The 125,474-nt window shown below is 35.1% G+C and overlaps 3 protein-coding genes across 5 annotated transcripts; 1 reads left to right on the forward strand and 2 right to left on the reverse strand.

Annotated features, from left to right (window-relative positions):
- Positions 1-15,630: 15,630 nt before the first annotated feature.
- Positions 15,631-18,376, reverse strand: LOC111511079 (uncharacterized). The gene is made up of 2 exons (XM_023167082.2): positions 18,215-18,376; positions 15,631-17,464 (listed from the first exon to the last, which is right to left on the reverse strand). The coding sequence occupies exon 2, from the start codon at positions 17,459-17,461 to the stop codon at positions 16,175-16,177; it is 1,287 nt and encodes a 428-aa protein (XP_023022850.2). The 5' UTR covers positions 17,462-17,464; positions 18,215-18,376; the 3' UTR covers positions 15,631-16,174.
- A 1,005-nt stretch (positions 18,377-19,381) lies between these two features.
- sud1 (Prolyl 3-hydroxylase sud1) lies at positions 19,382-31,262 on the forward strand. Its single transcript, XM_074173647.1, has 7 exons — positions 19,382-19,625; positions 19,679-19,849; positions 20,198-20,571; positions 20,621-20,902; positions 27,643-27,946; positions 30,095-30,306; positions 30,982-31,262. Exons 1-7 carry the CDS (start codon positions 19,583-19,585, stop codon positions 31,243-31,245), a joined length of 1,650 nt encoding a protein of 549 aa, XP_074029748.1. The 5' UTR covers positions 19,382-19,582; the 3' UTR covers positions 31,246-31,262.
- A 3,713-nt stretch (positions 31,263-34,975) lies between these two features.
- On the reverse strand, positions 34,976-102,965 carry cwo (transcription factor cwo). Of its 3 annotated transcripts, none has more exons than XM_074173649.1 (6): positions 102,491-102,965; positions 80,898-80,957; positions 71,769-71,847; positions 50,785-50,987; positions 46,236-46,721; positions 34,976-40,671 (listed from the first exon to the last, which is right to left on the reverse strand). In XM_074173649.1, the coding sequence occupies exons 1-6, from the start codon at positions 102,550-102,552 to the stop codon at positions 40,242-40,244; spliced, it is 1,320 nt and encodes a 439-aa protein (XP_074029750.1). In that variant the 5' UTR covers positions 102,553-102,965; the 3' UTR covers positions 34,976-40,241. The 3 variants fall into 3 exon arrangements, with proteins under 3 accessions (XP_074029750.1, XP_074029749.1, XP_074029751.1); XM_074173648.1 differs by having other exon boundaries at positions 80,898-80,963; positions 102,491-102,962; XM_074173650.1 differs by lacking the exons at positions 80,898-80,957; positions 102,491-102,965 and having other exon boundaries at positions 50,785-51,045.
- Positions 102,966-125,474: the final 22,509 nt, after the last annotated feature.

Raw genomic sequence — 125,474 nt, forward strand, 5'->3', positions numbered from 1 at the left:
CTAATTGAAATAAAAACAAATTCGAATAAAACGGAGATAAAATACGAAATTATCAATTGATCCAAACAAAATGCACAAATATAAGTATCTGGATTATCACTGCCAGAACACTCTTTATAGGCCCAGTTTCCACAACTTCTGCATCGGTACCACATCTCTCCACATTTTCCAGTATCTAAACAAATTGCACATAAATTGTCCTCTTCAGAATATTCTCATTCATCATCGCAAATAGTATTTTCGTCTACTTGATCAATAGATGAGTCTTCATCATCACTTTCAAACAAATATTTTGTTGCCTTTCTGATCCTTGTGTTTCTGGTTGTAGTCTTCTTACTTTTAATCTCTTTATCTTTGGTATGTTTATTTTTAATACATTTACCTTTGGTACATTTTCCCTTGACACAATTTTCTTTATCACAGTTTCCTTTATTTTTCTTAATTGTCTTTGTCTTATTCTCCTTTTCAGTTCTTTTCTTTTTTGTTTTTTAATACTGCTTTATTTGGAGTACTTGTTATTATTACAGAATGCTGTTTGGTCTTTGTTTTTGAAAGATGAGTTGTTGGGGCAGCAAAGTCAATATTGGACTGAGTTGCGATAGATCTGGCAGTGTTTTCAGAATAGCAGGCGGTTCCGGTGGTAAATATGATGTGGATAGAATTGGTGATGGAGTTACAGCAGCTTCAGTCTGAATAAATTCTGGTTCAATTTCCAGAGCACAAAAAATAGATGGACTTGATACAGGGCTAGCACAGGGTTGCTCAGCCTGATTTAACGTTGATGGAATAGAAGTGATATTCGTTGGCTGCTGTTGAGCGTCAGCCACCAGCACAGTTGATCTGGATTATCCAGCAATGTCGTATGGCGTAATTTTTGTCAAATTTCTAGATTTTATATACAAGTTGTACTCTTTGTTATAAGCTCTTTTGAGCGGGGAATAAAATGCAACGTCAAGGGGTTGTAGACGGTGGGATAAATGAGGAGAAATGGATAGAATTATGACATAGTTCTCTTTTGCCATTTCCCAAGCTTCGAGAATAACATGACTGTTATGATTATCCAATATTAGCAATACGGGTGTTTCAGCAGCAGGTTTGGTGTATTTAATAAAATGACGAAGCCATACAACAAATATCTGTTCGTTAGTCCAGCCATTATGTGAAAATGTGTAAACGGCTCCCACTGGTCCATCTTTTTCCAGCTGTGGTGAGTGAGTGATGGAAAAATATAAAAAGCGTAGGAACGAAAGATCCAGACGCACTCATAGCACATATTACTGTGACTGTCTTACCACTTTCCCATGATGTTACAGATCCGACGCATTTTTGTCCTTTGGGAGCTATAATTTTTTCAGTCTCCTGGACGGTCTTGTCTACATTGTAAATTATTTGAGGCTCCAAGTTATGTTGTTTCATCAATATCTCCAAATTATTGAAAAAATGCGTTATCTCAGTCTCGTTAAATCCGATGATTCAGTTGATACTGATGGTTTCAGGCTTTCTAATACCCAAATCTGGATGACGCTGCATAAATCCAGCCAGCCAATCTTTTCCTGCAGTTTGATTGACTTGGTTAAACCGTTCCTCAATACCTAGTTGTTCAGCTACACTGTAACATACTTTACGAAACTGTTTCTTGTCAAACCATAAAACGTATTTGGCATAGTCCGAAGATGGTTAGCTAGTATTTCTTCTTGGGCAACATTAAATACAGTACCTCTTCCCAGCTTAGGAGAATTTTTGTAGTTACTATCATCAGCTTTCGCTAAATCGTATATCTTCTTTAGAGTGCTGTAAGGAATGCCAGTCTGTTGAGATACTTTGTACACCGATATAACTCCTCTTTTGAGAACAGGTATCGCATTTTCTAATGAATCCACTGTCCAAGACGCTTTTGTGGTTGTCCGAGCTCTTTTACGTGGCATGTAAAACAAATAAAAACAAGGCATTGTTTCTTAAATGACTAAGTGGGGTAATGGGAGCTATGTCGATTTATGAGAGCCTAGCTAGGCTACCATTAGCCGCTGACCACCATTTTGAAAAGTAATAACATAAATATGTAATTATATTCTCAATCACAATTTAACTAATTGGACTTGTTAGTAAACGAATCTAGGGATATAAGAAGTATAAATACAATAAAATAAGAATATAATTTCATGCTTACCTTGATGCTGGCAATCGGCAATTTCTTGTAAGCGTGGAGCGAAAAACACACAAACGTTCCTAGTGACTAAACAAATGGTACCAACGGTTCGAGGGCGTCAGGCGAAGTTTGTAGATAGTTGACGGAAGCAGCCGAGTGCTTACGATCGCGCAAATGTGCCTGCATTCCGTTCAATCACCATAGCTCCCATTTTCCAACCGCTCTCATTACTCTGCGTTCCCCTACTTCTTATTGACCGTACGACCATGTTGCAAGAACTGGTGCACTACGCCACGGTAATCGAATTTGATCGAACTTGGCGTGTTTATTGTTCTGACTCGCCACTGTCAACATTTCAAAGGTTTTTGCGCACTTGATTAATTTTTTTCACAAAATTTGATGCAAATTCTTTCATCCTCTTCAAACTTGTATGCCTCTCACCAACAAACCAAACATGCTAAACAGCTGAAACTGTGAACATTTGTTCGAGACTAGTATACCAACGCTAATCGAATATACGTAGCCCTCTAAATTTGAATATTCACCTCATTTTTTGAACAGACCTCGTAGATAGGTTAATAGTGGAATTAGAAAAAAACCAAACATACCTTTGATTCTTATATCTTAATTTACAAATTCGAATTGTCTTTTCATCGATATTGAAATACACATTTTTCTTTAACTTCTATTGTTAGTTTCTTCATGATTTATTTTGTTGTGTAAATATTTTACAAATTGTCCTCACCTAAGGCATTTCTGTTGCGATATAATTCAATCAACAGGTTAATGACATCCCGCTCAGAGTTTGCGGGAAGCTCACTTTCCGTAGCGGACGTCATGGTTTCTACCTAGTGACTGACGCAATGCTTGACAAAAATTGCCCAAGACTAGGGGTCTCCAAATTTTGAAGCCTTCGGGCCATAATGATTTTTTCAGTTTGTTCCAAGGGCCAATTTCTGCCCTTAAGTGCGTGACCTAAGCAAATTTACGCTTTCTTTGCATTTCAATTATTATTGTGTATATTGTGTAGTAGCGACGCAACTGCGAGTTAGTCTGCGTAGGAAAGGCGAAGGAAGCGAGACTGTCTATTGTGAAATAAAGTAACACTCGTCAATAAAAGTATTTTGATTTGACTTATTGTTTTTATGTGTGATTTGTTAGTATGGAAAAGAAGCGAAAAATCGACAGTGAATGCAGAACGTTTCAAGAAAAATGGAACTTTCAGTATTTTGTGATTGAGTCCAGTAATAAGGCGCTATGTTTAATTTGTAATGAAACCATAGTTGTTCTCAAAGACTATAATAACATTAAACGACACTATAAATCGAAACATCTTCAAAGTTACTCCAAGTATACAGGAAGTTTGCGAAAGGAAAAATTTGAAGCTTTGAAACGCGGACTCAAATCGCAGCAATCTTTGTTTACCAAAGCGAATACTGAAGAAGAGTCGGCAACTCGCGCCAGTTTTCGTGTGGCTCTTGAAATCGGAAAACGTGGCAAACCATTCACCGATGGAGAAATGATAAAAGAATGCTTGATTGCAGTAGCCGAAGAAATATGCCCCGAAAAGGTAAATTTATTTAAAAGTGTCAGTTTGTCAGCAAACACCGTGGCTCGGAGGGTGCAAGACATCGCAGAAAATATATCATCTCAACTGTCTGACAAAAATGGACATCATGAGAGGTTTTCTCTAGCATTGGATGAGTCAACGGATGTGTCAGATACTGCTCAGGTTTTGATTTTCATTCGTGGAGTAGATAAAAGCTATGAAGTGTATGAAGAACTTCTTGATATTGATAGTATTCACGGCACGACAACTGGGGCAGATATTTTTAAGGGAGTTGAAAATGCCATTAATAAAAAGAACCTTCGATGGAGAAATTTGAAATCTATAACAACTGATGGAGGTAAAAATATGTATGATAAAAATAAAGGAGTGGTTGCACTTGTGTCGAAGGCTGTAGAAAATGATGGTGGTTCAAAACTATTAGTCTTACATTGTATCATTCATCAACAGTCCTTGTGCGGAAAATATTTGGATATGTCTGAAGTTCTAAAACCAGTCATATCAGTTGTTAACTTCATCAGATCCACTGAGCTGAATCACCGACAATTCCGCGAGTTCATTCAACAGATTGGAGAAAATGATTTACCGTATCATACTGCCGTACGCTGGCTTAGTTGCAGAAAAGTCCTTAAGCACATTTTTGAACTTCGAGCAGAGATCGAAACTTTGTTAAATGAGAAGCAGCGCCCTTTTGCCGATTCAGAAAATAGTGAATGGATGTGGAAGTTAGCCTTCTATGTCGATTTGACAAATCATATGAACGAACTGAATTTGAGATTGCAAGGAGAAAATCATCTTCTCCCTGATTTATACACCAATATCAAATCCTTCAGGCAGAAAATAATACTATTTCAATCGCAATTACGTAAAAATGTTTCACACATTTTGAAACATGTGAAATATTCAACCACACCACAGAGACTGAATTTCCCGTCAATTTTGCAATCGAAACTTTGAGTGCTTTGAAGATAAATTTTGATACTCGTTTTTCAGATTTTGATGTCATTGTGAATGAAATTAAGCTTTTTCAAAATCCTTTTGATTCTGACATTGAAACCCTGGCTCTGGAAGTCCAAATGGAAATTATTGATTTAGGGTGTAGTGATATGCTTAAGAACAGATATCAAAATTCATCTCTGTTGGAATTTTATAAGAGTCTTCCACTGGAACAATTTGATAATTTGCATAAATTTGCTCGTGGGTTGTTTTCTGTTTTTGGTACTACTTACTTGTGTGAGAAAACATTTTCCAAGATGAAGTACACAAAGAATGTTTACAGATCTCAATTAACCGATGAGCATCTCAAATCTCTTTTGATAATTGGTACAAGTAAAATTGATTCACAACTACAAAGTATTGTCGGTGGAAAATCACAATTACATAAATCTCATTAGTGTTTTTGTTTTACTGTGATTCATTTCAATTATTTGTTAGTTATTAATATGCTTAAACTTAGATACTTAAGTTAAGTTTTCTTTGTCATCATTTCTGTCATTAAGTTTTACCTTGCAAGTAAATAAAACCGAGTAATTATCATTCTGTGTTTTCTTCTTCAACTTATCACAGCAATAGTAACAACAATTAGGTAATCATTGGCTGTCGCGAGCCAGATTGATGACAGTAAATCATTGGCTATCGCGGGCTGGATTGGTGACACTGACGAGCCGGATTTGGCCCGCGGGCCGTAGTTTGGAGACCCCTGCCCTAGACGGTCAACTTCCCCCTTCAACCGCTTGAGTAATTTAAACTTTCTATCAATCACCATCAAGCCTCGCTTCAAGCGTCAAACAGGTTCCTACATGGTCAATCACACTTGAGTCAATCGATTGACTCAAGCTTTTGATTAAAATGATTGACCGTCTAGGGCCTCCTTTAGACGTGTCTGAGATTGTGTAATGAAATGGCTATTTTTCAAATTACGAGTTTAATATCGAAATGTTGACTCTTGTTGAAATTTTGTAAGAGACACGGAACAATAAATCTACATATCTTGTCTTCCGCCAACATGCTTATGCTCATCAACATTTAGATTGTGTATACGATATTATTTTTTCCGAAGGTGAAGCTGATCGGGCCTTGTCCCCAAAGCCCCGATAGATTCGAGAGGGCACTATATAGCACACTCTAGCATCAAGAATAACAGCTTTCTACATTTGTCCGAACAAAATAATTAATTATTATTGTTATTATCGACTGGTAAGCTGGTCGGGTACTGTCACCGAAGCCCCGATACATTCATTAAGGCACGCCATCATCATCAACTAATGATCACTCCTCACACCGTGAGGTAAGTGATCATTGGGTCCGAGAATAATGTGCTATGAGCAGACACAATGAGGAGATGATAGTTTTGTGAGTGTATGATGATGGAAAATTCATGGACCAAGCACACCCTATTTCGATTCGTTATAACATTCAAAACAACAAATTTCATAGGGTGAAGTGGGGTATGTGTGATAATGGGGCAATTGTGACAGTAGAATTTAAAATCGCTACTTAAATGAATATGCTTGTGCCACCTATTAGCTGTAGCCGGAAATATGCTAGTCTAACGGGCCACCACTAGAAGCTGTCGAAATCTGAACTTGAATTTCAATTGAGTACAGATAAGTGTCTGTTTCATTTTTCAAATATTTTGTTATACATTTACCCCGTTTGTGTAACGGACTTTTCATGATCTTTGTAGTTCATAGTAGTATGGGAAAATATATGGTACCTATAGGTTATACACAAATAAAAACTTAATAGTAACTTCAAGTTGGTAAAACACATTTGCCTCTTGAAATCTTGTTATTGGGGTAAATGTATTATTACAAGTTGGGTCAAATGTGTCATAGTATATACAGGGTGATTCAAGAGTACTTTGATAAACTTCATTTCCAAAGCATTCTTGTGAAAAAAGCAAAATATTCGTAATAACTTCAACATGCATCGATTATCAGATGATCGACTTGAAGTTTTCAAGTCCAAATATTTAGAAAACGGTTGCTTACAGCGACTAGTAACAAGGGTAGCTTATTCACGAAGATATGATAGAGGAATCGATTTTTTTGCTGAAAAATGTGCTAGAAGAATCTTTAAAAAAGAAAAAGACGTATAGGTGGCGCCCCCTACGAGTAAGAGCAATAAGAACATCAGGTTCGAATTCGACACCTCAAAAACCTCCTATTACCAAGTTTCATTTAAATAAGTTCAGTATTTCAGAAGTTATTTGAAAAAAACGAAAATAAAAATAAAACTTCAATATCCTGTATCTTGGAAACAAAGCATTTCCGGACATTTATTTATTTGGACAATTCACATTAGAATATTGTGAGTAATCACCTCCTGAAGTTTGTCAAAGTACTTTTGAATCACCCTGTATATATATAACGTGTGATTCCTACCACGGAAGTAAGACCTCGTTAATCCTTAGCTCGCACAAGTTTCGACTTCTGAGGGTTGTCGTTCGTAGGGGTGTGACAGCTGGTTAACGGAAAAACAGATTTTAAACAGATATCTCTCATTTACCCCGTTTGTATAACTTCCTGTAATAAGTATTTGAATTTACTCAAACAGTTAACTAAAATAGCTGTAGACCAAATTTTACAGGCTTTTTTGTTATAGATATAATGGTTCGATGCTACAAAAGAAAAACTTCAAATGGAGGAAAATATTCAGTAGCTGATCTTAATACTGCAATGTCAATGTCTGTTATAGCAGGCCGAACATCAATGTATAAGGCAGCAAAATCATTCAAAATACCATATGTGACCCTACATTCCCGTGTAAAAGGTAAACGGGGAGCAAAAAAGCAACTAAAGGCGACCTCAATTTCTCCTGCTGATGAAGTTAGATTAGCCAATGGTCTCAAAACGATGGAGAAGTGGGGGTACGGCTTATCATGAAAAGAAGTTTTAGAAATCGTGGAAAACTTTGTGAAGACCAATCATATTGAAACTAATTTCAGGCATGGACTTCCACGCGAAGATTGGTTTCTGGGGTTTAAACTGCGGCACAGATTAAGTATAAAAGTTCCACAAAACATCGAATATGCTCGCAAGAAAGCTCTTTAACCTTTCTTCATTTATCAATATTTTAATGTATTATAATGTATGTAATGTAATGTATAATGTATATTATAATGTATCCTATCGTTGATAGACGTGGAATGTATGAATTTCCAGTTTCCTTTGAAAATTTTAATATACAACATTAACTCCAAGGCGTCTGAGAATGTTTTGTGATCAATTGTATACGCTTTTTGTTTCCTTTGTTCTGACATTGTTTTCTGAAATTTTACATATTTTGTATAAACGTGTATAAAAGAGCTTATTTTTTATACAATCGCCCCAGACTAACTTTTCCAAGTCGAAAAAACAGCGAAAAGTTGGGAATTTTGTAAAACTGTCACTTCAAAATTTGTGTACTGTTCAGGACTGTTCTCTTACTTGGGAGAAATTAAACTTTTTTGAAGTTTTCAAACAACTCAGAATTTCAAAGTATGGGATCTCCAAGTTATGCATGTTGGGAAATCCCAAGCTTCTCCCGGTTCTTTCCCTTTTCTTATAACCTCTCCCATTCTTTTCATTTTAATTTTTTTAATTTTCATTCATTTTTTACTATTAGTTTTTTCTATCTTCACTGCCCAAAATTTCCCAACTTTTCCCAACTTTTTCCCAAGTCGAAAAAGCAGGGGGGGAGGTTCCCCCCATCCCCCCATGGCGACGGCCCTGACTATGTAACATTAACAACATTGAACATTATTTACCTTTCTCATATACAATGAATACAAAACCGTTCAAAAAGTATATGGTTTTTTCTTAAATTTTTCAAACTTCTTAGCTGAATGAATAATGAATGAAAGTTGAACTAATCAAAAAGTAGATCACATTTACCCCACTTCACCTCATCACCTTTCTTCCTAAAGTCGAAAAAGCAGGGGGGGAGGTTCCCCCCATCCCCCCATGGCGACGGCCCTGACTATGTAACATTAACAACATTGAACATTATTTACCTTTCTCATATACAATGAATACAAAACCGTTCAAAAAGTATATGGTTTTTTCTTAAATTTTTCAAACTTCTTAGCTGAATGAATAATGAATGAAAGTTGAACTAATCAAAAAGTAGATCACATTTACCCCACTTCACCTCATCACCTTTCTTCCTAAAGATGAAAATGAGTGACTTATGTGGAAATATTTATTTATTTCACTAGTACAAAAATTTCATTGATTTTGGCAAACAAAACCTCATGATTATCCAAACACCCAATTTTGGTACCTATACGAATGACAATATTTTGTTACTAACAGCAAAAATAACAAATTGCGCTGGGATTTGAACTCGAGAAACCCGTAGGTATACCACTCACTTGACACCACTGAGCTATTTGGTATTAATTTACAAAACGATAATTTCCATCTTAAAGCCATTCCACTAGCCATATTTATTTTATGAATCAAAATATGTCTGATTCAATGGTTACATTGAAATCGTTTTTGTGCAGTTTTGTACAGAAAATACTGGAGCGTCATATTATGCGGTTGGAAAAAAATGTGTTTGATTCGATAAAACAGAATGATTATGAGTAATCAAGTTGCATTGAAACTTTGTTGCAATACTATTTGTCAAATATTCTTGAGTATGTCATGAACAAGTATTGCAACTGTTCAATAACTGGTCGAATATTTTTCGAAATGCCGTTTTCCCATCAAGAAAAATGTGATATGTTAGAATCTACTTGGTTTACTAGAAAAATAGCATAAGAGCACTTCAACACCCATCAAGAAAAATGTGATATGTTAGAATCTACTTGGTTTACTACATAAGAGCACTTCAACACTACAGCAATTCGTTTCCCGATCATAAATTACATAATCGCTGTTTTTTTGATGTGCTTCATCGTCGATTCAGAAACAATGAAAAAACAGATGTATTGCTACAAATGGTCCTGTTAAGTGGCTTCCTCGTTCACCAGACACGATACCACTAGATTTTTATTTATACGTACAAGCAAGCCTGGCACAAGGCAAGCATATTTTAATAAGAAACTTGATGAAGCTACTCACAGCACAGCTGTGGTTTTGTGAGAATGCCTTGTCAACACTCAATCATCGACTAACTAGTATATCACACGTTCTTCATAGCATTTGGGCACCAAACATTAATTTAGCATGAATGTTGTATAGTAACTATATATAATATGAACGTAAATTCAGAATATGTAACATGAGTAAGTTAACTTGGAGAGATTATACTTCAATTTAATATTACTTCTGCCACCTATACTCAGAGTACGAAACTATTTTCCTTTTCAACGGAAAACTGTAATTAGTTAAAAGTATTGTCAGAATCTATCAAGTCTTAGAATAGGTGGTACCACTCAGTTGAATTATTCCGTTTATTAATATATTGTCGAACAATTGCGTAAAACACAGATAACAACAACTATGTTTAAATAAGTTTCTTGACAATTTCCTGCCTTATTGTTTACTTCCTTAGAGTACTGTAATTGTACTGTAATTAATTGTGCAATTGCTGAATAGATGGCAGTTGGCACAATCGAAACAATTTGTTTTGTTAATTGACATTAATTTATATTAGAATTCACGTATTGTGTCTCCGCGCCGGTGAAATGAATTTTTTTGTTGTGTGTTTTCTTGTTGTTTATTGACCTTTATTGTGTTATATCGCTATTTTTTTCAAGAGATACATTTCACGCCAGAGGTTCCAAATTTGACTTATCAAATCAGCCTTTGACTTTATTTCGCTGATATTTTCAACATCGAAACGTAGTGAATAACAACTTTTTTGTCACTTTTAAATGATCTTCGATATTCTAGTTATTATAAGTAATATTTTGTTTTTAATTTGATTCATGTCCAGCCCAGTTTAATTTTTTCTTTCGAGCATTAATCAAATCTCATTTCTGCTCGTAATATTTATTGTTCACTTACCAAATTAGCGTCTGAGTTTAATCTAGTAATTGTTAGTTCTTTAGAAGTTTCTCTTTTTTATATATAGGTACTTTATTCATTAAACATTGAATGAAAGTTCAAACCTCCCCCATTGAACGCGATCTGCTACCTAGCTCCCGCCCTCAGTATGCTAGTATTTATGAACGGGTACCTCAAGATTTTTCGATACGCCATTGACACAATAAAAATGAGGCAGCACACGACACTGATCTTTAGCGCCAACGCCGTCAATACACTTTTACTTTCCAGCGGAGGGGTTTTTGAAAACATAAACAATAATATAATCGCACAATATATGTAATGACACGCGGTAATTTGTCAACTGAAGCCAAAGTACTTGAATAAAAATGAAAATTTGACTTCTACGATAACTGTAATCTATTTTTTTAAATAGATAATTGATTTTACTCACCGACTCGTGCACTCACAACCCAGCCATTTTGACAGCAATTGCCACTTACTGCACATGCCTGATGTTCAAATTTTTTATTGTTCAAAAATATATGCTCCACAATATTATATTATAGGATATGATAGGAATATCTTCTTAGTACAATATTTTTCCATTCATCTCATGAAATTGAAAGCAATAGCCCAGACAATTATAATTACCTGCTAGATTGAATACGATACGATTTCTTTCTCCCTACTACCCTACTTTCTGAAATAAAAATCATGTTTTACCTAGAGCTGAGTTCACATCCATTATATCTCTCTTATTAACCAATGACTTAGCTAAGAAGGCATATCTTGCAAACTTTGATTCATATTAGAATAAACATACTACAAACACAGGAAGACTATTTAACTGTCTACAGCAGGGCCGTCTTTATTTATTTGATGTGGCGCGTGTCATACCGCTCAGTTAAAATATCTCTTGATAATACTTATCTTACAATTCATATTTATTCAACACGCACCCGGCTGAATCTCAAATTCAAAGAGTTTTTTTACATAACCGTAGCCGCCCCTACTTAAAGCGAAATGGCACCCAAATTACTACGGTTTTATGCGTGGATTCATTTGAATTTTCCATCGGGCGTGGTGCTTTTGTACCTAGTGTCAGTGTTCTAAGTCAGAAGTTTCACTTCTAGCTTTCACTTCATTAGTTCAAGGAAGTGATGATGTTCCTAGGAATTATTGCCCATGCGATCGGAAAACATAAATCGTCCACAGGGCCGGCCCTGCCATAGGGCGAACGGAGCGGCCGGTCCAAGTCCAAGGGGGCGCCTCAGTGATCAAGAGAATTTACACGCCATTAAATCCACTATTCCAATCATCATATATAATAGACTATTCAATTTGGACAACAAGGCTAAATCAGAAAGTTTGTCAACTGCATCCAAATATCAGAGATAATCAATCATTTTATAACTAGGAACATGTAGCCTAACTCTGAAGAGTTTGTTTTCAATAAGCACAGTTACAAGTTCCAAAGTTAATTTTACTTATTGATCTCACAATAGCAACTTTCACGTCTCCCTTATATACTGTAGAGTTTTTTTTCCATTTTCAGGTATCTACCTATTCATATTTTTTCACATTTTCATTACTCTGACCGGTTTCTACAATGAACTTCGAATAAGAAAACCTTTTATGATTATCTGAAACATATCTACAATAAATAGATTATATAGGTAATGGTAATGAAAATTGAAATGAGGTAATTTATATATAAAAAAAAATTAATGGCGCAATAAATGTTCGAATTGGAGTCCTTCCATTTCGAGACATTTTTGAACTCGCTTTTTCATATTATTTATTACCCTCAATACACTTCTTTGCTGCATTGTTGCGAAAGCATTCAAAATCCTGTTTCTTAAGTCTTCCATATTTCATAAATCTCTGCCAGCGTAAATCCTATTTTTCAATGTCACCCATAGAAAATAATCGAAAATATTAGGATCTGGTGATCTTGCAAATCATCTTATTGGTCCATTATTTGCTATGAGGACATTGAAAAATAGGATTTACGCTGGCATAGTGAGAAAATGTGGAAGACTTGAGATTGAGGATCATTCAAAATCCTCAAAATACAAATTGATATCCATTAAAAAACTTTGTATTTCATCTTTCCTCGAATTTTTATTCAGTACTTTGATGAGATGTCGCGAATGAGGAAGCGTTGTCAAGAACTATTACACTATATATTCGCATCTACATTTGGGATCAATGTGTTTTCAAACCATTCCTCGAAAATATTAGCTTCTATGTTCTTATGATAGTCAACATTGCAGTTCAAGTTTTTTTCCACATAATTTCGAAGAATTCGGAACCCATCCTTTATTTCCTCCGCAATGTACAATGATTAGTCGCGATCCTTTGTTTGCAGGCATGTTAGGCGTACACTATATCGTAAGTATCATATCAAGTTTCGTCCAAATAGAAAAATTGCCGTTGTTCTTGTCTATACATATTCAGTTATTTGTTCTAAGTATTTGTTACGCAATTCCACTATTCTTTTGCTTTCCATAACTGCTTGACGTTTGTTTATTATTTTAAATCTAAATTCTAGTTTATTTATCCAATTCTGAAGAGTTTTTCCACAGCAGCTCACGTTATGGCCGAAAGTATTCAATTTATTCCTTATGATTTCAGTTGTAGGAATCTCATTGCTTTTGTAATAGTCGTATATTGTTTTTTTCAATGATTTTATTAGATGAACATCTAAAGGTTTTGGTAATCCCGTATCAACAACGAATATATATTTCATTTCCTTAAAGGACAAATTTTTGAGGAAGTTGAACAATAATTAAAATTATGACGAGAGGCCTCAATACAGATCCTCGTGTAAAACCATTCTAAATAGGCACTAAATTACCTAGATGTTTTTTGTCACCTAAATCGACATATTGCTTCGATTATGTCAATAGTATGTGGAAAGTGGGATACATACATATCTAAACTCATTTTCATTTTATGAAGTATTAAATTACGGAAAAAACAATCGAGTACTTTACTCAAGTCATACAGCATTACAAGATCTGAAAATTTGATTTTGAAAACAAAACCATATTTATGTAAATAAAAAATAACTCGCTCGTTTCAAAATGATTGAGGGGCAAACTTTAAAGTACAGTCTCCTGCGATTTTCGAATTCATTAATATCTCAAACAAAACTTTCTACAATATCTTGTATTTTCTTTTCGAAAATACAAGATATTGAATTGAAATTATGTTGTTAAAAAAAATATGTTTAAAACATCTTTTATCCGTTAACCCAGCTATAGCACCCCTACGAACGACAATCCTCAGAAGGTTTAACGAGGTCTTACCTTTTAACGTGTGATTCCTAAATGATAATATAAATGTTGAATATTTTTTCATGAAATTCCAAATATTATCCAGTATATAATATAGTAGTAGTCCAGTATTATATATGTAAGAATAGTTTTATCCACAAGTCAATATCTTTGGAATACTCACAAACATAATGATATGGCAAAAGCCACTGAATGATTGTAAAATTCTTCCATTGAAAAAATGCCACTTTTTGTAGATGAAATACAGAGAAAAAAATAACCACATTTCAAGAAACTTCTGTAATGTCACATACTAACTGCGAATAGAAATTATGTAATAAAAATATGAAACAAGTATAATTTTTGAAATGAGTTTTATTTTAGAAATTTAGGCATTTGAACTATGCAACTTGATAGATGTTTTACAAAATAAAGACTTCTTTGAAAAGGATCAAAGTAATTCTGCTTGTTTCATGTTGTAGAGTAGAAGCTCCTTCCATTTTCTTTGTCTGAAATCGCTTTAATTTATCAATACTGCCGTTGAATCTGGTCATTATTACGCCTTGGTCAAAGACAAAACGGACTGGTTTAAGTTTGAAAGAAGTCGTGTCACTCTATAAGTGTTCTCTATTGAATTCATTGTAGCCTCTGGAGACCCCCTACATTTTGTTTTATGAGAGAGATGACATTGGCAGATCAAGATCTTCAGATGATGTGGGTCTACAGGTTTTTCTGGGTTTTCCTGCAGCTGAAAAAGCAAATGCGCCACTGGAATCAATGAAGTTGCCCCTGAACGGTAATTAATTTTTGTTGTTTTATAATTTCAAAACAAATAAACTTTCCTTTTTCATATTATACTTTTGAGTTGAGATAGATGAAACATTCATTCAATAAACTGACAACCTCAAAGGAAAAAATAGATGACTTCTGGTTAACGACTAGGATATTCCAATAAACTGTGACTTACATTCCAGCAATCAGGAGATCTGCTCCAACCAATATCTTACACAAGTAAAAAAAAAATATGATGCTCATCATCTTATTGAGAATCAACTGAAATTTTAAAATCAATTTTTCTCCTAAAGTTTTGCAAAAAAATTCCTCATATATTAGCGTATATCTTGTGACTTTTTCCATGCCTTCCCTAGGTCTACGGAAATAAAGATTTTTTGATTTTGAATGATTGGGAAATCCTTCATCAAAATTCATTCTATCATTTTTATGGCTAGGCTCTGGAAAAAAGTATTCCCCTGAAGATGCAATAATCCTTCTTAATCCAAAACAAGGAAACAATTTTCCCAATCACCAGAAATCCTTCTTGATATTAAATAATATGACTAGAAAAATTTTTCTGATAATGGGTTAGTCATAAAACAATTTCACCTGAACTATTATTGAAAAGTTCTTGAATTTGATATCAAATAAAAAACAAGCACATTTTAGTCAATATTTTTTATTTCATCTGTTAAAAATATATGTAAATATCTTTACTTTTATTCTCCTTAAAAACAGTACTACACATTTTTTCAATTAATGAATTTGAAAATCATTTCAAAAAACTAGTTCCGTTTTACCTGATCTCAGTATTTGTCCCTTTTAAAAGTTAACACTGAAAAACTATTTGTTTACAGGCACTTCAACAATACTTCGCAAAATTTATAAGTGAAAGTCAAGATCAAAAGATGAGAGGAATGAACTAATAATTCCCTGGAATACTTTGAAGTATTTAATATAAACTTCAACCTTCTCCAAAAAATATACCATAGATGTGTACCTTGTTACTAAAACCATATAATATTAAAAATGATGAATACAAAAATCATAGTCAGTAAATAAAAACAGAACAAATAAATCAATAAAAAATATTTCCAACCAACAATTAACTAAAAGTACAAAGGTACCAGCCTAACAAGTCGTTAGAGAGAAAACTTATTGATGTTTATTGAATAATTTCAGGATTTTTAATAATTTGAATTGCATTGATAACTTAGTTTTCATTACTTTTATGAAGTTTTCATTTTGATCTCATCATTCTAAATTAAGCGCTCCTTCCGACAAAAAATCTAAGTATACAAAAAATGTATTCATTTAAAAAAAATGAGCCAAAAATGATGATTCAGTATAAACGTTCATAAAAATTACTGCTTCATAATAATTTTGAGTCATATCTGTAAAATTACAACTATTATACATTTATATACAGATAACAATCAACAACTAAGGCATACTTTGAAGGTGTACTATACCCAAAATAATACTACCCTGTTAAATCTTTATACTTTTTCTTTTTCTTGATTTTTTTTGAAGGACTCACTTCATCAGTATTAAAACCATTCAGAATTATCTCGTTAGAGGTAGAGTTACGTTTAAATTTTTTAATTTTTTTTTCTTCATTTGTGGTTATTGCTGAAAACTCCTCAGTGATACCACCTTCTTCAGAATCAGAATTCCTGGCAAAGGAATTGCTCATCTTCCGTTTTTTAGTTGGACTTTTCGTGGAGCCTAACTCAAAATTCAAGCTGTTGTTCAAATACTCGTCTTTAATAAGTTCTGAGGCTGGTATACAATTCAATTCAGAAGCAGATTTTTTATTCTTTTTTTTCTTCGTAGGAGTTACACCGTTATCTGTTTCATATTCCGTAAATATCTCACTTTTATTATTGGACAAATATTTCCCTTCAATACTTTTCTTTGATTTTTTGCTCTTTTTAGCAGAACCCAACATATTTTCACCATCTGTTTCACCGTCTGGAAACAATTCATTTTTGATACTCCTTAAAGATTCTTCAATGAGACTTTTCTTAGTTTTTTTATTTTTTTTACTGGTACTAGAAACGATTCCACTATCAGTTTCGCATTCTGTGAATAATTCACTTTTAATATTGGCTTCTTCAATTAGGCTTTTTTTAGCTTTCTTGTTCTTTTTACTGGAGGAGCATATTGACCTATCGTCATTTACACCTTCAACAGATTGCTTTCTTTGGTTAGAAGAGCTTTCAGAATTCAACAAACTGAAAATGACTTCATCGCTGTGATCTTCATCATTCTTCTTCTTTTTCTTCTTCTTAATTGAATTCGCATCTCGTTTCATTAAGTTTTCTAATGCCTTATTCAGCTTTTCTTCTATGTCTTCACCAAGCTCTATTTTCTCTTCAAAAGTTGTTCCAAAGAGTGGATGACGGTTTCTACTATTTGGTAAAGACATTACTGGTTTTTCTGATTTGAAAACCACCGGATGCTTTTTTTTAATATATCTCTTCATTAAGATGTTACTCTTAAGGTCTACTATTTTGCCTTCACCAGAGACAACAAGGGTGGAGTTTGTTTCTCTTGGCGTAGGTTGAATGACATACTTTTCATCTCCTATTTTCAATTTATTTTTTTCATAAATATCGAAGTCAAATTTCAGCAATAGTTTGGGATCAACATTCCTAGGAATCCTGAGCAGATGTATTTCATTGTCATCTTGAAAATCTAGGTGGGTATCTATTTCTAGTCGTTTCAGACCTGGGTAAAGATCCTTCAGCTTTTCTTCAGGTCCCATTGTCTGAAAATGGTTTGAAAAATTATATTTACTCAAACACACATATAGTTATTGATCTATTTGCCAATCAATGGATAAATAAAAGTTTACTATCAAACATGATAGCTGAATTTTTAAGAATAACAACTCTTGTATTACATTTGGCACAGATCCAGGCATATTCCTAGATGGTAAGACTGAGAAAAAGGGCACGGCCACATATTACAAACTAATATAGAGTAAAAATAGGGGATATGGATAGAATTCAAAGTCAAAGTCATAATGAAAATTAGTATAAAGTTAGTTATCTCTGAAAGAAGACTGTACGCATAATTCGCCCCCTAAGAAGGCATGTTGGATACTTGCCTGACTACATTACTTAATGTAATACAATTTCATATGTTTAGGTGTGAAGAACAGAAATTGAGATCGATTATTTGTTCTTAAAATATTATTGTAAATAAATTAATATTAACTAGCCCTTCGATAACTAGGCATTCAACACTATTTTGAACCAGAATGGAGGTGCAATTATAATGTTTTTTTCGATTACCATAGATCACTAGACCGAATAAAAAAAAAAAATACATGTTAATTCTTCTAAATCTTCTATGAACCTCCATATTTCTATTACATTTTTGATAATAATCCTGATAAGAATGCAACAGCTACTTTTTCTCTACTTGCCAACTCCATTACGAAAAATTAACCATGAAGATATTACCAAAATCAATTTTTCATTCACACAATATCAATCAACAATATTTCACTCACCAATTCTGATATTTTCACTTCGTTTCCAAACAGTATTTTTCAATTTCAATGCGGTTGACTTCAGATTCCAACTGCTTCGACATTCCGTCATCTTCTGCGCTTTCTTTTAAAATGTATGCATTTATTAAACTAAAGAAGTTGAATGGCTTAATCACCTACTGCTAAGTAACCAGCAACCATATTTTGAAGAATTCCTATATGTCAGAGCAATAAAATATCACATATTTTGATGATTCATAAACTTTCTATGACACATTTATTAGTGACGGGATTATTCGAATTGAAAATAAGCGGCCATTCAAGATATCTCGAGAACTCTGAAAGGAATCATTCGAATGATACAAATTATTCAAATGCTATACAGAGTATTCGGAATCATGAAAATACGAGTGAAATAATTCCTAACATTAAGTCAAAGCTCGCACTGTCTCTAATCCAGTGCCGTCCGGCTTACATTTTGAATTTTCTAGAAATTTGTAAAGAACACGCTTGAGTTTGAAATATTCGAAATTTATTGTCAACGTTATTGAATGGTAGATGTTCAAACTTTGTTTAGTTCCTTTGCCGAAATCTAATAGAAGCAAACGGTACAAATAGAGAAGGTGAAGTATTAACCATACTAAAAACGAAATAATCAGTGGAAGTATAGAAAAAAATTGCCAAAAAAATTAGACAATGAATGATAATGAAATGTGAAACTATAAGAACAGTATTTTAAAAAAAAGTTGTTGTAGATGAAAATGAATTAATTTGCTTGAAAAATTTTAGGAAATGATGAGAAATAAAAAAAATTAAAAAAAAATTGCCAAATAGGCAGAAAAAACAGTAAAATGATATTTCAAACCAAGATGATTCTCGACGTTTGGTGTTATTCTTCTCTTCTTCTTCTTTGCTCGACATTATTATTTTCAATATTGTTTCTGTTTTCATGTTTTGCTATAAATGTGGCATTTTTTTATTGTTCTGGTATTTTCAATTGTCCATTCTTCTGTTTTTTCTTCTTATATATGCGAATGTTTCAAGAATATCAATGTCTCACGTCTCACCTATGCTCACATTGTAAACGACGAGTGAATTAAGGATATCCGCGAGAGTAAGTAGTTTGTGCACTGCTGTTAGTAACGTACAATCCAAGTATTAAAGTTGAAGCATATAAATATACATATGAAATAAATGTCAAGAAGAAGAGTTTGCTAGTATCAGAGAAAAGGACATAACCATAGAAATGAAATAAAAAAATATATAACCTACAATGCCGTGTCACAAAGTTTATGAATGCTTAAGCACAGATAGTTACTTATACTTTAAGAAGTATTTTGGGAGACATTTAATCTCTAATTTCGAATAGTATTTCAAACCTGAGTAACAATGAATTTCAAAGGAAAACGCGCTATGAATAAAAGCACCAATAGTACTTGAGAGAAGGTTCTGTGTGACAAAATGTATGTAATATTTAAATTCTAGGAATTCCCAGTGAAAGCGAAGATGAGTCTGATAATTCGGGAAGTGATTCGTCAAAGGAGGAAAAAATTAGTTATTATGAGGAGTCCTCAGCTAGTGAGCCAGAAATTGAATGTTGCAATTGGGATGATGACTGTAGAGTTGTTTCCACTCATGAGTCAGTCACAAGTGGATGTAAGAATTTTTTTCTTTTTAATTACCCGTTGATGTCAACTTAAGTGGATTGAAGCATTTTTTTTTCATTCAATGTGCATATTTGAAATTGTTAAATGGCTAAGTCATCGGTGAATCATTAAGATAAATAAACCTCTAAAGAAGCTAGTCACTAGTGCTGGCGGAACGTTAGGATGCAGTTCCAAACTACGATGCCCTTCAAACCCAAATGGAGATAGTAACACTGTAATGTAAACTGCTTGAACTGTTTTGGCTTACAAGCTTTCATGAAACATTTAATCAAGGCATAACAAAATTTACTTTATTTCTGCTGGTTTGTTTTTTAAAGTGATTATTATTTGGTTATAGATCATTTGATGCCAACATGTCATAGAGATCCAGATGGTCGACCTGTAAAAAAACAAAAAGTTACTCCAGAAATGAATAACTCTCTACTTACCAAAACATTATTGGATGAATTAAAAAAATGTTGGAGCTGTAACAAAAACCTACAGAATAACCATTTTGAATTAATAGTGGAACCTTTCAAAGTTTGTGTAATAAACAATTTGATTGAAAATAGTCATCTTTTAGATGACATTAGAAATGAATTTTATGAATTAGACTGGAACACCAGAAATATGGACTTGTATGAATTTTTTCAGTCAAAAGATCTAAAATACTTGACTTCAGAACATATCAGAAATATGTTCGATTTTTTAAAAGGAGACTTAATGCAGTGGGTATGTTGTTTTCATAAATTTAAATATTCTCTAGTAATGACAATTTCAGGTAATGAACATAACAGGATTGAATTTAACACATGTATCTGCTACTTGTAGTTTGTACAGTAACACTGATTACCTACTGGTTCATGATGATCAACGAGAAGACAGAATGGTTGCATTTATTTTGTACCTAACTGGCAAGGAAGGGTGGAACGAATCTAAAGGAGGATCACTTCAGCTATTAAACAAAGATGATAAAGGTCAACCACTGGATGTTGTTAGAAATATTATACCATCAAACAACCAACTGGTCATATTTCCTGTAACAAGCGATTCTTACCATCAAGTAAGATATTTAAAGTTTACTTTAATAACTGAACTTAATCATCTTGAAATAATTGAACAACCCTTAAGCAAATATTTTAAACTCATAAGTATTGAAATATTTTTTTTTAACCTTCGATAACTCATTAAGAGCTGGTTATTCTTTGGAGGATTAACTAATAGCTGAAATATTACTAGTGGAGGTTAGACAGTGATATTGTAATATAGATCTTCAAAAATAATCTTGAAAATGTATTTCACTCTAGTTTGGCCTTCAAGATGCATAGAAGAGAGTGAGAGTCACTGTAGCTGATACAGACAAACTGAACTTTTGACTCGTTCCAGAGACCAAACTAATGTTTGTCAGAATTCTAAGATTCAGTAAATATAATAGGATAGAAAATATTTGTTGGTTGTCAAAAAACATTGTTCAGTTTTTGTAATGGAAATCTTGGAAATCTGAGAATGGCCAGAAACATGAGTGCCTAAGTTTGGATGAGAAAAAAAATAACTTTTAGCTTACATAACGTAATGATGAGTAATATTCAGAGATGATAGCAATTTAGTTTTTCTTTGACCTTTTGGCTTATTCTTATACAGTGCGGCATAAATAGTCGCCTCCCTTTTAACTTTTGAATGGGACAAGATATCAAGGTCAGAAAAAATGTATGTGAAGGGGAATAATTTTTAGAACTTCTTGATGAGAAAGACAATAGTTATTGCATCACTCATCGTGGAGGGGGCGCTACCAATTTTTTTTCAAATGGAAATGGGGTTCTTGTAATAACTCATTCAATATGTATTCCAATTATCTATCCAACATAATTTTTTCCTGGAAATCGGATTTGCCGATTCTGAGTAGTAAGCAGTTTAATATTGGTTTTAAGGATCTGCAAACAAACGATAAATATCATTATCTCAAAACTGATTTGTTATTAGCACAGGTACTTTACTGCAAAATAGTGTGGTACTTCAGAATGTCGAATGAAGTAGCGTTGGGAGATTTACATGCATTACTCATTACTCTCAATTTGAAATCTGGCCAGACACGAAATGCGCTGTCCGAAATAAAAGCTGAACTAACAGCTGCAAATGATAAAATAGCATTATTAGAACAGGAAAACTCTGAACTTAAAAGAAAATTGTTTACTTGATTGCACATTCCGCAGAAATAATATTGTATTTGGATTGGAAGTTGTTGACAAGAACCCTGGCCTTACTTTCTTGGGCGAAAAAAATGGAACACATATTGCTGCAAGTGATTTAAATAACATCTTCTTTTTACAAGTAGAGGCGGCAAGAAACTATTGGAGATGTAAAAAATAGTGCAATATCGAGGAATGCTGTACAACTGATGACGTCCAAAGGTCAACAGATAATAATAAACTTTGGCTTCCAATTCTGCATGATTACTCAAAGGCGTTTGACCACATCAACCATGTACTTCTTATATCTCTTCTCAATTACCTTCGATTCGCACTGAGTGCAACTGAGTTGATTAAAAAGTACTTTCAGAACCCAATGTGTCACCTTCAAAAACTACTTTGAATCTCGTCAATATCTACAACAGTGTTCCTCAAGGGTCCATATGGGGCCCACTATTATTTGTATTATACAGGGTGTCCCTGGACTTCCTCTTTTCCTCTCGGGAATGTATAGATGGGGTCAAAATATCACCAGTACTTCATATAACTTTTTTTCCTAAAAGTCTTCGTAACCAAGTTACGGGCCCTCGAAGTTACAAAATGAAAAATGTTTTTCTTTGATAACTTTTCAAGTGAATATTCAAAATCATCCAAATTTTGGTAATTGACTAAACAAATGAATTCCGTCGATGAGCTTTCATGCAGGAGTCAGTTGTTTTGCTACAAAGTCAGGAACGGACTACCCCCGATGGTCCACACCCCAAAACTTTGAAATGACAGATATTTTTCAATATTTTTCAACAAAATAAGGTTACTTGGACAATTTTATGGATAAAAGTACTCGTGTGGAAAGTCGATCGGAGCAACGAGTCTTGATAAAAATGTAGTTCTACTCGATGACATCAAACCCGCTCGTCCACCATTATTTGAAATGAATAATTATCAAAGCAGAAATAATAATGATAACGTTAATTCAACAACATTTATCCTGAGATGTCTACCATTATTCGAAAATATTAGTTTTTAAGGAAAATGGAAATGATAGGTAAAATGTTCATAACGAATTTTTATAATGCAAACACGTTTAACTAACGAAACTCAGGAGCCTCAAGAGCAAACAGAAATGAAAAATCCGCTACAGAAACTGCTCGATATGACCACCTTCTCTCTCTATACATTTTCTTAGTCTGCGAAGACACCCTCTCTGAACTTGAAATAGCATTCCAGGGTCGTTTCGTATGGCTTCACAATGTAATGTTATTCTATTCAACAATGCATCTCTTGTGTGAATAGGTGTAGCGTAAACAAGGCTTTTTAGATGCCCCCACAGAAAGAAATCCAATGGATTTAAATCCGGAGACCGCGATGGCCATGAATATGGCCCACCTCTACCAATCCATCTATTGTGGAAAATATGGTTCAGATGGTCACGCACAATCAAACTAAAATGAGGAGGAGCGCCATCATGCATAAACCACATATCTCTTCGGGTTTGCAATGGAACATGTTCCAAAAGTCCATTCAAATCGTTCTGAATGAACTCCAAATAACGTTCTCCATTCAATCGGTCCTGTAGAACGAATGGTCCTATAAGATGGTTTCCTATGATACCAGCCCAAACATTCACGTTGAATTTCCGTTGGTGTTTGGTTTGCAATATCCCATGGGGATTTTCTTTGGCCCATATATGGAGATTATGAGAGTTGATAACTCCATCTCTACTGAAACCTGCTTCATCAGCGAATAAAACTCGATTAATAAAAGTCATATCCTCTCTTTGCCTATCCATGAACCAATTGGCATATTCCAGTCGTGCTGGAAAATCTTGAGGTGTCATGGCATGTACCTTCTGGATGTGAAATGGGTGGAGCAGTTGTTCCCTAATTATTCTATGAATAGTGGACTTGGATGTATGGATCTGTTCTGATAGATTTCTGATGCTCATTGAAAGATCATCAGCGACGGCTTCCAAAATATTTTCCCCCAATACAACGGTACTAGGAGCGCCCTCACCACCTCGTTTTGGCAAAACTGTACCTACAATAATATCGAAATAAAACAACGTGCTCAAATTAATTATCAATTATTACATACCTGTCTCCCTCAAGCTGCGATCGACACGCTCGAATGTTTCTCTTGACGGTACCGTTCGATTGGGAAAATGCTCGGAATACAGACGACGAGCTTCTGCAGCATTACAAAATGCTCGTCCATAAAATTCAAAATATCCTATAGAATATTGACAATACAATGATAGTCATATGACAACGCACCTCTCAACAAAACAAAATCGCATTCCAGTTTCTCATTTTTTATCAAAACTTTCTAAAAGGTTTTTTTGTCAACATCTGTGAAAGAAATATTATTCCCTGGATATTTTTCACCTGATCATGTGCAGCCGTTTTTGTAGTTCATTCGTTTGCTTTTTATTAGTATAGTAAATATTTTTTCCGATGTGCGTTTTTTCAGCTAAATTTAGATTCGTGTTAAAGAATTTCTCCCATAAAATTATAATTATCAGTGAAACTCCTCAACAGTTTAGCTGTGAAGAAGAATTTGAAACATTCGAATGTTGAGTTTCATGAGATTCAGATAACTGATCAACACGAAACGTGATTATTCCACACGTATTATGTACATACAAAATATGGAATGAATTCGATATTTCATAGTAGAGTAGCTTGTTAGTTTAAAAACACCACGAATCTACAGAACTTGATATTTCTTTTGAAAAAATATCTGCTATCACAATTGTGACTTAAACTTCCATATAGGTACTGTACTTTTTGTTTACGACTTTATTTTAGCATACTTTGTATTATTCCTGTTATAAATGTTGTTGAATTAACGTTATCATTATTATTTCTGCTTTGATAATTATTCATTTCAAATAATGGTGGACGAGCGGGTTTGATGTCGTCGAGTAGAACTACATTTTTATCAAGACTCGTTGCTCCGATCGACTTTCCACACGAGTACTTTTATTCATAAAATTGTCCAAGTAACCTTATTTTGTTGAAAAATATTGAAAAATATCTGTCATTTCAAAGTTTTGGGGTGTGGACCATCGGGGGTAGTCCGTTCCTGACTTTGTAGCAAAACAACTGACTCCTGCATGAAAGCTCATCGACGGAATTCATTTGTTTAGTCAATTACCAAAATTTGGATGATTTTGAATATTCACTTGAAAAGTTATCAAAGAAAAACATTTTTCATTTTGTAACTTCGAGGGCCCGTAACTTGGTTACGAAGACTTTTAGGAAAAAAAGTTATATGAAGTACTGGTGATATTTTGACCCCATCTATACATTCCCGAGAGGAAAAGAGGAAGTCTAGGGACACCCTGTATACATCACAATTTCCAGATTGTCTTCAATATTCTTCTGTCATCTGCTACGCCGATGATACTCAAATTTACATAGAATGCGATAAAGTTTCTTTTGACATAACACAGAAAAAACTAAATGATGACGTATGTTCTCTGATGAAATTATCAACCAAATATTGCTTAAATGTCAATCACTCTAAGTCAGTAGTTATGGAAGTAGTTTTGGAAGTACATTGTCATGTTAACGCAATCTGGGCAAGGTTTCTATAACTGCAAACAGAGTTGAGTTACGTCTTAAGGATATTTCTAAAAACTTAGGACCATACCTCGACAGCTTTTTAAGATTCACACGACACGTATCGCAAATTCTAAAACGAGGGTACAGCAGTCTCAAAATAATATATCCGAATAGAACACTATGACCTTGTGCCAATCTTTAGTGTTGTCACTAAAGAATAGATTACAAAAGCTACAGAAGTCATGTGTGAGGCTGATAACTGGAACAAAAAAACGCGACCATATATCACAACATTTGAAAGATACCGGATGCTAAATATAGAGTCGCAACGCATTCTACATCGGTAAATTTTCGTTATGTGGACACCCGGCGATTTTGAAAAAATTTTTGACTGTACTTACGTATTTTGATGCGTAGATTACGAATCCGAAAGAAAAAAGCGGCGCTCTCCCTTATTTAAAAAGTTACGGCCCTTCAAAGTTCAGAAAAGGGCAACTTTTCAGCCTTCTTTTTCACTAAATAAACTATTTAAAAACACAAGCATTTATTCACTAGGTCACCTTTATACCTTATTCCTCCTTCTTTAACACTTTTCACTTCAATAATCAACATTTTTCTTATAAAAAACTTAATTTAAAAACGAATGCTTCTCCTGGTGACATTATTCTATTTTTAGGTTAGTTACTAGTGACATTTCAGAAAAAAGCGGTTGGTATTTGCCGTCGCCTACTATTTCAAATTCGTAATACACCACCAAAAACCAATTTACGATCTAAAGAATGAAGGTAAAAAACATTTGAATTACTTCAGGAATATGGACTGCATCAGTCGTACCAACCATATCATTAACCTTAAAAACGTAAAATACAGTGATATGTAACCAAAAAGCAGCTCCGTACATTTTTTAACATTTTTATAAGAAAAATGTTGATTATTGAAGTGAAAAGTGTTAAAGAAGGAAGAATAAGGTGTAAAGATGACCTAGTGAATAGATGCTTGTGTTTTTAAATAGTTTATTTAGTGAAAAAGAAGGCTGAAAAGTTGCCCTTTTCTGAACTTTGAAGGGCCGTAACTTTTTAAATAAGGGAGAGCGCCGCTTTTTTCTTTCGGATTCGTAATCTACGCATCAAAATACGTAAGTACAGTCAAAAATTTTTTCAAAATCGCCGGGTGTCCACATAACGAAACTTTACCATATTGTCTATTCCGGGGGCTGTATTTTTTCCCTGACTGATGATGTTATAATATAAATCTTCATCTATTTCTTGATCATTTTGAATTGGGATGTTTTTTAAAAATTTTCTGTACCAATTTTTTACTGGGTAATTTCAATATATCTTGAGACCCATCAAGTAAGCATTTTAATATATCATATACCATGCAGTTATAAAGTGTTGTTATTTGTTTATTCTCACTCAATAATTATAATCTTCATTTGTATTTATGCATAATTATTATTTATAAAATTGTAAATAGGAATAAGGTTGGATGGAAGAGCAAGTTTTGGCCATGTTTTGAACATGGACGAAAAATGAATCCTGCCATTTGATAAGAGCTATGTATGTACTGGTTACCTATGTATTAACTTATCAATAAAACCAATTATTATTATTATTAATTATCCAAACCGGTAGACAAGAAGATGTGGCTTCTTAGAAGAGCCCACTAGATCACGTGGTATGACGCCACTAGATGTTTTTGAGGGGATACACAGCTACAGTTCATTTACAGAATTCGTGGGTGAAAAGAGAAATGCTTGCACTGAAATTACCCCAGGAACATATCGTAATGTAGGGCATAAATTTGTAAACATTCTTCATTATTGTCAGGTAGCGAATGTTAAACATGAATATTTCTTGGAATGAACTGGAGTGAGTTTTGAATTAATTTTTAATCCAGATGATGATGTTTATCGGTTCCTGATATGACTATAATAAAACTGCTAATCCCTCGGGATTTACAAAAATAAAAAAAGCTTGGATGGAGATTTGAAATACTTATCAAACGCACTGTATATGACTATGTTAAACCGTTTTTTTTAATGGTCACAGGTAGCAGAAGTTACATGTATGGATGACTGCAGGCTCAGCATTAATGGTTGGTTTCACACAAAGGTTTCACCAGTTTTCAATAGTCCATCCTACAACGTTCCAGAGAGTGGCCTTTATAGCAACGAAAGTATTAAAGCAAAGGAAGTAGATATAGACCTGGAGAGTTGGATCAATGAAGACTATTTGAATTTCAAGGCAATAAAATTGATACAGGAACACATAGAAGAGAACTCTGAGATATCGTTAAGAATGTTTTTCAAGAATGAATCTTTTAACGAAATTTTGCAGACATTACAAAGTGAAGGTAATGAACTATTTTTTTTGTTTCACGATTCATTTTGTATTTTACATGCATAAAAACAATCTTTCTTTTCAACCACAGTTTAAGATAATCGAAGTTATTCAACTAGCGTTTTAAAAATTTGCAATTAGATTTGTGATTCCAGAAATGTTTTGAAGGCGATACCAAAGTCGCTGTGCCGACAACCAGAAAAAAATTTTTTTGCCAGGTGCCTTCAGAAAGAGTTCTGGATTCATATTGGAGACCAGAAACTGATGAATTCACCTTTGCCCTGTGTTGCAAAAAAGTGAATCCAGATATACGGAAATTGGAAAAGCTACTGATAAAACGGGGTATCTCAGATATGAAAGCCCACTGAAATGGCAGCTAAATTGGCTCAGCTTGTGTAAGAATTCAAAGAAGCAAATATTTACTATTCAATCATGAAAATGGTGAATAAATATTCCAGGTAGCATTTGTTAGTGCAGATCACTGAATACCATAAAAATGATTTTAAAGTGACAAGTTTCGTATCTGTGGACTGGTTCTAGTATTATCTTGTATTGGCTAAGATCTATTTCTCATAGAGTTGGTGAAATTCTCGAATAGACACACACTTTAGATTTTAGATTCTTGCAGAAAAAAATTGCTGAAGAAAGCACATGGTACACTTCTGACAAGAATAAAAATTGGTTAAATATCCCAGCATTTTCAAAATTCACCGAAGACCATTGGCTGAAAAAAGTACAGAAAATAATAGATGGGAATGACTTGGAAATTAAACAAAAACATCATTTTGATAAAAGTTATTGACTATATTTTTCCTGACTTCAAAAAATTTTCAAATTATATAAAACTGTTTAAATTGAAAGGGGTATATTTTTAGAAGAGATTAAGGTTTTGGGTGTCTACTTGAAAGGAAAATTCCTGGAAGAAGTAGAATAAGTTGAAGTAGATAATATAGTAAATAAATGACCCCGAAAGTAAAACCTCTGAATGATTTCTTTCCAAGATTCTCGAGTGGGACCGCACCTTTACCTAGAAAGCTAAGAGATATTTTGTCCTGAAAAGGTAGTGTCGGATATGTTTTGGAGAAGATGAAAACATGAATAATTTAATAAGTAAAAATATATCGAAATCTGAAAATGTTAAAATCAACGATGTCGTTATCGTCATTGACCACGTGTAACCAAGTAACACATAGCCATTATTCAGAGAACTCTCTGGATGGTGGACCTTGAAATGAAAATAGGTATTTTTAGATTTCCAGTTGTCAAAATTTGGAAGATTACCTGAAGAAAAAACTAATGGCTGATTGACATGATTATTTTCAAGTATTGAGTGTTTTTGAACTTTGAAAATTCATATTCATGTTTGATTTATTAGATTTTTAAATTTAGGTAGGAGAAAAACAATAAATAAGAAGAATTAAAAATTGAATTGAAAGGGATATATTTCAAGGAGTGATCAATGTTTGGGAAAGTTTTTGGCTTTCTACAAACTGAGTAGAGAAAAGTATTTTTTGTATAATTCAGTTTTCAAATAAAAGTATTTGTTTCGAAAGAATTTTTCTTTCGTGTAATTCAATGTTTATATGAAAGTAGCTGTTTCAGGAGGGCTTTTTTTCCCGTTTGTGTCTGAAAGTTACTTCTTTGCATGATCTACACATCTATGTATAAAGTTACTTCTTTCAAATTGATTGCTTCCTTCCTTTCTCGGGAAGATGCCCACATGGAGTAGTAGAGATCCAAAAAACTTCATTTCCCAAAAATTAAAATTCAATTCTGACCGAATTCAAAGTATTTTTTCTCATTTACAACTGTTATCACCCGAAGACGATTGTGGATACTAAAAATCGAAACGTCGTGACGTGACTTGGTTTGGAGTCTTTTAATTTTAATTTTTCATTTTTGTTAATATTTTTTAATTTTCAGTTTTTATTAATATTTCAATTTTTATTTTTTTGGTTGTTGCTTGTATGTTATTTCTTTGTAATTTTAGTTTATTGTTTAATGAAATTTTTATTTTCGGTTCATCTTTTTAATTTTTTTCAGAGATTTCAAATCAATTTATATTATATTAGACAATGGAAGTCAGAACTGATGAAATACACCACGAAACATTGTCAACCACCTTCAAACAAAAGGTATTGACTCATACACATTTTTTCAGATATCCATTGGATGAAAGTCGGTCCTCCAAATAGATATAAGTATGAGAAAATAGATTTAATCAAACTACCACACAGTCTTGAAAGATTTTTGAGCCTTTTCCAATCCACTGCGATGTTTGGTCTTCTTCAGCAATATACCGATTTAGAACTACTGAATAGTAATGCCTCTATGAAATTTGAGCTACAAAGATGGGATCCTGGAAGTTACTCGGTGAGTTAAAACAATTAAAATTTGTATAAATACATATTGATTACTGTTTAATAAAGTTATTTATCAGTAATATACAATTTTAATGAAGTTTTCCAAAAAAATTTTCCAATTTTTTGTTTTATGAAAGAGAGGACATTGGCAGATCAAGATCTTCAGATGATGTGGTACTGCGGCTTTTCCTGCAGCTAAAAAAGCAAATGCGCCACTGAAATCAGTCAAGTCGCCTCAGAGCGCCAATTAATTTTTGTTGTTTTATAATTTCATGATTTGTGTTTTGGAGTTGAGATTATATTTGTATATAGATATTTCAGCAAGGGTATTTCTTACTCTTTTCTTCATATTGCAGATGATAAAACAACTCTTATCTGTTTTTAGCATAATTTTTTGTATGTTTTGAGTAACTTGTTCGCTTAGTGATCCATTTATTTTGTAGAAACTCATATTGAATATAGAAAATAATTTCTACTAAGTTTGTTATTTGTTACGACCGGTTTCGGTTTATTAGACCATTAGTTAGTTACTTGACAATGGTCTAACAAACCGAAACTGGTAACAATATAACCCTTTCAATTTAAATAATAAACTTAGTAGAAATTGGACAAAAGGTATTTTCTTCTGTCTATATGTTTTGAACAAAAAGTGTGATTGTTTGAAATAATGTTTAATTATTTTCAGCTGCTTTCAGATTATAATTGGCAACAGAAAAATGAACTTGACCTCATAATGTATTTCGGTTGCACGAAGAGTTCAGACGTCATTGGAGCAAGAACACAATATGTTACAGTTGAGGATGAAATACAAAACGCTCTTATTACGTTAGAACCGGAGCAAAATAATTTGAATATTGTATATAGGGATTCAGCTAGATTCACAAAATATTTTAGTAAGAGGAGTAAGTGTCAAAGATTTTATACTTTAATTTGTTCATATTCTGAATAAAATTTAGTATAAATGAAGTGTATTTTACTTACCTGTTCCAAATTCCAACTTTCAGGAAATAACTTTGCAAGAGAACAAACCACAATGCAGTCACCAAAATATTAATTTAAATTGTGTATCAGAAATGACAGATAATTGAATAAATTTCTGTGGGTTTAACTTGAACATTGTAATAAGCTCTGTTACTTAGGAGTGAGATGTCAGTTTTCATGTCAAACAAATTTACATGTATTCAAAATACTACAGAGTATTGTGACGCCCAAACACGTGTCGCGGTTTTGTAAACTGTCAAGTGGAAATCTCACATTGAAGTATTTTTTGAATACATTATAATGGATTGTCATTAAGTATCGGTCAGTTCTGTCATATTTTAGAAAACATCATTTTAAAACCCACATTAAACATTGTGACCAATTGGGTGGAATTCTGGTAGGTGAGGTGGACAAAAGAAAAAATACAGATTAACAATTATTGAGAAAACTTGCACAACCATACTTTTATAGCTGAGTTTTAAGATATTTATACATGTGAAATTTTTTTTTACAATATTTTCCCGGATATAAAGGCATGATACCATAATATACAGGGTGTTATAAGTGTTCCTTATTTGCTATGTGCTATACATTTAATCAACTGTGTCAGAAAGTAGACATTTATTTAACACTATTGAATATATTCAAAGAAGAAATAAAAACCATTCTGTTTGCTAAACAATGAATATTCATTTAAAATTTGTTTTGTTCAATGAAGGTATTACTGAAAGGGTATTCTTTAATGTCCCCCCCCATTGATTTATTGAACAGGTCAACTCAAAAAATTGAGATTTGGGATAATGAATTAATGCATGAATACTTTATTTTGAAGTGAAATTGACAGATTAAACTTTCAAGATGGCGACTGCGCGCCATCTGGGAAAAAAATTTAAAGGAAAGGAGGGTCTTGTGACACATCATTTTGAAACTTCTGACGAATACCTCATAACCCTAGAATATGAAGTCAATAACTTCACCTACTACAAAATGACGGAACATTCAATAATTTCCTGAAGACAAACACATTAATATCGATATTTCTAGAAATATTCCTTTTTACGTTCCATATAGCAATTCCAACAACCCTACAAGGTTTGTTAAGTCATTTTTTGTTTATATAAATGTCAAAAAATGTCAGTACGACAATGAACATCATTGTTCAGTTAGAATATTCTCATTTAGTTTACAGTTTTACTAGTAGAAAGGTACCACGTCAACAATCTCAAATGGTCAATTCTTGTCCATTGGACATTGGACGCGTAACTTTCACGAGACCGAAAGGATTTTCAATGGAGCACCACCACATTACTCCAGACAAGTAAGAAACTATTTGGATACTACTTTTCCCAGTCGTTGGATTGGCTGTCGAGGTCCTACAGAATAGCCAGCCCGCTCGCCAGATTTGATATCTTTGGACTTTTTTATGGGGCTATTTGAAGCAAAAGGTGTACGAAACTGAACCTGCTTCAATATTGGATATACGGCAGAGAATAACAAATATTTGTAGAGATATTGACGTTACTGTGTTCGAAAATGTTCGGCGTGAAATATAGGATAAGCTCTTCATATGTCAAGAAGTTCAAGGCAACCATTTCGAGCATCTTCTAAACTGACCTCAAGCTTATTACCTCATATGTCAATGTATTCAAGCAATTATTTAAATTTCCGCCATTTTGTAGTAGTTGAAAATATTGACATTATATTCTAGGGTTGTGAAGCTCCTGACAAATGCTTCACAAGACCCTCCTTTCCATTTAAATATTTTCCCAGATGGCGCCCAATCGCCATCTTGAAAGTTTCATCTGTCAATTTCACTTCAAAGTAAAGTATTCATGCATTAATTTCATTATCCCAAATTTCAATTTTTTTAGTTGACCCGTTCAAAAAATAAAAGGGGGGGCAGTAAAGAAATATGTATATTTTTTACATTGAACACTTTTATCCCACAACTGTGTATTATGTTTGCAAATCATTAAACACTTACTAGAATTTTTTTTTTATTTTGAATAGTACATTATTGTATTATTACTATTATGGTATGTATATAATTCCTATATTTCATTCAAAAATTTTATACAATTGTACTGTAATTGGGTCTAGTGCCTGTTTGGACAAAAGTTTTTTTATATTTCACAGAACGATTCCTCAGTTATTTATAAGGTAAAAAGTTCATATAAACATGGGTCCGCAAGGCCTTAATTTTTGAGATAGGTACAGGGCGTTGAAAATTCTTTTTATTTTTCGTGAATAAATTTTAAAATAATGTCCATATTTGGACGAAAATAGTTATTTGGGTACTTTTTAACATAAGGAATTCAAATTTGATTTTAGTTTGACACTCAATTCATGCATGTATGTATCACATTTTCTAAAAGAAAAGTCGAAACTTCAATTATTTTCACGTGAAAAAGGTAAAATTGTCAGAAGTCGCTACAAGCAGCCATTTTCGAGATATTTTGATTTAAATTAATCGACTCATGCGTTTGTCAAAATCGAAATGAAAAAATTTTGATTTCTTTTTTTTTTCTATTCAACTGAAAAATATTTCAATCGCTAATTCTTGATCAACAATAAATAATGGAACACTAGATACAGATCTAATTGAAAAAACTCAATAAATGTTCAAAATGTCCACCTTATGCTGGAGCACCGTCATGCATAAACCACATATGATTTTGTGGTCTAAGCAGCACATCTTCCAGTAAAATAGGCAAATCTTCTTCAAGAAAATGATGATATCTCTCTTCATTTAATCCCTGCCCACACGTTGAAAGATAACTGTTCTTGGAAATGTGATTTCTGTATCGCATGGGAAATGGAAAGTAAGGAGTGAGAAGTGCCCGAACTCTGAATATGGTAGGGATATAATCAATTATGAATTAAAATTTTCCATCCAGAATATGGGGGTTGTTTCGGGGGGTTCTCCTACCAGATTAAGAACTGATTCCTCGGTTGCTAGGGTTCTTACCGTCCGATGTGCAAACAGATACTCTGCATTGGTAAAGTTTACCATTTTCAAACAAATAGTCACACTAATAATAAATAAAACAATTCAACTATGTGTCAAGATATTATTTTTGACAATACAAAAACAAACATTGGAATAAACTTACTAGCATACTCGATACTTTTATTTTCAAAGAGTTCGCGACTTTTGAGAAACATACCTTTTTCACGTAAAAATAATAAAGGAATCGATTTTTTTTCTAGAAAATGTGATACATACATGCATGATAAATTTGTGATGCCCCAAAAGAGACCAAGGCCTGTGGGTGGCGCCCCCTACAATTAACTTCCTAACTAAAACCAAACTTGAATTCATTATATTAAAGTCTCCAAATACCAATTTTTGTCCAAATATCGACATTATTTGGAAAATTATTCACGAAAAACCAAAATAAAAATAAATTTTTGACACCATGTATGTCAAAAATGAAGGCCTTGCGGACCCATGCTTGTATGAACTTTTTACCTAATAACTGAGGAATCGTCCTGTAAAATATCGGACACTCATTACATAACACCCTGTATAAAGTAATCAAATTTCATAAAAAATTGTTTTTTCCAATAAAAATGCTCAAATCTATGCATTATGAAAAATTATATATTTCGGAGACTAGGACATGAAACAAAAGAAAGGCATAAATTAGTAGAGTGGACTGAAAGGAGATGAAAAAGGTCTGGAAATAAATTGTAACTGCAATGTTTGGTTTTTATTGTAATTTTTACTCACAAAATAGTGTTTTTTAAAAGATTTTAAAAGAAGCTCCAACTTTGAAACTATTCCTTGTAAGTTTAAAAATCAATGAAACTTTTCATGAAAATTGATATTTATTGATTATATATGAATATATTCGAACTATATTGATGTGAGCATGAAGAAATTTGAATCAATCAATAAATATTAAATTTCACACAAGAATCCTAATACTGGCCATCTATTGTCAGAGCTAGTTCAACAAATATTATTTTCTTTCAAAAAGGACATGAAGTAGGAATGTTATGTTCTTTATATGGGCCCTGTAAACAAGATCACTCTCAAATCATAACATATATAGGACAATATAAATTTATTCTTTCATGAAGGAATATCAGGATGTTCAAGTGGTATTCAGAATTGGAATTTATTAAATTATGAAAGATACAGTGACACATTCACATGTAGAGATTTCACTTTCAACAATATACTACTATCTAGATCCTAGACAACACCGGATATCACATGGATACCTAATTCATGTCCAATTTAGGTTAGAATACATCAGGATATGAAATAAACATTCAGAAGATGCCCCTCAGTTCATTCAAAATAGAACTCTTTCAAAAAATATGCTGTCGATATACAAATGAAATATAATATAAACAAGTTCCGAAATTTGAACATGCATTGGCCTACTCAAGATTTTTGAATTTAACTTTGCCAATCTCATGTCCTGAAATCTCCACACTACTTAACAATGTTTGACCACGTTTATTTTAGGTATTAAAAAAATTGTAATAGCCACCGTTTGCATACTAGGTAAAGACTTTCACTGACTATATCGCTACGTTTTGATTGTTTTCTTTCAAAATGGTCTTCTAGAGATGAAATTAAAAAGATTGATAATGGAGTTTCAAACCCACTTCTACTTCCAGACGTACTAATTTTTATTCTCAGAACATCAACTGGATATCCATAAGATATCCTTGGAGAGAACATCATATATCTGCTATATCCAAAGGGGATGTTCATTGGGTATCCATTGAATGTCCACTGAATGTTCAGTATGTTGACTAAATACATCAAGACAGCTGAATTTAAAAATAATACCAGAATCGAAAATTTCATTTGTATTTATTGGGATAGGCTTTAACCTTCCAGTATTCTTATTAAAATACTAAGTATAGATTAGTAACGGAAAATCAACAATAAAATGGCAATTGGTTTCAATTGACTATGTTGAGGCTTAGTGAGCTCCATTAAAAATATTTATAAAAATCATAGATTACTTTTACTACTACCAAAAATAGATAATTTTAGATGAACTCTTGATTTTTTGTTATAAAATACAATACACTTGTTATGCACTGTTTGGAACCTTTGGTGTAGTAATGAATATTACTGGAGTTTTTTCCCAACACCAAACCGTTATTTTAACACCTCGACACGTGTTTCGATCACCAAGTGATCATCTTCAAGAGGAAGACCAAGCTAATCCTATATACAAAGTTTTTCTTATTTATACCATAGGTACCTCTTCTTGGTACCTGCGTCTCGAGTGCCTTAAATTAATTTTACAATGTTTCTTTATGTGATAGTCATGTAAATCTAATAATTAAAATATTATTTTAACAAGCCATATAGTATACTATTAGGTATTGGTCCACCATCGTTATTCATAATATTATTATATTTACGTACCTCTACACTCTCATAGGCATCTAGTTGCCTGTTATTGTTAACTTGTCTAACTAATCTTAATGAACTGAAGTCTATGGAATGGTTTTGTTGCAAAATATGATGGGCGACTGCTGATTTTTCAGGTCTTCCATATTTTAAGTGTGCTAAGTGTTCTTTATATCTTATTTTAATATACTTTTTTGTCTGTGTGCATAATATTTTGCATCGCAGTTCTTACATTCAATTTTGATGCAAAATATTATGGACAGACAAAAATATATATTAAAATAAGATATAAGGAACACTTAGCATACTTAAAATAGGGAAGACCTGAAAAATCAGCAGTCACCCATAATTTATTTCATCAAAACCATTCCATAGACTTCAGTTCATATAGATTAGTTTGACAATTTAACAATAACAGGCATCTAGATGCCTATGAGAGTGTAAAAATATGTAAACATATTAATATTATGAATAACGACGGTGAACCAATACCTAATAGTATACTATATAGCTTGTTAAAATAATATTTTAATTATTAGATTTACCTATTACATAAGGAGATATTGTAAAATTAAAAAATAATTTAAAACTAGTAGATAAGGCAATATTGTGAAATTAATTTTATGTAGTTGTTAAAATAATATTTCAATTATTAGATTTACCTGACTATTACATAAGGACACATTGTAAAATGAATTTGAGACTAAACTTTGTAAAAAGGATTAGTTTGATCCTCCTCTTGAAAATGATCACTTGGTGATCTAAACTCATGTTGAAGTGTTAAAATAACTGTTTGGTGTTGGAAAAAACTCCAGTTATACACTTAATACACTCATTACACACACATGCATCATCAATACCTGACTTTTATAAAGCATCATTTTCTTCTAAAAATGAGAAATGAAGACAAAACCATTCACGTTTGCTTTAATCCATGAAAGCTCTTGTTTGAATGCTAGCTTAATAATGATAAATTCATTTCCAAAATGTAGAGAGTATCAACAGAAACAGTCACAATATTTCCCGATTATAAACTAGGAATAAATACATAGAACAATAAAATAAGCTATCATAAATTTAGAATGAGAAATATTCATTCTAAATTTCATTTGAAGCTCACTTAAACTATTGAAATGAGTTCTCAAGCCTAAGTGTTAGCAAGAATTGACACAAATGTCAAGTTACTATGTACGGATTAGGGTGTCTATTATTGAAAATATATACACATACTTCAAAAATGAACAGACTACACAAAATTAAAATTTAGTTTGTTTTGAAAATATTACTGCATTAGTTTCTAGTGGTGATACTGGCTATGATACGAAGAATCTTTTTCTGCAATAAAACCATCTGGTGCCTAGACCAAAGAGATACCATACAGATACCATATCTTAGCCTTGATTCAACTTGTGTGTGATAGACTTGTGTCATCTGGGACTGAGACTATACAGTTTTCAATTTTCTCAATAGACAGTAAATCGAGTTTAGTTTCCTGACTATGGAATTACCATAGTTCCAGCCAAGATGTTCTTCTTCAAAGACCCACAAAAACTTTGTTGACTCGACATTCTCCATTAAAGTTGAATTAATTTTTATTTCAGGTTTACTGCATATTTTCTGACGATTATAAAATCGTATTATATGCGTTTCAGAAATGTTTAAATACAAATAGTTTGTGCTACACCATGTAGACATATTACTCAAATTTTTATAAGATAACACAAATAATTTCTCATTAGTTTAGTATAGGGCAGAAACAATATTGGTTTTTAACACGGATACCTGTGGAACCCTTATATAAATAGGAGATTGTTCAGATTTTTTTGTATTATACATGAGTTGACTCTTGATGTTACGCTGACAAATTGTTTTCGATTAGAAATGAATGATTTAACCCATTGTAATGTAAATTCACTAATTAAATGAGCATATAATTTATCTTGTCCTTCTCAAGTCACAGTCTGGTAAAAAACTGTTGATTATAAAAGTATATGTGTTGCTCTGCAAATTTCATGAGACGTTCTAAAACGGTATATTCAAATATTATTGAAAATGAGGAGGACACTGTAATCGCTCTATAATTTTTTACTGAATGTTCGAATATTGGAATGACTTTGCCTTCAACAAATAAAATTTTCGCCAGAAAAACCAATGGTTGAATTGATATGTAGGATTTTCTTCAGAATGAACATCGGTACTTTATCTGGGCCCGCAGAGGTTTTGTTTTGTAATTTTCTTTTCAACAAGGCGAGTAATTCTGTTTCAACAAACAGTTCTGGGAAGAGTGAATTATTGCTCATTTTAAAATTTGTATTACGTGAAATTTTATTGATAATTTGATGAGGAGCTTTATTGAAATAAGAAATGATTAAATTCGCAACTGTTTCTGGGTCACTGACTGAATTTCCGTCCTCAACTTGCCAAATTGCTTTCGACTGATTGCTTGCACTCAGGCTGCAGTCAGTACATCATAGAGAGCTATGATATTCATTGTAAAGTTTCTATAGTTTAAAGACTTTCATATCACACAAATAGTTGTTTTCACAACTGATGAACTGCAGGTTCTAAACTAAAGTTTATTCAGTAATTATACATTTAACCACAAATTGGAAACGGCTCTGCAAACTGGAATATTCAGATTGACAGATATCGTAAATGGAATATTGATTTAAAAGTATTTATACCTATAATAATAAATGAAAAATATCAAATCGTAAGGTGAACATTTTAGCGAATTTCATAAATAAAAGAAATTCTTCAATTAAAGGTTAGGTTGTTTGAAGAATTAGCAACGTAATTTCGGTTACATTACTTTGACGTATTTTGGTCAAAAATAGATGATGCATGTGCAAATATCCATTGACCGTACTGTAAGATTGTACTAAAAATAATGGTGTACTGAATTATTGGAATACGGACAATGAATTATTTCAAATTCAAATTTATTGTTTCTATAAAAACAGACGAATAAAAAACACTTGTATGTATGTTAAGAAATAAATGAAAAGCAGGTACTTTCTGCTTTCAAGGTACATATTTCCTGGACAAAACGATTCAAAATTATGTACCGTTTATAAAATATGGTTATAAAAATAACATATTTAACATTTTCAACAACATTCAACATATATAATATATAGTGTAGATAGTTGAACTATTTACAATTTGTCTTAACATGAAATATACCAAAAACGTATTCAACATACAATGCCAACATAACTCCACAATACAAATCTTTTTCTATAACATGTTGCACCATTGTGTTTTACCGATGACATAAGAATAAATATATAGTACTTAAAGAGAGAGAATAAAACAGAGATAAATTGTTTTGAGTGCAAAATATTGATGACATCATCGTTTTCGTTCACCAAATGTAACACAAAATTAAGCAAAAAAACTACTTGCCATCAGACAAACCACAATATGCAACTCTCAATCAGTTCTCAACCATTAACTTGTGTATAAGAATTACACAAAATAAAAACTTTACCTGGTTTATACAGACTATGTAATCTTTTTTATCAGTCTTGAAATTTCCCCTGACCATCACAGCCTTTTAGTACTTCCACACAAATCTACTGCCAATTGTTATTATATTCATTCTTGTATTTACTTGTGACGTCGTTGGTGAAGTTTGGTGAAAAATTGACGTTTATAGTGACCGGATGCAGCACGTGCATTGTGGGCATAACTTCCAAAATGTCGTAATTTTGTAAAAACGGGAGTAACGTCTTGTAGTCGATAGTGAGAGGTACGTAGTAGGAGCCTTTTGCATGCAGAACAAATATGGGTATGTTGAAATTGTGTTTCAAGTCACTTTGAGTTGAGAGGTGTTTCATGTTAGGAGAGGAATATCTGGGCAACATCTCGTTTCTTGGGGGTTCCAACTTCAATAGGTTGTTGTTCATTGATAAAGCACTGTCTGATGGGGATCGCCTGTGTGTATTTTCGCTGTCTGAGATTCTGGTGCAAGGTTCGCTGCTTGGAGGAGAACTGTGGCTGGAACTAGATGAAAAATCAAACATTTTTTTAAAGAACCATGATCAGAATAGATAAAATGTAAATGAAGTTAGTTAATCGGTGAAACACCTTTTTATTCATAAGGAGGCAGAAGGTTATCCATCTATTTTATATGAAAGGGGTTATTCACCATTTTAAATTAATAACCTTGAACTCAACAAAAAAATATTTTCTTAAGGACTTGAAGGCTTTGAAAGAGTATATGCAAACTGGAGAGATGTACATTTATCTTGGATTGGAAAGTGATAACTATGAAAAGAATCTCTCTGTTATAAGCTGTCACAGAAATCAATTCTCACATTATTTATTTTGAGACACTTCGGTATAACTATACAGAGAAAATAAAAAAATCTGGACTCTGATTTTTCACACAGTAATAAGTCTTGTCTTAAAATATGTCCGACATTTATCTGAATTCTGCAGTCTTTGTTTTTTGAACAACTTTACTTACATGGGATTTGAATCTTACATGTTTATTCAAAGTAAGTCTCAAGCATTTAGATTCTTTAATTTCTCATATAATGACCCACTGTCCTTCAGTCGCTTGTAACAGACTTTCAAAATATAACCAACTTAAATACCACTCCCTAAATCCGCTAAATTAGCATCTATATCGTATACTGGACCCGGAGGTCACGCAGGTAGATGAAGCTGCTTTGTGGTGACTTTAGTGATATCTCCAACCCGTGGAAACCTGACCGACCGGAACCACAAAGTACGTCTGGCTTCTGTTGATGACTCCGTGCATTTGTGTTGTTTCGCAACCAAGTGTTGCCTGACCTTGCACTTGGCAATACCGTACTGATGACAACCATTGTGCCATAAACACGTGTCTGCATATTTTCTGAGCGATTCGTTCATGAATTTTCCCTGTTATTGATAATATCAAATCATCTCACTAAATAGGCCATTTTGTTGAGCTGATACCACTAGTGCTTTAGTTTTGTACACATTGCTCTTTACATATTCCCATAAAAAGAAATCTAATGATGAAAGATCAGGTGATCGTGCTGGCCATTCAATCGATCCTCGCCTCCCTATCCACCGATTGGGAAATGTTGTATCGAGGTATTGTCGGACATTAACTTGATAATGTGGTGGTGCTTCATTCTGCTGAAAGCATATCATATTCACTGAAACTTTAGGGTTTCCTGGATCAGAATATAAATTTGCTAAACTTAGAATAAAATCATTTTGAAGTAGTGCCAAATAATTATCGCCATTTAAGTTGCCCTCAATGAAAAAGGGAAATGATATGGTTTCCTACAATCCATACCCAAACATTAACCTTTTGAGGGTATTGCGTGTGTTCTTCTCTTATCCAGTGAGGATTTTCCGTTAACCAGTAGCGGCAATTTTGCCGATTAGCATGACCGTTAAGAGACAAAGTACACTCATCAGAAAACATAACGTCTTCTAATTGGATGATATTGTTGTCTAACATGTCCATCATTTGCTCACAAAAATAAGTTCTTCTATCAAAAGCGTCTTCCATGAGCTCCTGAGTAGGTATTATTTTATAGGGATGCATGTTATTTTCTTTTAATATGTTTACTATTGATGTATGAGTGCCATTGAATGTAGTGGATGCTTATCTACTCGATGTATGCGGGTTTTCCTCAAACTCAAGCATCACATCTAATTTGAATTCATCACTCATTGCATTGGCAGCTGCGTTTTTATCTGCCCCACATGACCAAGCTCGCGAAACTGCTTCTCTATTTTGATTATTGTTTCTTGAGATATGGGCGGTAAATTAGGAAAGGTCTCATGAAATAGGCAAGCTACTTCCTGTTGTGTTCGGGTTTTATCTCCGTAACCAATCATTTGAAAAACTGTTATTTTATGCATTTCCGTTAATCTAACCATTTGTCAGACTTGAAATTAACGAACTTCAAACATAAAGTAAAATGCTGACAAGTAGTGTTGTAACATACAAAACAAGTTGACAAGGTGTTTTAAACAAACGTAGCCACGGAAATTATTTACAGTTTTTCAAAGGATACCATCTAAAAAGAACATTGCTATAGTTTTGGCTTACTTTCCTCAACATGAAATACGTTTTGATTATATTGCAATAAGTTATGAGTGTATTTTTGTTTGAAGTATGTCAAATTATAATTTAAATTTGACGTGTTTCGGGATTTTGTTAAAATATGTACTCAAAATTATATTTTGACTAATGTGTTAATCCATTATTTTCTTTCCTTTGCATGGATTTTTTTTGAGAAAAGGTAATTTTCCTATAAAACATTTGACTGCTGCAGCTTATAATCTGTTAATAATATTAACTAATAATAATATTAACTAATTCGTGTCATATAGACACGGATTATGTTATTTCTGAAATATAGTGATGAAATCAATTTCAAAGGATCTATCAAGTGACCCAAATTTCAATTTGAAAAAAAATTACCCTTTTGAAAATCTAAAATATTCTCTGAATAGTAAATTATTTTGGAAATAGTGAATTTGTTCTATAATTTACCTACTCACTATACAGGCTGATTCACGGTGGATGGCACATTAGACGTTTCTGGTGAACCAGACAACGGATCACTTTGAAAATTTAATAGAGGGCATATTCGGACATTCTCTAGCCAACTAAAATATTTTCGACAATGCGGTGTTGCCGCTTCTATTAGAAAGCAGTAGCAACTTTGATTTTTCAAATGGAACACTCTGTATATAATATTATTTTTGGAATCTCCAACAATTGCCCGACAACTTTTCTTGATATTTCCCTATACCTATCTGTTACCGTTTTCGAAATAAAAGTTAATTTCAATTTTTTTCTTCGAAAATCATGACTTCTAAAAATGCCGATATCTTTTATTTAAGAAGTACTATGATATCGAAATTTGGTTTGGAGTTAGGTGATACTTGGACACTTCCCACACGTCAGCCTAATCTCCGTTACTTCAATACAGGGTGGTAAAAAATACAGTTTTTTCGTTTGCTTGAAAAAGTTGCTGAAATTTGATTATTTTAAATGGAACACCCTGTATATTATTGAAAATTCGGAAAGCTGCTGAAATTTGCTTTCTTTCTATGTATATCATACCTATACCTAACTAGTCAAGTTTCGGACTTATGAACATTTATTTGTGAAAATGTCCCTTCAGAATGGTATTTCCATTCGGTATTTGGTAAGCAGGCCATGATTACTATTTGACAGTAGCGTTGTGACATTCTCCTAATAATATCGACATTTTCGTCACTTCAGAAGTTGCAAATACCTTCAAAACGATGGAACAAAACTATTCAAACGAAGTTCTTATGAATTTGTTTATTATTTTTGGACAGTGTGACAAAATTATCAGCAGAACATGTAGAAAGTTCAATGAAATGTATCCGATTCTACCGCCAATGAACCTCAAGAAATTTATACGAATTCAGAACAATTTCAATGCATTTGGATCAACTTTAAAAGCACCAAGAAACTTGCCTCGACCCGTAACTTTCGAAGACAACCAGATTAATTTCTTAGCATATTTTCACGCATTTCCCGAGTCATCGATAAGAAGTGCTGAAGAAGATTTGGGTATAAAATATTCATCGGTTCAAAGAATCTTGCGAAGACATGAAATACATGATTATAAATTCACCAAAATTCAAGCAATGAAGCCTCAAGATCCTCAACAGAGAGTAGAATTTTGTGAAATGTTGTTGACACGCATTCAAGAAGATCCACTTTTTTTAAATAAAATTATTTGGACTGATGAATCGAAATTTTCGAGAGAAGGGATTTTCAATAGAAAAAATCGTCATTATTGGTCCAGTGAAAATCCTCACGTCACAAAAGAAGCCGGATTTCAAGAAAAATTTAGTTTTAATGTCTTCTGCATGTTGATGGACAACAAATTGAGGTACGTGATATACGAGGAGTCATTAACATCCAGAAGCTACCTGAATATTTTGGAGAATACTGTAGACAGTTTCGTGGATAATCTGCCACTCGAAGATTATCGAAACTGTTGGTACCAACTAGACGGAGCTCCTGCACATTGCACAAGAGAAGTGAGCGCAGAACTGGATAGACTATTTGACGATCGGTGGATGAGGCGCTTGGGACCATGGAATTGGCCAGCGAGATCACCCGATCTGAATCTATTAGATTTTTATTTGTGGGGAATGTTTAAAGAAAAAGTTTACAAAATACCCGTGCGTTCGAGAGATGAATTGTTAGAAAGGATTGCCCAAACATTTGAAGATTTGGATCCCAATGAAATCAGATCTGCACCACGAAAGCAGTCAACACCCGCATTTTAAAGTGCTTGGAAGTGAACGGCCAGCGATTCGAACATATTTTGAAATATTTCACATGATTGTTTTACTTTTTTATAATTATTCATATCAATATTTCCAATTTCAAGTTTCTTGGTGCTTTTTTAAAGTTTATCCAAACATATTGAAATTGTTCTGAATTCGTATAAATTTCTTGAGGTTCATTGGCGGTAGATTCGGATACATTTCATTGAACTTTCTACATGTTCTGCTGATAATTTTGTCACACTGTCCAAAAATAATAAACAAATTCATAAGAACTTCGTTTGAATAGTTTTGTTCCATCGTTTTGAAGGTATTTGCAACTTCTGAAGTGACGAAAATGTCGATATTATTAGGAGAATGTCACAACGCTACTGTCAAATAGTAATCATGGCCTGCTTACCAAATACCGAATGGAAATACCATTCTGAAGGGACATTTTCACAAATAAATGTTCATAAGTCCGAAACTTGACTAGTTAGGTATAGGTATGATATGCATAGAAAGAAAGCAAATTTCAGCAGCTTTCCGAATTTTTAATAATATACAGGGTGTTCCATTTAAAATAATCAAATTTCAGCAACTTTTTCAAGCAAACGAAAAAACTGTATTTTTTTACCACCCTGTATTGAAGTAACGGAGATTAGGCTGACGTGTGGGAAGTGTCCAAGTATCATCTAACTCCAAACCAAATTTCGATATCATAGTACTTCTTAACTAAAAGATATCGGCATTTTAGAAGTCATGATTTTCGAAGAAAAAAATTGAAATTAATTTTTATTTCGAAAACGGTAACAGATAGGTATAGGGAAATATCAAGAAAAGTTGTCGGGCAATTGTTGGAGATTCCAAAAATAATATTATATGCAGAGTGTTCCATTTGAAAAATCAAAGTTGCTACTGCTTTCTAATAGAAGCGGCAACACCGCATTGTCGAAAATATTTTAGTTGGCTAGAGAATGTCCGAATATGCCCTCCATTAAATTTTCAAAGTGATCCGTTGTCTGGTTCACCAGAAACGTCTAATGTGCCATCCACCGTGAATCAGCCTGTATACATCTCTATATAGATCCGAACAAAATGAGAGTTAATTGAATAGAACTACCCAACACTAGATGAAAATACATATTAACAATAACTAACACAAAAACCGCGACACATGCTTTGCTATACAAAGGATATGTTTGCTTGCAATAAATGTATCAATCACATTTGTTTTACATAAGACATTTCATTTATGCTCGCACTATTTTTTTTTCTATAATAAAAATTAGACTCACCTTTGATTTTCAATACTTGTGAGAGAGTTTCTTCGTCCATTTTCCAACTTCTGCCGCTTGGAAGCTTCAAGCCCACCATTAACATCCTGAGAAAATCTGAGCTTAATGTTCGTCTTATATTTATAGGACATTCCGTTGATTTCCGTATGTTTTTCATAGTCAGACTCAACTGGGTGATTAGTCGATCTGGCAATATAAGAATCACCATTGTTGTTAGTTTCGGGTTCAATTTTAGAAACAGAGTAATCCGCTACTTTTACAGGTGTGCCGTTCCTGACTGGTTCGTTAGTGTTTGGTGTAGGTACAATGTGTTCTGTTCCAAGAGAGCTATGTCTGTTGGAAGTGAAAGAAGGTGCCCTGGAAATCGTCTCGCAATGTTTTTGTAGATGATTTAGTAATCGCACACAAACTGCTTCACGAGGAAAATGACCCTCGACTTCAACCATGAATCTCATAGCCTCTGACATACATTCTTGATATCCCAGTCTGAAATATTCAACAATTATATTAATTTCAGTGCTATGATTGATGGTGAATGATGAAAACGAAACTCAAAACTACAGGAAATGACTAGTTTAACACTATAAGAAAACCAGTATTATTTTATTTACTATTAATCCCCAATTTGGTTTTTAACATGGAGTTTCAGAATCAATATGACATTGCAATGTAAAAAAATTGAATCTATTGGGAAAATAACTATCGCTAGTTTTAAAAACAAAACGCCAGTTCAATTCTTCAGCGAGTAGTTACAATATCAGTAAGTTTGTTATAAGTGATCAATGAAATAAAAATAAAATAAAAATAGTCAGCTTAATAAGAAAACAGTAAATGTAGACGTGGATATATGGGATGTGGTTTCTGTTTCAATCCAGTACCTACACATTGTTTCAATCTACAAATACTTTTCTCAGTATACATATTCTGTCATCAATATATTTATCAAATGAATAAGATGTAAGTATTATTAATTTTTCAACTGTGATAGAAGGCTGAAATAATAGGGTTCTCTAGAGAAAACAACTGAAAAAGTGTACAGAAATTTTTCATTTTATTGTAGATTCTCCTTGAAATCATCTCATCAGAATTAATATATAATATTTCATTCTCCCTGAGCCGCTCTCAAATTGGATTTTCTCTCTAGATTTTATACTGACAACAATGATGTTTCCTAGATTAGTATTCAATGTAAATTTTCAGGGTATACTAGCAAAATTTATGCCTTAATTTCATATTATCACTTCATATATTCTTATTGTATGAGAGATTAATCAATCAACGTGAGTCAGAATTAAGATTAGTACTGAATTCAGTAATTTTACATTTTTTCAAAACAAATTCAAAACGAGGAATAGATATTTCTCTTTGCTTGATATTTATACCTAACTTTTTGGATTATGTTACGAATTTTTTGAATTGTGAAATTTTTTCCTGAAGTTAGGACCAACGGAATGGGTTTTTGGGTCTTGCATCAATCATACTTTATGAAAACGTTTGAAGAAGCTATGTATATCGAAACATTTGTTGCGGTTTTGTAAACTGTCCAGTGAAAATTTCACTATAAAATTTTACTGAAATACGTTATCGATCTTTTATCAAGTATCGATCAAATCTATCACATACAGTGTCACAGATAAAGTTCGCGACATATGGAAGTTTTTTTAATAGATATAATGAAAATTTGACTTCGCAGTTAGTTTGTGCTTGAGAAATTAGTTAAAAACAGCTTCTTCCCTTTTGTTATGTGCTACTCTAAACCTGTCAAATTTGACATTGTTTTCGAAAATCCTCAAAAAATCAATTTTTTGTAAATTTCGGAAAATGCCAAAGAGAAAAGTTGCTCAGTTTCCAATTTTATACCCTCACTCGAAATTTGGACTCTCCACTGTCACTTCGACTTTTTTCCAATTTTTTGAGTTTTTCGAATCTTTTGCTCTATCGATTCGAACGAAACATGATTCAAATTTCATAATTTTGATGAATACGAGACACTTCAATGTCATATCTTGCCCAGAAAATACCTGCATTGGCTTGTTACCAGAAAAAGAAATAAATACACCTTCAGAAATTCGTTCTTGTTTTCGCAAATTTCATCTAGTATTTTTATTTAATTGTTAAACTGATTCGGATTTTCAATATATGGACGTTAAATATCAGTAATGAAAACAGTATTTCTCGGCATTCTTATTATACCTACTCGTATTCCTTTTTTTAGCAGATTTGATCCCATTAGCTGCAGTTTGCACTGTTAGATGTAGTTAATGAGCAAATAATAACGCTTATTGAATTAATTTCATGAATCTTACATTCTTTAATTTCACCATTAGATATGTAAATAACATTAAACCAAAATAACTATAATCAAATTCATAACAAAACATTATAACATTGATTGATTCATCTCAATAATCTTATAAAGAACTCGAATTCATTATACAGTATGCCGTCCTTCCCATTCTATACAAATTATAGTTCTTTCATTCACAGACTTTGTGTCATTTTTAATGAATAGGGAATTAATGTTAGCACAACACTCCCGAATAGTATTCTCTAAATGTTCTTTGTTTGCAAATGGTCTGTGCTAATACACTTTTTGTTTCAGATAACCCTATAGCAAAAAGTCCATCGGAGATAAGTCCGGTGATCTTGGTGGCCAATAATCTTCCCAATCTCGTATCACTTTGCCCCTAAACATCTGACTGAAACACTATTTCACTTCTAGCATTTGGTGAATCGGGGCCCCGTCAAGCTGATACCACAAATTTCGTCTAACACTTAGAGGCAGATTATCCAAAACTTCAGACAACTGATTCAAAAAATATGGTCCAATTATTTGGTTATGTAATAATCCACATCACACATTTGTCCTGAATGAATATAGGTCACGGCATCCTATTACAAAATTTGGATTATTGTTGGACCACCAGCGACAATTTTGGGAACTAACTGTTCCGTTCGTCATGAAAGTTGCCTCGTCTGTCCTGGGTGTCCCAAGGTCGCCCAGGGTGATCCTGGCAAGATTGCATCCTTTGATTCTATAGAATATTGATTTAGTGTCGAAGTCATCAGGCCGTAGGTCCCACTGGGTCCTAAAATTCTTAGTGCAGCTCCTTGGCTAAAGAGTCGGCAATGCGATTACCTTCACTCCTGTCGTGCTCTTTAACCCACCTCAGGATAATGTTATTATCTACCGAGGCTTTGACTAAATCTTGGTGACACTCTAGTACTAGCCCTGAGGTTACACGTTGTCTGTTCAAGGCTAATAGGGCTTGTCTGCTGTCAGTACAGATTGTTATGTTTTTGCCAGAAATTCCTTTCCTGGTTATTTTTTGGTGACGATTGAGATACCAGCCAGTTCTGTTTGTCCCACGCTGGTATTTTTTCACATTCCCCACTTAATTCTTAGGGTTAGTGTTCTGGAGTACATTTCACATCCTGAGCCTTCTTTGGTTTTTGAGCCGTCTGTATACACCGCTTTCTTCCACTTGTAAAAATAGTAGTAGATTTATTTTTATTGATACCTGTATTGATGTGTTGAAATAAATTATATGCGTATTGCATTTGTAGCATCAGACTGTGTTCTGTTTTATTTGTATTTTGTAGGGTTTATTAAACACAAACCTGGGTTCAATTGCATCACTGGTTGCCTGCAGCAGAGATTGCGAAGTAAGCTATTCTCGCCATAGACACAGCCTCAATTGACCCATTCCTACTTCGAGGTTTACACCAGCCGTGCGCAATCGTACCATGTGCATTAACGCAACCTCCTTAATGTACAGGTCCAGAGGGGTCAGACCCGAAGTTTGTCTTATAGAGATGGAATTTATTTTTGTGCAAACTTCTTCTCACAGTTTCTTTGCGATCCCCTGTATCTACACTAATACTCCTAATATTAGTTTTTCCGTTTTCAACAACGGTCAAACAAACATTGAGTTGTTCTTCTTCATTATAATTTATTGAATTATGTGATTTCTTGAAACGATTGTCCAACAAGACCCCCACCTTTCCATTTAATTTTTTCCCAGATGGCGCCCAGTCGTCATCTTGAAAGTTTCATCTGTCAATTTTACTTCAAAATAAAGTATTCATGCATTAATTGGAATTGGAATGTGGAATTGGCCGCGGTGGTAGTGCGCCCGACTCACGATCGGAAGAACGTGGGTTCGATTCCTGCCTCGACCAGATATTTTTCTCGGAAGAATGTATCTGGTTGAAGCTGGGATGATTCTGCAACCGTGTTAGGAATCACACGTTAAAAGGTAAGACCTCGTTAGTCCTTAGCTCGCACAAGTTTCTCAACTTCTGAGAGTTGTCGTTCGTATGGGGGCGACAGCTGATTAACGGAAAAACAGATTTTAAAACAGATTTCAAACAGATTAATTTCATTATCCCAAATTTCAATTTTTTGAGTTGACCCGTTCCAAAAATAAAAGGGGGGGGGGACATTAAAGAAATGCACGTATGCACATATATATATATATATATATATATATTATATATATATATATATATATATATATATATATATATTTGACATACTTATATTTACCTGTAATGTTCTGAAGGATTGCCATGTTCCTGTTGAAGATATTTCATGTGTTTAATGGCCATCTCTATTATCTCTGTCTTCTCAATTCTTCCCCTGCCTTTTTTCAGATACTCGGTTGGTATCAATCGTGACAAATCGGCGAGACAATTGTTCATTCTATCTCTTCTCCTCTTTTCAATAATTCGATGAGACATCGGATCTTGCTATCAAAAAAATATACCTTCAAAGTCTCTATTTTTAAGGGCACCTTCAACTTTTTCGCTAAAATCATTTGCTATTCAGAAAACAGATAACACAAATCTTACATGAGACGAACACCACACAATGAATCTTGAAAGAATGTGCATAAAAACCAAAATGAGAATATCCGCCCAAGGATGCACGAGAATACATTTTTTATAATGCTAGAAGAGAATAAATATATCGAGTTCGATACAAGCGAGCGTCTTTAGGTTTTTTTATCAGAAAAAAATCGCATCAACCAAATTGATTATTAGGTAGCGTTACAATTCAGTTACATACAGTGTGAAAAGCCAAATGGGATAAATTCATTATTTCGGTTACGGTACATATTTCAACAAAATCCCAAAATACGTCATATTTAAATTATAATTTGACATACTTCAACGGAAAAATGTCACCCCTACCTTCAACCCCCGTCGAATGTCAGGTACAATCCCCAATTTTTTAAATGGGAAGTATAGGCTTGTGATATATCGTTTGAAAGGTCTCTTCAATCTCTATTCAATAATGTTATCGCTTTCAAGTGTATCGCAACAATCAAGATAAAATAAATTAAAATTACGTGGTTACCGAAATTCGATAAAATACACTCAAAACTTATTGCAATATACTCAAAACTTATTTCATGTTGAAGTATTGATAATAAGAAAGTAAGCAATAACCATAGCAATGTTCTCTTTGGATGGTATCCTTTAAAAAACTGTAAATAATTTCCGTGGTAACGTTAGTTTAAAAAGCCTTGTCAACTTGTTTTGTATGTTACAACATTAGTTGTCAGTATTTCAATTTAAGTTTAAAGTTCGGTAACTTCAAGTCTGACAAATAGTTAGATTAACGGAAATGCATGAAATAACAGTTTTACAAATGATTGTTAACGGAGATAAAACTCAAGAAGCCGTTTCGCGAGCTTGGTCATGTGGGGCAGATAAAAAAAAGCTGCTGCCAATGCAATTGACAATTGTTATTGAAAAAAAAATGACTGAAAATTTCGAAAATAATATATCTAAGTCGTGCACAACCTCCAACAGCATAACTAATTCTCTTGTATTCATATCGGCCACTAAAGAGGAAGTTGAAGAAGTTATCGCTAACTTACCTAATAAAAAATCTACTGGATAAGATGAAATCCCGGTTGATATAATAAAAAAGTGTGCTTGTATTATATCACAATACCTTGCTGACATTATAAACCTATCAGTGAATTCAGGCACTTTTCCTAGTGTTCTGAAATCGGCTGCCATCATTCCCATATTCAAAAAAGGTGATACGAGCAACATAGAGAACTACCGCCCAATTGTTCTCCTGAGCATATTTTCCAAAATCATTGAAAAAATCATTTGCAAAAGAATTACAGATTTCTTCACAAAGCATAAAATACTTACTGATTGCCAGCATGGTTTCCGCCTTGGCCTATCTACCGAAACAGCCATAACAGAACTTGTCCAACACATTAATGATCTGATGGACAAAAATGAGTATGAAGTTGTCATATCGTTTGACCTAACGCGGGCATTCGACACGGTTAATCGTAATTTCGTCTCCGAAAAAATCCACAACCTAGGTCTACGTGGCCCAGTGAACGACTGGATAACGTCCTTTCTTGAAGATCGGAAGATCATCGTGAGAATCGGTGAAACCAAATCGAAGAAATACGATTTAGATCTTGGAACACCGCAGGGAAGTGTCATGGGTCCCTTGATCTTCCTTACCTATGTCAATGACTTGCCTCATAACATAAAGGACGGTAGAGTTTCCATGTATGCTGATGACACCTCTATTGTGGTGTCTGACACTGATCGCCAAAGACTACAGCAGAAAACTGACTCAGTTTTGAAAGATTTTGCGGATTACTGTATGCAGAATACACTAATAATGAATCAAAGTAAGACAGTAATAATTGAGTTTCACACAAAACATGGAATACCTTCTAATTTCACCTTCGAAGTCAATAATAATATTGTTGAAACCTCCACTTCATCTAAATTCTTAGGAACGCTTATAGATTGTAACCTAACATGGGAAGATCAAATACAAATAGTATGTAAAAAAATCAACAAAAGCTTTTATATTTTGGCAACACTAAGAAATATTTTGAACACAGATTCATTATTACAGGTTTACTATGCATTTGTGTATTCCGCAATTTCCTACAATATTATAGTATGGGGTCAGGCATCAGACATAACAAGAATTTTTGTTGCTCAGAAAAGAATTATAAGGCTTATCTTTAACATCAGTAGTCGCCAATCATGCAGACAGGTTTTCAAAACTAAACGGATCCTCACGGTTACATCAATTTATTTAATGAAACTATTATCATATATTTTCAATAACAAACATTCATTTCCCATTAATAGTGATTCACATCCTTACAATACCAGAAATAAAAATGATATCAAATTGAACAAGCCCAAACACTCCTGTTACAAAAAATCTCCCATCAATGCAGGCTGCCGTTTTTTAACCGTCTTCCGAAAGAAATAAAATACGCGGGATCCCTGGCGGTTTTTAAGTATAGACTTAGGGAACTCCTTATCAGAGAATGTTTCTATACTGTTGAGGAATTTCAATTATACTTTTCAATTTTGAGATGATATCGAAGTGTATTTTACATAGTCTATGTTAGTCATCATTGTGCTTGTTTCGTCCTGTTTGTCAATTAAAACTTAATGACACTGTTTTTGACTTACCTATCCTATCTATTGTTAACAATAGTTGAAAGGATATTAATAAATATTTTATTTTATTTTTATTTAATGAGTTATGAACTCAAATCAGATGTGATGCTTGAGTTCGAGGAAAACCCACATACATCGAGTAAACATGCATCCACTACATTCAATGTTAGCCATACATCGATAGTAAACATATTAAATGAAAATAAAATGCATCCTCTTAAAATGATACATATTTAGGAGCTCATGGAAGACTAGAAGAACTTATTTTTGTGAGCAGATGATGGACATGTTGGATAACAATATCATCCAATTAAAAGACGTTATGTTTTCTGATGAGTGTACTTTGTTTCTTAACGGTCATGCTAATCGGCAAAGTTGCCGCTACTGGTCAGCGGAACATCCTCACTGGATGAGAGAACACACGCAATACCCTCAAGAGGTTATTGTTTGGGCAGGGATTGTAGGAAACTATATCATTGGTCCCTTTCTCATTGAGGGCAACTTAAATGGCGATAATTTTTTGGCACTACTTCAAAATGATGTCACTCCAAGTTTAGAAAATTTATATTCTGATCTAGGAAACCCTCAAGTTTCAGTGAATGTTATATGGTTTCAGCAGGATGGAGCACCACCACAGTACCAAGTTAATATCCGGCAATACCTCTACACAACATAGGGAAGCGAGGAACGATCAGTGACGTCTCGTGCATTGGAGAACAGGGGAGGCTAAAGTCATAATATACACACCGCACCTATTTAAAGCAAAATCCGTAATTCGACCGATTTTCCCCAACCTGATTATTTATTAAAAGAAATGATGGCCTCTTTTTGAACTGTATCTAAAGCTGTTGCTATATTTTGTTTGCTTAACAATTTTAATTTACAATACGAAAATATATGCTCCTTACATTTAAAATGTCTTTTTGTAGAACGAGGCAAATCTTTCAAATCGAAGTATTCCGTTTTAGACCACGTTTGGTATTCGGTTTGTACGGAAAATAAAACACAGGGCCAACAAAAAAGTTTTTCTCGTTTTATGGAGCCGGTTACCCAATCGCATTCATCGTACCAACTAATATGAAATCCTCGATTTTGTCTATTATCTGACGCTTTAATTGAAATTAGATTTGGTTGAGGCCTTCCCAGAGTTTTAATAATGTAAAATTTATTATCATAAGATAAAGACTTAAAATTATTTGTCGGCAAACAATCGACTATATCGTCAGATTTTTTAATTTCGTCCAACTTATCAATAATAAATGGAAAAAAACTTACCGAAAAGTGCAAATATAAAAACACCTCGAAATTGAAAGAAAACACATTAAAAACACATTAAAAATATTACCAAAAATCACTGCTATAATACAATACTGCCTGTTTTATACACAAATAACAAATATTATCAGGAAACACTTACCTAAATATTTTTCAGTCTCGGTCCGTCACGGCATCCCGTCCGAATAATTGAATAAAAAACAAACGCAGTCATACACTAACGGAGACCAACTGGAGGCTAGCCTCTTCTAACGCTATAATTTCCGCAATTTAAATTACAAATCCGGACGTATGTCGCTGGTGAGTTCAGTCTCGCGGAGCTTGTGTTTTTTAAAGCGGTCGGAGGCTTTGCTTCCTTGCAACGTATGTCATTTATTATTTCGGGTTGATGGTTTTATCGTTATTCGGTCATGGGCGGTGCGTTTGAGATTTGTTGATGCAGGATACAGAATGGTACGTACTACGTAGTGAGTGATAGTGTTTTTTCGGGCATATTATGTATTTATATCAAAAATTAATTGTAAATTAATGATTCCCAAGCATTTTTAGAAAAAAATAATCATAATTATTTGTCAATATCTTTAAATTTATTGCGATGAATAGCCTCAAATTTTATGGGGAGGCTAATCCTCCCTTGCCTCCTCTGACGAGCCGCCGCTGGAGACGATTGAATGGCCAGCGCGATCACCTGATCTTTCATCATTAGATTTCTTTTTATGGGGATATGTGAAGGGCAATGTGTACAAAACTATACCTTCAGATTTGAATGACTTAAAAGAACGATTAACGCTTGCGATTAGGTCGGTCACGCCTGATATATTGAATAATCTTAGAAGACAGGTTTATTTGAGATTAGGATGTTGCCAAGACGTTCGCAATGAACATTTTGAACATCTACTTCGTTAACATCTATAGTTCTTTTTCGTATTCTACATTTCATTGCGTTTTGCATTACATTTTAGTTTTTGAGTGTATTTTATCGAATTTCGGTAACCACATGATTTTAATTCACTTCATCTTAATTGTTGCAATAAACTTGAAAGCGATAACATTTTTGAATAGAGATTGAAGATACCTTTCAAACGATATGTCACAAACCTTTACTTCCCATTTGAAAAATTGGGGGTTGTACCTGCCATTCGAAGGGGGTTGAAGGTAGGGGTGGTATTTTTACGTTGAAGTCAAATTATAATTTACATTTGACGTGTTTCGGGTTTTTTTGAATATATACAGTAACCGAAATAATGAATTTATTCCATTTGGCTTTTACACACTTTATCTAATTATAGTTTAGTTGTTATTTTAATAGAGTTCAGAAAAGACAATGATTTATCGAATGCACAATTAGAGCCTAGTGTATCCTTCAGAGATAATGGTAATCCATGACCATTCCTCTGCTGGTTAAAGAGCGGACAATCAGTAAGGAGATGCTTCGCAGTCAGATTCACGTGACACGCTTCGTATGTTGCTTCATTCTTGTTTTGAAGCAAATACTCGTGAGTTAAGGCCGAGGCACACTTCTACATACACCTCTCCGATCCGACTCCGGTTTGATTTTGCCCCAAAAGCGGATCGGTGTAGGACATCGCCAGTGGGTAATCACACTTGATACATGCTTCTGACTTCTATCCGATTTACCGCTCCGGCTTGATACAATTACCACTATCGCCAGTGTCGATTCAAACAATATCTCGGAAGGTCCTCTAAGCAAAATGTTCAAGAATTTCAAACGGAGAGCTCTCATAGAGAACAGCGGTACAGATCTTTACTCTGGTCATACAGAACTGGATATCAAAATTATAGTCTATTTCAAAAGAGTGTAGAGTAATAAATCATGAAGTGTCATAAAATTTGCCTGAATTTCGTTGTCGTCCATGGGCGTAGGCAAATCTTAGGATTATTAAACTTAATAATTAAAGTAAATTAAAAATTACAGACATAGATAATAATAAAAGGCCATTTTTGGGAAGTAATTTGGTCTAAAACTAAGTACCTACATGTATTTAGGTAAGTAAAATTTCTTAAAAAAAGATTAAGATTAATTTTAGTGGTTCTTGTAAACTTATTTAATATGCAATTTGGGTTCATATACTTGAGCATGATTTCTCAAAAAAGGGTTAACACTTAGTTCCGAGGTGCCATGTCATTATAATAATCCCTTTTTGACCCTGCCCACCAATCATGCAATACCTATTAAACCCAGGTAATTAAGAAAAAGGGTTTAAATATATTGTAATGGTGTCTTAAACATTCGAGTTATAATAGTAATTGTTACTACACCAATTAAACGTACAGTGATATTGTGATATAGAAATAGTGAAAAAGTTATAAAATGGGGACATTTACTCCAAAGAAAAGAAGTGTAAAAAATTCTCCGCTATCTGTTTGCGAAAAAGTTATAATTTTAAATGTATATGATTGCATAAAACACGATCACCCTAGTTTGTCTGTGCAAGAAAGTGTTGAGCGATGTGCCCGAATGACTGGAATTGGACAGTCCACGATTTTTAAATTATTGCGAGATGAAGACACCAAATGTGACATTCGAAGAAAAGTTCATTCGTTTTATTTTAAAAAGGAAATACCCACTCTTGAAAAAATATTTATCGAGATAAGCCAAGATAACGATATTCCTTTGATATCCAGAAAACTTTTATGGAAAACTTTAAAAAGTATGAATTTTGTCTGGGAAAAGCACAATCGAAAGGCACTATTACTGGAAAGTGATGAAATTGTTTGCTGGAGACGAAAATATTTGACAACTATACAACTATAAAGCAGTACCGCAGAGAGCAAAAGAAAATTTTTTATCTTGATGAGACGTGGATAAACGAAGGTTATATAGTCAAAAAAATGTGGCAAGATAAAAATATAACAAGTTCTCGCCAAGCTTTCATAGAAGGCCTTTCGACGGGTATTAAAGTGCCTTCGGGAAAAGGGAAGAGGCTTATAATTGCTCACATTGGAAGCGAAGACGGATTTTTAAAAGAAGGTTTGTTAAGCTTTGAGTCGTGCCGGACGGGAGATTATCATGAGGACATGAATTCGGATGTCTTCGAAGACTACTTCGGGGAAATGTTAAAATTTCTTTCAGCTGATTCGGTCGTGGTTATGGATAATGCAAGCTACCATTCAAGGCGCTTAGAGAAGGTACCAACTTCAGCTTGGAGAAAGCAAGAAATTATTAACTGGCTGTCAAATAAAGGTATTCAGTTTGAGACGAATTCAGTAAAGAAGGAACTACTAGCCATAGTAAAACAACATATATCTCGCTTCATGAAATATGCCGTAGAAGATGTAGCAGAAAAGTATAAAGTAACTGTGCTGCGCCTACCGCCATATCATTGCGAATTAAATCCTATAGAACTTATATGGGCACAAGTTAAAGGATATGTTGCAAGGCACAATACCACATTTAAAATGAAAGATGTCAAGGTATTGTTTGATCAAGCCATTATGGAAATCACATCAGAAAACTGGCAAAAAGCAATCCAGCATGTTTTAAAAGAGGAAGATAAAATGTGGGAACTGGACAACTTGGTCGATCAGGTGGTTGACCCTATAATTATAACACCAGGGGATGATGACAGTTCTTCGGATGAAGACTATACTGATGTAGAATAATTTAATTGAATTGTAAATATACTGTAGCGGGATAAGCAATCTGGACAGAGACCAGTGTATCAGTGACAGTGACACTTTTGCTTAGGTTAGGGTTTAGAATTAAGGGTAGTCTGAATAATTATTTTCTCGGAAGGTTCTCGAAAATTGTACCTAGTAATCTCTAGAACATTCAATTAGGGTATAAATAGAGTGTTGTTAAACGTTAAGGGAAGTTCAGAGTTTTAGTATTGTTCAAGTGTCAAATTGTAATAACGTATCCAGTAAAGTTCTTGTCGTTTTTGTGAATAAATTGATTTAAAGTCCCCACAAGTGTTTCAATACGTAAAGTTCGTTCGTGTGTGTTTGTGAGTATTTCCCGATTTCGGTTCGTATATATTTTATTGTTACATTTTATATTTTTTTAATAACACTGTTCTGCTGTATTAAATTTTTATTTCCTTTAATATAATTTTTATGAATGCATATTCTTTTGGCAATTATCCCACTAGCGCGCCTCTGGCTCAGTATTTATCCGTCGATAACAATGGACAAATCCCTTAAAACAGGGTGATACCTACCTGCTCTTTATGAAACGACATAATTTTGCAATGCGGACTAGGGAAGTGACAGAATTTATTGACGGATCACCCTGTAGCGCTTTTGAATACTTAATGAGATTTTATTACACTACACTCTTTTGAAATAGACTATAACTAAAAAAAAACAAAAAACTCAAATATCATACAAACTCCAAGCGATACCCGTCTCGCAGCTGGAGAACAAATAGGTCATGATCGAATGCAGGATCGGAGTCGGGTGGGAGCGGGATTGGCCACGTATCGGAACGATGTGAACTACTCTATTCGGACTAAAGTACCATTTCCACAGACCATATACCCTAGACAGTTCACGTAGGTTACTTCACCTTGAATCCTTTTTTTAGTACCGATACAAATCTTACTGTAAATTTGTTCTTTGGTTTTATGTCACGGACCCACATATATTTTTGTGGTTTGTAATGTATGTCAAAAATAAGAAGAACATGTGCATAATATATAAAAGATGGTCATGTGACTCATGCCACTCATGTGTTGTTGGTCTGTGGTGTTGTTGTCTGACTGTGTACCTTAGTGATTATTTACTTCATTATTTTGATTGTTTTACAATGGTTCGCCAAAACAAATGTTGCGTTCCTTATTGCAAAAGTATATCTAGTATAAGACATGCGTTCCCTAATCCAGATAAAGATATAAATAGGTTCAAGAAATGGATACTGGTAATTAATAACTTGGAACTGATGGAAATGGACCCAAAAGAAGTTTAGGGTTCTAGAAGGCTGTGTGATAGTTATTTTGAGGCAAAATACATTTTTGCTTGGTCTCACAAGTTATTTGGGAACGCTGTTCCAACTCTAAATCTTCCTGGTGAGTAAAAATTTTAATTCGTGAAACTTAAATGAAACAGACTTTTTTATAGGTTCAACATGCCCAAATGATGTATATGATACTCCATCAACATCTAAGTCTTCAAATAGTTCTGTTCAAGAAAGTACTCAATTTAATGAGTTAGTCATTGAGATTCTAGAATTGAACGAATCTTCTCACAGTATTGAAGATAATGAATATAAACATACAGATATATCAAATTGTATGTTCTCAATGAATTATCATTCACACCAAAATTTGTTAATTTCGTTTAGAGAATATGGGAGATCTTTCACTAGAAGATTGTGTTACCCAACATTATCATTTCTCACTTCTTTTTATGATATTGTCCAAGTGATAAACTATTGTTTAGATAAACAACCATACTTCAAACATTTAATTCGTATAATTGAAAATACAATGAGAGGCAAGGTTAGCTTCGAATTCTTATCTTGCAACAAAGAGGAACATAAAAATAATATAATTCATTCGTTATAAAATTCACCATAACAACTATCACACATAATTGGTGCAAGCGTGTAAATCAAATTATACAGGGAAAATCGAAACTGTATACAGCTACAAATGTAATTAAATTACAAGCCAATAAAATTCGTTTAAACAGAATAAAGAAAAAGAATTCTAAGCAACCTGAACATATAATCACACGAAATGTTTAATGTTCTGAATAAAAAATCTATAATGATTCAGCTGTTTTTTCAAAACCTTATTACCCTGCGACATAAAGTAGTGGTTAAGAATTTGTTCTAACTATAATTTTTACATTGTTTTTGTAAATTTCAGCGTATTGTTTAAAATCCACACAACACTCAATATAAAGTGTAGTTTGAGACTCTAAACAATACGCTGAAATTTCCAAAAACTTTTGAATAAAATGAATATTCCAACTATATACAACATTTGAATATCCCGCGTCCATCACAATGGTACTGATACAAATCTTCAGATGGCGCTTTTTTCCGTCTCTGTTGTCTAGCATTGCCGTGAACCGTCTAGGTCTAGAATATCGAAAGAGTAGAGTTTTGTAGATTTGTTTCTCTTCTATAGATACTCCCACGGGAAGTGTTCAAGTGACTTGGCACATTTGATTCCACCGTGAGCGGTACATATCAGAAATACGCGACGGACTTTGGCTGCCCATCGTTTTGAGGTTCAACTCAGTACACCACGAACCTCACTGTTTGAGAACTCTTTCATTTGGAAAAAGGCGTTTATGTGGAATAAACTTCCCGGAACGTTTTTCCAAATGGATTTAATCAAGGCCGTAGCCAGAAAACAATTTCGGGGGGGGGGGTTGATTTGGTGGAACAGTAGAAAAACATGAATAATAAAAACAAAGAAAGAAAAGGAAAAAAGAAAAAGTGTGTCACATAATCATATATATTTATTAGAAAACCATTACAGAAATATTAACATCTTTTTACATAATCAAATTTGGTTTTCTAGCTTTTTTGCAGGAAACGAATCAATTACCTCCTCGGTGTCGCTGTCAATTCTACGGTGGATTGACATTAACGCCAAACCGTTTAGTCGTTCCTGGCTTGTGGAGTTTCTTAAATAATTTTTTAAGCGTTTCAGAGAAGAGAAAGTTCTTTCAGGGGTACATGTGAAAACACGTAGTGTCGCCAAGATCTTTGAAAGTTTGTAAGCACAGTGACGTAAGGTTTTTCCATTGTGTTTCCGGGAAGTTTTTTTCAATATTCTCTTTCAAGCATTTGGTTCGTTTTGCCAAGGGCTTGATGAAATTTCCTACAGATTTTATAATTCCAATTGTATCTGTATCTGTAGAGTAGGGAGGGTGAGTGTAGGCCCACAGCACATAGGCCACATGTGACCCATTGTACATCCTTCCAAGGAGTTGTCCTCTTAGGTCATCGTCGATCCTGTCCTTTCCAGGAAGGTGGACAGGTCACTAGGAAACATCTCCTTTATATCGGCAGGTGTAGGACAAGACTCGCCGAACACACACTCTCTTATTGACGATAACTCCTGACACTCGCATAGGTCATGTTTGACAGTTTCATCTTCCTGTTCACACATCCTGCATAGAGGTGTGTCTACTAGCCCCATATTATGGAGGTGTTTTCTTAGTTGACAGTGGCCAGTCAGAAATCGCTAGATATTTCTTTTGAGACAGCTTCCCAGGGTCGCCCAAGCCGTAGGTACCACTGGGTCCTAAAATTCTTAGTCCAGACGCTTCCTTGGCTAAAGAGTCGGCAATGCGATTACCTTTACTCCTGTCTTCCACCTAAGGATAATGTTATTATCTACCGAGGCGTTGGCTAAATCTTGATGGCACTTTAGTACTAGGTCTGAGGTAACAGGTTGTCTGTTCTAGGCTAATAGGGCTTGTCTGCTATCAGTGCAGATTGTTATTTTTTTGCCAGAAATTCCTTCACTGGTTATTTCTTTTGTGGCAATTGAGGTACCAGCCAGTTCTGTTTGAACCACGCTGGTATTTTTTCCCATTCCCCACCGTTTGTATAGATATATACGTATTGCATTTGTAGCATCTGACTCTGTGTTCTGTTTTATTTGTATTTTGTAGGGTTCATTAAACACAAACCTGGGTACAATTGCATCACTGGTTGCCTGCAGCAGAGGTTGCGCAGTGAGCGCTTCTCGCCACAGGCTCAGCCTCAGTTGACCCATTCCTACTTAGAGGTTTATACCAGCCATATGCAATCGTAACATGGCCATTAATTCCATTGCCGAGGTTGGCGTTATTCTCATGGCTCCTGTGATGTTCAAACAAGCCAATCGTTGTATTGGATATAATTTTTGGATGGCCGTTGCTTGTGAAACTTTCGAGGGGGGATCAATCCCCCTTGATTCCCCCTGGCTACGGCCTTGGATTTAATCTCCAGCAATTCAAATCCAACGTGAATCACTACTTTCGCACAGACACCGCTCTAAGAGCGCCTTAAGGATTTTTCTATAGTACTTGTGTTTTCTCCTTAAAAAAAAAACAAAAAAAAACAAGTAGGTACGGTTTTTTTTTTAAGATGAAAGAAACGAACCACTCTGCAGAACAAGAATTGCAGAACAATAAATTGTTTTCAATACCTTGACCATCAAGAGCAAAAGAAATGAAATTACTATAACAGTCGTACAGCCCGTTTATACCTTTTGTCAATTATACACCTTGTTTTGTGTTCCTCAAAGCGTGACGCTCGCTGGTGTTTCCGCTTGAACAAACGAAAGGTCAAACATGCGTCGGAAGTGATGATTTTCACATATTGCCTGTGCCTGCACGCTTCACGTTCCGAATCATTCCTCATAATGCAACAACGGTGTAATAGGTTAATTATGAAAGCTAACCGAAGTGTCGAAATCAATGACGTTTATAAATACAATCAATGACTTGCACCTAATTCGACTGAAGACATTTTTCGATCGTTACAGATGCTGCTCCCGACTTTCTTATTTTTAAAGTTATATAGACCGAGTCTGTTTATCCGTTGAAAGCTATCAGAAAAAGGTTTTTTACAAATTCTGTAATCTGACTTATGTCTTGTATGTCGTCTGAACGTCGAGCATATTCAATTAATGCTAGCTAAAGGAAACAAGAAATCGAGTTCAAATTTAATCATGTTACCCTCCACGAGGCACAGAGAGACTATATAATAACTGATTTAAGGTATCTGCCCACTATACCGTACCAAACCATGACCGTAAACGTACCGGCACATGCTAAAAAAATTCTTTCATACGATTTATATGAACCAACGCCCACTAGACCGATCCGTCATCGGTCCAGCACGCAGAGTAGCTGGCACGTGACATGACAGTATTCGAGTCGAGAATTCTTTGCCGGTGCTGATACGCAACGTGCATGATACGTGACTTTGCTAAACCGTAGCTCTCCGGCAGCGAAACGATGTATAAACGGATTGTAAATCATTTTCAATTTTATTCAGCAATACATTCCATTGAAATATAGATAATCTCATAGCCATATTCGTTCTTCGTGGTAAACTCTTCTATACGTTCACACTACACAGATGAGTAAGCCGGAATAACATATAATACTTCACATTACCTACAGTTGTCAAACGGGTATCTAACGGTCATCATACCCGTATGATACGGTCATTATACAGGTTGCTTACGGGCTTAGAACACGGTTGATCCATTACTATGGCAAGGTAGACCGTGTCGTGTTATTTTCTGTGTCTGATACGGTCCTAGCACGGTCATGGTTTGGTACGGTATAGGTATAGGTACCGTACCCTTCTGAAAGTTATTCAAATTCACATATATGCATGACGATCTCGTGGAAGGTAAGAGATAGAAAAAAGTTCAAATTATGGCAAGCTTGTCTATTTATGTGTACTATTGACTGATATACTTGTTATGCACTGTTTGGAACTTTTGGTGTAGTAACGAATATTACTGGAGTTTTATTTCAACACCAAACCGTTAGAAACACGTGTCATATACTACAAAGCCTTTCAGGAAATCCAAAAGACTGAGTCGAGAATTCGGAAAAGTCTGGAATTTACGAAATTAAATGTAAGGACTGCGATGCAAAATATTATGAACAGACTGAAAGATCTATTAAAATAAGATATACGGAACACTTAGCACACCTAAAATACGAAAGACCAGAAAAATCGGCAGTCGCCCATCATGCTCTGCAACAGAACCATTCCACTTCGATCATTCAGATTAGTTGGACAAGTTAACAACAAGCATCTAGATGACCATTAGAGCGTAGAAATAAGTAAACATAACAATTATGAATAACGATGGTGGACCAATACCTAATAGTATACTATGTAACTTGTTGATATAATATTTTGTAATATGTAGATTTTGATCACTTGGTGATTGAAACACGTGTCGAGGTGTCGAGGACCAAATTTGCAGCTTCATAAATGATCGCCAAATTATCACACCCGTGCAGTCCGGTTTCAGACCTCAGCACAGCACAACCACAGCTTTACTTTCCATCACCGACGACCTCTTCAAAGCGGTCGATGAAAGTAAATTAACTTGTTTAATACTTCTGGACTACAGTAAAGCCTTCGACACTCTTGACTATGACATTCTGTGCGATAAACTCAGCTTCTTCGGTTTTTCTGTGAATGTGCCTTCTCTGGTTAGAAATTACTTATCGAACCGAACTCAAAGAGTTATGGTAGACAGTATCAGCTCAGAAACTCTGCCCGTAACTAAAGGTGATCCTCAAGGATCAATTCTTGGTCCTTTACTATTCAGCCTGTATATTTGTGACTTCCATCAGTCGAGTCGGTAGAAAAATGCAAAACTCATCATTAAGCAGATGATACTCAACTGTACTTCTCCTTTCGGTTCCCTGACATTGGTTCCGCTCAAAACCTCAATAATCGTGATCTACAGACCATCTTTGATATTTCATCAGCTCATAAATTGAAGTTAAACTCCAAAAAGTCAGTAGTAATGATCTTTGGACCGAAAAGATTGCGAGATATTGCTAAAAATAGTCTTCATATATGCATATAAATGGTGACGTTCTGCCTTTTGTAACTGAAGCAAAGAACCTAGGCCTGTGGCTCGATTCTGAACTGCGCTTTACAAAACACGTTAGTCATTTGATTCAAACGTCTTTCAAGATCTTGAGGCAACTGTTTCCAAATCGGGACTTGCTCACCAAACAACTCAAACTTAAATTATGTGAGGCGCTAATCATTTCGAAAGTTTCATATTGCGATAGCATTTACGGTCCTGCATTACTTCAATCTGATTCCCTCCGTCTTCAACGAATCCAAAACAGCTGCCTTCGTATTTCTTTTGGCATTCGAAAATACGACCACATATCAACGGTTACGAAGGAATCAGGTTGGCTGCAACTAGAGAAACTCAGGAAACTGAACCCACTCATAAACACCCACAAAGTCTTGAAGACCGGAATGCCACATTATTTAATGGAAAAATTGAATTCTTTCTCTAATATTAACAGCTTTTCCACTAGAAACAGGTCGGTGCTGGTCAGTCCTGAACACAGGTCTTCTGTTTTTACTCGTCACTTCTCATACAACGCAGCTAAATTCTACAATCTCCTGCCTAGTGAATTCAGATCCTACACGTTAAAAAAACTTAAAAAAAAGACTCAAAGACTATTTATTTGATCAGTTCTCTTTCCTCATGCTGACCGTGGCTTATGCGTTTACACAAAATATTTGGTTACTGAATAATAACTTTTTTTTAATGTACTGTATGTACTGTAATTTTCATTCATTCATTTCAAATTTAATTTTTTTCCCTAAGATTGAGTTTAAAAACAGCTTTGCTAACACTCCGCCCATTCACCTCAATATGGTTTTTTTGTATATTATGTATGTTCTTACTTCAGGTGAATAAAGACGTTTTATTATTATTATTATTAAAAATAACGGTTTGGTTTTGGGATAAAACTCCAGTAATATTTATTTAATAATATCAAAAAATCGACTCTGACTTTTTAGGGTCCGGAGGTATACAAAAAAAAGAAAATCTCAGAATTCTATTTTTTTCTGTATCTTCTTTATTTGCAGAAATACTGGAAATCTGTTTATATGCTGCCATAGCAACTTTCATTAAACTATCAGAATATGAACATATAAATTGAAAGGGGTATATTTTTAGGAGAGCATAATTTTTTGAAAAGTTTTTGGAATTTTATAATGTTTATTTCATAAAATTGAATACATACAGGGCTTTTCATGATGAGCGTTAATTAGCCGTTTCTGACAAACTATTTAACGGATCAACCTGAAAATTTCACAGTATGCATAAATCAATATGACCTATACGCCTAAAATATTTCATACGAAGCGGCGTTGTCGCTTCTACTATAAAGTAGCGGCTTCTTTGATTTTTAAAATAGAATACCACGTATATAATATCATATTATGATTCATTATCACTTTGTCAACAAATTCTATTTCCTATATCTATCTATTACCGTTTAGAAGATATAAATTAATTTCGATATTTTTTTTAACAAACATGAACTTTTATAAATGCTGATAATCTTGAAGTCTCTTGCACTAAAACGATCAAATTTGAAATGGAGTGGAATGATACTATGAGGATCTTCACTCCGAGTCATATTTTCATTTGCCTCATACAGGGTTTTCAATAAATGCAGATACTTTGATCTCATGAAAAAATGAGTGGAACTCAATTTTTTCAAATGGAACACCCTGTATATTTCAACATTTTTGAAATCTACATCCAATTTTAGATTAACTTTGTTCAGATAATACTATTTCTATTTTGAACCGTTTTCGAGATGAACTCTTTCAAACGGAAATTGACATGGTTTCCTTGTTCATCACTCATTTTTGTAAAACAGATTTCGTTTGATGTTTCTCAATTAGTCACAGATAATAAAATGAAAAGATAATTATTAAAATTCAACCATCGAATAAAACTTCTTTTCAAACAATAGTTTTATTAACACTGAAACACGAACTGAAAATAATAAACCCATAAATTAATGAGTTAATTTAATCGTCAGTGTATTTCAGAATATGTTCAAACACATATCCACTTCTACTTAAACAAACATGTAATCTCTTTAAAAGATTGTCATGTGTAGCGCTTCTGATCAAGTCTGGAGTCAAACTATTGAAAGCAGTTGTAACTCTCGATTTCATATCTTCCATTGTTGTTATTGGAGTAGAGTAAACCATATTTTTATGAAACCCCACACGAAATAATCTAATGGATTGCCATCTGGTGTTCTAGGAGGCCAACGAAAAGGTCCATTATTACCAATCCATCTGTCTTCGAAGATTTCGGTTGAAGCTTCGCTGACTGAATGAGAATTATGGGGTGGAGCACCATCCATTTGGTACCATACACGTTCTCTTCCTGGTCTATTATTTAAAATCATTTGAATTCCATTCCTCAGTAAATCTTCATATTTTGATGCATTCAAATTATCATCATAAAAGTCGATATAAAAAATTGACTCATTCTTTACGGCACAAACTACATTGAATTGCCATCTTTCTTGAAAACCCCTTTGGCGAACAATATGGGGATTTTCTGGCGCCCAATAATGACTGTTGTGTCTATTGAAAACTCCATTTTGTGTGAACTTGGACTCATCTGTCCATATGATATTGTCAAAGAAATGTTCATCCTCTTGTGTCTTGACAAATAATCATTCAAAGAACTCCACTCTACGAGGTAAATCAGTCTCTTTCAAATGTTGGACACAGTAGAACTTATAGGGATGCCATTTATGCTTATTAAGAATTCGACAAATTGTCACGTAGGGTATACCTATCTCCCTTTCAGCCTCGTGCAGAGAAGCATTTGGAAATGCATGAAAGTATCCCAAAACTGTTATACCATTGTCATCATCATCCACTTTAGTCTTCTTACGAATGATTTTTGGACGGAAGGTTCCATTCAACCCACAGTATTTTAGTAGTCGATTTATCACATTATTATTCGGCTTCGGAAGTTGTGGATATCTTTCATGAACCTCATAGTATCACTCCAATCCATTTCAAATTTGATCGATTTAGTGCAAGAGAGTTCAAGATTATCAGCATTTATAAAAGTTCATGTTTGGTAAAAAAAATATCGAAATTAATTTATATCTTCTAAACGGTAACAGATAGGTATAGGGAAATAGTATATGGATTTGTTGACAAAGTGATAATGGATCATAATATGATATTATATACGGGGTGTTCTATTTGAAAAATCATAGAAGCCGCTACTTTATAGTAGAAGCGACAACGCCACTTCGTCTGAAATATTTTAGGCGTATAGGTCATATTGATTTATGCATACTGTGAAATTTTCAGGTTGATCCGTTAAATAGTTTGTCAGAAACGGCTAATTAACGCTCATCATGAAAAGCCCTGTATAAATATAAACAAGAGGAAATGCAGAAATTAACATGACAAGCCACTGAAACTCGTAGAGCTTGTGTATGACAAAAATAAAGTGAAACATCATCTGTTAATGCACATCTTCGCCGATAAAAAGAACTTTTATTTACCTGTCAATGAAGATCTGGGGAAAATTTCGACCAAGTAACTAAGATAAATGTGACAGAACCGAGCGTAGTGACGTCAGCGCATACAATTATTCCTCTAGCTGTGTCAATTGATTTGTTGGATGACAAATTGGATACCAACATGTCTTGTTACTATTTCCTTACTAGAATAGCAAAGACAACCTCTCAGAAACTTATAACTTGTAAGAAAGCTCTCTGCCTGATTGGGACCAGAACATAACAAGCAACCCTGATGATCTGGAATGTTGCTAGTTACTTTTACGAAAAGTGTTAGACAGATTCAGGCGGTTTGATTCCATCAAGATCAGAACATATAGCATATGGCAAACTATACAGGGTGTAACTAAATAAGTGTAAAACATTTATGGAGGTGATTCCTCATCGAAAAAAAGAAGAAATTTAATTGGAGCATCCCTTGTTAAGATACAGCCCCTTGAAGGGGGTACATAAAATTCGTATAACAATTTTTTTCACAAGCACTAAAAAAGTTACAATATTGAAATTAACCTGACGTTTTGTACTATCAAAAAGACAGAAATTCATTTGGTTTACCCCATGGTTGTAAGGAGTGAAAAACGCAACCCCTAAAATTTATGTCTAATGTAACTTTTTGTCTTATTTGTTTACCATTTACAAATTTATTTCCGATAGCCTGTTTCATTCTGAACAAAAAAGTCTCTTGGGTTTTTGCCCAAAATAAACCAGTTCGCAGCAAAAAATTGTTTTACGAACAACTACAGAGATACATCGTCATAAATGCGAAAATACCAAACTAATCTATCTAGTAGGTCGCTATTAGCGATAGTGACAATTAAATTGGTATGACGCTGTCAGTTTGTGAATCTTCGAAATTGAATTAATACTAATTGTGTGTTGTTGTTCTGTTATTAATTTGTTACTTTAATAATTCACTTGTTATTAAAATGGCATACACAAATGAGGAAATGGCTGATATGCATTACGTTTACGGTCTGTCGCAGGGGAATGGATTAGAAGCTTCTAGAAGATATGCTGAAAAGTATCCTTAACGGCAGCATCCTTCACATAGAATATTTGCTCGACTTCATCAACGATTAAGAGAATATGGTTCATTCGACAAAAGAACGCAGGATTGTGGTCGCCATCGAGTAGTACGAACACCACAGCTTGAGGAAGCAGTACTTAATTTGATTGAAGAACAACCTACTACCAGTACTAGAAAGATTTCTTTCCAGTTAAATGTTGATCATATGACGGTATTTCGAATTTTAAAGGAACAACTCTTATACCCTTACCATCTGCAACGACTACAGGCACTGTTACCGCAAGACTTGAATTTTGCAATTGGATGCTGGAAATGATTAGAAGAAATTGTGACTTTCTGAAGACGATAGAATTCACAGACGAATGTAGTTTTTCTCGGGACAAGTTTTTTAATTTTCATTATTACCACATATGGGCTGATGAAAACCCTCACGCTATTGTCGAAACTAACCATCAAGAACAGTTTTCTCTTAACGTGTGGCTCGAAGTTATTGGGGATGATTTAAATGGGCTTCATTTTCTACCTCCTCGATTACATGGTGAGGCATACGTTCAATTTTTAAGAGAAGTGCATCCAGTACTGCTGGAGGAAATTCCTTCGGGCGTCAGAAGGGATATGTTTTTTATGCATGATGGGGCACTCGCCCATTTCAGTCAATTAGCACGTCAGCATTTAACTGAAACATATGCAAATCAGTGGAGGTCGAGTAGGACCACAGAACTGGCCCGCTCGATCCCCGGATCTCAATCCTCTCGATTTCTCTATTTGGGGCCCTTTACAGCGTTTGATTTATCGTACTCCTGTTCGCGATGTAGAGGACTTGAGAAACCGCATCATCGATGCGTGCGGGGTAATCAGAGAGACTCCAGGAATATTTGAGCGAATACGTGGCTCAATGCGCCGACGTTTAGACGCATGCGTAATGTCTGAAGGTAGACATATTGGAACATTTAATATGATTTCTACATGTTGTGTGTTTTATTATGAATAAATTAATTTTGTTTATTACCCTTTAATCGTTTAATGCAGGTACTAACTACAAAATAACAATAAATCCAGTTCGCATTTATGACGATGTATCTCTGCAGTTGATCGTAAAATAATTTTTTACTGCGAACTGGTTTATTTTGGGCAAAAAACCCAAGAGACATTTTTTGTTTAGAATGAAACAGGCTATCGAAAATAAATTTTTTAACTGTGGTAAACAAATAATAAGACAAAAAGTTACATTGGAAATTAATTTTAGAGGTTGCATTTTCCACCCCTTACAATCATGGGATAAACCAAATAAGTTACTGGCTAAGTGTCTTTTTGGTAGTAAAAAACGTCAGGTTAATTTCAATATTGTAACTTTTTCAGTGCTTGTGAAAAAAGTTGTTATACAAATTTTATGTACCCCCTTTAAGGGGCTGTATCTTAACAAGGGATGCTCCAATGAAGTTTCTTTATATGAAAGATCCTATTTTTTTTCGATGTGGAATCACCTCCTTGAATGTTTTACACTTATTCAGTTACACCCTGTAGTAGCCAATCGCTTCAAGATTCAACTCCATATACCTGAAGGTTAAGACGTCATCTCCTGAAAACGCCAACTTGGTTGATGAAACGCGCACCGACAAGAATGTTGCAATTCTAATGTTTGGGAACAGTGCTTGTTTTGGATCTACTATATTTCATAATTATGGATAATAAATTAAAAATATACTCACCCTAGCAACTTTATTTTTCTTGTAAGGTCCATATTCACAGTCATCTTCACTACAAGTGGCCGTCGAGAAATTGAGATTTCTGGAACAAATTTGTTTGAAGTTAACGAATGATCAAAGTCATGGGGCAATATGCGAGATTTCAAAATAGATAGAGAACTACTGAGATTGTAGACAAGGAATCCTAATCTCACTCGCCATTGTTAGATTTATGGGTTCAAATAAAATATAGCCCGACAATACTATGGTGACTCACTTGATAAGGAAAGCAAATAGCCAAAAACCGAACCGTAAAAATAATTCTAAGGAAGATTTAAAGGCAATTGAGATTTAGAACTTGAATCCAAATTTCTTAAACTAATTGAAATATCACGAAAAATTCAAATTTTTCAACAACACATGTACAGTGCCAAAGTTGTTTTTCTGGCCATGACCATGGCTTAGTAGGAATCAACCAGTAAGTCCACACCCACTACTTTCATTCATGAATCCACAAATTTCTCAGTGACCTCAAGATTGATGTCAGGGGGACTGGAGAAGCACGGGTTCTGCTTCACCAATTTCACGAAGGAAATGAAGGATTGAACGTCTTCTTGCTGACCCGACATGAACGTGTCGAAGGATATTGCGCCTTTCTTTCACTCAAGCGACCCGGCAGCTGTGTCCCCCTCACCGACGCGACTCCGATAATTATCACAACACAACAAAAAAATATTTTTTGAATGTTTCCTACACTAAATTAGTCAATTTTTACTAATTTTGGGGTGATAAAAACGAAAATAACAATGGAAAATTTTTATTAGCTCTGGTTTTTGAGATACACAGTACTTAATCTTAAAGAGTAGTTATACTATACGTGAAAAGTGAAAGTACATAAAACAATATTGTTATGTTTCTTTTAGAATATTTTAAGTACAAAATTAATAAAAAAAAACATTATTCTTAGTGTTTTGACAAATAAAAGAAGTTTGTACCACCAAATTTCAATTAAGTCCATCCGATTCATTGTAAGATCGCTGTCGTTTAGCTTGTCTTTTATAAAACACTTCTGGAGCATCCCTACACACAGACCAGCAGTAGTCTGCAAGCATTGCTTCATTCCAACGGCCCTGATATCTCTGTTCCATTAAGGCAATGTCTTGATGGAATCTTTCTCCATGTTCATCACTCACAGCTCCACAGTTTTGTGGGAAGAAATTAAGATGAGAGTGAAGAAAATTAATTTTTAAGGACATGTTGCATCCAAGTTGGTGGTAAGCTTGAAGAAGCTCTTTAACCAATGCTGTGAAGTTATCATCTCTTTTGTTACCTAAAAACCCATGTACAACCCCCTTAAAGGCTTCCCAGGCTCTTTTTTCATTTCCTGTTAAAATCATGTCAAAAGCAGGATCATTTACGATTTCACGGATTTGAGGCCCAATAAAGATGCCTTCCTTGACTTTAGCATCACTCAACTTGGGAAACTTTGCTCTCAAGTACTTAAAAGCTTGTCCTTCCTGATCCATGGCCTTCACAAAGTTTTTCATTAGTCCCAACTTAATATGTAATGGGGGAAGGAGAACATCCTTAGGATCTACAAGAGGCTCGTAAACTACATTTTTCTCATTAGGGTTTAGGTCTCGTGTAGGCCAGTTCATTTTTTTATAGTGAGATTTTCTATCCCGACTGTCCCACAGACACAAAAAAAAACAGTACTTGGTGAACCCTAATTGCATTCCTAGGAGTATAGCAATGACTTTCAGATCACCACAGATGTGCCACTTGTGTTGTTCATATTTGATTGATTGGAGAAGTGTTTTCATATTTATATACGTTTCCTTCATGTGAACTGCATGACCTATAGGAATAGAGGGTAGCTGATTTCCATTATGCAGAAGTACAGCTTTTAAGCTTAGTTTTGAAGAGTCTATAAACAGTCTCCATTCAGATGGAGTGTGATCCAAATTCAAGCAGTCCATCAAACCATTAACATCAGAACAAACTACGAGGTTTTCTTTTTTCTCAAAAAAAGGAAGCAAATCTTTTTGACGCTGTCTATACTGAGATATTTTCACATCATGTTTTAGAAGATTCCACTGTTGTAGTCTTGACCCTAACAGCTCAGCCTTTTCCTTAGACAAGCGAAGATCTCTTATAAGGTCACTCAACTCTGCTTGACTAATTCTGTGCGGATCACTAGACCTATCGCTTACCTCAAAATCAGGGTCATAGGATGTAGAAGGATGGGTTGCTCCTTCTAAACAGTCTTCATCACCTTCCTCTAAAATTTCATAGTTTTGTGGTGGAGAAGGGACTGGCAAATTGTCTGAGTGTGGTACAGGCCGAAGAGCAGATGGGAGATTAGGGTATTTAACCGTTCCTCTTTTCTTCATAGATAAACCTTGCTTAATGGGAGGAGTTAAGCAGAAATAACAGTCGTCTGTATGATTGGTAGGCTCACGCCAAACCATAGGTACTGCAAAAACCATTGCCCGGTTTTTATTTTTCAGCCACTCTCGCAATATGACGGAACAAGAATTACAACATATATGAGGAGCCCATGATTTATCTTGGTCCCCAACTTTCACACCAAAATAATGTTCATAGGCTGTCTTAACGATAGGTGTCATTTTACGTTTCTGAGCCTTAAATGTTATTTCACCACATATATAGCAAAAGCTATCGACAGAATTCACACACTTTCGAGGCATTTCAGATCAGCACTTGAATTAATTTAAAAATCAACTTCACACGATAATTTCAATAGCAACCACGTGCGTACAATTGACAAACTCACATAGGTTATGTTTACTACTTAAGAACAGCTGATGAGAGGGGTGTTATGTAAACAAACATGTGTACCAACTGTTGGTGATGAAATATTTCATTTGTTGAAAACTCAATATACATATATATAATATAATGATACTATATCTTGAAAACAAGAGCTAATATATAATTTTTATGGTCACTTTCGGTTTTAACACGTGGAAATACATTAAAATCATCTAATTTCAACCCCGAAACAAAAACTTTGTTGTGTTATCGGTGTAGTATCGCGATCGCTCCAGTGTGTACTGGATTAGTTGCTTCCATTATGTATGCACGATTATGAGTGATCGGTGTCAAATCAGGATCGGGTTACTTATCGAATCACCTGTTGGATCGCTTATCGTATCGCTTCAGTGCGAACCGCGCTTTACAAACATTGGCGAAGTTTTCGGTAGATCTTGCGTTTCCTCGACATACGGGTGTTGGTCGATCGTTTACTGAACTAGCGGACTCAAATTTATCCACCACATTACGAAGAGTCCTGTAGGAAGGACGATTATGGCGACCGCAAAATGGCGAAGCGCGCGGTACGTTGCCCGAACAGAACCACCCATTTTGATAAAACAATTTTATTATTTGGACGTGTTGTTGAATGCTATATCTGTCTTTGGTGATTTGGCAAAACAGACTGAATAAATGACAACTGATTTGACAGATGTAGCTTCAACAAGATGGCCCTTGGAAGACCCTATAGAAGTAACAAAATGATAATGGAACCTTGTAATGGACGAGCTACTATGTCTCTTGGACCATAATGGGTATAAAGCACTGGGCTATGTAGACGACTTAGTCATCTTAGTCCAGGGTAAATACAATAATGTAGTGAAGGGATTCATGCAGCAGTCCCTGAACATTATAACAAGATGGACCGAAGAGAAAGGGCTTAACATAAGCCCATTCAAATCGACCAAAGTAGCTTCACCAAGAGGACTAAAACGGAGGGCCTCGGACCTCAAAAACTTCGAGGTGAAGAAATACAAGTGTCGGGGGAGGTTAAATATCTGGGAGTAATCCTAGATTCCAAACTGACCTGGAACCAGCACTTGGACAGGATAAAGAGGAAAGCGGAGGTAGCACTGATGCTCGCCAGACGTACCTAGGGAAAAACATGGGAGCTAAAACCAGACATGGTATATTGGCTATACACGATGGTTGTTAAACCCATGATAACATACGCATCTCTGGTCTGGTAGCCAAAGATGAAGCAGGCGACCGCCATCAACAAACTAGGCAAGGTGCAAAGACTTGCATGTTTGGGAATGACGGGAGCAATGAGAACTACCCCAACAGCTGTATTGGAGTCACTCCTGAATCTACCTCCTTTACATTTTGTGATAATGGGGGAGGCCAGGATGAGCCATTTCAGACTGGAAAACTCACCAAACTACAAAAGATCGGACCGAACAGAAATTTCGGAACAAGTGCAGGAGCACATATTGAATATGTGCACGGACCACATTACACCGAAGTACACCTTTAACACAAACTTCACAGCCAAAATCATAAGCCGTGAAGAGTGGAAGAGCATTAGTCATCCCGAAAGCATGTTTGGAAAAAACACCTGGTATACAGATGGATCGAAGACCAAACATGGAACGGGAGCTGGAATATACCGAGCGGATAGAAATCTAAACTACAGCTATCCGCTAGAACTATACACATCCGTCGTTCAGGCGGAAGTGTATGCTAACTTGCAGTGTGCAAGGCTTATTAAACTTAGACATCAAAGAAATGAGCGGATCAATATTTTTACAGACAGCAAGAACGCACTATGCGATCTGACAAACCCGAAGGTGACATCAAAACTGGTCTGGGAATGCCATGAAGAACTGAATGAACTTGCAAACAGGAACAAATTAACTTTGTACTGGGTGCCAGGGCATTCAGGAATCACAGGTGATGATAAAGCTGATAAATGCGCTAGACGCGGATCATGAACTTCATATATACCTAGGTCCTGAACCAGCTCTGGGGGTACCAAAATTATTGGTACGAAACCAGATTAGGACATGAACCAATAAGAAGCACACAGAGTACTGCACAAAAATACCTGGCAACAAACACAGTAGAACCTCCATTAGAGAACCGTCCGAGAAAAGAACCGAAGAACTACTTCAATATACACACATCGGAAAAGTCTAGGGATATTTTTAAAAATGGCAATAATTTTTTTTAGATCGCTTTAGGGAAGAAAAGTTGACAGGTGATTATTAAACGAATGTAACTTACAACAAAATTTATTAAATGGTCAAAAATACTGAGTGCGCATATAAGCAAAACTAAAAAAAAATATGGCTCTTCTTTGGCACCCCGAAAAAAAATCATAATACAAAAAAAATTGGAATCAGTACAAAGTATGGCCTCCACGTTGGTTTATTACGGCCCTACATCTATCGTGCATCGACAAAATGAGATTGTCAATGTCTTATTGAGGTACATTTGCCCATTCAGCGATTAAAAGCTCTCTCAATTGAAACGTTGTGTGAATGTTCCTCATATGCGGAGTAATTCTTCATTGAAGCATGTCCCACACATGCTCGATGGGATTCAGGTCCGGTGATTGTGCTGGCCATGGCAATACATCAACTCCTTCGTTGGTGAGCCAGTCAGTCACTAGACGCGCGACATGTGGACGAACATTATCGTGCATTAGGTGGAAGTTTTCACCAACAGCACCAGCAAACGGACGGACGATAGGTAGAAGAATGGTGTCGAGGTACCTACTGTCGAGCTGTGGGGGAGCGATTTGGAAAAACGAGATCGGTTCTGGCGCCGATCATGATTCCGCCCCATAGCATTACTGTACCACCTCTGTATGTGTGGGCTTCCTGGACGTGTCTCAAACGTTCATTATTTCCAGGTCGTCTCCACAGTCTTACTCGACGAGAATCTGGATGAAATCCAAATCTGGATTCGTCTGTAAACAAAACTGTGGCCCAATCATTTGCTTCCCAGTTTTGATGTTCTTGACACCACTCTAATATTCTACCGCGATTGCCTCTCGACAAAGGTGGACATCTAAGTGGCCTTCTGTTGTGGAGATCTGCTTCATGCAGTCGATTTCTGACAGTATCACGACCAATGGTTACCTGGTGCGTCTGCTGCAACACGTTAACCAACTCAGGTGCTGTGATTGTCGGTTGTCTTCTTGCGGTTAAGACCAAAAATCGGTCTTGAACTGCAGTTGTAGCGCGTCCTCGCCCTGGATGTTGTTCGGCTGGACTGCCAGTTTCACGGAAACGCCGCCACAATCGACTGATGACACTTTGGGAGACCCCCAAACGAAGAGCTACATCATTTTGTCGCATGCCACTTCGAAGAAGCCCTACAGCTCTAATCATCTCAGCCAATGGTAAGTGATGGCGTTCCATGTTAAAGCACAATATTTCCAGTTCAATTGCTGAGCAAGAACTGCATAGAATGTACAAACTCGACACTTTCAGATTATTCATTTTAGCCGAAAACCTACAGTTTGATAAAAGATTAGTTACCGTTTTTGCAGGCTTTGTTCAACCCATAGAAATCTACAGGGTGGTCGAGTGTACCAATTTAATCGAAATTAAACGACCTCATGCATTTATTTTTATGATATTTAGTATGTTATAAAAATATCCCTAGACTTTTCCGATGTGTGTAGTAGGGATCGGCTCAGAATAATTACAGGGTTACTAACTGGTCATTGTCCGCTTGGAGGACACCTGAATAAAATGGGGCTGTAGAACGGAGACTTCAGCTGCAGATTATGCAACGAAGGGATAGAAACAGCTCTACACATCTTATGCGAATGTGAGCCACTAAATCACAGGAGGCAGGCAATATATGGACGTACAAAATTACGCCCAGAAGAATATGGCGAACATCCAACATGGAACCTGTACAAACGAGTACAGGGAACGAGACTGATGGAATGGGTGTCATGAGAAGATGGGAGAATAAACGCAATAAGCCCAAGAGGCTGCAGTGTTTTCTGGAGACAAGTTAGACAGCTCCCAAGGTACAAAAAAAATGAACGAACGGACGAAGTGTTTTTATAGTGAATAACGTAGTTGTAGAGGCAAAAAAACGTGAAAGACCCGAGAAATAGTTTAGACACGTCAGGTATGAAAAAGGTACTTTATATTAACTACAAACTAATTAACCAACTTGGTGGTCCATGGCCTGACAGAAATTTTGTCAAATGGTTCCGCATGACTATAAGTTTAAGAACCGCTGATCTAGATCATATAGATATCCTATACAATATTTTACTGCTTAGAGTAAAGCGAATACTTATCCTGTAAATATGCTGGAAATCGTCGGAAGTCGGTAAGTGTAGGCGGTAACATCTGTAATTACCACAGCTCCAACTCCTTCAGTTGTTTTACTAGTCTGTATATATGTTTTGAGCTTCGATATTTGGGGACCAGTTGAGAAAAGAATTTTTTCATGATGGTTTCTGGAGTTTCGTATTTTGGAAAGTTGAGGAGGTGCGTGAGAATCCTGTATTGTCCAAGGAGGGGTGGAATTTTGAAATCAAGAGGAGGAGCACTTGGCTATCAGAAACTTTGGGAAATTTCAAGTAAAATGGTAAAGCGTTGTTTGGGAGCTGTTCATCGCTAGGACGGATGATGCTTGAAAGTAACTATTTTTGCAGCGCATGTTAGGGATAGGTAGTCTCTGCGAAGATCCAAAGATTCCCACATTGTTTGTATAAAGACGGAGAAGAAGAAAGACAAACCTTTCTTTCCCAAAAATTATTCTCTCCTAAAATATGCCCCTTCTGCCTCAGCTAATAGGCTCTCTACTGGACTGGGCAATCCTTACATTCGAATGGTGAATCGCATTTAAGGGCTTCAGGACCGTTGCTCTGGTTGCACCATATACAATGGATTTCAAGCCAAGTTACTTCACGACGTTTCGATTGTTGGTATCTACAATCGTCTTCGGATGATTCCTGGACTCCGAGAGATGACTATTTATAGGTCATTCGAGTGCTTTCACCTATCCCCTCTTCCCTTTCTCCGCTTCATCGGTTTTAGCGGAAGCTGACCGTTTGGCGGGAGTTGGTCGTGTTCCGCTTGATTAGAGGTTTCCATGTGTTGCGTATCTCTACGCTAGTTTGGCTGGATGCGTTGTTGGACAACATATATGCGGCTTCTTTGAATTTCCTCCTAAATCAGTGTTCCTCCCTGTGCATGATCTCTTGGGACCACTTGATGTTATGTTGATGAGTTCAAACATGATCTGTTATTCCCGATTTGTTGGTTTCTCCTCGCTGTCAAGTGGTCCCAAGCTGAGACCATCCACAAGGAGGAACACTAGTTTAGGAGGAAATTTGAAGAAGCCTCATATATGTTGTCCAACAACGCATCCAGCTAAGCTAGCGTAGAGATATGCAACATATGAAAACCCATAATCAAGCGGAAAACGGCCAACTCCCGCCACACGGCCAGCTCCCGCTAAACCGGTGAAGCGGAGAGAGGAAAGAGTGGATATGTGAAAGTTCTTAAATGACCTATAAATAGTCATCTCTCAGAGTCCAGTCATCACCCGACGACGATTGTGGATTGTAACAATCGAAACGTCGTGAAGTAGCTTGGCTTAAAATATTTTAATTTTCATTTCCTTTTTTATTGTTCAATTTTCAATTATTACTTGTATTTCATTTTATTGTAATTTCATTTCAGGGTATTTTGCTCAATAAAATTGTTATTTTCAGCTAATAATTTAAATTTCATTGATTCTTTCAGGGATTTCAAATCATTTTATATCATATACAATGTAAGTCCGAACTAATGAAATTCATAATTTTTACAGTTAGTTAACGAACGGACAACTGTTATCTCAAACTATCTACACTTGTTTGTCGGGAGAGGGTTTTTCATTCAAAACGGACAGTCTATCACTAGTAGAATGATGAAAAATCAAGAAATACCCACTCAAAAATTGATTGTGTGAACTCTGACATACTTGGCGTTGTTAAAAATTGAAATGCTTGTAAATTGAAGGATAGTATTGAAGAGTACAATGCCAATCAATCGTTTCAACAAAATTCAGATTCCTTAATTGCAACTTGCTTGTATAAAAATAAGTATCCATCCTTACGACACATTTCCTGGTTACTTGATTAGGAGCAGAGGTACTTTAGAGTGGCCTGCACGATCATTGGATTTATGCCTTATATGCATCCATTTGTTGATATTCCACCCACCTCCTCCCTAAGATACGTCAAATTGCTTTTTTTCACCTGAATATTCATCGTAGAGCATGATTAATTTCAAAATGGTAAAGAACAAAATTATGTATATTCCAAATATCTAACAAGACAAAAATCATACTTACGTGTCACAACAGGTATACACCCCTCTTTCGTCTTTCAATCGGGAAGCCTCATCGTGAGAACTGCAACTAAAAAAATATTTCAATTACGTGTATAAATTAATTACATAAAAATATTAGAAATAACAAAAAATAAGGGGTAACCTATCATTTCCTGCCGGACATTTTGAAGCACAGAACATGATATTTCTCAGTTTTGAAATATTTCAATTTCAACAAGTACATTACTTCCAAGCTATAAAAAAGCAGTATTTTTAGACCCGTCAAAAACGTACCCCTGGCGGCAACTGGTGGACAAGTGGATCGTTACTTCCCAATTTTTCATAGAGAGGGCTTTTTAGTTGTCAAAATTTAGGTATTCGTAGCTTTTACTGGTTGTTTTCATTATTGTTATAGGTAGTAAATTCTCTATTATTATTGATTATATTATTCATCATTACTGAAGCCGAGTGTCTTATTATTGATAATAATTATGATTGTATTTGGGTCTTCCCGAATGTTCATAAGATAACACAATGGGGAAAGTTATTAGAATGTCAAGTCAGTCCAAATTTAGGCTATTTTCAAATTCGAATATTTCGAAGAAAAAAGAGTTTAGAGAAAATTCTCTCACTGTTGGAGATATCTGACGATCACAACAATTACTTGAAAAAATAAAAATAGTGAACGAGTATTTCCTATTGAGTATATTCTTTGAGTATATCATCATAAATAAATGATAGCACATGTTCCATGTGTAATAACTATCATGAACCTTCGTAAGAATTTGGTTCTTCTGTCAGAGGTTCAGAAATGTTTTAAGATCATCAGTGTCATTATTAGATTGACTGGTGCCTCAGCTATACTTGCTTCCTCATAACAGTCAGTTAGTTTGGCTCATGTTTGGCAATACAGTCGATCATCACCTGTTAAATGTTCCATTTTCAGATGATTTACCAATAAGCTTTGCACGGACTGGATTTTAGTCAAATTAGTAAACGCTAGTTGAAGTTCCAGAAATTCACATACGTTTTTGCTACCTCTTGAACATTCACCACAAAGTAAACAAATGAGGATTTTTCCAGCAAAAGATTTACAAACACAAGACGAGGTAGCCTGTACGGAATCATTCAATCCAGAGAGGTCAGGAGTATTGATTCTGCTATTGTTTTGCTCACGAAGAGTATTCAACAAGAACTCCAAAAATTCGGAACAATCCTCTTGTTGTCCTAACGAGTATATACTGCAGCTGCATGAACAGGTGTTTTAGTTTGGTGAATAAGTAGGAAACATTATCGTTCTCGTTCATCATTAAAACCTCTTTCTTGAAATTCTTCGTCATGAACAACACTTGTTTAATGCTATTCATGCAGCAAGTGTTACCTAAATTATCTAATCCAATTTTTTTCTCAAGATTTTCAAGACAACTCTCTACTGATTCGTTAGAAAGAACATGTTTCATAAGAAGCATTTCTCAAGCTGCGATCTATCCTTCCAAGTGATGAAGGGTTTCATTGAGGGATCCATTCGGCTCTTGCTTCAGGAAGCTCTTCTACTGAAAGGGAACCAGAGCCACGAAGACTGCAACTCATATTTTGGGGGCAAGAATGACTGACCTAAGTCCACTGACCGCACAGCAAAAGAAGAAGGTAGATTAATCACTTACGGATTAATCTTGATGAATATCCACATATCTCGGCTTGCCTATCTCTTAGTGATCACCCACAATAACATTAATCCTTATCCAATTAAGTACCTTAAATACATTGTGCATTTATTATAGATCAATATGGCCCTTTACAGCGGGTGCGGCGGTAACGGCAGGGGACCTGGCGGCGCGTGCCTATAAATAGCGCGTTGAAGGTCGCGATTCGCCCTTATAGCACTTTATGATCAGCAGCGATCGCACGCGTTTATATGTACATTTAGTATCGGCATTGCACACGTTCGGAGCCGAGAGGGTCGTTAGTGGTAAATATAAACGATATAGATATATTGCCTATTCCCTAAATTTGTTAAAACTACTTAAACTCAAAGCCCTGAAGGCCAAGATGAATTTCTTCTTGAATACGTCAGTTGAAGAAATCAACTCTTTAGTAACACATTATTTCACATATTTCAACCGTGAAGAAGAATAATTCTGGTGTGTTCCTACTTACACGTTTCGGGAGACTGTAGAACCCTCATTTATATTTCCAACTGCCTTGATGGTGATGGTATTAGAAAATTGAAGATTTTTCATGAATGATTTATATATTATAATTTTTAGATGTATCATCATCAGAGATCACTACCTATACCGTGGGTCCGAGAATTGGATTCTGACCGTTCTGCTTTCGTCCGACCATAATTCTTCCTGTTCTTAGGCAAACTGGTAAGAATCTAAACTAGGGAAGACATCAAGAGGCATCATCATCAGTAATTATACAGTGACTATTAGGTCCGAGAAGTGTGTCTTGAGCGTACTGTATTCGTCCAACCACAATATTTGCTGTTCCAAAGCGAGTCGATACGATTCTAGACAAGAAAAGGCAATATATCACCACTCATACAACCAGAGCCTCATTTGTGTCGTCTGTGAAGTTCGAAGAGAAAATCTTGACTTTATTCCTTCTTTCCTCCTCTCATTTTCACCTGGAGCTGAAAGCTTCATGACGAATATCGTGTTTCATTGATGTTTATATTTTGTATCTGCCTAAAAATGTAGTCTGGGTGGTTCCAATAAATTTTTTCCCTCTCATTTTCCACATCGGATTCAATATCCCCCGAAAGTATGAAAACACTCAGATAAAAATGTAGCATTCGTAACGCCACGTTATTTAGGTGATTATATGATGAAACCGCATCTGCTAAATATGTCGATACCAAATACACAAGGAATCTTCGCAGACCTTGCATCTGGTGTCCAGAATATCTATAATCAAAGAGTTGAAAAGACCTTACTAACAGACCATGCACTAACAGACCAATGCCCTGTTTGGAACCTATGGTATAGTAATGAATATTACAGGAGTTTTTTCCCAACAACAAATCGTTATTTTAACACCCTCGACACTTGTTCCGATTACCAAGTGATCATCTTCAAGAGGAAGATTAAACCAAATCTACATACAATTTTGTCCTTATTCATACCATAGATACCTCTGCTAAAACCTCTGTAAAAATTATATTAAAATGTTGCCTTGTCCTTGTAGCAATGTAAATCTGATGACTAAAAATACTCATTTCAACTAAACTATTAGGTATTGGTCCGCGATCGTTATTCATAATATTATTATGTCGACTTATTTCTAAGCTCTCATAGGTATCTAGATGCCTGCTGTTGTTAACTTGTCTAATGAACTAAAGTCTATGGAATGGTTTTGTTGCAAAACATGATGGGCGACTGCTGATTTTTCTTGATCTTCTATATTTTAGGTGTGCTAAGTGTTCCTTATATCTTATTTTAACAAATATTTTTGTCTGTCCTCATTGCCTTCTGCTGCTGCTGACTCCCTTGGTAAGGAGGGTGCTGCAAGCAGCTTCATCAGACCAGAGCCTGCCATTGGCATCGGTAAAGGCTTTGCCAAACAAACATTGAACACCTGGATGGCAAGAAGATTTATGGACTTTTGGCAGGATCTTCCAGGATTTGCTCACTCCAAGGCGTTCATTCACTCTTCGAAGCTTGATACCAAACAGTTGTTGGACTACAGTAGGGATGAACTACGATGTCTAACAGGCTTTCTCACAGGTCACTGTCATTTGAATCATCATATGCAGAGACTCGGATTGTCGGAAAACAGTGTGTGTCGCATTTGTTTGGGAAATTATGAAACAGCAGAGCAAATAATTTGTGCCTGCCCCGCTAGGGACCGAATCAGGTTTTCAGAGTTTGGCACAGCCTTACCATCTGACCTGAAAGACCACTCACCATACAAATTAATGGACTTTGTTAAAAAGCTGGGTATATTTGGTCGAGTGTAAATAGGTGTGAGCCACAATAAATCCTTGCAGGTTGCAGTCGTTGCATTTAAGTTCGTAAATTCCAAACTTTTCCGAATTCTCGAATTAGTACTTTGGATTCCTTAAAAGGCTCTATAGTGTATAAGTGGTTTTAAATACCACCTTCATACCTAGTTCTTAGTTCCCGGTGTAATGGTGGTAAGGAAATAAGATACATTTATCTTGGTTTGGTGTTGGGATAAAACTCCAGTAATACTCAGATCATGATTAATCTTTCTGTTTCCGATGTCAACATACTCAACCTGAAGAAGGTAATGATCAAGTTCTTGAAGAAGATCCTGTGCAGCGGTTCATTTTCATGTAGCCGCAGGAGTCAACTGATCTCTGCGTGTTTTATATATACTTTTTTTACACGCTTTATATTAGCTTCACCTGTATGTATGTTTGTTTGTTAGTAACTCTCAAGCTCGGGATCTGTATTTAACAGAATTATCGACATCATTGCTTGAAATATTCGCGGGCAGATGGCGCTGTACGTAACCTCCTTCATATATCGACATTATTGCTTGATCTATTCGCGGGCAGATGGCGCTGTAAGTAACATACTTGATAGATCTACATTATTGCTTGATCTATTCGCGGGCAGATGGCGCTGTACGTAATCTCCTAAACATTATACGGCTGATTGAGCCCAAAGTTTAGATAAAATAAATATAGTTTAAAAAGAACAAAAAACACCCTTTTATAGCATACGAAACTACAAAATGAAAAATGTATTTAGTTTAAAAAACTAAAAAACACGCTTTTAAAGAACATCGAACTAAAAAGTTAAAAATATTTTTTTAAATAAGCTTAAAACAATAACGAACGAAAAATACTAGTATACTAGTAAGCGCCTGTCGCTTATTTCACAATAATACTAGTATTTTTCGTTCGATATTGTTTCAAGCTTATTTAAAAAAATATTTTTAACTTTTTAGTTCGATGTTCTTTTGAAGCGTGTCTTTTAGTTTTTTGATAACTATATTTATTGCTGAAAGAGTTCCAACTAGACTAGATGATAGAATTGTGGACACCTCATTCAGTATCCGAAACCAAGCCAAGTTTATTGGCCGCTTGGACAGCTATATAATTTTTTCAGAAACGCTTCCATCTACTGATATTTCATGGTCACGGACAGTGCAGATACACCGAAACTATTCTGTTATGATAACATTGCAAACTCAGAAAATTTTTCATCGAACTGGTGATGATTGTGAATGCCATTTTAATTTTGCTGTTTTGTGTTCAACTGTCAAAGTGCCAGTAACTTCGAATATTTTTCCCCGAGCCAAAAAGCATCATTTTTTTCTGTTCCTTCCTTGCAACGGAAAACAAATTAAATAGAAACGAAACGTTGACTCGATAGCAAAATCTTTGAATATTTGAAAGATTAGTCTTCTCTGTCTGTATTGATATAATTATTTGACTGTGTTTTACTGGTTCAATGTTTATGGATTTCCATCTCCTTCAAAAGTCAGGATATATTCATTTTTGTAAATTAGCACGATACTTAGCACAATAACGTAGCTGCAATAGTGAAAACATAAACTTGGAATAATATTTCGAAAAAATCATGTCTCCCAACATACCTACACAGTAGTTTTAGGTAAACACCTGCCGGAAAACTACTACTTTCCCAGCTAATACCACGCCAATCATTGAATTATATTAGACAGACATTTATTTTCTCACACCTATTTATCTCCCCTCGATACAGTCTTCAGACTGCATGTTTCTTCCCCGCTTTTGGGACTTTGGTTCACTGGAGCTGTAACTAGTTAACCTGTCTTTCTCTCAGACGAAGATTTCATATATACATCCAAAACAAATCACCCATCAAGTCCAGCAGCAAGGATCAATTCGATATCAACATAGTCTTCAGTATAATTTATTAACCAACCGGCTACCGACTGCTTCAAATGGAAATTCAACAAAAAAACAACCCACTGAACTTCAAGTCAGTTAGGAAAATATGCAAGAAGAGTATGTATATCAATTACATCCCAAAAAATGGAAACGAAAAATTCAAATAAAACTTATGGCACTCATATGCTATGTAACGTTTGGTTTTATTTTTAGCTATAAGTCCTTGAACTCGAGTACCTATATTTAACGCAAAACAAATTCAATGCAATAAAAATCGAATTGTTTCGTTTGTTTACACATTTATTATACAAATCAACAGTAAAAATTACTTACTCGTTTTTAAAATCGGAGGTGATGAAGCAACTACTATATATATCCACATTCACTTCTTGATTATAAAATTACATCATAATTTAAATTGAAAGGAGTGTACCCCTTTCTATTTAACCTTTATATTTTTATTTTGAGGAAGAAGATTGAGGTGTTATTTTTGATGTCCATATTCACCATATCCTAGTTTTCCAGACCATTTGAGAGGGTGGAAATGACGTCAAACATAAAAAAGCGTATCATCAAAAATTGAATTTGTAACCTATAAAATGCTATTTCTAATGGTCAGGCAACCCGTCTGAAGTGGTGGAAAAGCAGCGTAAATTTAAAAAAACTGTTCATTGAAAGTTACTACACCTATAAGGTTGAGATATGTTACTACTGGTGAGTATCCATATCTAGGCCATCTCAGGGGATGGAAATAGGGTAGAAAATGTTAAAAACTCCATCATTGACAATATAGTTTGTACACCTAGAAGATTGAGATAGGATATAGTGGAAGTAAACGATATTGTGCACATTTAAAGGTGGCGGCACTAGCGAACTAGTCCACGTGGACTGCAGACTTAGCGGTTCAAGTCATGTTATGGTAACGAATAGAAATCGGGGAAAGTTATCGCCGTCGTGTTCAGTTCAGGAACTGATCGCGATTTGAGTGTTGAAATTCGATATTGGTGCAGTTATAATTACTTAAAATTTTTGTTATCTGTTTAAAATTTGGTGTCCTTGGACAAGTACTAAATGTAAAAACGAGTGTAATAACAACGCAGACGTTTTCCTGTGTAGTGATTCCAATAGCGATGGTGAACAATGCGAAAAAGAACTATTACAAACAACATCAGATTTGACCGAAATTCCTTTCTCAACTGTACGTAAAATAGTCAAAAACAAACCCTATGAACGCAAGAGGCGATGTAATACAGGATTACCAAAACCTTTAGATGTTCGTCTAATAAAATCATTGAAAAAAAAAACAATATACGACTGTAAAAAAAGCATGAGATCCCTACAACTGAAATCATAAGGAAGAAATTAAATACGTGAGCCATAACGTGAGCTGCTGTGACAAAACTCTTCAAAATTGGATAAACAAACGTCAAGCAATTATGGAAAGTAGAAGAATAGTGGAATTGCGTAACAAATACTTCGAACAAATGAGTAAATATAGACAAGAACAACGGCAAATTTTCTATTTGGACGAAACTTGGTATGACACTCACGACACAGTTACGAAAGGCTGGACTGATGGTTCGAGAATGTATATGCCTAACATGCCTACAAACAAATAACCGCGTCTAATCATTGTGCTTTGCGGCGGAAGTGGGTTACGAATTCTTTGAAATTATGTGGAAAAAAACTCAGCCTCTCTATGTGGACAACTTTAGGCTTGCTTCTTGATGACAATTGGATTCTGTACACCAGATCGTTTATCTTTTTGGTTACCAAGTAAGGTCCCTGCCATGGTCTCTGCAACTTGCAAATTGGGACACAAACCTTTCCGACGTTAGGGTTGGTAGAGCCACCCTGCATCGCTCTCCTTGAAGCTCAGTGGCAGCGACTTTTTGTCGAATCTTATCTTCATCCTGTCGCTGGAAAGCTGTCATTTAGTCCTGGCATTCGTGTACAATTTCCAGTCTCTCCTTCAGGTCATTCACATACTCTGAAAGAGGTACCTCTTGAGATTCATCGAAAGGACTGCCATACAATACATCTACCGGAAGCTTTAGTTCCCTACCAGTTAACAACATGGATGGTGTATAACCTGTCGCGTCATATTGGGAGCTCCTGTATGCCAACAGAAATAGAGGAACAAATTTAGTCCAGTCTCTTTGGTTTTCGGAGACAAACATCGAGAAGTAGTTATTGATGGTGCGATTATGCCTCTTGACCATTCCATCGGATTGTGGGTAAAGAGCAGTTGTTCTTGTCTTTATTCCCAACAGAGCCATCATTTCCTTCCATAAATCCGATTCGAAGTTGCGGCCCTGATCCGAGTGTAGTTCTTGGGGTACTCCGTGTCTGACAATTACGTTCGGCAACAGGGCTTCTGCTACCGTTTTAGCCTCTCGATTGAGTGAGGCTAATACTTCAGGCCATTTGGAAAAAGTAGTTCATCACAACCATAAGGTACTTGTTACCAGATGTGATCATAGGGAGTGGCCCCAAAATGTCGACTGCGATTGTCTCGAAAGGGCACCCACTGAGGTACTGCTTCAACTTTCATCTTTGCCTTGTCTTCGAACCCTTTTTCGAAGACCACAGGTCATAGCGCTTACACCACTCTTCCACGTCTCGACGGCAATTGACCCAATATTACCTCTCACGCACTCTCGTTCGAGTCCTACTTACTCCGTAATGCCCTCCAGTGCGACCATCGTGAAGTTGTTCGAGGATATTTGGGATACACGTCTTAGGAAGGATCATCTGGAATCTGTGGGTTCTTCCATCCGGCTTTCCCATTTCCGAGTGAGTAGGTCATCTCGAATGCTCATGGAGTCCCATTGGAGCCAGTAACCCTTTTTCTGGTGGCAGTGTTTGGAAATCTCTTTGGCAATCCATTCTCGCTCAGTTTTCAAGACGGGATCCTCCTTCTGCGCTACGATGATTTCTTGCCTCGTCAAAGAGGTAGTTGCACCCTCAGAGGCTGTTAATGATCGTACCACACCATGGTCAGGTGATTCCTCAAATTGGCTGTCCGTAACCCTGGACAAGGGATAGGTTGCTACCCTCCTTGTCAGAGGGAACCCGAAGCGGCGGGAGGTAGGGGAGCTTATCTCCCGCCGCTGTCCACAAAGGAGTCTCTGCTCGCTATCTTATCACGTCTGGTGGGAAGTTCTTCTGGTAGCTGGGTACCCTTGTCCTCCTGGCGTTGGCAAAATTTGCATCCGGATGTCAGGCATGGTCTTCTTGAGAAGCTATCTGCGTTTCTGTGACTTTTTCCTTTCCGAAGTTTCCGGAAATCGCTTCAAACTTTTTGTCGACTCCTTCAAGCGTTTTTTCAAGCTCTTCTTCAAATTTTTTTCCGACTCCTTCAGGCCCCTCCTCGAATTTCCTTTCAACCCCATCAAACTTCTCATCGACTCTTTGTTCCAATCCCTCTTTTGTTTTCTGAAATAATTTTTCAAATTCTCCCTGAATCAATTCCTGTATCTCCCCTTTTCTCACTTGAGACAATTTCAAATCTTCAAATAAATGAAGGTACATCTTATTGTCTTTTTCTTGTTTCTTCTGAATATTTATCAATACTTTCAATATTCCTCTCTGTTTCTTTCTTGTTTTTCCAGAATATTCAGTAATAATTCACGATCTTCCTTCCGACGTAACCGTTTTTCCTCCCCCCTTCGTTCTTCATTATCCGCCAAGCTCAATAGCAAAAACTCAAACATTTTCTTGAGTTCGTCGTAATCAACACTCACTGTTTTCACCATAAAACAGTTAAATGTCAGTCAATTATCCGACACCAAGTGTTACGTTTTTCCCCGTAGGTTCACCAATAATTGACTACACTGAATAATCAAACTTAACTTTACTTCTCTTGAAATACAACAAACACTTCAACTATTTCAACTATTATTCTATGTCTATCACCTTACTATATCACTTCGCGTACCGCACTGGTACGTCCACTTCACTGTGTACTTGACTGACTGAATACGCTTGCAGCCAGCGTTTAAATATCGCAATGGAACATCGTAGAATTTCGCCGAAGTTCTATCGACATCGGTAGCATGTTTCTTGCTCCTTCTGGAGCGGCAGGTAACATTGGATATTCCCACACTTCCAGCTACATCACGTTTGGTTACCAGTGGCGGCCGGCGTTATTTCCTTTCGGGCATGATTTACAAAAATATTTTCGAAGAATGGTTTTATTTGCATCTACCTGATGATGTATATCAATTGTTTCAGAAATAAATTGTGAAATGCAGAAAAGGTCTGATCTCTTTTCGACAAAGCCATGTTGAACAGCAGAAATGACGATTTTAATTGAGCCACGTTTGAACTCATATAATAAATTGATGGATGAAGGCGTCACTACGTTAGTTACAAATAAAAGTGGTAAAATAGTCTAAGCGACAAGTTCAAAAACATGAAAAATAGAGATAAAGGTCCTAGGAATCACCTCTAGAAAAATGTTTTTGAATGATTTTGGTGCAGGTAGAATATTGCAATTGTTATTAACAAAATAAGATTTAAAAGAAATGGTATTTAGTTTTTCGTTAATAACTCAAAAAATATTAATATTTAAGCAATTTCGAAAAAAGCTCGTTAAAGAGGAGGAAATTTCCGATAAAAAAGTCCCGATTCCCGAAACTCTATCTCCATTATTCATAATTTTAATTTGACTTTGAAAATAGGGTTCCACGCGGCTGTTACGGCATGCGCGAGCTGCCGCTAAAGAGAGTTTTTCAAAAGAAATAATTTTTTTATAACATAAAATGTCATTTTTAAAATTTAAAAAAAATCTAGTATCTTCCTTAACACTTGAATGAATTGAGTCCCGTAGAAAAACAGTTTCATCACCATTTTTCAAAAAGTTATTCAATTGTTAACTAACAAATTTTTTCCCAATATCCGTTGACATAAATAATGGGATAAAAGGTATAAATAATTGGCCTATAAATTTCAAACTTCGTGGAGCCCTTTTGATATATATATATATATATATATATATATATATATATATATATATATATATATATATATATATATATATATATATATATATATATATACTTCATACAATCCTGCGATAAATGTTCATAAAAATTTATTAATTTGTTAATTATGATTTTTTTACTATTACTGAATGAAATATCTAAAAATTGTTGATAACATTTTTTTTTCAATTGATATTTAGCCATGTCTGTTTTCACATTAAACAATGGCAGTTATTAACATAGGATATGAATTTTTTACGTAATTTGTTTTAAACGAATAGAGAAATTCAGTATTAAAAAAAATTTTTTGCTATTTTGTTGTCTAGAGATACTTATGATAAAAAAATGATTTTCTCAATTTTAATTTTTAATTGTTTTAATTTTTAATCGATTTTTTTATATTTCGATTGTTTAAATAATTAGTTAAGGAATAACTTTGCTTTTAAAAATCATAATTTAGTTTGTCAAAAAAATGTATTTATTATTTAATTGTTATTAGTTCAACAATGTGTTATAAACAAATATTGACCAACGTTATATTTTTTTTCTGAGGAAGAAAAAAAGTATAAATATATATATATATAAAAAGTGCCATAAAAAAGTATAATAAATAAAAAAAAAACATGGCACATTTTTATATATAGCTGTTTTTGTGATTTTTTTCTGCTTCAGAAAAAAATATAACGTTGGTCGATATTTGTTTATAACAAATTGTTAAACTAATAAACAATTAAATAATAATTTTTTTTGCCAAACTATTTAAAGGTGTAAATTATGATTTTTAAAAGCAAAATTATTTCTTAACTAATTATTTAAACAATCGAAATATAAAAAAATCGATTTTAAACAAATTTTTTAAATCATAATTAGACATCAAATTAGCAAAAAAAAATTCAAAAATATTGAATTTCTCTATTTGTTTAAAACAATTTAATAAACAAATTACGTAAAAAATTCATATCGTATGTTAATAACTACCATTGTTTAATGTAAAAACAGACATAGCTAAATATCAATTGAAAAAAAAATGTTATCAACAATTTTTAGATATTTCATTTTGCAATAGTTATAAAAAATCATAATTAACAAATTAATAAATTTTTATGATACGATCGCAGGATCGTATGAAGTATATATATCAAAAGGGCTCCACGAAGTTTAAAATTTATAGGCCAATTATTTATACCGTTTATCCCATTATTTATACCAACGGAGATTGGGAAAAAAATTGTTAGTTAACAATTGAATAACTTTTTGAAAAATGGTGATAAAACTTTTTTTTCTACGGGACTCGATTAATTCAAGTGTTAAGAAGATACTAAAATTGTTTCAAATTTTTAAAATGACATTTTATGTTGCATGCCGCATGCCGCAACAGCCGCGCGGAACCCTACTTTCAAAGTCAAATTAAAATTATAAATAATGGAGATAGAGTTTCGGGAGTCGGGAATTTTTTATCGGAAATTTCCTCCTCTTTAATGAGCTTTTTTCAAAATTGCTCAAATATTAATATTTTTTGAGTTATTAACGAAAAAGTAAATACCATTTTTTTAAATCTTATTTTGTTAATAACAATTGCAATTTTTTACCTGCACCAAAATCCTTCAAAAACATTTTTCTAGAGGTGATTCTGAATCGAATGAGCTATCGCTCATATTTTCAGGACCTTCACCTCTATTTTACATGTTTTTGAACTTGTTGATTAGACTAAAAACATAGAAAGTTTTAGTTCTCATTTTTCATGAACTTATATAATGTCATTTCGAACAGCTATTTTGTTAAACAGTCATTATTATCATTATTTAAATAATTTGCAGCTCAAACGGAAAATCAACAAAAAAAAACATCCATTACATTACGCCGCACCGGGAACAATTCCATGGTTATTTTTTCAGGGTCGTCTCATGTGCTACTTTCCAATGATTTGTTCGAATGTGTACGTACGCACACGCTGGTTGATTTTGTAGAAAACCGAAATGCAAATTTATATTTCAATTTCGGCTGGAGTTCATTGCAAGGTCACGCCTACACATGAGTGTGTCGCGTTACGTCGATAAGGTAAATACTCTAGCAAACAAGAGGAAAATTTAATAAAGAAGATCGTCCACACATTCAGGATTTCAGTGGCTTGAAGATGGGGAAAGAGTAGCCGGAAAGAGTCGCACTCGATTGACCACACGAGGCCGAATTGATTAAACTGACTAGGTATAACCAACCAATATACGAATAGGCAAAATGTTGAATTCTGCACGGTTTTATATCTGTACTCATCATGTATGCAAAATCCTTACTCATTTTCTTGTTAGTTTAACACTAGCCTATTAATCGGGAAAATTGCCGCACTTTCTTATTATACATCACTGAAAAAGCAGCTTTTATTAATAACAATTTTTCCTTACTAGAACAAAAATACTGTGTCTCGACGCGTATTTCGTTAACCAACTTAGCATCTCAGGCGTGAGAAACAGACCAGGACTGAACCTTCAAAAATGGTAAAAAGTGGAAAAAAAATAATAGTAGTGAAACCCATCAGAAAAGGACCCTAAGTTTCAATCTAAAATTCTCGCGTCAAAATATCAGCTTTTTTTCAAAAAGTCGCTGTGCTTTCTGTTCGTTGAAATCTCTACTTTCTGATGGTGTAAAAAAAATACATTACTATAGTAAATGTTCTCAGAAAATGCAAAAAATCGAATTCGAATTTTTTAAAATCATTATGTACAATGTTGAACTATTTATTAAAATTTACACTTTAATTACTCAAAAAACGTAGGCTAATAAAGTTAATATTTAATTAGACATCTACAATATTTTGAGAAAGTTGTAGAATCTTCTTTAAATAATATTTGTAGATGCCTATTCATTGCTGTTTTAAATAATTTATACCTACGGTCACTCATGTATTTCATGTCACTATGAAAAAAGTTAGATGGCGAAGTTGTAGGTAATAAAAAGATCTACAACTTTTGTATTTACAGTTTTTTCACATAACCGCAAAATTTACGTGAAAAATTCAAACAACCAAGTTTTTGGTTTTTTATTTTTATATTTTTCAAAAAAATTCTACGAGATTTGCTGAAAACTTATTTTTTTATGTCCCAAATACATTGTCATTTATTTGATTTGAAATATTAATTTTTTCACCTCATTTTGAGTTAATATCAAAAAAGCACCCTAATTTTCAATCGAAAATTCTCGCGTCAAAATATCAGCTTTTTTTCAAAAAGTCGCTGTGCTTTCTGTTCGTTGAAATCTCTACTTTCTGATGGTGTAAATAAAAATACATTACTATAGTAATTGTTCTCAGAAAATGCAAAAAATCGAATTCGAATTTTTTAAAATCATTATGTACAATGTTGAACTATTTATTAAAATTTACACTTTAATTACTCAAAAAACGTAAGCTAATAAAGTTAATATTTAATTAGACATCTACAATATTTTGAGAAAGTTGTAGAATCTTCTTTAAATAATATTTGTAGATGCCTATTCATTGCTGTTTTAAATAATTTATACCTACAGTCACTCATGTATTTCACAGAGAAGTGGGAAAGGAGCTACGAGAGCTGAGCCTCACTACATACCTGTTATTTCGTAGCAGCTGTGAAAACCGTTAGCCAGTATTCAAGATACAGAGCAATAGATTTCAAAAATATCAATTGGTCGATTTCGTTTTGATTTCAAACAGGTTGGAGCCTGGCTTCCTCACCCTTATGACTAATATCAATTGGCAAAAATTAAATCATCTTTTATTTTGGCAAACCTCCCACACACAGAAGGAGCAGCAGAACAACATTGTTACAGGGCATATTATCAGCTTCAAACTTGGTTGGGTAAAGAACTGACAGCAACAGATTGGGACTGGAAGCAACATCAACGTGGCATCATGCCCAAATTTACTTCTTTGCATGATCTACAACATTTTTGTAGAATTAATTTTTGAAATTGATTGCTTCCTTCCTTCCTTTGGAAGATTCCCACATTTTATTGTATAAGATGGAGTAGTATAAAGTCAGAAGCTTTGTTCCCCAAAAAATAATCACTCCTAAAAATATATCCCTTTCAATTTAAACAAGATTCCTTTGGCTGGGATTTAATAAAATAAGCGAATTAATTTTATTACGATGTCATCGACGACATGAGTAGATCAAACTCATTCCGTGACATAAAATCGTAATTTAATGAATGAATTGTGTGTATTTTCTATAATGTTATCCAATTTGGTGCTGAAGAGCCTTGGGGCAAGTGTCTTACGGCGAAACATCGGGTGTCTACCAGTGAGGCCGACAGTGTTCCATGTAAGTGAAAGGTTACTTCTTTCATTAATTATATTGTGTAGGAATCCTGTGAATGATATCGGACTCAGTTCCATTACGAATGTTTGGAATACAAACGGAATAGAGAAAATAGTTTTTCGTATAATTCAGCGTTCATATAAAACTATTTGTTTCGAATGTATTTTTCTTTCGTGTAATTCAATGTTTATATGAAAATAGCTGTTTCGAGAGGGCTTTCTTTTCCAGTTTGTGTCTGAAAGTTACTTCTCCGCATGATCTACACATCTTTGTATAGAATTGATTTTTGAAATTGATTACGTCCTTCCATTCTCTGGAAGACTGCCACATTTTTTTGAATCAAGATGAAGTAGTAGGAAGCCAAAAAGTTGATTTTCCAAAAAAATAATCACTCCTAAAAATATAACCTTTTCAATTTAAACAAAAATTACAATTTCATATTCAGTTTGTATACTCCAAACATTCGTTATGTAACTGATATCATTCACAGGATTGCTACACAATACAGTATCTATATGAAAGATGTAAAAATTTCACTTACACGAAACACTGTTATCCTCAATGGCGAACATCGATGTTTCGGAATAGACACTCGTCCTATTGCCTCTTTAGCACCAATCTGGATAGCATTATGAGATGAAGCTCTCAATTCATTCATACAGGGCGTTCCAATGAAAACTTGACCCCCCCCTTTAAGTCAGAAATGGATGTGTAATCGAAAATATCAACGTCATTTTTCATTTCTAGGGGGACTAATTCTCATATGGAAATCATACCCGAAACTTCACCCCCCTGCGGTCTGCAACTACCCCCCTTTTTTTACAATGGCATGAGGGGTCGAGTGATACATCATTTGAAAGGTATTTGGTCCCTCTATTACTTCTGTATTTTTTTTCGAAATTGGTTCATTTGTTATTAAGAAATTAAATGTTTCATTTTAGAAAAAACAGAAAATTCGCTGTCGCTCATTTTATTGAGGAAATCTACAAAAGCAATATCAATGACATCACAATAAACAGATAAAATGTTCTAAATGACCTCCATCCAGTCCCATACAATAATACAGTTTACTTTCGAAAGCGTTCCTTACATTATTGATGATGTTTGAAGTCAGAAATCGGCATTCCCGAACAATTCTCTGTCGCAGGTCTTCTATATTTGTAGAATTTATTTGAATAGTAGTGAACGTTTCGAAATGAACGACACTGTTAGTTTTTTCAGCACTGGTAGTTTTTGTTGAATCTATTTGTCGCAGAACAAAAAGTAGATAGATGTAGTAGTAGATATTCAGTCATCCTTGTTCACTGTGTTCCAACATGGTTTATTCTACTGAAGAAATAATAGAAATTGTTGCAACCTATTATCGAAATAATGAATGTGCTGAAGCAGCTGCAAGAATTTTTAATACGAATCATCCAGACCACAACGTGAGCCATCAATAGCTACGTTAAACAGTTAATGGATAAGTTTCGAACTTCAGGTTCACAACAGAAAACATGAAGTATCCCGTCCTGTCAGAAATGACGGAGTTGAAGTTGCAGTTTTAGGACATGTATAAATGGATAATCGACAATCTATCAGACAAGTAGCTAGAGCGTCTGGTGTATCAGCTACTAGTGTCTTTCGGATTTTGAACGCCTACAAATTCCATCCTTTCAAGATAAGGCTAGTTCAGGAATTAAACGAATATAATCCTTATCGTCGACTTCAGTTTTGTGAGGTGTTTAGCGAGAAATTGACCAATAATCCAAACCTACTATATAATAGGGGAGACTGGGGCAAGATGAGATAGCCAAGACAAAACTCGTTATACAAGGAAAATTAAACTCTTTAATAACATTCTTTAACAAAAGAGGTAACCATTATACATTTCTCTCTTATAATTAAACGTTGTAGCATGCAAAATCATAGAACTTTTTTTTGGCAAATAATGAAAAAATAAACTCGGCAAATTTCCCGTTTTGCCCCATAACTGGGGTAAGATGGGAAACGCTGTGGGGCAAAACGAGTACGCTTTTTAATCGGGTAGACAGCGTTCACAAATGTGCGCCTCTTCATCTTCCTCATCTACTCCGGCACATGAATTATGCGTCCAACCGTGGCACACGCCGCAGATGACCCAACTTTCGGTTGAATCTGAGTCTAAGTACCCACAATAGATGCAAGCACAGTCATCATCCTCTTCTTGGGATGAACTATCTTCCGATTCAGTTTCTTTTTTGCACCTTTTGATTTGACGCTTTTTCTGCAGGTTTTCCTTGTCAGTTGTCTTTTTAATCTTCTTTGCAGTCTTTTTTCCAGGTTTCTTTATTTGTTTTTTACCTTTTTCAGTCACTTGATTATCAGTACATAAAAAATGTTATTTTAATCACAAGGGCGGGGCAAAATGGGATAGTATCCCATTATGCCCCGATCATCATGCCCCGATCCACACGTAGGTAAAAAAGATGACGCAATTCTAACCTCAAACTTTACCGGCGAAAAAATTGGTTTGAATTTAATGTTTTGGACTACTATAATAAGCTCGGGATTGAAATAATATACTAACACAGGTACTTACATGTCTGTACATCAGTTTTCGAATCAAATATCGCGTAAAAACACTTGCAATCACTTTTTTCTCTCTGCAACGCAAAAACGAGTTCTAACCTGTTCGCTCTGCTTGGACACACTAGCGGAGAGTGAAGTTCGTGCAAATGGCGCTGTCGCCGCTCCGAACACGATTACTATTCACGCACACAAGCTTACTTCCCGTGGTGTCCCGAACTTCATCTTGCCCCGGTCTCCCCTACATATTTTTCAGACGAAAGTTCTTTCATGTTGAATGGTGAAGTGAATAGACATAATTGTCGTTACTGGAGCGATGTGAATTCTCATTTGGTGATGGAAACACATTCACAAATTCCACAAAAATCGAATATCTGGGCCGGCATTCTTGGTAATCATATTGTTGGACTAACCTTCATTGAAGGTAATCTCAATGGAGACACATACTTAAATCTATTACAAGAGTGTGTGGATCCTATGATTACACAATTTGAGAAAATGATGAAAATTTAGTAGAAAATGAAATATCTAACATTCCAGCAGGATGGTGCAACCCCACATTTTGATTTTCGGGTGAGACAGTTTTTAGACGAACGTTTTCCAATGCGTTGGATCGGCAGAAGGGGTCCAGTGGAGTGGCCAGCTAGATCACATGATCTCACAAGTCGAAAGTGTACTCTACTAAGCTTACAAATCTAGATGACCTGCGATAGAGAATTGTTGGGGAATGCTGATTGCTGACTCCGAACATCTTGAATAATGTACGGAACGCTTTCGAGAGTAGACTGTATTTATTGTATGGAACTAGGTGGAGTTCATTTTGAAAAATGTATGCGTTGATTTTGTTTCCATTGATATTATTTGTTATTGATTTCCTCATTAAAATGAACGACAGCGAATTTCAAAAAAAAATTACAGAGGTTTCAAAAGACTCGACTCCCCATGCCATTGAAAAATATTGGGGGGGTAGCTGCTGACCGCAGAGGGTGAAGTATTTTTGAAAAATCTCATTCATAACAAACAAAATAACAAATGAACTACAACAAATGTGAAAATATGTCCAGTAGTAACCAACAAATAAGTATCCAGTTAAAGGGGAATGAAAAAACATTGTTTTTTTGGAGGCGGTATAAATGGATATTCCTTTGAATTATACCGTCAATAGCCAAACTACACTGCAGGAAGAAAATATTACATTATTTTCCGTTGGGAGTTTGAAGGACATGGTCTTGGTCTTATTGATATTCTTCAGTTTACTTCGAGAGCGCGTTGAATAGAAAGCTATACAACATGGAAGCTAGTTGTTCGGGTACCGTGAAGCGTCCGAAACTGTCAGCATCAAATATAAATGGAAAAACAATTGTTATGAATGTTTATAACTCTTTAAGTATAAAATATCCCCCCGAAATAAAAAGTAAGGAGGAAGTTGTACAAAAATTTGCTGGTTATCGATGAAGAAGTCAAGAATTGTATTACAAACGAAATACCTACATTAAATTGAAGTTTTGTCTGTTATTCGTGAATACAGTTTTTTCCTGATATAAGAAGAACTAGATTATGGAAGACATTACAAGAGCTGAACTTCACTTTTGGAAAACAAGATAGAAAGAGCATGTTAATTGAACAATCAGAGATTGTAGAATGGAGAAGCGTCAGCGACAAAATCTGGGGAGTAGGCAGATTAAGGTCCCGGCGTCAAGTCACAAAACCCCAAAGTGTGTCTCTCAGTACATCCACACTTTTCAACTTCTTGAAAATGGCTTCAAAATCGAAGCCGTAACGTCGAACAATGCAAAACTTTGAGTGCGGTTCAACCCGAAATTGGGATGTTCAAATTTCTAACCGCAGAAACTTATTCTATTTGTGTGCTTATCTGGTGACGTTTCAAATACTTTATCTATCTTCATTATCAAACCTACGAATAATTTGATATTATCTGTGTCAAATTACACAAATTATAATATATTGATGTAAATAGGTTGATAAAGAAAATGGATAGTCTTTAAAACGTTTCCAGATGATACACATTTATCTTTATATGCAAAATTTCATAAGTTCAAGTTACTGACAAATTAGATTTTTCTTTTTTAAAAATCTAATGAATAAAATGCAATAGTAATTTTTTGTCCTTTCTACATCTGTATTTATTTTCAAATTTAATATTCTGATTATTTTATAGATCTGTAGAAGGTAACAATCCTAAATAAAAAACAATTTCAAATATAATTTCACCTTCTCAAAATAAAATATTTAAACAAAATTAGTTTTCACAATATTCCAATTATCTTCGCATCATACAGAATATATCAATGGAAAATTCATATTAACACTCCCAGTCCGACGCCTATTAATACTATTTCCAACGCAATATGATAAGCATTGTCTGCCGCCGCTTTTGAAGTTCTTTGTGGCGAGTCACTATTTTAGTGGCTCCTATGCCTCAAGAGGCATAGAGGGTAGAAATATCTCAGTGACTTTGTAGATGAATTGCACTGCCACTTTCTTGAGACGACTATCCTGACTTCTATGATGTACCGACATGTTTGCATTCTTGAAATTCTTACACTGGTGAATAAAAACGTTTCCATTGAAAAAACATTATTTCAAAGAATTTGTGTTATATTTATAATATGCTACTACTATCCAACCGCTAAAATGCTTCTACTCAAAACCCATACCTATATTCAAAAAGGACTCCTCAAAAGGGTATCCACGAACAGAATAACATAGAGGGGCTTACATTTGAAAAAATTGAAAAAGATTGTTTAAGAGTTTTCACTCAACCAAGTTTCAGGAAAAAAAGAGTTTGTACTAGATAATGGAAAAATCTACATTCTCAAAATATTTTTACAACAAAACAGACTGAGTTTTCATTACAAAATGGAGACAGTTGAAGAGATCAACTTTTTTCAAATTATATATATTCCTACTTTTGAATTTTAACTTAGGATGAATGTGGTCTTGTGACGTATCCTGCAAGTGGCTACAAAAATCGATGAAAAAAAACAGAGGTCTGTATTCAGAATGATAAAGTTGATGATGAAATCTATTGAACGAAACGTCGCATTGCAAATTAGTTCATTTCAGATTGTAACGAATAGGTTCCGAAATAGAGGCGGAAGAGCAAAAAAACGAAATTCACCAATTTTAGTTTTTGGCGAATTTTTCCAAAATAACCACTAATATTATCGATATAAAAAGAAATTATTCTAGTTCCCCAAGATAGGAAACTTTTTTCCAATTTCCCGACCTTGTAGGCCTTACAGTTTCCGAGATAGCACTAGTGAGATCAGCTGAAAAAACAACCTGTATATCAGTACTCGTGCATGAATGTTACCACTCAAAGTCAATGATAAACTGTTCATGATTCAAGACTGGGTGCATGAATCCCTCTTGAGTTTGATCCTTATTGAAAGTTTGGAAATTGGATGTATAGACATGATACAAAATCAGCCACCTACGGTTTTTTTTATTGTGACTTGGTTTTCATAGACTTTATTAAGTTTGGTTTGATTTCTTCTGAATATCATTTTTAACCTTTTGAAAACACGTCATATTTTACTGTCATACAGTTCAAGTATGTTGCTCGAGTTCTGAACGATAAAAAATGAGTGTTTTCATGAAATTGAGAAAATTTAATAGTAATTAATATTAATACGAGGTGTAAGACCAGTTCAATTAATTATGACCTAATAAGTATAATATCCTGAACGGTCTTCCAAAATATCAACTAAAACGTAACCATAAAACTGTTGCAATTTGGTACCCACATAATATAAATCAGGTTATTAATAGCAGTATCATTTCGGATCTGAATGAGTAAATAAGCCATAGTATTTACGTCACTAGGAATAAACCGATGTATTTACTAGTTAATCACAGAAAATGCGAAGTATCCCAGCAATGAAAACATATTTATCATCGGTATAAGTCCTACCTTTCATATTTAACACGTTGAATGTTTGAATTTTCTTCCCAGTATGTAGGTGTCATATCCATTTTCGAAACTGAACTATCTTTTAATCAACACTCAAACACAAGTTGCACCATATCAGGGAGCAAGAACAAGTTGCTTGTGATATCACACGTTCCTTCAACTGTTTACGGAAATTTTGACAGGTGTCGCAACGTAATCTGACCAAACACACTTGCTAGGCCGCCAAGTTAGCTGGGCACTGATAGAAACTGAACGAACACGCTAGAGAACACGTGAGCAATGAAAGTGAGACAAAACGCACCTCTGTTATTCGTTTCTGTCTGTTGCAAGGAACGGTACGTGACTATTAACACATATTGATTTAGCGGTAAGGAAATTTGTTAGGAATAAACTTCTCGAGCGACGATTGTGATAATTCTTCGAAATGATTTATCACATCGGAACTGTACTTATTTACATTAATTAGTTTTCGGTGTTTTGAGGCGATGCTGACGACCTAGAGTGAGAGAAAGACGGTGCGACGTACGTCTATATTTATCGATCTTTTGCACATGATCCAAGCGAGCGAAAGATCACGTTTAAAGTAACGTGGAGAACCACGTGATTTGTAGTCGTTGCCGTTTATGAATTACCCATCAAAATGGGTATTATGACTGGCCATTTTTATTTCCTATTGATTTATTCATAGTTGCAGGGCAAGTTCTGAAAGTGGCATTGGATTTGGTTATATAAGAAACTCCATGAAAACGTTTGAATAATCAATATTTTTTCTCTTCGTAAAAGATTGTTTGTTTGTGTAATTCTATGCTTTTACAATTTACAGGGAGAAAATCATTTTCTGATTAGAGAGTTTATATCAATGTAGTTCATTGTTTTGTTCATTTTTTGATAATTTGAGTATACAGAGTGGGTCATTTGAAACATACCGCAAGGCAGAACTGCCAGTAAACTAACTTTTCCAGGTAAGTTTGTAAGCAGTACGGTACTGCCAGTACCTACCATTTTTCAGTTAAAACGTATTACATAACCTTCAACCCTCTAAGCTGGACAGTCACTTCCCAAATTTTTGAAAAGGAATTTCAATTCCCTATCTATTGCTGTTTCGCTTTTGAAAATATGTCCCCTTGTTTAGAAAATATGTGATATGGAGCTTAAAAATGCTAACAATGTTTTCCGAAAATTGTGAAAGTTAAATACCTAGGTAATTGTAAATTGATTATCATATCTCTAAATGTTAATGAATATCATAATAATTAAGGTAAGTGGTAATTAACGAATAAATTCCTTCGGAACGATATCCAAATGTTGATTGAAGAATAAATTCCATCGGAACAATTTGCAGTTTTCTCCGTTCAGCGAATATCGGGTTTGGTCTAGTTATAACTCGGTGAATAGGTACTTAGTTTGGTTTACGATTTGAAATTCGTGTTCAACGGAGATAAAGCTTCTAGAAATATATACAATAGCTTATTTTATCCATGCAGAATGACGTGTAGAAAAATCGGTTTTGATGATTTTATAGCACAGAGAAAATTTGTTTGAAGGTGATTGACAATGTTTCGTGATGAATTTCACTAGTTCGGACTTCCATTGTCTACTATATAAAATGATTTGAAATCCCTGAAACAAGTAAAAAAGAATAATTAAAAAAGAATAGTTGAAAATAACAATTATATTAAGCAACAATAAACCTGAAATGAAATGATAGTGAAATAACCTACAAGTAAAAATATAATAATTGAATAAATAAAAATTAAAGGAATGAAAAAAGAAAATAATAAAAAAAATAAAAAGTGTAGAGATTCCAAGTCACGTTATTTCACGACGTTTCGATTGTTGGTATCTACAATCGTCTTCGGGTGATGACTGGACTGATTCCTCCGAGAGATGACTATTTTATAGGCCGTTGAAATACTTTCACTTTCTCTACTTTCCATTTTCCGCTTCACTGATTCCGTGAGAGATGACCGTTTTGGCGGGAGTTGGTCATTTTTCGTTTGATGATGGGTTTCCATATGTTTCGTATATCTACGCTGGCCTGGCTGAATACGTTGTTGGACAACATGTATGCGGCTTCCTTAAATTTTCTCCTGAACCAATGTTCCTCTCTGTGCAAGATCTCAGCTTGGGACCACTCGATGTTGTGTTGATGGGTCCAAACATGGTCTGCTATTCCTGATTTGCTGGTTTCTCCTCGCTGTGTGTGCTTCTTGTGCTCGGCAATGCGAACATTCAATGGCCTCTTAGTTTCACCAATATGGGATTTTCCGCACTCACAGGGTATCCGGTAAATGCAATTCTTGGAATCGCAGTCCGCGTTTGGGGGCCTGGTTTTCGTGAGGCTGCTACGGATAGTGTTACCGGATCTGAAACAGGTTCTAATGTTGTACTTGGAACCAATTCTTCTTATCCTCTCCGATAATCCTCTGATGTAGGGAAGTGCAAGCACTGGTTGTGACGGCTTCTCTTCCTTGCGAGGCTCCTGCTGTCTTTTAGCCAAAGTCTTTTCTACCATCGCTTTGGAGTATCCGAAGACGGGAACCTGAAAGAGAGAACGAATCTACCTATAGAAGTAATTATGGAATTACTAGGATGCTGTGTACGAAACTGTTATTTCCAACTGAAGAACGAATTCTTTACACAAGATGAGGGACTGCCAATGGGATCGCCACTTTCACCAGTCATAGCCAACATATATATGGAGTGGTTTGAAACTCTGGCCATTGAAGAAGCCCACAAGAAACCTCGATTCTGGTTGAGATATGTTGACGACACCTTCATAATATGGAACCATGGGAATACCGAACTAGACGCCTTTCTGAAACACATCAACAGCGTGAGACCTTCCATCACTTTCACAATGGAGAAGGAAATCCACAATGAATTGCCATTCTTAGACGTTTTGGTGAAGAGGACCGGCACTAAGTGGGAAACATCTGTATACCGAAAACCCACTCATACGGGACAGTATCTGAACCACGAATCCAACCACCATCAATCGACAAAAAGAGGAATCATCAAGACTCTATTAGACCGTGCTTTTGGGCTCTGTAATACAAAGGAAGGTCTCGAGAAGGAACTAGACATCATCAAAAATGATCTTCAGCGGAATGGATACTCCAAAGTGATGTTAGAAAAGACTTTGGCTAAAAGACAGCAGGAGCCTCGCAAGGAAGAGAAGCCGTCACAACCAGTGCTTGCACTTCCCTACATTAGAGGATTATCGGAGAGGATAAGAAGAATTGGTTCCAAGTACAACATTAGAACCTGTTTCAGATCCGGTAACACTATCCGTAGCAGCCTCACGAAAACCAGGCCCCCAAACGCGGACTGCGATTCCAAGAATTGCATTTACCGGATACCCTGTGAGTGCGGAAAATCCTATATTGGTGAAACTAAGAGGCCATTGAATGTTCGCATTGCCGAGCACAAGAAGCACACACAGCGAGGAGAAACCAGCAAATCAGGAATAGCAGGCCATGTTTGGACCCATCAACACAACATCGAGTGGTCCTAAGCTGAGATCTTGCACAGAGAGGAACATTGGTTCAGGAGAAAATTTAAGGAAGCCGCATACATGTTGTCCAACAACGTATTCAGCCAGGCCAGCGTAGATATACTAAACATATGGAAACCCATCATCAAACGAAAAATGACCAACTCCCGCCAAAACGGTCATCTCTCACGGAATCAGTGAAGCGGAAAATGGAAAGTAGAGAAAGTGAAAGTATTTCAACGGCCTATAAAATAGTCATCTCTCGGAGGAATCAGTCTAGTCATCACCCGAAGACGATTGTAGATACCAACAATCGAAACGTCGTGAACTAACGTGACTTGGAATCTCTACACTTTTTATTTTTTTATTATTTTCTTTTTTCATTCCTTTAATTTTTATTTATTCAATTATTATATTTTTACTTGTAGATTATTTCACTATCATTTCATTTCAGGTTTATTGTTGCTTAATATAATTGTTATTTTCAACTATTCTTTTTTAATTATTCTTTTTTACTTGTTTCAGGGATTTCAAATCATTTTATATAGTAGACAATGGAAGTCCGAACTAGTGAAATTCACAGAGAAAATTGTAATTGCTACCAGCAAATTGCGATAAAAAATTAATACATCAAGCTCTTCGATAACAACCCAAACTTTTTTTCAGTAATTAATAGCAATTTTTTAAATTTCAATGAGTCACGGTGTTATCTGAATACATTTTTTTCCGACCTCCATTTTCAGAAATGAGGTAATAGTTTGAATAATAAGTATATGCGAATTCTCCGCTTTTTGATTTAGATCACACACTCGAAATCATCAAAATACTGTCATTAGTTTATTTCTTTCTGTCATAGAGTCATGTGGGGTAACCGTACGCAGCGGGTAAGTGTCCGAAGTGAAGAGCGTGCGAATACCATGGCTGACAACTTGTCGAGACCTGCCGCATTTAGTTCGCTGTTGACCGCCAAGCGAGAGTACTGCCTCACAGGTTTGCTGTACAGGGCTGTGGATAATTATTTGACGATAGTATTCTTGCATATATATATTATTAATTTTCGTGAAATTGATTTACAAGGTGAAGATATTACCATTAGTCTAATCACTCTAATCTAATATATAAAAACGGATGTTTGTTGGTTGGTAAGTGATAAACTTCTACATCGCTCAACCGATCGTGATGAAACTTGACATGTATAGGTAATTTTTCATAGACAAGGTTTTTAGGCTATCAGTTTTTCTGTAACTCGCCACTAGATGACGCTGTAGAACAATTTTTTGAAAGCATTGTTCTATAACGCTGCGCACGCCTAAGTTCGTTGATTCTGATTCTGTCAAAACATTGAAACAGCAGCGATACAGCAATATAGTACTAGTTGTATATATAAAGTGACTGTGAACAGGAGAAATTAATCAATATTTTCTTAGTATTTGCGTGTTTTCTCTAAGGTAAGTCGTTCTAATTTTTTTTTTAAATTTTTGTTTGCTTTGACGGGATGAGGAAAGTATACGCGGGTTAGTGTCCGCAATATTGAAATGCGTATACTTACCCCACTGAAGTAAATTCAATGTTTCAAGTATTATTTTTACGTTCTAGATTGAAAATGCCTCGCAAATATATAAAAAAATGTCCTGATCGGAAAATCTGTACTCAAGAGCAAATTAATACAGCCAAGAAGTTGGTTATTGATAATCATTCAAGCCACATTAGTCTGCAAGCTACCTTGTATTGCAGACAGAATAACATAATTGTACTTATATTGCCACCTCACAGCAGTCACAAGCTACAGCCCTTGGATAGAGCCATTTACAGTCCTCCGAAAAATCAGTACGCAATAGAAGCTGGATGGCACGACATCCCAGTAGATCTATTAATACATACCAAGTATCTTCGATTTTCGACAGAGCCATTAGAAAAGTTGCAACTGCTGGTAACGCAGCTTCCGCATTCAGGGTTACTGGAATATATATTTATACGATGACACCCTGTTTGCAGAAGCAGACTTCGCATCATCCTCAGTCACGGATATGTTTTGTCCATCTGAAACTGTCACTCAAAATCTATCTATTTTAAATTATGTAACTACAGTGGAAATTCAAGATAGACATAGTCATCGAGCTTTAGCTATTGTATCTATTGCATAATAATCAAGTGCTTCTACGTCTGCCGATTTGGCAGAAACGCAAGAGATTTTGACTATTGCTGAAACGCATCATCAACCAAGTGCATCACTGGCTGAACAGCACGGCATTGCAACTATTGCTGAAGTGCATAATCAACAAAGTTCAACACTACCTAGACAACGGAACATGAAAGCTGCAGTTGAAATAAACAAAGCCAATGAACCATTACACGAACTTTTAGATCCAATGGACAAAATAGAAGAATTTCAGGACCAACAAATTATTTCACTCTCTATTCTTCGTAACATTTCGAATGATAAACAGTCTTATATTTCCTTAATCGATATGCGCCCATTACCAAAAGCGACTCGACGCGAAAATTCTGGCAAATCGGAAATAATCACCAATAGTCCTTTTAAAAATAAGTTGGAGAAGAAACAAAATGAAATTGAAATACCGCAGTTGTCGGTTGATTGGTCAAATCACCAACACCGACATAAAATCTTTGCAAGTTGACTTGGGTGTCACACCAATAGGTGTTTCCACTTATGTTTCGCTTGCGTTTACGCAGCTATTTTTATCAAGTTCTTTTTTGGTTTTTCTCATTTTGTTTTCAATCGAGGACCGCCTGCCCGGTACTGACGATGCCCAAAAGGCTGAAACAGCTGTCTACCGGTGGCTATATATATATATATATATATATATATATATATATATATATATATATATATATATATATATATATATATATATATATATAATATATATATATATATAATATAATATATATATATATATATATATATATATATATATATATATATATATATATATATATATATATATATATATATACATATATATCCTGATGAAGTGCCCGTCATCATACTTACAAAGTGAGCAAATGAACTCGCACCAGTAGGTATTTTGCAGACTTTTCAACCTGTCTTACAAGAAAGGGGTTATTCCTTCTTGTTAGAAAATTACTTGCGTTCAGCCTATTCCCGAAAAGGACAAGAAAACTCTTCGAAATAACTATAGACCAGTCGCTTTGCAATCAGTGATATCAAAAATCATGGAGAAAGCCGTAAACCACTATATCCTCAAATATTTGGAAGGCTTCAGCATCTTGAGCGATAATCAATATGGCTTTCGAAAACAAAGATCAACAGGCTACCTTCTACAGTATGTCACCCATATTTGGAATAACGTAATCGAGAAACGTGGAGAATCAAGCGCTGTTGCGTTTGATATTTCTAAGGCCTTTGACCGTGTGTGACATGAAGGTTTGCTGGCCAAACTTCGATGCTATGGTTTGTCGGATCATTTTTGTGGTTCATCAGCTTCCTGAAACAACTTTATCTGCAAGTGACCGCCGATGGATACCTTTTACCGTCAACGCAGGTGTTCCCCAGGAATCCATATTGTCTCCAACCCTCTTTTATTGTATATCAACGACTTATTGGATAAAACCAAGAATCCAATATATTGCTTTGTTGACGACAGCTCACTTGTCTCGTTATTAAATTTGGATTCCAGAACATCGGCTACGGATGCACATCTTCACCGGCAGCAGGATGTTGAACATCTCAATGAGGATATACAAGTAATTTCAAATTGGGGTGGAAGTAACCAGGTTCAATTCAATGACACAAAAACCCAGGCATCGGTTTTCTCTTAAAAGATAAATGTTTCCGAACCGGATATAAGAATGTCAAAACAGACAATTCCGCTTTCTGCTTCAATAAGTTTGTTGGGGGTTAAAATGGACACCAATATGTCTTGGCACAATCATTGCAGGAATTGCAAAGGTTGGTCTTCAAAAGCACTGCTCCGAACCAGAAAACTGTACACACCTCAGCAAATTTTAATGCTTTATAAAACTCAGATCAGACCTTCTTTGGAGTATTGTTCTCATGTATGGAGCTCCGTCCCTAAGCATACTCTGGAGCCGCTGGATTTCATCCAAAAAAGATCCACCCGCCTGATTGGAGACACCAACATCAATTGCAATCTTGATAGTCTGGAACATCGAAGAAAGTTTGGAGATTTGTCTCTCTTTTATAGATACTTTCACGGTGGGTGTTCAAGTGACTTGGAACATTTGATTCTACCAATAGCGGTACATCAAAAATACGCGACGGACTGTGGCTGCTTATCGCTTTGAGGTTCAACTCAGTACACCTCAAACTTCACTGTTTAAGAACTCCTTTATTTGGAGAACGTGAATCGCTACTTTCACACAGACACCGCTCTTGGAGCGCCTTAAGAATTTTCCTGTAGTGCTTGTGTTTTGTCCAAAAAAAATGTATTTTTCACCTGTAATATATCAGTGCCTCTATACGAATTAAAGTTACTATTGATATCGACTATGACTATCAATATATTGCAAACCAACACCAATGAACCTACCTAGACCGTTTTAATGAAACACGCCTTTGCTAGGTTCCAAGTTCCAATACAATATTCTATTAGAATTTTACGTAACCAAGCGTTTGGATCTTTCGTAATGGTTATTCACGATGGGTAAGGTAAAACACGTAAAACACATGTGAATTTCTTCCGCGACGATAAACGTGCACTTGTTCCGTGTGGACAGAGGAGGTTACACGTGTCGACTATAGCATGGTCAAAGTCGAAAAAAAAAATTAAAATATTTACAACGATCGACCTGACAGGATAGTTATTATTGTGCGTTACTGTGTTACTTTATACAGGGCTATTCAAATTCGAGAAGATCTCGTAAACTGACAGTAAAGATAGACAATATTGTAAATTTTAGTAAAGTTGTCTAATTTTGGATACTATTGAATGAAGCCAAAAAATCGACTCTGGTGATTTTGGTTCCGAAGATATACTGGAAAAAACCGAAAATTCTGAAATTCTAACTTTTTGGTGTATCTCCTTTGCTAAAATATTAATTTGTCATGGTAACTTGCATTGGACTATCAGAATACGATCATAATTCAATGTTCAATGTGAAAGTAGTTGTTTACAATTTTGTTTTGTATAATTCAATTTTTATATTAAAGTAGTTTGTTTCGAGAAGGCTTTTTTCTTTCAGTTTGTGTTTGAAATTCACTTCCGCGCATGATCTATGGGTACACCTTTGTAGAAAGTTAATTTTCAAATTGTTTTCTTTCACTCTTTGTAAGATTCCTAATTTTTTTTTATATAAAGCCAAACCTTCCTTTCTCAAATGATCACAGAATTTTTACAGGCTGTCGTTTGAATTGGGGTTTCATCATTTTCCACACAGAGGCGACACACACTGTCTTCTAGCAGCCGAGTCTCTGCATATGATCATTCAAATGACAGTGACTCATAAGAAGGCCTGTTAGACATCGTAGTTCATACCTACTGTAGTCCAACAACTGTTTGGTATCAAGCTTCGAAGGGTGAATAAATGCCTTGGAGTGAGCCAATCTCGGAATATTCTGCCAGAAGTTCATAAATCTTCTTGCCACCTAGATCTACAATGTTTGTTTGGCTAAGCCTAAAGCGATGCCAATGACAGGTTCTGGTCCGGTGAAGCTGCTTGCAGCACCCTCCTTAGCAATGGAGTCAGCAGCCTCATTGCCTTCCAGACCAGTATGGCCAGGTATCCAGACCAGAAACAATCTGTTGTCTTCCTATCGAGGAGTTTTGGCAGTTCACTAACAATTTAGACGTTGCTCGGTAGGAGCCAAAAGCTTCCAATGCCGCTTGACTGCCCGAGAATATTTTTATTGACTTGTGTATGAGGTTGGATTCTTTTAATCTCTCTGCACACAATTCAATAACGTAAATTTCCGCTTGAAATACAGTCGCATAGGTTCCTAGGCAGGTAGATATCTCTGTCCTGGGCCTGCGACTAAAAACACCTGCACCAGAACCGGAAGGTGTTTTTGATCCATCTGTGAACCAACAACTATCCGCTTTTGATATTTCTTTCTCCCGGAGGATCCAGTCCTCTCTACTCGGGCAGTTCGTAATTGACACTTGGAGGCATGCAGTCAGAGGTCATTTCCAAAATGCTGTGACTTCCAGTATCTATTGCACTATGCATTGAATTGATTTTTGCAATTGCGCACAAGTCTGTATGCAGTCCATCTAACCTCTTTCTCGAGAAAAATGTGGAGAGGAGTTAGATCTAGAAGGATCTCCATGCCGCTGACGATGTGGTAATGATGGCACCACTGATGGCCAGACCAGCCTGTCTCTGTGAGCCAGAGAGTTCCGCCTGGGCCTTTTCTGTAAAGCGTTCGGCCACCATAAGTGATCATTGGTCTGACAATCATTACATAAATCCAATGGATTTGTTTGGGGCCTAAACCCCAAATTTTACCGCAAATCCTTCGACATATCCATAGAGACAGTCTGGCTTTGTGTAAAACTGTTTCCAAGTGAGCGTTCCAGTTGAGTTTTTAATCAAGAACAATGCCAATATATTTCACCTCCGTTCCAAATGGAATGACCTCACCATTTCGATCGGTAATGTGCATATAATATCATGAAATATACATTTTTTTTTCGATATTTTTGGGAATTTTGGTAACTTGATAATCATGAAATAGTTTTCTTCATTAAGCCGTCATAATCGCTCGAATGGGGGCAATTCTTACTCTTTCTATGTAGTAGTCTCTCGTGTTCTATCGGGAGTCAATAAATTTCAAAAAATATTATTGTTTAAGAAAAATGATCTGATGTTGACCTTTTGTTGCACAGTGTCAAAGAAATATAGATTTACATTGCTAACTGAAAGAAATTGTTGACTTTTCTATGCTAATATAATTTTTTTCAACGGAGATACACACGACAAATCCATTCTGACCTATCGATAATTCAATAATACCTTTTGTGTTTACCACGAATGAAATATTCAGATTGCGGTGTTGTTTCCTAATATGAGCAATATTGGAATACAAAGCATAACACGAAAAATGCTATATTTTAGAGAAAAATACGTATTGCTTAGTATTTGAAATCGAGTTAGTTGCAAAATTTGAAAGCTTCCGCTTTTGAATCTCATCAAAGCTTTTACTATGGTGATGTGCTAACTTTATATCATCAGGTTAGCAGAATCACCTGTTTGAAAAAAAACACGTCAACTGTTTTGTCTCCAAAAACTATTGTCGAAGGGTTTCGACAATTGGTGAATAAGTTGCTCATTGTAAGAAAAAAAAACGAAATAACATTACTTACCTACATTGTGGGAGAAGCTGATAATTCTTTCCTAATATTGATTTTTCCATCGTAGATAAAATACAGAATACTTCTGGTTTTTTTCGTTCATGATCTTTTTAAAAAACTTATGAAGAAATTAAATAAACGCATTGCACATTGTGCAAACTATTCTTACAAAGCAAGCGATTAAAATAATGCTATTATTTTTGATATACTGAAAGGGGTATGTTTCTCTGGAGAGATCAATTTTTGGAAAAGATAGAAAGGTTTTGGCTTTCTACTTCTCCATCTTGATACAAAAAAAGAGGGTTAGGTATTTTTTGAAATTGATTGCTTTCTTCCTTTCTTTGGAAGATTCCCACATTTTTTTTGTATCAAGATGGAGAAGTAGAAAGCCAAAATTTGTGATATGTAATGAGTTACGACATGACATGACATACCTTGGCTAAACATGAAAGTTCAAATTTATTTTAAACTCCTGGATGTTGTACGACGCGACGTGGTAAAACCTCATTAAAAATATTGTTGTAAATCATGCCCCAAAGAAAATAACGCCGGCCGCCACTAGTAGCCATAAACCAATTGTGACGTAGCTGAGAGCGCACGAATGGACGATGTTCGCTGCCGCTCTAGATGCAGCGAGATTAATGATACCAATTTCTATGAAATTTCGGTGAAATTTTCTAGTGCATTCGATTACGATATATAAACGCTAGCCACAAGCATATCGACACAGTCAAGTGGAAGTTACAGTGCGGTACGCGGTGAAGCGATCTAGTAAGGCGATAGACATTCGAACAATTGTTAAAGTTTCAGTTGAAGTGTTTGTTGTATTTAAAGTGAAATAAAATTAACTTTCATTATTTAGTGTAGTCAATTATTGGTCAACCCACGGGGAAGAACGTAACAATATTGATGGCTTGCAATATCAACACATTTCAGGTGTTCAAAGAGATTTTCACTAATCACTAAACAAATCACGTGTTTCGCCTTACAATGGCTTCTTCGGACGTGAGTAAATACACGCCCGAAGAAGCCGTTGTATGACGAAACACGTGTTGCGTTTTTGTAAAACCGTTATGGATTTTCATCAAGTATCGGCCCATCCCATCATATACATTTAAGGTACTTGGTGAAGTTTTTGACAATCAGTTGTGGTACACAGAGAGAGTGAAAATTATCCTATCCTGCTCACTGCCGCGTAAGTGAGCTGCATGTAATGCCACGTTTACACTCAGCCACTTCCGCTACTACTCGCGCTACCCACTGTCCTGCTCTAAATACTTCTGTGGAAGCGTCGACGCGAATGTGTGTTTACATTCAGCCTTTACTTCTCTACAGACAGCAACGGCGGATATAGAAGTTGTTGCGGCGACAGCTCTATGTTTAATGAGTATATAAAATTATTTAAGTGTTCTGAAGAGAATCCAAATAAAAAAAAAATGCCGTCGCCGAAGGAGTTGGTGGATGTTATCAATTCATCGTAACAGAACGACAGGTTAATAAATGTAAACAAATGCTTTTGCATCAACAACTGAACGAGCAAGGCGACTGGATATAAACACTCACTCCTATTCGCGCTGCCAGTCCTTTGACTTCCGTCAGAAAAACCGACAATCGAGGGAGCACTGGGCAATGACAACAGCGTGAACAGTGGCAGCGCGTCCCCCGTTTACATTCTCGCGCTGCCCACTTTACTTCTCACTCCCTGTCCAATTGGGCTGAGTGTAAACGTGGTATAAAGCCCCTGTTAGGCTGTAATAATAATTCTACCAACTGAGTTCTAGCAGAAAATTCCGGAAAGTATGAAAACTTTTGATATTCATCGTTAATATTTGCCAAAATTTTCCAAATGTTTAAACTTCTAGACATAGAAACAAATACCTGAAAACATTTTATTAGGGAAAGATTTACTTGAATATGAGATTGTGATTCAGCGGTCAATCATAATTCTATGAATATAAAGTTCATAAATATGTGTTGAAAGATCTGCTTGTGAGGAATACAATACAATTAGAAGAGATGGAGAAAATGGACTGAAAGTGCACTGGAAAAAAACTTTAATGAATAAAATTAATAAAAGCAACCCAGCCGATTGGCTGTCCTTGTTCATCTTTCACTGCCTGAACCACTGTGCATGCTGTTTTCGGCGACTGCATTGACTTTGGATGTGGGAGTTGAGCAAACCGGCCATCGGATGCCTGCTTCCACGTAGCCCCGCTGGATACAGGAATGACAGAATCACTTGTGGTTCTTTTATTCCCTAACTGAATAGCATCCCAACGATGACTTAATCCTAAGCTGTGTGTATCCGTGCCGAGAGGATGAATGACACTGAGCCTATCAACTGTCTCTACGGAACCTTCGAGATACTGGGTGCCCTCGCGTCGTAGCATCGCCTTGTCACGGTAATGCGGGGCTCTGCCGTGGCTTCTCGTGGGACTTTTATGAACAGAGTAAACTTAAAAAATTTTTCTGACGCTAAGTCTATAGAGGAGATGGATGTCGAGCTTACGACTTCAACTGACCTCTCTGTAAATTTAGTTCAGGAGCGAGAGCTTCTCAACTGCTGATCCAACAACTGAACCTTAAAAAAAAAGGTTTGGTGGTGCAGCCAGAAAACGACTGAGTCGTCCCCTCGAAAGCGGGGTACCTTAAAACCGCCTTGCAACAAATTCTTGAGCGGCGTACGCATAATCTGTTTCAGGTGGGGGAACAAACCTCCCCATGAGCAGGTTTGCAAACGTTTGCCCTCAAGTGATGATTCACCAAAACCCTGCACGGCTGAATCTAAAGGATCGTCGGGTGTAGCTGACGTGAAAAAACCCTCATATGGGAAGGTTGTCGTGAGTATCAAGGTGGGAATCTTGCAACTTGACTATCCGACTACCTCATTAACAGAGCATATACTTTGCTCATGCCCCGCTGGGCACCGAATCAGGTGTTTAGAGTTCGGCAGAGCCGTAGTCTTACCGCAACCTGCAATGGTTTATTGTGGCTCACACCTATTCACACTCGACCAAATAAACCCAGCTTCTTAACGAAGCCGATTTGTTTGTATGATGAGTGGTCTTTCAGGTCAGATGGTAAGAGTACGGCTCTGCTGAACTCTAAAAACCTGATTCGGTTCCCAGCGGGGCAGACACACACTGTCTTCCAATAGTCCGAGTCTCTGTATATGATGTTTCAAATGACAGTGACCTGTAAGAAGGCCTGTTAGACATCGTAGTTCATCCCTACTATAGTCCAATAACTGTTTGGTATCAAGCTTCGAAAGGTAAATAAACGCCTTGGAGTGAGCCAAACCTGGAATATTCTGCTAGAAGTCCATAAATCTTCTTGCCATCCAGGAGTTCAATGTTTGTTTGGCAGAGCCTAAAGCGATGCCAATGACAGGTTCTAGTCCGATGAAGCTGCTTGCAGCACCCTCCTTTGCAAGGGAGTCAGCAGCTTCATTGCATTCCAGGAATTACGAGATTGAAGTCGAAATTTCGAGGTTAAAGTGCACTTTTTATGGCCCAAAAAAATTTAAATCACTATGCGTAATGAATTGTGATTTCGGAAATTCGTTCGAAAATTATGTGATAAATTTATTACCCGTTATAACCACGGAAAAGTAAAGAGCAAATTATTCACGGAGAATAGAGGTGTTAAACACAGAAATAGAAGAATTTCCACTAGCTGGTATCATGTGTTGTGACACGTAGGTAAATGAAGCAGGAGCTCAAGGAGGCTGATATTAATTCCATTTCCAAACAACTAGGTTTCGTAGTCTAGACTATCCAGAGGGAGGGCCGGGTCAGGATGTGATAGAAGCAAAGGAAGCAGCAAAAGTGGAAATGGGAGATGTTTTCATTGTGGTAAGAAGCATTATCTGAACAACTGCCTCATCGTGAGTACATATTCTCGTATAACAAATGTTCTATTAAAGGTCATCTGGGTTCTGTTTGTAACAGTCGACGACGAAGATTGAATGTTTTCGAGTCATCAGATATACATGAAGTAGATAATAATTAATTTTACAGCTTGGAACATATAGAAAGTTTTTTCTTGATAATCTACTATCAGAGACAAACATGACATTGACTATTTTTTCTGGAGACAGTTTTTCCGTGCCTTTATTGACCTTGCCGCTTATATTCAATTATAAACAAAGATTTATTGAATTTTTCATTGTCAACACTCGTTGCTCGCCTTGCTGGACAGAAATTTCATTCATTAATTCAATATGATTTTTCCAGAAGTGAAATATCGGGAAGGGAAAATGGATGAAATTGATTTTTTCAGTGAAAAATATTATAAAGCTGTGTTTTCTGACATTCAGGCCGTTTCATAAAATTTCAATTGAAATCAACTTTAAAATCAGATGCGAGTGCTATAAATATTCTGTAAGCTACGTCCATTACCTTTTGCTTTGAAGGATAAAGTTGAAGAAGAAATTATTAGGCTATTGAAAAATAGTATTTATTAAAAGGGGTATGTTCAAAAAATAAGGTGAATTTTCATTTTTCTCAAAAGAACGCCTTCCTTTCATGGGTCTCTTCAATCTTGAAAACAGGAAATAGTCGCAGGGGACCAAATCTGGTGAATACGGTGGCTGAGGCATGATTACGGTGTTGATTTTTTTTCAAAAAAATTACGAACAATGACGATTGGGCAGAAGCATTTTTGTGATACAAAAGCCATGAATTGTTTTCCACAATTCCGAACTTCAAGATAACACTCCTTATTGAACGTAAGACCATGTGGCAGGTACTCCTGATGCAGTAAGCCACGGTAATTGAAGAAAAAAGTGAACAAAACTTTGACATTTGATCGAACTTAACGCGCTTTTTTGGTCTTGGCTCTCCTGGGCTCTTCCATTGGGCCGTTTAGACTTTGGTTTCGATGTCATAACCATATACCCATGATTAGTCACTAGTTATGATCCTTTTAAACAAATCTGGATCGTCGTTGATGTGATTTAACATTTTCTGAGTGATGCTCATGCTCAAAATTCAGCAACATTTTTTCGGTTGTTCATTTTTCTGACTCAGAGTACAACCACCGTATGCCACTGTCATTATTTAAAGTTTTTTGAGCAGATATATTCGAGACGAGTTTACTAACATAAAAACATCGCTAATCGATTGTACGGGAAGAATTTACCGGTTATTGTACGAACCAAAGAGATTTTCCGTACTAATTACATCAAAATTGAAGACTTCACGGGGAGACCTTTCGTCTTCAATAGGTGTGTTCGTTTAATACAAATCTGAGCGCTCGATTAACTTGCTTCGCTTGGCAAGCGTTCGATAATGCAGACCTGTTGTCTCAGTTACATCTGCTCTGGGTTCGGTATTCACAAGAGTGGGCGAGAATTCATGATAATAGGGGAGCCCAAGCGGGGGATACCTTGTACCCGGTTAAGTACCTCCACCAAATATGAGCCCCATATATAAGGCCGCCTGTGAGAGAGAAAGGATCAGATTAGTAAAAAAAAAATTGATTATCAGAAATTCTCGAGCGCGTCAGATTAAGGTAGGGTGAGTTAATTACCTGCTAAAAAGTGTAAATACGTAGGACATTGATGCTATCCATATCTGACGCGCTCGAGTATGTCCATACAACAGTATTTTTTTACATATTCAAATATCCATAGTCGCTTCCTCCACCGATGAAAAGGTATATATTATATAACATTTTTTTTCTTCTTATCATCTAAGCTTTGCAACCTAATATATCTCAATGACGCTCGAGTGAATCCCCATTTTGGATCGGGGGCTCCCCTGCTATGAGCAGTGGACTGTATGGTATTGAAATATATATACACATGTATATCGCCAATGACAAAAATCTCCCACACTCACCTTAGTAGTTGACTTCCATGTTTGCTGTCGGAATTCTGTAGCTTGGATGGCCGTCCTTTTCCAGGAGCTCACGTATCGCATCCACAGCTGTATACGACCACACTCTAACAGCTGGGAAACACTCTAACACTGGGAAACTATTGGAAACGTATATACACATGTATATATATTGTTAAATAATAATTTCGAGAAACGGTGACCGGCGAGAGTTTTCACACACGTAGCCATATGTATTTCTGGTCTCCTTGTGTTTTTTATTCAAAAAACATCTATCCTCTTTTTGTGAAGAGTGGGATTTCATTTGTCATTGTATACTCGCGATAAATTAGGTATAAATTAATGTTTATATGCAGGAGGACTGAACAAAGAGTGAGGAACAAATGTGATTTTCTATGTCCCCAAGATTAACTTTAGGAACAGACAGATTTTAAGTTATCATTTTTCATATATTTAAGAAAATTGGTCGAGTTTTAGAATTTTTTTGGAAAATGAATTTTTGGTGAAATGTTTGACTCTTGTCAGCACATACACCTTCAGAAAAGAGTTCAGACACATTCTTATTGACATAATGATGCTTTCTTTAACACTTACCATTCTTAAACCGTGCATAACCCATTTGCAATGAGGTGGAAGCAGAAATCTCGTACTGACGTCACAATTGACCTTGAGGATGACGAAATGAGCTAATTGCGTCATCATTATTCCGATTTTTGCATTATTTGTCAAAATTTTATCAGAAATATTCGCGTAACAAAAATTGCATGAGCAATCGGCATGTACTATACATATAAGCAAGTAGTGAAGTGCGGAACTATTTTGCAGGTCTGCAAATTGTTCTCAGTGAACATTGTTCTTATAATCTTATAGGAAGGCTGGATTTCTTGCAAGTCGGGGCTCCCACATAACGAAATCGGACAAATCAATCATATCCGACAAAAAAATTGAAATTTCTCATAAGATTAAACCACCATCACCAGATATGAATCTCGACCAGATCAATCATTTCCGAAATAAAACTTTTCAACTCCCACCCTACGGCTATGAAAAAATGTCTTATTCGTCATAAAATTGAAAATAACCCTTGCAGGTCGGCAGAAATTCTTGCAGGTTAGGTTCCTCAGATGAAAATCTCGACCAGATTAATGATTATCGACAAAGAATGTTCAACCCCCACCCTCCATGTATAAAAAATTGAAAATTAACTATTCAGGTCGGCAGAAATTCTCGCAGGTTGTGCTTCTCGGCTCAATCTGTGAATTGTTCTCAGTAAACATTGCTCTTGTAATCTTGTAGGCAGGCTGAAATTCTTGCAGATTGTGCTCCCCAGATAAGAATCTCGACCAGATTAATTATTTTCGACAGAAGAATTCTCAAACCCCTTTCTCCGGGCATAAAAATTCCCTTCATCATAAAATTGAAGAAACCTTACAGGTCGGCAGAAATTCTTGCAGGTTGGGCCTCACATATTAGTCCAATAAAATGAGGATTTAAATTACTATGCAAAAGGAAAGCCTGCATTTTTCAATATAAGTTGATTTTAGCATACATTCAAAGGATTTATTGTTAAAAAATGTTGAATTTCATTTAGGGGATAGAAAATGACTAAAAACTACCCCAAAAATCCTTTTTTAAATATATCTCGAAAGCATAAAAATATATGAAAAAAAGGTCAAAACAAAAAATGTAGGCAATAACATTTTCTATAAAATCGTTTCTGATCACTTTTGATATATTCGCAATAGAAACCGAGATATTTGCAATAATCAATTAATACTTATAGTTCAGACGGGCTGCAGTAGAGCGGCTATATCTCTCCAGCACTACGAAATAGATTAAGTGTTGTCGGTGTTTCCCAGGTGCACATATGAATGAATGCGAGTTGAATTTATTTTCATTCCCGAAAGTGTTTGCATCCATTTCATTAGAGTGTTTTTTTGCATTTTATTGAAGAACCTGTGAAAAGTGAAAATGGAACGTGAATTGTACTCAATTAGTGAATTGCCTCTTGAAAGTGATTGTGACACAATTGCAACTGTGAAAAAAATGGTTTAAAGACATTAATAGACAAAAGTAAAGTGAAAAATGACCTGAAATATAAAGTGTGGAAAGGCAAGGAGTCATGTCGATTTCATGATGGTTTGTATATACTGTATATTATTTTATGTTTTACTCTACGATAACAGAACCTAACAGTAAAATGTTTTTATTGCAAGAAATGATTTATCAGAATATAATGAATTATTCATCTCATTCATTCTTATGTAAAAAAATTGAATAATTTATTATACACATGTGTCACAAAAATATTATCGAAAATAAATTTGTATTCTTTAATGTATACAGTGTGTAAAAGCCAAATGAAATAAATTCATTATTACGGTTATAGTACATATTAAAAAAATCCCGGAAGACGTCAAATGTAAATTATAATTTGACATTCTTCTACTTAAAATTGTCACCCCTACCTTCAGCCTTCTTCGAATGACAGGTACAACCCCCAATTTTTTTATGTTATCGCTTTAAAATACACTCAAAAACTAAATGTAATGCAAAACGTAATTGAATGTAGAATATGAAAAGGAATTATGGATGTTAACGAAGTTAACCGCAAACGTCTTGGAAACATCCTAATCTCAAATAAAACTGTCTTCTAACATTATTCAACATATCAGGCATGACCGACCTAATCGCAAGCGTTATTCGTTCTATTGAGTCATTAAAATCTGAAGGTATAGTTTCGTACACATCGCCCTTCACATATCCCCATAAAAAAATCTAATGGTGAAAGATCAGGTGATCGCGCTGGCCATTCAATCGATCCTCGCCTCCATGCTCCATCCTGCTAAAACCATTTCGTATTCACTGGAACTAGAGGGTTTTCTGGATCAGGATATGAATTGGCTAAACTTGGAATGACATTATTTTGAGTTTCAAATGATTATCGCCCTTCAAGTTGCCCTCAATGAAAAAGGGACCAATGATATGGTTTCCTACAATCCCTGCCCAAACATGGACCTTTTGAGAGTATTGCGTGTGTTCTTTTCTCGTCCAGTGATGATTTTCCGTTGATCAGTAGCGGCAATTTTGCCGATTAGCATGACCATTAAGAGAAAAGTACACTCATCAGACAACATAACGTCTTAACTAGAGACGATGAAGAGCTTACTAAAAAAGCTTTTGAATACGAATTAGCGCCATTTTCACAATCATTATTCAATTCTGCAGGCTTCATGAGGAAGACCCAAAAGTCAGATTTGTTTACTGTTTCCAAAACCAGTCTTGAAAGTGATAAATTGTTGTTATCTTTTTCATTCGTCGTTGATGGGGGGTTTTTACTCCACCAAGTCACCTGGCCTCATGATAAAACATACTTGGAATTATTTCAATCTTATCGTCAATACATTGTTACTCATTTTACTAGTAAAGCAGTGGTTGTATGGATACAGCAGTGATCAATTTGGTGTCAAGTCTTACGAAAAATATCGAAAACAAGAGAAAAATGTTGCTGCAGATGAAGATTTTGACTAAAATATGCTTGATACATTTACACAAACGAAATTTTTATCAGATATTTGTAACAAACACAATTTTGTTCTGAATTTGAGTGAATATCTACGCTCGACTGGAATTACAGTAAGGAAAGCTGATGAAGATGATGATTTACTTATTGCCAATACCGCGATATACTTGAAGAATAACCATGGAAATTCAGTTGCAGTTTTTGGCAACGATTTATTGGTTTTATTGATTGGTCTCACAACAACAGACGATAACATTTTATTTATAAACTAACTAGTTCAAAAAAATCTACCAACAAATTATACTCCACTTCTGATAATAGTAATTTCAAACAACTCATATTATTTGCACACGCTTTCGCAGGTTGTGACACAACCAGCGCCCTATTTGGGAAAGGTAAGAAAAAATTATCTATACATATGATATGTCAGAAAATCAATAGAAGCAGAAGTGGCTGATTATTAATGATATTTTGAAAAACGCTGAATCTCATGAGGATTCTGAAGAAGAATGGGTCCTTGATTATAACGATTTTCGGTACTTAACATTCTTCTTCACCTAAAAAATATTAAAAAGCAAAATTGAGGCATTTGGTTAAGAATTATTGAAACCAGCAAATCAGGAATAGCAGAACATGTTTGGACCCATCAACCCAACATCGAGTGGTTCCAAGCTGAGATCATATACAGAGAGGAACATTGGTTTAGGAGAAAATTCAAGGAAGCCGCATACATGTTGTCCAACAACGTATTCACCCAAGCAAGCGTAGAGATACGCAACATATGGAAACCCATCATCAAGCGAAAAATGGCCAACTTCCGCCAAACGGTTATCTCCCACTGAACCAGTGAAGTGGAAAAAATGGAAAGCGGAGATAAATGAAAGTACTCGAACGACCCATAAATAGTCATCTCTCCGAGGAATCAGTCCAGTCATCGCCCGAAGACGATTATAGATACTAACAATCGAAACGTCGTGAACTAACTTGGTTTGGAATCTCTTAACTTTTTATTTTCATTTTAATTTCTTTATTTTTATTTTTTGTTCAATTGTTCTATTTTCACTTGTATTTCATTTCACTATTATTTCATTTCAGGTTTTTTGCCTAATATAATTGGTTTTTTCAGCTATTCATTTTTATTGTTCCTTTTTTTCAGTTGTTTCAGGTATTTCAAATCATTTTATATATTAGACAATGGAAGTCCGAACTAGTGAAATTCAGAAACCATGTGTCACAAGAAGGAACAAATTGTTGTTTTTGTTTTTTTTTTGGTAGCATTTAAAAAATATAAATTGTAAAAATTAATTTTTCAAAACAAATTGTTTATTGAATAAATATGAATAAAAAACACAGTTTTTATTCAGAATATAAAAAAAAATAGAAATTATGATTAAAAAAAATCATTCCTCAATATTCATACCCAGTAGCAAACAAAATTGTGAATCAACAAATGCGTTTTTAAGCAATAATTTTTTTTGAGAAATGATTTTGTTTTTAAAAATCATAATATTCATTAGTGATGAAAATCCCCTCTGAAAAATTTCAAGTATCTCATTAAAAATACAATTGTTTATAACAATTTTTCAAACAAATAGAGCTAAAAGTTGCGTAAAAACCATTTTTATGTAACTCTCAATAATAAGAATATAAACAAATTTGAATATAAAGAAAATTTTTTCATTGCTTCAATTGAATTTTGCACTTTTTACACTTTGTGAAAAATCAAAGTTTTTATATTTTTTTAACGGAAATCTTTTGTAAAAGCTTTCAAGAGAAGTTTCAAGAAGTAAAACAATTGAGGTTTTTGATTTAAAAATTATCGAGGTTTTCATGTAAATTCAAAACTTTCAAAAATTAGTTAATTAACCAAAGTATATCTAATAAAATAATCACGAGAAAAATTTTTTCCATGGATTTTCGTTCATTCAAGTGTCTAGAAGGTATGTGAAGTTGTTTTTCTTAATGATGACATTTAATGGGTTGAAATAATTTTTATTGTTCAAAGGTCCATATCGGTCAGCGCGTACGGGACACGCATTGCCCGCTTTTAGAGCTATTTTCGCTTCTTAATTGAAATTATAAATGTTGGTGATAGAGTTTGGGAAGATTGTTTTTTCAGTATTTTTTTTCCACTTCAAAGGTCTTTTTTCTAATTTCGGATATCTTTAATATTTTCAGAGATATTTGCAAAAAACCAAACCCCGCTTTTTTTACTAAATTTTTACTTTTGCAATTTTTTTAGGCTATCTGGAAATTTTTCAAAAAGTAACTAGGGGTCATTCTGAATCGAATTAACATTTGATCATAATTTTCGGTGCCCTTGGACAGAAGTTCCAAAAAAAGATCTTGTAACCCAAACCCACCAAAAAGCTGGACTGCCCCGCGAAAATCGGGAAGTGTGGTCACTCTCCCAAACACCCAACTACAATGATTTATTTCACAATCTATAACATCGACCTATTTCGTTACGCTTGCTCGGTGAATGTCTTATACCTGTTGCCAGACAGAATTAGCCGCTCTACTGCAGCCCGTCTGAACTATAAGTATTAATTGATTATTGCAAATATCTCGGTTTCTATTGCGAATACGTCAAAAGTGATCAGAAACGATTTTATAGAAAATGTTATTGCCCACATTTTTTGTTTCGACCTTTTTTTCATATATTTTTATGCTTTCGAGATATATTCAAAAAAGGGATTTTTGGGGTAGTTTTTATTCATTTTCTATCCCCTAAATGAAATTCAACATTTTTCAACAATAAATCCTTTGAATGTATGCTAAAATCAACTTATATTGAAAAATGCAGGCTTGCCTTTTGCATGGTAATTTA

The sequence above is a fragment of the Leptinotarsa decemlineata genome, unplaced genomic scaffold (genome assembly GCF_025532065.1).
Source record: "Leptinotarsa decemlineata unplaced genomic scaffold, Ldec_3_MD MMD2_tig00000251_RagTag_RagTag, whole genome shotgun sequence".
NCBI lineage: Eukaryota > Metazoa > Arthropoda > Insecta > Coleoptera > Chrysomelidae > Leptinotarsa > Leptinotarsa decemlineata.

Bases quoted from the DNA above. Each gene is read 5' to 3' on its own strand.
- LOC111511079 (XM_023167082.2), bottom strand. From the start codon at position 17,461: ATGGGACCTGAAGAAAAGCTGAAGGATCTTTACCCAGGTCTGAAACGA.
- sud1 (XM_074173647.1), top strand. From the start codon at position 19,583: ATGAATTTCAAAGGAAAACGCGCTATGAATAAAAGCACCAATA. The intron at 19,850-20,197 runs GTAAGAATTTTT...ATTTGGTTATAG, and splicing joins TGAGTCAGTCACAAGTGGAT to ATCATTTGATGCCAACATGT. The intron at 20,572-20,620 runs GTATGTTGTTTT...TGACAATTTCAG, and splicing joins AAGGAGACTTAATGCAGTGG to GTAATGAACATAACAGGATT.
- cwo (XM_074173648.1), bottom strand. From the start codon at position 102,552: ATGGATATGACACCTACATACTGGGAAGAAAATTCAAACATTCAACGT. The intron at 80,964-102,490 runs GTAGGACTTATA...ATATTTTTTTAG, and splicing joins CAACGTGTTAAATATGAAAG to TTGCAGTTCTCACGATGAGG. The intron at 46,722-50,784 runs GTAAATATAAGT...TGAATATTTCAG, and splicing joins AATCCTTCAGAACATTACAG to ACTGGGATATCAAGAATGTA.